This window comes from Sprattus sprattus (genome assembly GCF_963457725.1).
Source record: "Sprattus sprattus genome assembly, chromosome: 17".
Taxonomy (NCBI): domain Eukaryota; kingdom Metazoa; phylum Chordata; class Actinopteri; order Clupeiformes; family Clupeidae; genus Sprattus; species Sprattus sprattus.
In genome coordinates this window covers 25,352,400-25,455,230 of record NC_137915.1, presented here as the reverse complement: position 1 = coordinate 25,455,230, position 102,831 = coordinate 25,352,400, and the positions used below count along the sequence as shown (strand labels likewise).

The window sequence follows — 102,831 nt, the reverse complement described above, 5'->3', positions numbered from 1 at the left end:
ATTATGAAAGAATGAATTACTCATCACACTTCTCTAAAAAAAAAATATTAGAAAAGGGAAGCGCCAGCACAAGACCTGGAAGAATCCCTCAGAGAACACAGAACTTCCAGCCATTCCAACACTGATGGTGCAGAATGTTCTGGTTGCCATGCACCTAACAACTACTTACACAAGCAACTTTGATTATGTGCATGGGCTTGCATACTGAAGTGTCGTATGAGATGGACTGCCTTAGGAGCAATGTGGTACTGCCTCCCACTCGTCTGTGGGGTAGTGTCTCATTTAAGTCAACACAATCAGCCCACAGGAAATCACAGGCAGTCTGCTCATCCTGTGACAATGGCATTAGTTTCTCTCCAGCATATGACGCCTCTCACTCACCTTACAATTTCTCAAAGAGCAAAAACAAAATCAACCAAAAATGCTAAAACACCCACAAGTAAAAGATAGATAACAAGAAACGCCTTAACTGGAGAAGGGGATTTAGACGACTAAATATAAAGCAGCCGTATGCTCATATCAAAATGTAGCATTCCTTTCGAAACAAAGCTTAAACATGGTTGTGTAGTGACACTATGTGAGGCCCGGGGAAGATACCAGACTGGCATGTCCAGTTCTCACATAATTCATTGTGATCTGCTGCATATCCTTAACGGCCAGAGACTGGCTGAGCAGAAACCTGAAAGACCTGGAGCGGGTTGCACCAACTACTCTTTGCTACGACTATCATGAATCCTAAGTCAGTCTTTGTTCAGAGTGGTCTTAGGCCCATATCGAACGCCTGTTGCACCAACACAATTTAAGACCAGTCTTAACTAAGACTGGCCGTAACATGCGCGTTCATGAAAGTGCCTGTGGAATTCTAGAATTGAACATGAGGTGCCATGATACCCATTCATTACCGTTCATTAACTTTTCCGTCTATTCAGCCTTCAGCAAAAACTGGGCTTAGATAAGGTCAGGATAGGGACAAATACCCTCATTCAAATACCCTAATTGGAGAGGGGCATGTACTACCTTTTCCAAACTAAATACTCTACATTGGAGAGGGGCATGTACTCCCTATTCCAAACTAAATACACCTTGCTTGAAGGATAACTACTTTTGACTCCTGCAGTTCCTGACAACGATCTAGAATGAACCAAATCAGCTCAGTATTCCTTGAATGACCCCATGGAGCACTGGCCCATGTCCTTCAGTGTCAATGCAGTGTCCGTTGTGGTGAAAGTGAAACTGGATTCCCCTCTAATGTAGGAGCTAGAGTTAGAGCATATTGGGTTTTGTGGGGTTTGGTGTATACGGTCACATTAAGTCATTAAGATATTGCTTATAGCCTATAAGCTTTTATCCGCAATGAATAAGGAATGAACATGCTTTAAAAGCAGCAAAACAGAGTTTAGTTCTAAAACAAGCTAACTACCTAAAAGGCATGCAAAAACCTTGCAAACACCACCAACAACCCAGCTGATACCGATAGAAGCTTGCCCACACACACTGGTATCTTTTGGCAGTATAGCCGTGTGAAAGCTTTTCTTCCATTTTTGCAGGGTGTTGCATCCCGGTAAACAGAACTACATAGGGCATATCCAGAACGGCTAGTGGGGAAGACACAGGTGTTTATCTGTCCTTCCAATGACCATATGCTATCAAAATGTATTTGAGGATGGTACCAAAACTAGTTGCCTAAAAAAACATACATCAAAAAGTGTCAAATTGTTGCATAGTGTTACTTTAACTTGCTTGAAGCCAAAACCATTGTCATGGAGGTAACAATAACCCACATGTTGCTCATCAGTCTGTCCAGTGTGATTATTATTACTTGGAATCAAATCATGATTGAGCAAGCCACACGATCGGCCTTTGTGCAATCCGATCACTGTCTGGTAGCAGTGACAGCTGACAAGGGAGGATAAAAACGTCTGATAATAAATAGCTCATCTCACTTCTCTAAAAAGAGCCTGAAAATGACAAACCCAGCCAGTGGAAAAAAGAAGCACAAGGCCAACACTAAACACTGAACTCTAGGAAGAGCGCTGACAAAGTGAACAGAGTCTTTTGGGTGAAACCAGCTACAATACATACCAAGATTATGTTGAACGCAAAGATAAGGAACAACATATGCAGGAAAGAGGTTTGTCAAATATTACGATAAGTTTTCCCAGCCATGAGTGTTGAGTGCTGAACTCTTCACAGCAGTGATGTCATCAGCTCATCTGGTCCAGCAACATTGTCAAGAAACTTTTCCTGTCCATCTTCCAATAACTCGTCCAATGAGATGAGTGCCAGCAAAGTTTATCCAACCATTTCATCTTTGATAAACACATAAATGAAAAGGCTGGAAAGACCTGTTGTTTAACCAGATCTTTCAAAAGACTTTCCTCAACATACATATACTTAAACTTAAATATATACAAATACTAAGCCTGCGTTTACTGGGAATTGGATTTTTACCGGAACACCACATGAAAAGATGCTTTGGGTTTCGGGCTGTGGAAATGTGTGTGTGTGTGTGTGTGTTTGTGTGTGTGCATGTGTGAGTGTGTGTGTGTATGTGTGTGTGAGTGAGTGGGTGTTGGCCCAATAAACCACTAGCAGAGCCACTTCAGAGTGAGCGGAGCTGCCCCAAGCCCCAGGGCCTGTATTCAGCCGGGTATGTCTTGCCAGTCCAATAAAGCCATGCCCAATCTCTGATAAAACTTTCCAAATTTCCTTCCTGGGGTTTGGGCCAGACAGAGTTCCTTCTAAAATAATACTTTATCAAAGAGGGAAAATCAGCGCAAATAAATATGGCCTTTCATTTGAGGACCAGTGGCACAGCCTTATGATGTGCCGAAATAGGTTTAGTCATCCCTGACTTGAAACCATCCTCAGCTTAAGGGATCGTTTGCGCTGTCCTGGTGCCTGCCAAGGGTTGGCATGGCATCTTGTTACAAACCTCAGTATCAGGTCAATAATAGGTTACATTTCAGTTGGTTTGTGATCTTGGGGAATGTCAAAGAAAATGTATATTTATTAAATATATTAAACATACTGTTATTGGTTGTATGCCCTTTAGGTCAACTGAATTACAAGCTAATGCTGGTGCACAAGAGTGTGACAGATCAAAGACATGAAAATCACAATCAGGCACTAAAGAGGGGGCTTAAAATAGACACGGCCTGCTAATGTGATGCTCTACTTAGATACAGTCATACCAGAAAAAGAACCCTTCAACATCAGTTTTCTCCTCCCACAATGACGGTGGAGACACTGAACGGTTATTCAGAGCTAGACAAAAAACATGGTTATTCACTCTCTCTCAGTTTAGTGCAGGCCGCTATGTGGTAATTCTTTAGAAGCCCAGCAGTTGCCTGATATGCAATGTTATATTCCCCCCCCCCCCCCCCCCCCCATCTGCTTAGCCCAATAAAAATCGTCTATGTGCTCGCGTACACTAGCGGGGAGATACAGATGGCTACCGTTACAAAGCCTCCCATTGAGCTCATGAAAATTAAAATGACAGCACATGCAAATGGCCTCTGCTGTCAGTCTTATCTGTCCATGTCACAGGGTACACACGGAGCAGGTAGCGGCCGCGTGCTCAGTCCAGTGTCAAGGGCTGGGAACTACCAGCATCGGCAACACATGGTCTAAATCGTTTAAGCAGAAATTACACAACTAGTAACCTCAACGTCTTACACACACACACAACCTCACATATGCATACATGAACACACACACACAGACACTGACACACACACACACACAAACACACATTATCTCTCACACAGCTTCTACATGCCTTACAAAATGTCTAGGAATGATCGGTCTTCTGTAATCACAACCAACAGATATAATCCTGTACTCTCTGTCGACACGGCTTGGGCTTGATAAGACTGGCCACACGCAGGCCTTCCTCAGCTGCAGGGATCCCATGTCTGTTTGGTTTGGGTGCATTGTGACCACCCAGCAATGGCAGCGGACAGGATCAAGAGTGTCCCTCAGCAACACTTTTCAGCCTGTCTACTTGCCACAAAGTAAAAAGCACTTACACCATACATGCACACCCACACACACTTCTCTTTTTCTTCATCTGTCGTTCTCTGGACGAAACATTTATATACATGGACCTTCAGGCTTATTTGTGGGGAGTGTAGTTTGTTTTAGAGCGTGACAGTCTTTCCAACATGCCAAAAACACCTGCATAATCAACAGTGAGGAAGGGGGGGTGGGGGGGGGGGGAGTGTTGAACACCCCAGGGTGAGAAAGCATACCAAGACCGTCTTCAAAGAGAACTGAAATTTTCATAAACCTTTTAAGTTCCCCGTGTCCACATCAGAATGCGGACTACCAAATGTGGGCGCACAGCAAAATACACCAGCTTTTGAAGGAAACAGGCAGGCAGTGAGCCAAGCGTTTCTGTAAGTCCTTTCTATGCGGTGCCAAGTGCCAGCTTAAATCACAAAAGCCTTAAGGCACGAGCACTGCCCGGTTTCTCTTTTTTCAGCTACTTTTTCTCACCAACCAACCAACACCCAGAAACAGTCCTCATGTTGAGACCACACTGAGCCACACAGCCTTCACACACACAGGCACCCGTCAGACCGGTATGAGCGCCCAATCCCCTGCTTGTTTCTGAAGAGGAATGCATCAGGCAGATAAAGGGTGTGTCATGGGCTGGAGAGGGAGATAAAGACATGGCAGCTCAGCTTTGTGGCCAGACAGGTGTGTGTGTGTGTGTGTGTGTGTCATAGAGCATGTGATTGGAACAAAGAGTGTGTATGGAAACATGCAAACACTCAAACTTTAAACAAGTGATGACCCAAAGTAAAAAAAAAAAACAACATGAACTTGCTGTATTCTTGGAAAACAAGCGTTGCCGACTGCTTTTCAAGCTTCACGTGTGAGAACCACACTGAGGGCACCCTGCCATCCCGCTGTAGGAGGCTGCCAGGACAGCTGGGCTACAGAGGCACTCACAGTAATTGGGAACAGAGATGGATAGGTGATGCCCACGTTCAACCCCCTCAATGCCTCACCAGCCAGGTGTCTGTAGTGTTGAGCCTCTCATGGGGAACACACACACACACACACACACACACACACACACACACACACACACACAAGCAGATGCCAAACAGGTGAAGACATACAGAACCGCAGGGGCACTGTGCCAGCTCAAGCAGTTGCCAGGATAACAGCGATATTGCAAGTTTGTACTTCTCAGTGTCTCCTCTCAAAATAACTGGAAATGTGAAATGTGCAATAACTGGACCACACCGGCCACAAATTACCACTGGGCATCACACATACACCCTCTCCCTCAGAAGCTCAGCACATAAGTGTGAACTTAGTGTGGACTCTCACACCCTATAGCATAGCAAGGCACATTTCTCCCCCTTGTGTGACAATACAGCACTAAAAACTGCTTGAGCAAACATTCAAAACGCCGCTTGCAAGAAAGTGTAGTTGAGAGTGTTTTGTACGACTTTGAATGCATTCATGAAAACAGATCATGTGAAAAGGTCAGGGTTAGAACAACTCAGAAAGACACAAAAAGCACGGGGGGGGGGGGGAAATCCCAAAGCACATGGAAGGTATGTGTTCACTGACCTGCACCCTGACTGGGCGGGAGGCCCCCATTGCTGTCTCTTGCTCTTCTCTTCTTTTCACAATTGTCAGGAAGTGCTGCGTACACAGACGCCTCAAAACTGCACCAACACACACGCATACACTCTCTCTCTCTCTCTGTCTGTCTCTCTTTCTCTCTCTCTCTCTCTCTGTCTTTCTCTCCCCTGAAATGCTCCTCTGCCGGACTATCAGGACTGAGTCAGTGAGGTGGGAGAGCAGGGCTGAAGTGAGAGGGAGGAGGGTAGGCGGAACACAGGGTGAACAGAGAGGAGGGGCTATGATTTAAGCACCGCAGAGGCTGGGGCTATAGCGTGTCAATCTCACGGCTAAGCCAATGAGAGATTAAAGGGAGGGCTGAGTGCAGTGAATGCAGCGTGCCGGTGCTTGGTGTTGTGTGTTGTCCTGTTGGGTACACTTCCAATGATCAGAGTATCAGGAAGTTCAAGGGGAGAGTCAAACCAAACATACATACCCTTGCTCTACGTATCCTTCTCAAAGGGAAACACAATGCCAGTCATTGTATCCTTCTCCTCTCTCTGTTAATCACTTGTTGAGATGTTGCAGTTTATGAATTGCACAATCCTACAACCCACACCTACCTCACCCTTCATTCATTATCCCAGAGCAGTCAGTCAAGGAAAATCCCCAAACCCTTGTGGTGTGGTGAGTTTACGAGGTGACACACAGACAGTCTTGTTGAAAGGTCATGTGTGAGACTGAGGACACACTCACTCAAGTTAAAGGAAATGCTTAAAGGCTTGACTTCTGTCCTGTCCTTCCGTCACATCTCCTGTTGAACCTATAAGATTGGCCGTAATAATGTGTGTGTCCTATCATGTGCAAATCAAGGTGATTGTAAGTGATTGGATTAGCAGTTCACGCATCTCAAGAATGTGAATTCTGGGATGAAATAAAGCAAAAGATCAATGAGCCATGGCCAGGCAGCCATGACAAGATGAGAATGAGCAACCAACTTGTCTTTAAAGAGGCAACATCACCGTAATAAAAAACACCGGATTGTGAAACGTGATTGAGAATTTAAGGAATATTTTCTCTCTTCTCTCTCAGGCACAAGGATATGCCCATTATGTCTGCACACTTGAGAAATTCAATTCATCTATATACTTGGTTCAGGATTCTACAAAAGGACATTTTAACACCGCCTTTCCATATTGTCAGTGACAGAAAAGTTTGCGGCATGATAGCTTTGTATGCTCTCACCTACTCTGATTTGCATTATAGTCTCTTACTGAAGCAACCCAAGACGGAGCCATATATCCCATCTCCTATCTCTGTACCCAACCCACACCCTCTCTCTCGACCGCCTCTTTCTCATGCTTCCGAGAATTGATCCAGGCATAGTGTGAGGGACAGAGGCGGCCACCCCACATTTTGGGATGTGGGCTGACTGGAGTCAGTGGTGAAGTCTGGGAGGAAAAAAAACAATGCAGGAGATGGTGGCTTCTTTTTTGTACAGGGGGATTCTCCCAAATGCCCCAAACCTGTGCACAAAATAAACATAAATCCAAAAGACAAACGTACTCAAGGTACTACAAAAACTAGGCAAACTGTATTCACTCAACTAAACACAGTGTTCACTTATCCTCACATAAGGTAAGTGCTCCTTCTCTCACACCTTCTCCTCAAGAAATGTGGCACCCTTTAAATAAGGCTGCTATTTAGGCTTAATTGGTCCGATCAACCTTATTTAACCCAACCATTGATGAGGGGGAGTTCAAGTCTCTCTCCCGCTTTTTCATGGCAACATGGGTCAGACTCATTTCAGTGCAACGTCGAGAAGGGGAGATTTCACCTTCTCACCCACAGCCGACATGCTCAATACAAATGACTAATGGAGATTCAGGCTTCCACTCAAGGTCTCATATATTCATTCCACTTTTCAATAAACATTTTGTCTGAAATGCAACACTGCTGCACCTTTGATCTTGCAGTCGTCCGTATAGCTGAATCTTTCTAAATTAGCTCCTAGTGATATGTACTTCACAGCATAGCATTTATAATCTGTGAGATGCCCAAATTAGAGGGCATGATTTTCACGTAGAAACTATCTACAGTATATACTATCTCTGCCCCCTGGTGTCATCTACAGTTACTGCATAAGCAACCTCAAATTATTAACACAAGGGGTGCCCAATCACTCAGATTTAATATATTTTCTAAAGCAGATAAATAGACATTACAACATTAATAATGGAATTTCTATGCATTAAAATAAGTCATCAAATTCTAATTATGAGACCATTTTCACTTTACAGGAAGCAGCAGGGTAACAACACTAACTACAAATCAAACCATAACACTACTCTCAGCTGTGTTGGACAAACCAATGGACTACATATGAACCTATACGACGGTATTTTGGATGGTGTTGGAACGACATAAACATTTTCATAAAATAATCAAACGGGTCATCACCACCAATGTGCCACCCGCATGCTGTTTCAACTCTTTCTTATTGGAGGAGCTGAGCTAGGGCGACGACACCATCTTCATTAACATTACACGTATCAATCACCCAACTCCACTCTGTCTTCACTCTGACTTCACATTGTCCACTGCCACACACAAACACAAGATGGTGAGTGTGGGATATCACATGGTCCACACAGCTTCCTGCCAGTCACTGTGCTGCATGATACATTAGGACCTCTTACACAACACCGCCAGTTCCCTTATGCACGATTACAGTGATATCTGAGGTAATCACTGTTAGTGAAATAAGCGAAAAGGTTCCTGAACATACAAGCAGTGATAGATCCCCATCCTTCATTTCCACTTATTTTGATATCATATGTTCAATTATCTCTCGCCATGTTAATGGGAGCACAATAACAATCAGTAAACATAAGTGGAATTAATCTGTAAGTGGTGACCACAACAGCAACACACAAATTCAACCTACAATGCACTGTGGGAATAGGGACTCTTCCTGGCACTACCCACAGCGGCTTTAAGACACAATTAGCTCCAGCCTGCATGCCCAGGCTGAAATCCAGGAACACAACAACGCATGGATTTCATCCTTCCTCACCATTTTATTGGACAGCTGAGTTCTTCAATTACGAACTCCCATCTCATGACTTTCACCCATTCTTTATGAGTGAGAACTTAGAATCGCTGTTGGATTTGAACACAATTGAACATCACACTGTTGACCAACAGCTGTATCAAGGGGAAATATGTTGATTTTCACCAGCAGTGCTTACACATATAAATATCACAAATAAGTCTTACAAAGGGGAAGTCTTGAATCAAATGCCTGATGTAGGAGTTGATCAATGTATCACAATATTCACATGGTCTATTGATAGGTGGTACAGTGAGTATGCATATGTCTGTGTGTGTGTGTGTGTGTGTGAGAGAGAGAGTGAGTGAGTTTTCTAGAAGTATATTGGGTATGGTAGTATGTATATTTTCTATGTGTGTGTGTGTGTGTGTGTGTGTGTGTGTGTGTGTGTGTGTGTGTGTGTGTGTGTGTGTGTGTAAATGTTTAAACATGTCTGCAATGATAGGTTTAACATCGACTGCCATGACACACCCTCTGTTCACTGAAAGGCTATCATCATCAGGCACTGCATTGTCTTATCCAGCTGTTATCTCAAAGATGGCTTAACCTAGCTGGGAGTGGAGGGGCGATAGTGAGTTAAAGATAATATGAGGTCTCCCAGCCCAAACTCTAGCCTCATCCCAGGGCAAAGAGCAAGGCCTGCATCGCACCAGCCTGTTAAGTCAACCAAACACACCCATGTAATGTTTACCAAGTAAGAAGGCAGGTACTAAACAAGAAAGGAAAACCAGCTGTAGTGATCTAACTGTTCAATAAAACCTCACAACAAACGCGCATACACTATCAGAGAAACTGTTGTTCAATATCTAGTTCCAGAAGTTAAGTGGTAATTAAAAACATACTCAGGATGTGTCAAGCACTCGCTTACTTCGGACTCTTAATAGAAAATGCCAACAAAACACCGAGCTGCAATCACAATTGTACATACCCGGTAAACACTCCAAGAAAAAAGAAGCCGGCCAAAACATATCATGTTGCAAAAAGAACAAGTGGCAGTTGACAAATGACAAGTGACTGGAGATGGAAGAGTAAGGGCGTGCCTTGATAATCCTCTCCACCTGTCGTTAGCTAGCTGGAGTCGTCCATGCTGTAAGGATAACTCCGCTTGTAAGTGGCCTTACCGGTACATCAAGTTATCTTGCTTATACGTGTCTACATTAAGGAGCTCTTACGTGAAAATTAATGACTGCTGCCAATTCCCCAAATTAGGTTAAGAAAGGATATTTTAGTGAATAAACATGTTGAGATGACTATGGAATTGTTATCAATATGAGACGAGAGAGTAGAAAGATACAGTTCAAAAGAATTAGCTTACATGTACGTTTAACAATCATTCCAGGTAAATAAATTACAATTACAGCAATGGAGGAAGCAAATGGGGAAGTCGTTTCAGTTTCAATGAAAATATCCCTCTATAAGAGAAAGCAGAGGAACTTACCTTTAAACTGAAAAAGTTTTTCTCATCAAGTGTTCAGGAAGCGTGCGGAAGAATGTGTCAAACCACAACCTGTTCAGTGCGTAGTGGCTTCCTCACTGACTTTTGCGCAAGGACCCGCCCACTCATAATCTAGCGCACATATTCCTGCCTGCAGCTCCTGACTGGCTTCCAACACAGCGAAGTCAAGCTCTGAATGACCATTGACATTATAATGACAATTATTTCCACCCATTATAATATGATACCTAAAAGAATAACTGCTTATACTTCCTGGAATCCAATATTGTAAACAGAGGTGGGGTGAGAAGTGCATGTTCCTGTTTGCTCAGCTGCTCGTGATGCGGACTGAGTGTTTGCTGCAGTAGACTCCTGCTCCCCGACTCCTGTCAGTGTATTGACATCGGTAGTTGGGTCACGTTGTCTCTCGCCTCTAGTGCATTGCGACCACCAGAGTAACATCCACAACTGGGAGCACCCATGCTAAGAGACATCTGTCTCCCAGCGGTGAGGACAAATAGCCACCGCAATACTGAAATGTTAAGTAGACGACAGGAGGACCGGCACGGCAAGAAACGTTCCTGACATGAACTCATCGAGTAAATTCCCTTGTTTACCTCACGTGCACAGGAGTTGAATAGGCAATTCCCCAGAGTTCCTTCGGGGATCAACGAAAGGTCATGACGATATGCTTTCCGCTATCGTAAATTGAAGTCATGCATTAACAGGGTAGTGCTTTCGACTGCAGTAGAGTTTAAAGGATGCGCATGTCAGGCTGCCATACCAAGCCATCCAGGTTCCTCGGAAGCCATCCATTCCAGCACAGGTTCTTGACCCGGATCCTCCACGTAGCTAATCAAACACCATTTTAACAACCACGGTATTCTACTCAACAACTACATTTCTACTGATAACACCAGTTTTAGATGGAAGCCTATCACATGCCGGTGTCACCGTCCTGTGTCGCAGGTAGAATTCAAAATTATGCTTTCCTGTCCGGAATTAGCTCACTCCATCTATTGACGAACGTATGTCAGTTAATTTAGTCATTTAGCAGACGTCTTATCCAAAGCCCCGCCAGTTCAACCTCCTGGACTCATTACCAAACTGAGAACGATTTGTGCACACACTGCAAGTCAACTAGTTTCCCACGCATTAAAGTTTGAAACAAACACATTCAAGTTTCGAGCTGCGAGGATCCTGGTTACATTACTAGTATTAGGCCTACTTACTTTTATGAGATATTAGAAAGTCATGCTACTGTATAACAGTTATGATAAAGACAGTTTGTTAACATCTATAGACAATAGGTTGCACGGTACTCAGAAGAGGCCATAGGCTAAAGCAGTAACTCTTACGCCCCCCATTTTAGTAAAATGTGTCATAACCCTGGACAGCATTGAAAATATAGCGATCTAATAACAATGGATAACAGATTAATATAGCCTACAGCACAACAACGTTGGAAAAGCCGACATTTCATGGTTACAATTTACTAATGACCAAAAGAATCCAAAGCTGGTGATAGAAGACTGAGTTGACTTAGGCCCAATCCCATTTCTAATCTCCACCGCTACCCTTACCCCTACCCCTACCCCTTGGCCCTCGCTTTTTCAAACGGAGCCATAACGTAGGGGTAGTCGAAGGGGTTGAAACCATAGACATCATATAGGTAGACGCCGCCTCCAATGCTTCAGCCCGTTGCCTCGGCGAAACGCGTCGCCGCCATATTGTTTCGGGAGCTCTCTGACGCCAGAGGTCTGTCAGACGTTTGTCTGGGAATTCCCTGCCCCTTCACTGCATTCCATTTGTTCAGTTGGTCTGGCCAACTCTCAACGGCGCTCCACTTCAGCCACCTGATTGGACAGTCCTTTAACCAATCAGACCAACGATACTATACAACGATACAACGATCGGTAATAAAGCAAACACATATTTTTTCTGTATGAATTGTTCCAGGGCAAGTTTCTGTTCTGTTTTCAAAGAAAACTTGCCTTATCGAAGTTTTGCGGTGCTTCGGTGGCCACCATGTCCAATGTTTAAAAACTCTCCGTGCAGTAGATTTTGTAACGTAGCCGTGGTAAGTTTAAATCCGCCAATGGCGCGCCAGGTAGCCAAAAGCCAGTTTGTGATTGGCTCCAAGGATTCTGGAAACCTTGAAATGAACGGGTATGCAAACTTGGCCAGACCCAGTTCTGAGGCTAAATCAATTTGGCCGGAAGAAGTGGGGCGGGACTTCCCAGACTAGTCAGACGTGTCAAACAAGCGCAAGTTGCCAAGAGCTGCGGTTTATCTGGATAAAAATCACGATAACCTTTTACATTTTGCAACCAATTTCATGGAGTATTCAAGGGTTTATGCTCTACGTGAAGTGTGTGAAAAAGATTTGCCTCTACATTACTTTGAATCTCGCTAGTTAAATCGCCAGTCATACATGTACATGGGTCTAGGAGAGCTCCCGAAACAATATGGCGGCGACGCGTTTCGCCGAGAAGCAGTGGAGGCGGCGTCTACCTGGTTGAAACTCTAGCCCTACGAATTGGGATAGCCCTTCAACACTTACGTACGTCATCAGTACACTGCGTTAACTGTTACGTTACCGGAGAGCGACAGCTGTCACTCACCAGACATAAACAAACATGGCGCCTGCAGCTGTTATTAAAGGCACCCAGTGCAACTTTCGAGGCTTAAAAATAAACATTCAATTTCTAGTCTTTTTTAAACGTAGTAAGTTTCAATAACTCCATACCATTCCATATCGACATTCAAGGAGCAAAGATGAGACGTCGTTGTGTGGTGAGAACTGATAGAAAATCGATAACAACAACAATCGCCGCCATTTTCTTTATTTTTTGTAACCTACAATAAATACAGCAGGCTTCCAGTCAATGGAAAAATGGCCTCTCCCCCCCGGCGATTGTTGTTGTTTACGATTTTCTATCAGTTCTCACCACACAATGACGTCTCATCTTTGCTCCTTGAATGACGATATGTAATGGTATGGAGTTATTGAAACTTACTACGAGTAAAAAAGGCTAGAAATTGAATGTTTATTTTTCATTGAATGTTTACATAAAGTTGCACTGGGTGCCTTTAACACAATGCAACATTTCATCAAACAAGTTTTAAAACCATGAATTACAAAGAAAATACTTTCATTTGTGTGATGCTTTTCCTGCTGTTTCCGACATTTTTAAAGGGACTCGCGCGATGTTTCTTCTTTAATGATCACGGGTTCGCAATGCATTGGGGGAAATCGGTCTCACCCCTTCCTTTGAAGTGTGCCCTCGGAAAATCTCCGTTTGGAGGGGTGGAAAGCCCTTCCCCGAACCCCTACCTTGCTGTCTTAACGTGAATTGGGATACCCCTACCCCTCCACGTGAACGCGCAGGGGGAAGGGGAAAGACGAAGGGCTAAGGGATGAAATGGGATTCAGCCTTAGGCCACTGCCAGACTAAGCCGATTTTCATACTTTCCGGAACGTAACCTTGACAAACTGGCCTCCCGGCCAGACAAATCTGCCATTTGGAGCGTCACTTACCGTCAAGGTTAGAATCCCCTCTCCAGAGTGGGAAGGTTGTGTGACGAGCTCCTGACTGGCCGACTGGGACCAATGAGGAGAAACAACTTGTATGGAGAGCGTGAGGGGGGCGGGACTTCAGGCAGAGCAACGTTTTTTGAAAAAGAAGATGTCAGCGCAGTGTGAGAGCCTGTGAAACGTGTTTTCAACTGGAAGCTGTCAGTCAACAAGAACCGGGGGACGGCTGGCGCGTCTTAGTGAGAAGACGGCGTCGGAGTCCACGGTTGGCTGATTTGCGGGTTCAGGTGCATTGCCCCTCTATGCTCTCCCTCCACTCGTGTCTCCTGTGAGTATTTCTGCCACTCGACTGTCTCCACGGCAGCACTGAAGTTGGAGTTAGCTATCGCTACTGCTAACGCTACTGTGCTACTCGTCCTTCTCTAAAGTAGCACTGGGCTTTTTGAGTTCGCTAGTGCTACTGCTACTGCTACCGCTATCGCTATCGCTACTGTTTAAGCTGCTGCCACTACGAAACATACGTGAAATGGACACGGTTGACTGACTAACGCGAGTGAAATGGACACTCTTGACTGACTGTTGAATGGAGCAGCACGATCTTTATGTATTTTCTGCCTAAAATGACATGTGTGGAAGTTACCTAATTTTCATATGTTCTATTGTGTTGTTTGCATCAAGTAGTGTTAAAGGAAAGCTTCACTGAGATAATATGTGTTCCAATATATGAAGGGTAAATGTGAAAGGTGATTCTCTGGGTTTAAGAGAAAGACCCACTCCAAATTGAATGTTATTATTTGTTTGATTTGTTTGATAAGTTCTGTGTGCTAGAATTAATAAATGTTTTTATTTTTCCAGTTGAGAAGCCTGGTCTGCGAGATTACGGGAAGGGGTGGGGTTGTTGGGGTGGCTACATAGTTCTTTAGACCACACACCACTGACCTGAACTCATAGCCGCTTTGAGATAACTGACGGGATTCCCACCCGTTACAGTTGCAATCTACCCTGCTATCAGGGCCTGTCTGACCGCAAATCGGGTTTGAATCCGCGAATCTGATGACGTAATTATCCCACGTGAACGCTGGAAGCTGTCAAGTAGTCACGTACATCTTCCCAATCGCAATAAAAACAAAAAAATGTAAGTCTTCTGTTCTGTTTATGGCTGGCAAACAACGATCTAAGAAGGGCACGTTTTATTCACCGAGTTACCAAAGCAGTCTTCTTTATGGGGACTAATTTGCACTGCACTGAATTACACAACTAATATTAATAGATACATATAATAGTGGACATTACACTAGGCAACATGGATCTCATTCATATCTCATCCAGTCGAAATCTTAGCAGGATTGAACACATCTTTATTACAGCGTATCAACATAAGAACAGAACATAGCTAAATCTCCGCTTAGCATGCTAATCACTACTAATAGCACTAGAAGGTAGCCCAAAATGTGGTATTTAATACACACGATCTATCACAGTAGCAACTTCATGAAAACCCTTACTTTCATTAGGTATGCACATAATGCATCACTTACAGGTCGAACAATGATGATTTAAGCATAGGAAATGTATAAGGCACAGTATGGTCAACTACTTGGCGACAAACTGAACTGTCACTAACTTAACTAGTTGTAACCATAGACATGTATAGGGTTGTAACCATAGACATGTCTATGGTTGTAACTTGTCGTCGTCTTCTTCTCCGAGTCTTCTTCTCCATTTCCGGTAGCACCCTTCACAGCGCCACCAACAGGCCTTGCATATGTACTCAGCAGATTCACCAGTTTCAATGGGTGTGTGTGGCCGCAGCACAGCGCAGCACAGCTTTGTCTGGCCGCGATTGACTAACCCCGAATTCGTTCCGGAAAGTATGAAAATCGGCTTAGTCTGGCAGTGGCATTAGTCCACTCTTGAAAACCACGGTTGATTCGGCTTTCCCAAAGCAGACATTGAACATTAGTCAGAATTCTGATTGAATACACAATTTTGTTAGTCTGGGAAGTCCCGCCCCACTTCTTCCGGCCAAATTGATTTTGCCTCAGAACTGGGTCTGGCCAAGTTTGCATACCCGTTCATTTCAAGATTTCCAGAATCCTTGGAGCCAATCACAAACTGGCTTTTGGCTACCTGGCGCGCCATTGGCGGATTTAAACTTACCACGGCTACGTTACAAAATCTACTGCACGGAGAGTTTTTAAACATTGGACACGGTGGCCGCCGAAGCACCGCAAAACTTCGATAAGGCAAGTTTTCTTTGAAAACAGAGCAGAAACTTGCCCTGGAACAATTCATACAGAAAAAATATGTGTTTGCTTTATTACCGATCGTTGTATAGTATCGTTGGTCTGATTGGTTAAAGGACTGTCCAATCAGGTGGCTGAAGTGGAGCGCCGTTGAGAGTTGGCCAGACCAACTGAACAAATGGAATGCAGTGAAGGGGCAGGGAATTCCCAGACAACAATTTTGTATAACTTTGCAGGTTACAGTCGACGGGGTACTAGGATGTTTTGCAACACCAGATGGCAGCAACCTAACGGGTGATGTCCACTACAATATCCTGCTCTTTCAATGTGGAGTACGTTGCCTGTAAGAGAAATCATTGTTTGAATTTATCCATCGTTTGAATGTAATTATATTTCTAAGTCTACAGAAAAATCTAATTTTGACGCGTTAATATCTAGGGTTACGAATCAACAATGGCTGTACATTTAGCCGTGTAAAACTATATCTTTGCCAGTGCCAGCCTTACAAAACATAATTCTAGCAAGGTCCTCATAAACAGTGGTCTATAATACACTGTGATTAAACATATACAATCTGTTGTATGCACTGACACACGGCTTGTTTTATACGCAAAAGGAAATGTATTCAACAGGGGAGGCATTGTGCGCATGTCTATCAAAAGGTGTCCATTCGACTCTGGCCACAGATCTCAGGACGCCTCATTGCAGAGCAAACAGATTCCCTGCAAGGGCGAAAACTTCTTTTCTTATTTACATTTTCTCAGAAAAGTGATAGATTTCTTCAGTCTTTGGTGTTCTTGGAACATTCGTCTTGAGTACTCTTACAAAATGAACTTGAAAACCATATCAATTTTGGGAATATTTGAATGGAACAGCTTTGTGTAAATGGTCTGCCACAATGTAGTTCCGAAAACCTTGATACTGGCGCGCGTGAAAGATGGGAAGATGATGAGTGATTTTTAAAATATACGTTTTTGTCAAAGTCAGTGCGCCAAATGGGTTGAGATAGTTTCTGCCTTACTGAAATCAACCAGTGGTTCATCGTAATGACCAACTGGACAAACATCTCAAGCTGCCAGCTTAGTCTCAGCTTGTGCAATGCAGAGGCAACTGACAATGAGACCATTGGGGGGGACCACCACCTCTTCCCCGAGTCTTTACTCCCTGCGATAACTGTGACCTGTGCGCTGCTATTCCTGGTTGGAGTTACAGGGAACCTAATGACCATTATCGTGGTCACTAAATACAAAGACATGCGAACGACCACAAATATGTACCTGTCAAGCATGGCATTTTCGGACCTGTTGATTTTCATGTGTATGCCTCTGGACCTGTACATAATCTGGCGTTATCGGCCATGGAATTTTGGGGACAAACTTTGCAAACTATATCAGTTCGTCAGCGAGAGCTGTACTTATTCTACCATCCTGCACATCACAGCGCTGAGCGTGGAGAGGTATTTTGCAATATGTTTCCCGCTCAGAGCTAAAGTTGTGGTGACAAGAGGACGCGTGAAGTGTGTCATAGTCGTTCTCTGGCTGGTGGCTTGCTGTAGCGCGGGACCTATATTCGTTATCGTCGGAGTTAGGCACATAAATGGAACAAACCCATTGGAGACAAATGAGTGCACATTTACGGAGTATGCCATCCGCTCCGGACTTCTAACCATGATGGTGTGGGTGTCCGGTGTTTTCTTCTTTTTGCCTGTGTTGTGTTTGACAGTTCTGTACAGCCTTATTGGCAGACGACTTTGGAGGAGAAAGAGAAATCCGTTTGCACACAACATCTCCAACCGGGACAAAACTAATAAGCAAAGTGTGAAGATGTTAGGTAAGGATACCGTTGCCACTGTCAGTATTCACATTCATTCATCAGCAGCTAGTGCATGTGGATGTGTTGGCAACCTCTCAATTATTATTGAGTAACTTGATGCTAATGTTTACGCTAATATAGACTACTATTAACATTCAATGCGAATGTTGTGCGCCAATTGATGTAGGATGTGTTTATTAGTAGGACAGGTTATTAACCTTTAGTGGCATCTCTGATAAAAAAAAACAATACGCTGCAGAGATGTGGAACACCGTAGAGTGGGAAGATGCGCATCATGCCTGGCTCCTAGTGTTCTGAGTTACTGATCATTTCACAAATGATGTTTATTTATGTGTTTCAAATGTTTTTGGATAAATTAAAAAATATATATTTTATGCACGCTTGGTGGTCGAGTGTTCACTGAATGTAACCTGTGTTTTCAATTTCTTTGACAGTGGTGGTAGTAATGGCGTTTGTTCTCTGTTGGCTACCTTTCCACGTGCACCGCTATCTCTCCTCGAAGTCCTCAGAGGCCAACTCACCTCTCATCTCTCAGATCAGCGAGTACTGCAGCCTGATCTCTGTTGTGCTGTTTTACCTCAGCGCAGCTATAAACCCTATTCTATACAATATCATGTCCAACAAATACAGGATAGCAGCATGTAAACTCTTTGGAATGAAGCATTCGTCAGAGAGGTCTTCATCTGCAACCGTCAAAACAGAGAGCGTGCCTGGATTGGGAGAATCCAGTGTCAGTACTTACCTCGGTGTCAACTGAATTTGTGAAGATGTCGGGGAATACGAACTCGAAAGCTTCCCTGTGATGCTGAAAGAGTTCGCCTGGTCTTTATCGTGGAGCTCCAAGGTCCCCAATAAATTAGACAGAAATACTGATGTTGCGTTTTTGTGAGTCAGAACTAGCATGTCATGGACTCATCAACTTGTCCTCACAACTGATTACACTTTTTATAGCCCACCAACTGCATTGTAGAGCTTATGAGTGTGTTATGATTCCATACGAGACATTTTACAATTACGAGTAATTTCAATGTATTTCATTACATTACGAACCCGTTGTCGTTACGCACAACATCACAATTATGTAGCTGTGAATGAACACACCTAACCTGACAAATTGAAATCTGATTTCTGGATCAGCGCTACTCGTACTGCAGCACAACCAAAACACAGCGTTGTCAATTACTATTGTTGCCTGTTGAAGTTGAACAGACTGTCATGGGGTCGTTTATTGCATATTGTGTATTTGTATGGACGTCTCATCAGATGGGCTTGAATGCCGGTGTTGTACCCGATTCAGCACCCCCGTCAGAATATGCACCCCCTTGACGCACCACTCGCAGTTCGCCTAAACAAACGCAGGGAAAAATACTATACTACGATTTCATTATTTGTGAAAGTAGTAGTCTAGTAGTATCTAACAGGAAGTGCAAATAAGCAGAAAGTGCAGAATATGTGCATATGAATGGCAGTGGTACATAATGAGATAGTATAAGATACAGTATGATACAGTACTCAGCTTACTCATACTAGTCCCTTGTCTGTACTCTGAAAAGCATTTGATGTTGGAGTCAACAGAATTCTTTTAAAGGGGGGGGGGGGGGGGGTGCTTATTCTGACCGGTGTGAAAATAGGCCTGTCGTGATATGTACCCCCCCCCCCCCTTTAAAAGAATTATGTTGACTCCAACATCAAATGCTTTTCTGAGTACAGCCAAGGGACTAGTATGAGTAAGCAGAGTGAGTTTCATGCATGTGCCACCTTCCTAGTAGAATTGAACAGGGGGTGCTTATTCTGACTGGTGTGAAAATAGGCCTGTCGTGATATGCACCCCCTCCTTTAAAATTATTCTGTTGATCCGATCATCAAATGCTTTTCAGAGTACAGACATGGGACTAGTATGAGTAAGCACAGTGAGTTTCATGCATGTGACACCTTCCTAGTAGAATTGAACAGGGGGGTGCTTATTCTGACTGGTGTGAAAATAGGCCTGTCGTGATATGCACCCCCCCCTTTAAAAGAATTCTGTTGATCCGATCATCAAATGCTTTTCAGAGTACAGACATGGGACTAGTATGAGTAAGCAGAGTACTGTATCATACTGCATCTTATACTATCTCATTATGTATATACCACTGCCATTCATATGCACATATTCTGCACTTTCTGCTTATTTGCACTTCCTGTTAAATACTAAACTGCATTTCGTTATTTAGTCTTGTGAAACACCGTGTCAAATTCATTCAACTTGCTAATTCAAAATTACATTAATTCATTTTGTAGTCATGGCTGGGGTAGGCTATATATTTCCACAGAACAAAAAGGTGTTCTTTTGCGTTCGCTATTATCCGAGGCTTTTGGAAGAAAAACATCGGTTGTTTACAGTCTTTAGAACTGTTCTAAAGAGTACAATCACTTGTGTTCTTCTCTTCCATCTCTTTCACAAAGAATGAAATCGTAGTATAGTATTTTTCCATGCGTTTATTTAGGCGAACTGCTTTCCTTTCCGATCAAGCGAGTGGTGCGTCAAGGGGGTGCATAGAAAAACATCGGTTGTTTGTACTCTTTAGAACAGTTCTAAAGACTGTAATCACTTGTGTTCTTCTCTTCCATCTCTTTCACAAATAATGAAATCGTAGTATAGTATTTTTCCCTGCGTTTGTTTAGGCGAACTGCGAGTGGTGCGTCAAGGGGGTGCATATTCTGACGGGTGTGCTGAATCGGGTACAACACCTGTTTTGTATTTTTGATGCCACCAACTTAAGTTGTTGAAAATATGCACAGAAATACCGTACACATACTTGAAAATGCCTTAATTTATACCTTACACTGGATGACAATGTGAGCACTGTAGACGTATGTTATGTACATAGTTTCGTCGACGTGACAGGAATCTGCTGAACGTTTGTTTTAAAACTCGTAGCTATGTTGTATTTGTACTTGATGTTGTTTAAAAGTGCACTTAAAATGATGGCACGTTTGGTGAAAACCAGTCATATATTTGGCATCGTCATTTACTGTTTGCTGGTGTCTGGCGTAGCTTAAAATGGATGGTTGGGCTTATGGTTATGAATGTTTAAAGCTGTTCTGTAGTTTCTCTGTTTTCATTTTCTTTACTCAGTACAGGCTTTCATAGCATTTGTTTTAACATGCTATAGCAACAGACTTAGTCAGAAATATTCATATTTGTACAGCATGACGCTGCAGTTGGCTTGCTAAGAGCATTGTATTTCTGCAAAAGCACAGGTCATGTGTACAAATGCAAAATATAAACAATGTTTGAATGTTTCACAGTGATAACAGTGTATATTTAAAAGATGGCACGTGTATTTTATTCATTTAATTAAAATCAGATTTACCTAATAATGTTTGTATTGGAGTATAATGTTGATGCCAGTGGTATTTTGTAGCCATGGTGTTAAAAATTATTTTTATTATTTTAAAAAAGAGAATACTTTGTCAGCATTCACTTGAACAATAATACTTTCAGTACTTTCAGCAATATCTTTTTTTCAATAATGTAAACGTGACTGTTAATCTCGTTTTGGTCAGTGATTAACCTCTTTCTGCCCAGTGCGTAGCTGTCACTGCCAGACTCCTCGGCTATTCCCACAGTGTGAAACTGAACATAAAAAGGCTGACTCACCTCCCCTGTCGGAGGGGTGAATACCTCAGACCCCTCAGTATATGGCCTCTGTGACAGGTTAATGTGCTATATGCAAATTGAGTTAGCCTGGCTAAAAGCACAGTCTTGGGTCTCATCAACACTCTAAATTAAAACCTGGGTAGATTGTAGTGTGGTTGTAAAATGATGATAGAACTGTTGTGTAATCTAAAACAAATCAGTATACTGCATTGAAGAACCCATCAATCCCCTTGTGCACTGGGTCAGAGGAGTCTTTGGGATCCTTTCTAGAGCACTGGTTGAGGACTCTCCGTACTAAATGACTGTGACTACCCAATGAGTCTTGATTCACTGGACTGTGTGAGACGGGGAGGTCAGATATACGAGAAAAAAATGAAACATTTATTGTGCATAAATATATTACATATATGCTACAGATACATAATCATCTTAAATACAAAGGGTAGTATTTTCAAAATCTATACATTACAGTTGATATGGTAGTATTTCATATGTCTATGTCTATGATTACAATGTACAATTATTGATGAATTCTAAAAATCATAGTTGATTATATTTAAAAATAATGGCAATGTGGAATGAATCTTCTTTTAAGCTCAAGTTAACATAAAAAAAAAACATTTCTTTTAGGGGTAACATTTTCAAGATGTCGTCAAAGAAAGATAAAATCTTCAAGTGTCAATATTAAAATCCAAGAGAACTTTCTTATGATACAAAACAGATTGATTCCGGTAAAAAAAGGTCAATGTGCTGGGGTTTAGTCTGTTCTTTCACAGATCATTTGTGAAGACTAAAGACTCTTTGTCAAAACGTGAACAGAGGGAGGTGGAAAAAGAATAAAAACTCCAGGAAAGTGTTTCCCAGTTCAAGCAGAGTGTAGTGCTATGGAGCCCCACACATTAAATGTGATTACGAACATAATGCCATGTGTGTGGGCCTCAGCATTAGCATTGGGTGTGCATCATTTGGAACAGCACCTATTCACTTCATTATCTGGACAGACTTGCATGGTTAAAAAAAAAAGACTTAACATTAAAAGACAGGTCTGAAACATAACAAATGTTAGGAATGCCATTTTCTATTTGAAAAATATAAAATATATGTAAAATGAAATCATAACCAAAAAAGGTAAAATATATGACATGCTACATGAGAAAATATGTATGACGGTTCTTTTGATTTTTTTTTTGTTTAAAGAAATAAATAAATGAAGATTGCACTGTGATTTGCATTATAAAGTACGGTATGCAATATATAGCATAAATAGAACCCTAACAAAAACCGCTCATTAACTTTGGTTAAGGTATGACTGAGCTAGTAAACGTTTCTTTAAGAGTGTGTACTGTAGTCTTGGGCTATACTCATTGTGTAAGGCTAAGAGAAGAGCAGGCTGCAGAGCTGAGCTGTAAGGCTGAAATGACTGACGACAAAAAAAAAAAAAAAAAAAAAAAAAAAACGCCAATTAAATTACTTGAAAAGACAAGGAGGGCACGACGGGGCCGGACACTGCCACCCTGGAACGTGAGGCTGTCACACCCTTTCGAACCCGAGTCCCTGAGGCACATTCCAGGCTTCGTGTCATCACTAAGGGGTTGCTCGGTGAAACTCTTTGGGATTGATAAACGCTGCTGCCGCTGCTACTCTGGGCTCAAATCAAAAACTCAAGGACACTTTCCCTTTTTTGTACATTTGCAAAGCAGCATATCATAACGAGGACGCCAATCCAGACCAAACAAGGTGCTGGCTGGTTGAGGGTGGAGAGTTCTCTTTTACACTTATACTCTCTGGGAGTCGATTCTGTCTGGCCAGTGGTCAGCTGACATTATCTCGACAGTAAGTATTATAATCCCCACCTCAGCAGATTACATAATTAGAGGATATGCGGATGACTGATTTAATTCAAACCAATCACTTCAGCGGCCCCCTTATTCCAACACACCTAAAGCCCCTGGGTCTCATCTCACCCCAAAAGCAGGGGGGTATCCCTTCAGCCATCAAATGTTAAAGCTGTAACATAGACAATATAACAGTACAAATATAAATACACTTAGAGAACAGACTTAGAGAAAAATAGGACCAATCATCAGGTTCCGATGTAGAAAATAGAATATTTTTTTTGTTTCAGTCATGGACCTAAATACCATTTAAAAAAAAGTATAAAAATACTTTTGTAAGACCATTTTTTCAGGATTGTGGTTTCAGAACTGGCGCAACACAGACGCACTGCATCCTATTCCTCAGACATATAAAAACAAGTTACAGACAGATAAAGGGCTAAAACATAGAAAAATGGAATGTGACGTACAGACAATGGAATCGTATAGGAGACTACAACATGTAAAAAAAACAGGATTTTTAAAATGATCCCAAATATGATATATATCTATAGTAGAGGATAGGCGTGTCCTCTCACATATAAAGAAATATCCCTAAAGTTTTGATCCTCTCTTTTCATTCTATTATATCATATATTTGTTTGTTTTTTCCCTTTTCCTCACCCAAAGCTACTCCATGAGGAAAAGCTGCAGGAGGAAGGCCAGGAGGAAGGAGAGCGAGGCCAAGCCCACCACGATGAGGGTGGCAAACTGTCCGTCCGTGGAGGTGACTCCAAAGGCCTTCACGGCGGGCGGGGCCACGGCGATGGCCTCGGTGGCAGGCGTCTGCTCCAGGCGGCGCGGTGTGAAGTGGACAGATGGGCTGAAGGCCCCGCTCAGCTCCTGCGAGGTGTCCGGGCAGTGCCTGCCGGCGCAAACGCGAAAGCGGTAGTCTGTGTTCCACTGCAGGCTGAAGAGCTGGAAGCACGTCTCCTCTCCTTTGAACACCTACAGCAAATTACACAAGAGGGTTAAAAAGGTCAGCCTGCCAACTAGCTGTTGCCAGCATGTCAAGATGTATTTATCTGTCTGTAACCTGGAACCTGGACACAACACTGAGCCCCCGACACAAATCCATCTCATGCATCATGCATTTCTGATGCATCCCACCTGACCCGGATACAGTACAAAGAGGACACTCTTAATAAGAGACTTCTTCAAAGGCCTCCTGCAACATGACCAACCCCTGCCTTTCATAGGAGTGGAAGTGTAAGGCTTTGTGATCTGGCAGATAATGAAGTATCTCCGTCTTTTTGCTCCTCTCTTCCTTTGCTACCTAGCTGCTAAATCTTCCCTGTGGCAATCATGAGCGTAGTCCACCCGAGAACAAACATGGAGAAACTGATCAAAAAGATCTATTCACTCATCCACATATGAATAATGTATGTGTACAACCAGGGCACTATGAGGACACTGCTCACCTCTTCATAAGACCAAAAGTGTCTAAGGAGGTGTGTGTGTGTGTGTGTGTGTGTGTGTTATATTTGTAGATTCTGACTCAGGAGGTTAGAGGAGATGCCAGGAGAGGCAGACATGCTGAGATGTTGATGTTTCCCAGCGTTCTCTTTGCTAATTAAAAGTCACTTTTAAGTGCTCTGCCACTTTGGTTCAATTAATGTCATCGTACAAATGTTCTAAAACAGACTGATGATTTTTGATATAATTAGCACGATTAGGTGTGCAGCGAACTCCATTGCTAAAATGCTTTCATTTAGGGGGGGGGGGGGGGGGGGGGGGGGGGGACTTGGCTTGCGTTGCTTTTAAATTCAATTCAATACACCCACATGCCTATACAAATTATAAAGGTAACTATGAAGTGTGTGCGTGTGTATGTGTGTGTGTGTGTGTGTGTACACATGCAAGACTATGTAGGCACACATGTAACTGTCTAAATGTACTCGTGTACCTGTGTGGCACTGTGGTGTGTGTGTGTGTGTGTGTGTGTGTATGTTTACTTTCAAGGCAGCATTTACTCTAAAGGCCGTTTTATGGTCAGAGGCGCAAGAGGCCCTTGCGCGCCCCTTGCATGTCTTTTCACGTCTTGCGTGCGTCGGCCCCTTTTTCTAGACTTGCGCCATTTTACGCAAGCTTATTGTTCTGGCGGTGAATTGCTTGCGCTTACGCGTTGCGTTTGAAACTGAGCATATATCGGCCTTTAGAGTAACCGGAGCCTAGGGGGACCACCCTTTCCCTCTCTTAGGAGGCCTGTGCTCACAGCCTGGCTCATGCCTCATTCAAAAGGGGGCTGTTTGTCTCTGTAATCTGCTTCACTTCATTTCCCTCACAAACAAGCCCCAACACCAAAGCATACACATCAAAGGAGCCAGAGGGGAATGCAACACAAACAGTACCTCATGTTGTTTGCCATCAGCTTTTTGAATAAATTACCTATTTTTAATGTCTTATTAGTCTATTTATTCTTTGGTGCATGGACACACATAAGGCAATTGGAACATAAAATACTACATATCAGAAATGGAAGGTGGAAGTCTACAGTTATTTTATGTAACAGACCAATATTATTTATGATATTTATTGTAATGTATTTATTATATTACCAAAAAGATGGAACAAACAGGAAGCCTTGAGATCCCCATGTAGGGCTTTTAAAAGGGGTATTTTCAAAGAAGGACACTTCAAATCAGTATTGGATGCCTGCAAAGATTACTGCAGCAAATGCCACCTGCGAAGCTGTGTGCTTAGTACACGTAATAGTGTGGGCAACAAAGGATTGCTTAAGGCACACTGAGAGAGAGAGTGAAAACAGAGAGTGTGTGTGTGTGTGTGTGTGTGTGTGTGTGTGGTGTGCGTGTGCATGTGCGTGTGCGTGAGTGTGAGAGAGTGTGAGAGAGTGTGAGAATGAGTGGGTAAGTGAGTGAGGTGTTTATGTGTCTCTGGTGGACCTATTCCTTTGATTATATTCTCAAATGATCTAAGAAGGGGGACTTCACTTCAGTCTTACTGCAATTCGCAATGAACAGATTACTATAATGATTAGAACAGAACATTGTGGAATTGCATGCCATCATTTTTCAGAGCTTGACAGACCTCTTGAGAGTTTTAGTACTCTGAGGCTCATAAATGATAACCATATCTGGCCGCCATTAGTTTTTGTAATGGATTGCATCTGGGGGGTTTATCATTTTGTGAAGTTGCATTATTATTAAGGTCTCAGGAGATATGAACACATTAAACCCAGGAGAAATCAACCTGCAGTTTATCAGTTTCCACAGCAACAAAGCACGTCATATCAAGCCTCTGAACATGTCTGTCTTCGTCCTAGATGAGGCACAGCACGTCTCTCAAGGTTCTCATCTCCTCATGGAAGACCATGTCTCCCCAGGCTGGGCCAGTGCTTGAGTCTCCTGTTCCTGGTTATGTAGGCAGACCTCCTAGTGTCCTCATAAAGACTCATTATGAGCTGGCATTTAAAGTGGAGAGAGGTCAGGGGCCGCAACATAGAAGTCATACCACTGGAAATTGAATTCATAAAAACATAATAAAATCAATAATTATAAATTCAGAACAGATCCAAGAAGCTCGTGAAACAGTATTTCCAAGGAATGCCTGGTCTGTGACTTGCAGTGAATCTGATGGGCATCCTTGAGCAGGCTGAATTAAAACCAGTGTGTGAGTGATTTACTACAATTATACACCTGCAGAGTTAGGTCTGTTTATGCTTAGAGCAAATGCCCCACTTTTCATTCAGAAAGCACACAGACAGCAATGATGCCCACCTACTCAGAGCCCCTTGAGGGAAGAGTCACGAGCCACCAACACCTGACAAGACCCTGGGTCCTCTATGGCTATAACAAACGGACACATTTGTCTCCTTTTAAACACACTTTAAGCCTGGATAGATTGTATGCAAGACAGACAGCAAACAAACACTAACATCACATGCACTGACATTTACATACAGATGTATTTATTAACTTTCCTTCCATCCTTCCCTTCCTTCTATCCTTCCATCTATCCATCGTTTGCCTTAGACACTTATTTTCTATCCTTACTGGTAGTGAAACATTTATATGCCGGTAGACAAAGAAAACAAAGTAACAGACCACATTGCAGATTGAAAAACGAAAGGCCATCAACTCAGAACTGCTAGAGACCAGTGTAATTTGGGATTACATGAAGGGACATAAAGAATCAAGACTAAATCCACTGAAGTACTGTGGCAAGTTCTCAGAAATGCTCGGAACAAACCTAACTCCCAAGTCTCTTAAAAAAACTGTACCTAAAAATTAAAAATTAAAAGGTAAATTGATGCTGATGAAGACTAAGCTCCGGTAGCACCAAATATGGATTTGATTTGTTTACTGCTCTATATGCATATATGTCACACATTATGACCACATGCTCACAAGTAAACATCACATACTCACATGTATGCAAATACATGCACTAATGCACAAACACAGACGCCGCTCTAAACCTCTACCCTGCAGTATGGTTTTGCTCCATAAATTTGATTACTATGAAATATGATGGGGAGCAATGATGATCGTGTGCAGAACCAAATTGAATTTCTTTGTGCCTCTAGATCATCTTCCATTTTCATTTGGATTTCCTGACAGACCAAGGACAAAGTCAGGAGCACAAAACTCAAACCTCTTAAAAACAACAAGGTTATAACTTAGAAATGAAAGGCAGAAGAGAGACCGACAAGTGATACCAGCAAGCCTGCATACTCTGTAAAAGCTCATCTGTATTAAACCCTGTTTTATGCCATTCCCTAATGTCTTCCAATTTACAAGGGTCTGTATTAACAAGATCTTAATTAATTGTACTCACAAAACCAAAGGATGTAACTGAGAGATCAGCATGCAAGTCCAGTGCCCTTAGCACAAAAGCCTATAATGACTAGAATGACAGCAAAATTGGTGCACTTGGCACATAATTAGGAGACCCTTCAAATTGGCAGTCCCTTTCACATCGCACTGTATTGATCATTGGGTAGCATAGACTGTGGCTGCTGACGGCGTGTACGTCATGTGTGGCGTGTGAGGCTCACCTGCATGTGTCGTGTACGTCATGTGTGGCGTGTGAGGGTGTGTGTGAGAGGTCACGTGTGGCGTGCGAGGGTGTGTGAGAGAGGTCACGTGTGGCGTGTGAGGGTGTGTGAGAGAGGTCACGTGTGGCGTGTGAGGGTGTGTGAGAGAGGTCACGTGTGGCGTGTGAGGGTGTGTGTGAGAAGCTCACCTGCTTGTACTCGGCGTCTCGGCCTCCGCGGACCTGAAGCGTGTAGGTGATGCGGTCCCCTCGCATGGGTGGAACCGCCTCCCATGTTACCTCACAGGCGTTTCCGTCCAGCTGGGACACTCGCGGGGCTGTGGAGGACACGAGGACATGAGGACACACACACACACACACCTTGTAAAGACTAAGTGAAAAATTGGAGATAAGTGGTAAGAGAGAAGACACAGTGTGCCAAGTAACTCATGAAATACTGTAGTAATTGGTACGTTTTTGTGCTTTGTATCAAGTGTTCATACACTTTAAGACGGTGAACGAAAAATACAGTCCTTATAGCTCTTTGTTCAGGTACATTTTCATGTGGATTAATAATACACGTTTAGTGGGTAGAAGCCCGACATGGCTTGGTGTAATGAATGAATGAATGAATGAATGAATGAATTAAGGGGTTTATGTGCGCTGACGCGATCATTAGCTACCTTTGAGCGTGGGAGGCATAGACTTGGTCGTGCACAGACTGAGGGTCTCAGAGAAGGGCCCCTCCCCCGCCTCGCTCACAGCCTGGATCCGGAAGCTGTAGTGGCTCGACTCACTCAGCCGCTGCACCCGGAAGGTGTGGCTCGGCCCACGGTAGATCGCCACGAACCTGAGACAACAAGCAGAAAGACAAAGACATGGGCCGTCGGATGTTAACATGGGTGAAAACCTCAAGACTCGCTGAAATCAATTCATGAGTGACAGAGACACAGGCCTCATAATTGTAGTCACAAGGACCATACGTTCCAACAAGCTATTGACAAAACCTCCAACTGTCATCCGTAGGCTTTACTAAATTGTTCCACTTTCATTTCACATTTTGAAGAAATGTAATTACAGCTGCATTCAGTCATTGTGAATGACCATAATTACACAGAAGCTGTGATTCTGAAGCCTCACATTACTTCTGGATGCGCTGGCAGTGTTTGCTCATGTTCTCAGAGAAAGGAGATTAAGGACCAGAGGAAGGACGGCTTAGCTTCATCCCAGCACCTTCGGAGTCTACCAAGGGAACAGGTTGCCATGGTAACTCATAAAGTGATGCACTGTCACACAGGACTGAGAGCTGAGTGATTGGCCATGACAACCTGCTGTAATTAACTAACACCCACAGATGAACCTGTAAGGAAATGGTGTGTAAAACAATTATTTAATTATGGAATGGATTAAGTATACCAGTACAAATACTGGTATTGTGTGTGTGTTTTATGTGTGTGTGTGTGCGTGTGTGTGTGCGTGTGCGTGTGCGTGTGTCAGTCCTCTATCACACCAGGTACACTCTGGAGAGACTGCTGGTGATTGACCCTGAGGGTTTGCAAGTCCTACTGTTCTTTCACACAGCTAAAAAAAACAGATGACTGGGAGAAACAGAAACAGACAGAGGGATACAAAGAAAGACAGAGAGAAAGAAAGAAAGAAAGAAAGGGAGAGAGAGAGAGAGCGTGTGCGGAGGACGAGGAGTGCTATTGTACAGACAGAGTGGCGGGGGCTAGGCCAGGTCTGAACTGGCATTAGGGCTCTTGGTCGAGACGACCCCTCTTTCCCCCGGCCTCCCACGCTCACCTGGGCTCTGCTAATTGTAGGCAGCGTGGCGGGATCAGGGTTCCTGATTAAGGTGCTCGGAGATAAAGCACACACAGATGTGGATGGTGTATCTCTCAGAGATGCCAAAGGCAGACTGTGCCTCGTTCATCTGTGAAGTTTCCACTTAAAATGTCCACTGCACTCTTCCCTTCCCTTTCATTGAACATTAGTTCTGATCAAATATATTAAATTCAATGCCTGTTGAACATCTATTAATAAGACAGGTCAAAGGCTTGAGAGACGTGGTCCAGAGAACTGTTTCATGCTGCCATATCGCTCTCATATTTAGACAAACGAAAAAAAAAAAAAAACTGAAATGCTCAAGAGCGGTTAGACTAATGAACCCCCACTTGTGTGTCTTGTACCATAGTGGTGACCATCACAACCCAACTGTATGGACGTATAAGTACTGATTGCTAAAAGCTTATAAGATCAAACTACTTTAAGTGTATACGAACAAAAAGTGAAATAACTTCACTATAAGAACTAAGTGCTAAAAGCACATAAGAAATAAGGGCCAAACTGCAATTAAAATAAATGAAACACTAAATTCACAATGTCATTTTCTCATATTTTGGGAGTGAGCTCAGTGAAGTTGAGGGGTTAGGCAGCCGTGGCCTACTGGTTAGGGTTTCGGGCCGGATACCGTAGGATAGCCGGTTCGATCCCCGACCAGTAGGAAAAATGTGGACGGGGGAAGTGGTAGACCACTGCTCTCCCATGCCCACATCCACGGCTGAATTGCCCTTGAGCAAGGCACCTAACCGCAATGGCAGCTCACTGCTCCAGGTTACTGTGTAACCTCACTTCACTGTGTGTGTGTGTGTGTGTGTGTGTGAAAAGCGAGGGTCGCGTTTTCCCTGTAGCTACCGTCTAGCCCTGAGTTTGCACACACATCGTCACACGTAACCTGATGAACACACTACATTTCCCATAATTCAACACCTGGTAGCTGGAGCCGCGGCAGCGTTTCAAAGCGGAGTTATAGTCAGTTACAGCACGTTCCGGTAAGCTAACTTTACAAACAACCACAACACACGTCAGTTCAATAAACTTCATTTATTTACTTAACACCATAGCGAACAGTGAGGTACCCACTGATTCAGTTACAGATTCCATTCCTTTCACAATACTTTTGTTAGTTATTCAAACACACCAGCACAACTCACGAGTCAACTGCAGGTCTCCTAGGTCCGTCCGCAAACTGGTCCGTGTGGAAACGCGAGCCACATTGGAGCTAGGTCCTTATTCTGTCCTGTGACAGGGTAATTGGGATTTGCTAATGGAGAGGGGTGCTGAGTTGCCGTGAATACTTCTGTGTATTATTATTATTGCTGATGTGATGTATTTGAAGACTATTAGTGAATGAGGAAATGTGTATGAATATTTATATTTATTATGAGGTGATATTGTTATGCTATATGTGTTTCTATGGCTTTTGTAATGGTTGTTCTGTGAATATTGTATGTGTTGATTTACCTATCCTGGTGAGTTCTCCCAATTAGTAATGAATTGGTTGGCTTATTTAAAGCTAGTGGGGAGACTGGGTAGGAGAGATTCGGGGTTGCCAGTGTGTAACACATCAGCTTGCTGTGAGGCTGTGTGTAATTATCGGAACAGAAAGTGAGTTTGGTATTGCCTATGAAGGGCCGGTTTGATTTCTGTTTTGCCAAAGTATTTTCTTTATTATTCTTTTGTTATTATTTTTGCACTTCGCACTTGTAAAATAAACCGGCACTATTTTCTCACTTCAACTGCTGAGCTGCGTCTTGCTTTTTACCCTTCGAACCTTGGTTGTGGCGTCCCGTCCCGTGTGTGAATTGGGGGTGCAATACCGCCTTTTCCACAGTTGGTGTCAGAAGTGGGATCGTGGCGCGCTCCGAGAGAAGAAAGAACTCTGGACGACGGGAGCTGATCCGTCAGAGGATGTCTATCCGACATCTAACCAAGGGTAAGCCGCCGCCAGCGCAAAATGAAGAAGAAGATGAGGACGATGAGGGAGCCAGGGGACGTGATCCAGCACTTGCTGATGAGGCAGCAGACGACCTGGGTACCTTGAACCTGGCATCACTCCACAGTCTCCTGCAGAAGACTCTCAAGGGCCAAGAGCGTGAGGCCCACAAGCAGGAGCAAAGATGGCGTAGCGTGCAGGTGCAGCTGAACAATGTCCGCGATGAACTAGAGGAAGAGCGAAGGCGTGGCGGTGAGGGACGTCGACCAGGCGGTGATGGCGATCGACTTCCAGTGGCACCACCACTACCAGCAGCACCTCCAGAACCAGGACCTCGACCAGCAGAACCACCAGGCCGAGCAGCGCCGTCTCCAGCAGCCTGGACCAGAGCAGCCGTGCCAAGGCTGGAGGAGGGAGATGACATCGAGCAGTATCTCACCACCTTCGAGAGGCTGGCAGAGGCCTATCGGTGGCCAAGAGCTGACTGGGCTGTGTACCTGGTACCCTACCTGACCGGACGGGCCCGCTCTGCATACGTGGCAATGGATATCCTGGAGGCCATGGACTATGGCAAGGTGAGGGATGCCATTCTCTCAAAATATGAGATCAGCGAGGAGATCTATAGGCAGCGCTTTCGTGATCCAGACATCCGGCCAGGAGAGACTCCGAAAGAGCTGTACAACCGTCTGAAGGACTTCTATCGAAAGTGGATTAAGCCAGACGGCAAGACTGTTGAAATGGTTGGAGAGCTCCTCATCTTGGAGCAGTATCTGCAAACCCTGTCTCCTGATGTGCGTGTGTGGGTGAAGGAGCATAACCCGACGACTGGCCAGCAGGCTGCTGAGCTGGTGGAGGCGTTCCTTGCTGCACGCCCGGGGGCGAAGACATTCCGATACCAGAGCTTCAACAGACCACCAGCTGGGGGTAAGTCTGGGGGTTTTGGTGGGGGAGTTGGTCCTAGGGGGTCTGGACAGAGTAGGGCACCAAACACACAGACTCGCCCTACCTCTACGTCACAGCCTAGACCACCATGCAATCCACCATATACCTCACAGCCTAGACAGGCCTCAGCACCCACAGCCACACAGAGCAAACTGAATGTTATATGTTACTACTGTAAGCACCCAGGGCACATCAGCAGGGAGTGTCCCATCAAAAAGGCTAAAGAGATGAGTATGTGTAGCATACCTAGACCTGGTAGTACAGCCGAGGAGTGTGTCAGCAAAGTGCAGACTGTCCCAGTGTATGTCAACGGCAAACCTACTTTTGCTCTCCTAGATACCGGCAGCACACAGACCTTAGTTCAGCCCCATCTGATAGACAAGTCAGAGAAGCTGGGGGGTAAGCGTATAAGGGTGTGTTGTGTAAATGGGGACGAGCACGTCTATCCTGTGTCAGTGATATGCCTGGAGGTTAGAGGGCGGACCTTTTGGCTAAATGCAGGTGTGGTTGAAGGGTTGAGCCAGCCAGTAGTGTTGGGACAGGACTTACTTATACTACCTGAGTTAGTGCAAACTACCAAGCCAGTCAGCATGGTAGCAACGCGATCTCAAGCCAAGGCTAAAGCTGAAGTTTACAAGTCACTGCTAGAGATGATGCCTTTCAGTCAGGAGGACATTAGCTTACCTGAGCATTCAAAGGTGCAGAAGAGCCGCAGACAGAGAAGGAGAGAGAAACTGCAAGGCACAGTGAAGAAGCTTGGAGACCAGGTGCCAGTTCCTGATGTTTCACAGGGAGCTTTGTGGGAGATTCCCAGTAATGTTAGTGTACTACAGAGAGAAGATGACTCGTTAAAAGAGGTGTTTAGTAAAGTCACTGAGATAGATGGGGAGAAGACTGGTGTAGCTGCAGCGTTATCAGGGGAGCACTACTTTGTTCGGGAGGGCCTACTGTACCATCAACCTGAAGGGGGCAGCAGTGAGCAGTTGGTTGTCCCAAAGTCTCTGAGAGAGAAGGTGTTGGCATTAGGCCATGATATCCCTTGGGCAGGGCATCTTGGCAATGTGAAGACTCTTGAGAGGATAGCTGCACGTTTTCACTGGCCAGGGTTATACAGTGAGGTTCAGAGGTACTGCAAGTCGTGTTCCACCTGTCAGCTTACCAGTAGCTACAAAGTTAAGCCTTCACCACTACATCCACTTCCCATCATTGGTGTCCCTTTCCATAGGATAGCGATGGACATAGTTGGGCCATTGGAGAGAACACAGGCAGGTCACAGATTCATTCTAGTGATATGCGATTACGCTACCAGATACCCAGAGGCATTCCCCTTGCGCAAGATTACAGCTAGTGCTATTGCACGGGCTTTGTTGCAACTGATATCTAGGGTAGGCATACCACATGAGATCCTCACAGACCAGGGAACTGCTTTCTTGTCCAAAACCATGAAACAAGTTTATAGTTTACTGGGGATAAGAGGGATCAGGACCACCCCCTACCACCCTCAGACGGACGGGCTGGTAGAGAGATATAACAGAACCTTAAAGAGCATGATCAAGAAGTTTGTTGCTGATAATGGCAAGGACTGGGACCAGTGGCTGCCGTATCTGCTTTTTGCCTACAGGGAGGTGCCGCAGGCGTCCACAGGGTTCTCGCCCTTTGAACTGTTGTACGGGCGTCAAGTCAGGGGCCCTCTGGATTTGCTGCGGGAGGCCTGGGGGAATCCTAGACCCACCGAGAATGACGGCATACTCACCTACGTCTTGAAGATGCGGGACAAACTGCAGGAGATGGCTAGCCTGGTGGAAGACAACATGCGGCAGGCCCAGCAGACCCAAGTCCGGTGGTACGACCAGTCAGCGCGGCAGAGGAGCTTCGAGCCAGGACAGCAGGTTCTCTTGCTGTTGCCGACGACAGAGAACAAGCTTCTGGCCCGCTGGCAGGGGCCATATCGGATTATTCGTCAGCTGGGGCCAGTGACCTACGAGCTGGAGATGCCAGGGAGGCGCAAGACCAGGCAGGCCTTCCACATCAATCTCCTCAAGGAGTGGCACGAACGGGAGTTGCCACTCAGCCACCAGCTGATGGTGCGAGCTGTGGGGGAGGATGAGGACGTTCCTGAGCAGTACTTCCCTGCGCAGGTCCCCACCACGGAGCCTGACTTCTCACACCTGACTACTCAACAGGCGCAGGAGCTTCGAGCTATAATCCCAGAGGGGTTGTTTTCGGAGCAGCCAGGGCGGACATCAGTGGTGGAGTATGATTTCCAACTCAAAGACGCCAAGCCGGTGAGACAGCGGATGTACCGTATCCCAGAGCGGTTGTTGCCTGCACTCCAGGAGGAGTTGGAGTCGATGAAGCAGCTGGGGGTCATCGAGCGGTCCAACAGTGGCTGGAGTAGCCCTGTGGTTCTCGTTCCAAAGAAAGATGGAACCCTCCGTTTCTGCGTTGACTTCAGGCAGCTGAACGCTCAGTCCAACTTCGACGCCTATCCAATGCCGAGGTTGGAGGACCTCATAGAACGGCTTGGAAAGGCGCAATTCGTCACCACCCTTGACCTCTGCAAGGGGTATTGGCAGGTTCCCTTGGCTGATGGAGTTAAGCCTTACACTGCCTTTCGTACCCCTCAAGGTCTCTACCAGTTCACGGTCATGCCTTTTGGCCTGCAGGGGGCGCCTGCATGCTTCCAGAGGCTGATGGACCGTGTGCTGGAGGGCACCGACACCTTTGCCGCTGCCTATCTGGACGATGTGGTCGTCTATAGCGCCACCTGGGGGCAGCACATGCAGCATCTGGGAGAGGTGCTGCGTCGCATCCACGAAGCTGGGCTGACAATCCAGCCAAAGAAATGTGCCTTGGCTCAGTCGGAGGTTAGTTACCTCGGGCACATCATCGGTGGTGGGGTGATTAAGCCTCAAAAGGATAAGTTGGTGGCTGTCCGGGACTGTCCGCGACCCCAGACCAAGAAGGACGTCCGGTCTTTTTTGGGGCTCGCTGGATGGTACAGGAGGTTTATCCCAAACTTTGCTACCCGCGCTGCACCTCTCACTGATCTGACCCGGAAGTCGGGGTCCACAAGGGTCAGGTGGGAGGAGGTGCATGAGGGGGCGTTCCAGGACCTGAAAGCAGCATTGCTCTGTGAACCAGTGTTGCAGAGTCCGGACTTTGAGAGCCAGTTCACGGTGCAGACCGATGCATCTGGAGTGGGACTTGGGGCCGTTCTTCTCCAAGGGGAGGCCGAAGAACAGAAGCCCGTGGCTTACATTAGCCGTAAGCTCTTCCCTCGTGAAACCAGATACTCTGTGGTGGAGCTTGAGTGCCTGGCGATGAAATGGGCTCTAGAGACTTTTAAATATTATCTGTTGGGAAGAGACTTTTTACTTGAGACCGATCATAAGGCATTGCAATGGTTGGGTAAAATGAAAGACTCTAATGCACGCATTACGCGATGGTTTTTGTCCCTGCAGCCATACAAGTTTCAGGTCAAGTACAGGGCGGGGAAACTGAACCCAGTAGCAGACTTCCTGTCTCGTCACCCTAGTGACGAGCCTTTAGAGGGGGGAGGAAATGTGAAAAGCGAGGGTCGCGTTTTCCCTGTAGCTACCGTCTAGCCCTGAGTTTGCACACACATCGTCACACGTAACCTGATGAACACACTACATTTCCCATAATTCAACACCTGGTAGCTGGAGCCGCGGCAGCGTTTCAAAGCGGAGTTATAGTCAGTTACAGCACGTTCCGGTAAGCTAACTTTACAAACAACCACAACACACGTCAGTTCAATAAACTTCATTTATTTACTTAACACCATAGCGAACAGTGAGGTACCCACTGATTCAGTTACAGATTCCATTCCTTTCACAATACTTTTGTTAGTTATTCAAACACACCAGCACAACTCACGAGTCAACTGCAGGTCTCCTAGGTCCGTCCGCAAACTGGTCCGTGTGGAAACGCGAGCCACATTGGAGCTAGGTCCTTATTCTGTCCTGTGACAGGGTAATTGGGATTTGCTAATGGAGAGGGGTGCTGAGTTGCCGTGAATACTTCTGTGTATTATTATTATTGCTGATGTGATGTATTTGAAGACTATTAGTGAATGAGGAAATGTGTATGAATATTTATATTTATTATGAGGTGATATTGTTATGCTATATGTGTTTCTATGGCTTTTGTAATGGTTGTTCTGTGAATATTGTATGTGTTGATTTACCTATCCTGGTGAGTTCTCCCAATTAGTAATGAATTGGTTGGCTTATTTAAAGCTAGTGGGGAGACTGGGTAGGAGAGATTCGGGGTTGCCAGTGTGTAACACATCAGCTTGCTGTGAGGCTGTGTGTAATTATCGGAACAGAAAGTGAGTTTGGTATTGCCTATGAAGGGCCGGTTTGATTTCTGTTTTGCCAAAGTATTTTCTTTATTATTCTTTTGTTATTATTTTTGCACTTCGCACTTGTAAAATAAACCGGCACTATTTTCTCACTTCAACTGCTGAGCTGCGTCTTGCTTTTTACCCTTCGAACCTTGGTTGTGGCGTCCCGTCCCGTGTGTGAATTGGGGGTGCAATACCGCCTTTTCCACAGTGTGTGTCACTTCCCTGGATGGGTTAAATGCAGGGGTGAATTTCAGAGTGTGTGTGTCTACACCACCTCTGCCATAGAGAGGACTTTCTTTGAGGGCCTCACCTCTGGTTCCTGTCCTCCATCTGTAGGGTGTATGTGATGTCCTCGCAGCTCTGTCCCCTGCTGCTGCCGCCGTCTCCCCAGCGCAGCTTCAGGCTCTGGGGCCCCACTGCAGCACACTCCAAGCGGGGTGGAGCCGGGGGCAGGGGGCTGGTCTGAGTCAGGAGGGGCTCACAGAAAGGACCGGCACCGATCTCATTCTCAGCCCGGACCTGGATGCTGGAGGGGGGGAAGAGAAACCAAACAAAAGCATGTCAAAAACAACAGTGACATAAACAACAGCTAACATATTGACACAAGAGCAGTGCATTCTCAATGACCGCGGGTGCGAAGCAGAAATCTCCAAAGAGATTTGTTGTTTATGTGAGTTTGACCAGTGGACTTCAGTCAAATCAAGCCTTTGTTTCCTGAACAGCCTAGGGAAAAGCGATAGTGTGACAAACAAGCACTGTTGCTCTTCTGCTGGTTCAAAACAAACTCGTTCTCAAACTAATAAAATGACACAAAAATCAAACGGCTCCATTAGTCCCAATGAGAAGCACTGGAAGAGTGCCTGGAGACGCCTCTGGGGGAAGGCCCTCTCACCTCTCTCTTTTGCTCTCTCTCCCCCCATCTTGCTCCCCCCCCCCCTCTCTCTCTCTCTCTCTCTCTTATCAGGCACTTCCATTAAAAAGCCCCTGGGGGGAATCTCACGAGAGGGCCATGAAACTTGGTCTCTCCAGAGAGGCTCACATGAAGCCTGGGACTGTGGCTGGTGCTCTCCAAGATTTCACTCAGACGGGCTGACAGCCAGAGGCTGATAAAGAAGCAGGCGGCGCACACACATGCCACCAGGAGACGTCAGCCAAGGTGTTTATGAACCACATAGAATGAGGAGAGGAGAGGAGAGGAGAGGAGAGGAGAGGAGAGGAGATCCGTCTCATGAAGACAAACAAGATAAGAGAAGGCACAGAAGCTGTAATGAAGAGGGGTTGAAGGCAACACCTGACAAAACACCTTCAAAGACCTCTTCAATCGAATACCACACTTGAAGATGAATGCACTGGCCCCATAGGGGCATCTGCCATCTCCTTCTCAAGACACAGTGTTCCTTTTCTAAATGGAACAAAATCAAAAAAATCAACCATTGTTATCCATCACGACTAACTGCAGCCTTTTAGCTGGCTAACATAGTCTGGATGGACATGAAGGAGCTGATTGATCTTTTCAGCGTAATTCTGCCCAGTCTCCCTGGCTGCCCTCCTCCAGCACATCCTGTCAGGTCCTGCTGGCTCACGACTGAGTTACCTGGACTCACCCAGTGGCATCCAGCTGGCTACAGTTCCCATTCACCACAACAAAAGCAAAAATGGTCCACATTGTCTGCATCTGTGCCGTTCAGCGTCGAGTTGAACCCTATCATTTTCGAGCAGATTGTAAATACCCTGCATGCTTCAGTCTTTGTGTTTTCCCCTGAGTGAATATGACTGCAAAGTAAAAGGCTGTTCAAAAGCAAGCAAGCCAGCATGTGCACCTCAAAAACAAAAATCCTAATTTTTTTCAAAAACTGTTTTACCATGTTTTTTATGTGCAGCGCTGAAGCCTGCCTTAATGGGAGAAAAAGTGAATCCACAGAACCTTCAGCATTTCGCTCGAGTTCTCCTCACTGGCACTCCAACCGGTTGCCAGGTTCTCTGCTAAGGGTCAATTAGCTGCCGGGAATCAGCATGGCAACCTGCTCCTAACAGATCGGAGTGCCTTTCCTGAATTCAGTTGCTCAGACTCAGTGGTGTGAGAAAACAGTGACGCATGTATAAGGGGCTAGTGGAGGCTGGGAGAATGGAACATACTTCTCATTCTGCTAGGCAGGATATGTGAAGGATATGGGGTTGCAAGGGCTAGATACACCCATATTTCTTCACAGTATTAACAATACAAAGGAATCCCGTTGTTTGCATCATATACAATTGCAAACATCAGTTTTGCATATTTTATGCATTTAGGATGAATAAAATAAATCAATACATATTCACACACTGTCCTCAGTTCTAGTGTAGCCTTTCAAAGTGAGGAGGGGGTGAGGTTCATTGTTTTTTTTTCTTTTCTTTTTTCAAGATTTATTTTGGGCTTTTTAATGCCTTTATTTTGACAGGACAGTGAAGTGTTATGACAGGAAGCGAGGCGGAGAAGAGATGGGGAGAGGACCGAGAAACGACAGCAGGCAAGACTTGAACCTGTGTCCCCGCGGGCAATGAAGCCCGTAAATGGGGGGCTTATTGACTTGCGCCAGAGTGCCTCCCATGAGGTGCAATGTAAACACCATAGGTAAAAACGGAAGGCTTTATTATAGAAAAGATTATAATAATTCCAGTGACTCCAGTGCAGAAGATTCTGAGAAATAGACAAGTCATCTTACCGCAATTACTATGAATGTCCATATAAATTAGCTGCATGGTAATGAAACAGTGGCTTCCCTGAGTCAATGGACTGGATCGCAAAAACATAAGTGCCCAAACACAAAAGAAAACACGCACACGCACACACACACACACACACACACACACACACACACTTTATCCGTCTCCTTTCTCTCTCAGCTCCTACTCCTTCCTCTTCTGCAATAGTGCTTCTATACAGAGAATAATTCCAGGTCTCCCTCTAATGGCTCTCTATACCCATCCAATCTTCCATTAATCACCTAATCAGGTGAAAGCTTCCATCTCCCCTCCTCAGCAGCTGTTGTATCCACCCAGTAGAGCTGGCCTGAGATGGGAGGTCGAAGCACACATTCTGTCTGCATATTTAAGTCATTAGTCCATTGAGCCAGAAAAATGGTAGTGTGTGCTTGTCAAGGGATGTTAACTTTAATAAAAGTAAAACCTACCATCACTGCCAAAAAGCACAAGATGGTGGGTGTCTGATTCAGATTAGTTTTAATCGACATGGTTCCTTTCTGTGGGTTTTTCGAAGATTGGTCATGGCACATGACTGCTATTATTCAGCAGCATTATTAGGTGGGTCTTTAGGTTGCAAATGATTCCACTGACAAAAGTTTGTCTACATCTCCCCTTGGTAAGAAAAGATGGTCATGAGGAAGAATCTCCTGCTGGTCAGACATTCACAAATATAAAAAGTAAATACTTTTATAATAAATAAAAAGCCTCTTGCATTCTACTCTGTCACTGTCAACACAACCTAGAGGTTTGAAGAGGGTTCCACCAAATGCGTAGCTAGATTTTTCCCGGAGAGGGAGAGGGAGAGAGAGAGAGAGAGAGAGAGAGAGAGAGAGAGATGCATCACATTGTATCAAATGGATCCTCAAATGGTGCAGTAATGGTCCAAGTCCTCACTAATGCACAACTAATGACCTTCAAAGCCCTGTCTAAAGCATGGAGCTGGGAAACAACACAGGGAGATGGAGAGAGGGAGAGAGAGGGAGAGTAAGGGAGGGAGGGAGAGAGAGAGAGAGAGAAAGATGAGCCATTAAGAAGCTTCTTGGATGGGACCTGAGAGGTAGGAGAGCATCATCTGCTACACACAGACCAGAACTCTACACACCTGTACTCAGTGTTGGGTTGCAGGTCCGTCACTACGTAGCACGTCACGTTGCCGACGGCAAACGATTGGTCTCCCATGACGACGGAGTAGGAGGTAATCTCGGCACCATTGCAGCAGGGCTCCTCCCAGGCCAGGGGCAGGCAGGTGGAGGGAGGGTAAAGGTCAGCGTCAGTAGGGGGGTACTCCTGGAGGAAGAGGGTCGGGACAGCGCTGGGGGCAGCTGCGGGGGTTCGGCAGGTGACCAGCTCGCTATGGGGGCCTGCCCCATCCTGGTTGGCCGCCTGTTGGGGGAGAGGAGAGGTCTGAGCAAGTGGGTAGACTGGAAGCAAAACGGGCAAAATACTGTGGCGCTGTCATTCTCATAAACTGCAGTTAACTGTGGTTCACATGAGCTAGAATCTTTTTAAGCAGAACAATGACTTACCACACTAAATTTAACAAATCAAAGCACAACAGAAGCATAATATAAATGCAAATCATTGCGTAAACAGGTGACATGTAAGGAAAATGTTGTCTTTAAATGAGCAACAACCATGAAGTCTACTCATTTGTGTTTGCCTTCAGTTCACTGTAAAGCCATGGTTGTTTTCATTCTATTACATACACTTGCCCAACTAAAAGGTTGCATTAGCAGTCCAACACAATGAAACCTGCTATTCGCAGCCAATTAAAGGTTACAGCGAAGCATCCTGAAAGGTCATAGCATTTACAGGGCTAACAAGCCATCAGTCGTGACTCACCACCAAAAGCCTACTTCTAGACCAGCCACATATACTGTGACCCGTCTGAAACTATGGAGTCCCAGATTGGACAGTTTGTTGTGTTTTTGTTTACTTGTTTTCCTAACCTTTCAATTTCACTCTTGTTGATGTACACAGCCTGGTAAAAAAAACATCCCCGGTTTAAAACCATGCATTAGCAAGTATGACAGACATGACAGGCCTGAGAGTTCTCCTTACAGCATTGAGGGGTGGTTGTGATGGGGATGGCATGAACAGGGGGGAAAACACAAAAACAAATCTTGACCCCTTCGGTCCAAAGTTTAAAACAGCCTGTGATGCCCGAGAGGACCCTCCATCCTCTCAGCGGCGACTCTTGCAGGATTTAAGTATTAAAGCCAGATTAAAGCCAGAAATTGCTCAAAGAAAATAGCGGTTGTTCTTTTGCACTTGTATTGGATTGAACAAAAAGGCAGTTAAAAAGAAAACAAAGAAATCAATGCCATTTTGTTTTTCATATCCTGGTCTCATCTGTCCTGAGAAATATATATGACTCATCTGTAAGAGCCCCTTCTCTACAATTGATCAAAGGAGCTGATGGGGGCATTAACCTCCCGTGCATGAACAATTACACGCCCTGATTTGCACAGTAGATAATGATTTGTCGTCCACATGTGTCTTTCTGGCGGACTGTATTGACAGGGTCCGCATTGATTGGAGCGTTCTTCTCACTTAACCTTTAGTGTGGTTACAAGTATACTGTAGGAAAGAAAAACACTTTGACTGGAAGCCATGGCCAGGACTCCTGCTTAGCCATTAGTGAAGTTAGGCTGCAAATCTTAAAATGAATCAGCGACACACTGAATGGCGGATCAAGGTGTGTTTCACACGAGAAAGGGAGTGGACTCCACGTCATTCCCAGCAACGTTCCCAGATGAAGATCCCTGTGTCTTACCTGTAACCTGCAGCAGTACTCCGTGGCCGCCTCCAGGTCAAAGATCTGGCAGGACGTGTCTGCGCCGCTGTACACCACCTCCAGAGAGTCCAGGTCACGACCCCAGGCCAACCGGTATTCGGAGATGTCGGCGCCGGCGCTCGCACAGCTCTAGATAGGTGGAGAGATGTGACCGGTGAAGAAAGGCTCTAAAGCAGAATGGCAAACAACCTTGTGATCACCAGAGTACAAATCAATGATGATGGCCGGCTTGACATTCACCTAGCTTCTGTTAGAGCGAACACATCTAGGCAGGATAGCACACAGCATACTGACATTTTAACTTGTAAGATATACTACCTACTGCTCTATTGAGTCATTTCATGGGCAGGAGGATGAATCTTTGCATAGGCATTTGTATGAAGGTTCTTCTCTTTTCTGTGTAAGTGTATGATGGCATTCAAATTTAAAAGCTGGATTTTACCTTCAAGATTACAAAGCGAAAAGATGTTGAGAGCTCTCGACATCTGCAGGCTACATTGAATGTGTAAATGCCCTAGTTTCCTCAAAGAAATAAGGTCTTACTACTTAACAGGTGCTTTCAATGTTTCCAGTCTTGTACGGAAAGAACAATCCCTGACTTAAAATGCCCTCCTGAAAGCGAGGTTGCATAATAGAATGTGATGAACAACTGATTTCTGACAAGCTATCTGTTTTTCCATTAGTGGCATTATGAGCTGTGTGAATGAATCATGCGGAGAGGCTAAAAGTACAAAATGTAATCAATACCAATCAAAAAGCATTCCATGCATAAAACGTATGAATGGCTGTTTGCGCATAGATGAATTGAGGCCTGGAGTGTCTATTCCCCTCAATGAAGGGAAGAAGGGAAAGGCTGCTGGGTGGCTGGGTTACTGAGGAGCATTACTGTTTCTTTCAGCAGCCTACTGATGGCTTAGGGGGAGACAGAGAGGATGAGTAATGAGACTCAAGTCAGTGATCAGGTCACCTTTACTCTATGCACCACAGACAACCATTCAGCATGAAATGCACATGAAGCTACTGCTCTATTGAGTAGTTTCATAGGCAGGAGAATTCATATGGCCTTTGTATGAAGGTCCTCTTCTTTTCTGTGTAGGCGTATGATCGCTGCATTGAACTTTAAAAGCTGGATTTTACCAACAAAATTTAAAAAGCAAAAACATGTTAAGAGCTCTCGACATCTGCAGGCTACATTGAATGTGTAAGTGCCCTAGTTCCCTCAAAGAAATAAGGTCCATGTGTAGAGTACGTATGATTAAATGGTATCTCGGTTTGTCAACAACAGATGAATTGCGTAAGAAGAGCAACATTAAAATTTTCAATTCCACATTTCACTCAGGAGTTTGGCTTAAGATTCTAGTCAAAACGTCACATCCAACATCTGTGTTTTTAGAGATCTCTGTACCTCCCAGCTCACTGCCGCACTGGAGTGAGAAGTCGTGGTCACGTGGGGTTCGCCACATTGACCTGGGGGTCCGGCTGCCGTGGTCACCGTGAGGGTCTCGGAGTAGGGCCCCGCCTGTGGAGAAGAGAGAGAGATTGGGATGTTTACCCATCACGTTTGCCACTCCACCCCGCCATGCACCCGTCCGCTCTTGCACCCCAGCGGCCGGACATCACAAAGGAACAGTCAATCCCCCTCTCGGCAGGTAAACAATCAGTTTGTGAAGCTGAAAGCACCGCTCCACGCTGACAGGAGCACTGTGTTCCCGATGGCTGTGTAGAGCTTGAGGGGAAGACCTGGTGGCCAGAGGCCCTGATGGTCGGGGGGGAAACGTTTTGTGTGGGAGCGGTGGTACTGACATTAAGGATGCTCTTGAATGAAGGCGGGAGACACATATTCACACACACACACACACACACACACACACACACACACACCCCCTTTTCATCTATCTTCATCTAAAAAGCAATATGTGGGTGGGTGGCAGAGCTCGACACAAGACCTTTAATTTGAAAGTGTGCTAGTCAGCATTTTTTCATGGTTAACACTTTCCAATTTCATGCAGTGACCTTTTCACTGATGGCTTCAGGGGAACAACAAATTGCACAAACAACCACTACAACCACTACACATCCCCTACAAAGCCTTCTCGGTGCATGATGAACTACCATACCTGTGCCTTTAAAAAAACACGACAATGAAATGACCAGAAAAAATATATAATTCAGAAAAATATATATATGGATTTGTGTGTGTGTATAAAAATGACTGGGGTGAATATCATGGTTTATGTTGTGATAAACTATCAAGTTATGATGCAAGTAACGAGGTCTCAAGGTTCTGAGGGTAGTGGCATGGTTGGTTTGATGTGCTAAACATCTGGTAAACATCTGGGTTTTTAGAATTCATTCAGCATCAGTTTGATACAATCACAGGCCCCTCTCCACCAGCCGTCTAGTGAACTATTTTAAAACCTTGGTGCAATACATCCCATATCAATCAAAGTGTAAATGATGTAAATGCATGTGCATCTCCATGTAGCTTAACCCACAGGCCCCAAGGGAGGATTTTATGCTAAACTTGACCCACCCCGCCAACGTTGGCAGCGCGCACGCGGAACGTGTAGGTGGCGCCAGGGAGCAGGCTTCCTATGGTGCACTCGGTGTCCTCTCCGTGGTACACCTCCACTGGTTGGCACTGGATGTCTGGCTGGGGCTGCTGTGGCTGCTGTTGCTGCTGTTGTGGCTCTTGCGGCGGTGACTGTTGCGGCTGCTGCTGGCCCTCTTCCTGTGGTTCTATCTCCTGCTCGGCTTCCACCTCTACAGCACACATCTCCACGGCACACATCTCCACGGTGAACTCCACCGCTTCGCCAGCACCCTCACACACAGGCTGATCTGCAGGGGGAGAGTGGGGCAAGAGGTGAGGGGAGAGGTTATGGATAACGTGGAACATTAAGCTCATTTTAGCATTGTCTGATCCCATTAAACCTGGTCTCTTGTGTCCAGACTTGTAACTGTATGTAACTTCATCACTCTGCAAGCTAACCTCAAACACACAAGCTAAACTCCACTGTGCAAACTAAACACACAAGCTAAACTCCCAGCATCCCGAAACAAAAGGAGCAGTTTCCGCAGCAACGTGGTCTCCAGATGAGCGAAGAAGGAGCAGGTCGATGGAGGTGATTGGGAACAGGCTGTGAAAAACATGCTCATTATCACCTAGGTGAGGCGAGGAGAGGAGAGGAGAGGAGAGGAGAGGAGAGGAAAGCGCCAGTGTGTGCTTTGTCCTGAACGCCTATTTCACTTTCACTCCTCTCAAATAGAGTGCAGATAAAAGGTGCAACAGCAAGTCCAGAAACGGCTGCACACATTCAGAAATGCACAAAGACACTCTCACTGACTACACTGAACACGAAATATCTCTCTCACACACACACACACACACACACACACACACACACAATAAATGTGTGAGTGAATGGATGAGAGATTTAAGTATGGTGTGTGTTTTCACTCACACACACCTTTTTCCCTCACACAATTACTCATATTCTCTCTTTCATCCCAAGCTGCTGGTAAGGGGAGATCATTATAAGGACCTGGTGGGTACAGTGGAAAGGAAAGGCTATGGAGGATTGCAGTAAACCCTGAGATTAACCCATACAGTCAACAACTCTGCCCCTAAACTAGCTCTTTTGATGGTGCATCTTTGCCTCTACTGCACACCAAGATAAAGTCTGGTTTATGCTGGTTCATTGACATCATCCTAGCATTGCCATCATGAGAGCACACCTTTTAAGGGCACAGCAAAGGCATGTTGTGTTTATGTAGTCTGCTTTTAACTGATAATAACCCATTGGCTAACATTTGATAAAAGCTTCAGTGGAATTATAAACAGGTTACCAACCGCCCACAACGCAAATGCTTTCAAGATAATGGCTTAAAATCAACCTCCTAAAATACCTGGACCGTTTTAAATTACATACCTATGTGCAAAATATCTCCACATTTTACAGACCAAAACAAATTGGTGAAGTGATGCTATGAAGAGACACAACTCACCCCATTCTAAGTTCACTTCTTTGTGCTTGACGTGCCCCGCAATTCTGGGGGGTAGGCAGGCGGCTGGGGGGGGACAAAGGCTTCGGACAGACAGACTTAGAGAGTGCTGCAAACACAAACCAAACGGAAAATTAGCATACAGCTAATGGAGCTATGCTTGCATGTACATCTACTCTCATCTGACAGACACAATCCATAATCTTTCTTGATTCTTTAATTCATACTGATAATAACTATTTAGTTTGAACTACAGGAGCGTGGTTTTTGGGGGGGGGGGGACAGTGAAGTGTATGACAGGAAGCGAGGCGGAGAAGAGATGGGGAGAGGACTGGGAAATGACATCAGGCCTGACTTGAACCTGTGTCCCCGGGGGCAACGAAGCCGTAAATGGGGGGACTTGCGCCACCGTGCCCCCTCCAGCGTGGGTTTTGACGGCCATGTTTGCTCAGACTCCTGGTCCTACCTGGCTCTGGCCTCCAGCGCTGATGCAGTGGACCCGCAACGAGTAGCTGGTGGTCGGCCTCAGGCCCTCAAACGCGTGCTCCAGGGCTGGGCCTCTATACACCTCCTCCCACTGAGCCTCTGCTGGTGCACACACACACACACACACACACACACACACACACACACACACACGCACACACATACATACAAGTACACAAACAAGCACACACACACACACAGAGTAACTTAGATTATTTATTATAAAAGGTATTTTTTAAAGATTTAAAAGCATAGATGTAGTGGCATCACAGCACAATGGTTGAAGACCTTTTTTGCTGTTTCATTGGAGGGAGAGGCTCAATTCTGCAATACTGGCCTCATTTTCACCACTCCCAGCATACACTAGAAGCTTTTATCCCATCATACCTTGAGTCTCCTCCTCCAAGAGTTCCAGGATGTACGTCAAACCATCTGAGCCGCCATTGTCCTGTGGAGGTTCTGGGGCGTAAGAGGAGGAGAAGAGGGAAGGTTTATTTCATAAATGATATAGATGTCCTCACACAGGCCCAATGGAGCTGTAGGAGATATCTGAAGTGACTGGACCACGAGGCCTCACTTACGCCATAAGGCACAGAAGCTGTGTGAAGCGATCTCCCTAACGGCGAGGTCCGTTGGTGGTCCCGGCTGCTCGGGGATGGTCTTGCACACCAGCACCGCGCTCGGACCAATCCTCCACTCTACACTACAGGCAGTGAGCTGCAGGGGGCGACAAAGAGAACCAGATGGCAGATTAGTGGAGTGTGTCCACAGTGCATTGGGCCCTGCTGTGGATAGCAAATGAGGGCAGTGTTTGCCAAGAACAACAATGCAACATGAAGACCTATTGGAGAGGGAACTTAAGTAGGCTGTCTTAACAAAGGCTTTCAGAGCAAACATTCTGTGCCTTGTCTCCAGACGCACTAATACTGTTGATATTTAAATATAACACTGTGTGTAACATTAGGCAGGGTGGGATATGGAAGGTCTGTTATTATGAGTCTGTTCCTTTGTTGAAAACATGAAATAGTTGTAATAATTCTTCTCCAATTATCAATTTATTATTTTAAGACCACAGACGCCCTTTTGCATGTGACATTTCCCCACAGGAGATAATACATTTCAAACATTTGATAAAAATACAGCTGTTTTTTTCACTGTTGGTTTTTCAGCTTGGTTGGAATATCCACCTGTTGTGGTTTCACAAGATTTCTCTCCACCCATTCATCAAGCCACTCCTATTTAGTTCTCTCCATCTGATTTTCCTAATGGCTCCATATCTAAAAGCTACAACTCAGGCTGGCCCAAGATGCTTTGGGGTTCTTTACATCATCAACACTTATGCATGCAAGACAATCGAACCACAGTTGCCCCAAAAGTTCATGTTAACCTGACCCGGAGTCAGTCATATAGACACACAGACACCCAGCTTGGACCCAAACAATTTAGCTAAACAGAGGCCTTTCCCCCGGGAGACATCTGACTCAGCCCAGAGCGATTCCAAATTGCCCTCGGCCAATTCCCAGTGACCCTTCGAGGCGAGGGAAAAGTGCTCCCACTGCCAGCTTACTCATGCGGAGAAAATGAGCCCGCAACACCATTATGCATCCACTCAGCCCCCTACACAGAGCCCAGTGGTCCCCCGGGGGCCAAGCCGTCCTCCCTCACAGAGTGGTGAGGGGGGCGGGTGGCGGGTGTGATTGTGCAGGTAAGCTATGTGTTGCTTGTGAAGGTGGGGTTAGCCGCTCAGCTTGGGTCGTGTGGGATGAAAGCCACTGAGGCTTGGGGTGGTTTAGGGGGCGCTTGACTCACCCTGAAGCTGTACTGAGTGCTGCGCTTAAGATTGTCCACTGTGCAGCTGACGTCCGTACCGTTGTACTTTGCATGAAACTCTGGTCCCTAAAGAGAGAGAGAGAGAGAGAGAGAGAGAGAGAGCAGATGCATTTAAAGAATAAGCTTTCAAACAAGTCCTTTGCTCATTAAAAGCACTGTCTCTTTAGTACCTCTAGAATACCTGACATGTGAGGTACATTGAAAATCAAAACAATTTTATAAAGTTTGATTTAAAGATTTTCTTAAAGGTCGTAAGAGAGAGTACTTTGCTATGTATCTGTTTTCTTTCTTTATTCAGTCATTTTTATTGTATTGTTTGTGTGTAGCTGAGCCGATGTTGTTGGTCTTGTTGTTGTATCTTTGTGTTGTGTTTTTGGTGTGTGTTTTTGTCTGAAGTATGGTTGTGTGCTAAAAAATGAAAACCAATAAACATATTTACAAAAAAAAAAGCACTGTCTCTTTCCAGAACCTTCTCCAGCCCCGAAGAGGACCTTGTTTGTGTTCGCAGGACGCAGTTAATAGACTTACAAGGTCAGTCAAACCCTGACAGAAACTGGACAGCTACAGCTATGACGCACCAAACAAGCATCTAGAAATGAGACCAAGCAGCACGGAGGAATATTGAACTTAAGACAAAAATTGAAATCGTGTCTGTTGAATGAAACACTTTAGCCATTAGTTACGGTGGTGGAATGTTCCCTTGACTCTGACAGCTGGGGACTGGGACGGGGCTGATGTGATTTAAGTCAGTGGCATAACTCGTCAGTTTGTCCAAAGTCATCGTCAGTGACTGAGACATCCTGGAGATTTCCCTTGAGGTGGAAAGGGCATTTCATCATTTCCTGGAATGAGCAAATCTGCATTCCATGAAAGCGTCTGGTGTGTAAAACTAAATTTGCCACTGGTTACTCAGGGACACAAACATTATTTAATACTCACAGGCACGTCTACAGCTGCTTAGCAATCTACTGTCGACCAAGATTTTTAGATTGCATTTGTTTCTTGACTTTTATTTGTTCAGAAAGATGCTTTTATCTAAATACCACTCATCTGACATTTAACTATCTCCAGCTCCATACCTTGACAGCTTATCCCAGTAATTACATGCCCAACAGTCTGTTATGAAACATGGGTTTCCAGCAAAATATATGGACACTTTACAACATTAGTTTAACTGTTATGACAACCTTCCCTTTATGAACTTTATCATATGTGTCTTTACTCCACCCTCAGTCACAGATCGAGCCACTGGGTGGAGTAAGTCAGCGGTGATGTGATGCCCACCTGGCTGTCCTCCTGGAGCTCCAGGATGTAGGTGACGGGCTCCTCCGGGCCGCAGCCGCTGGGGCGCGCCCAGTCCAGCGTGAGCCAGCCACTGCCCGCCCTCTGGAGCTGCGGGGCGGGGGGAAGCTGGGGCTGGCTGCCCGTGGTGTGGAAGGCCACCTCTGAGCTGAAGCCACTGGAGAAGAGGATGAGGAGGAGGAGGAGGAAGCAGAGGGAGACGTTTAATACAGCCACCAAGCAGAGAGAGCCTTTATTTTGTCAGTCCAGTTCCATCTGCGCAACTGTCTATGAAAGGCAAGAAAAGCTAGGCCCTAAAAGTGTATAAACATTTATAAAGTCACTATTTGCTTTCACAGTAGAGATACATGTCTCACTGTAGCATCACGTCTGGCTCATAAATAATTGAGGGAAGGTGGAGGGACTCGCGACGATCTTAAAATGAGGCTATTCCTCTGAATGAGCTTCCTCCACCACCTACCAGCAGCTATGGCGTGAGGCAATTTAAAAAGTTATTTACTGAGCTGTTAAACTCTGAGTCACCTCCAGAAGAAGGAAGTACTCCATCATTGGAGGAGAACACAAAAACCTTATTAGAGCTTTAGGTTTGCGGTCTGCACTTTACACACAAGGTCACTCATATAAAGACTATATGTATACACACACATATAAAGAGACACTAAAGCTGTATTTACACACTGCACCCAAATAGGCATATTTATACTAACCTATACATGCATACATACATGGAAAGAAACACAGATACACTTAGGGAAATGGCCACAAACAAATGTTTGTTCACACACACACACACACACACACACACACACACACACACACACACACACACACACACACACACACACACACACACAAACATACGCACACGCACACGCACACGCACACAGATTATATATGAAGGAAAAACAGATGGGGTTTGTACCTGGCCCCTATGTCATTTAGTGTCGCCACTCGAAACGTGTAGCCTGAAGCTGGACAGAGCCGTGTGACTTTAAAGTGCCTCTGGTTGCCGAAGTAGCATCCTCTGAACGCGCCGTTCTTTTTGCCCTGCGCCAACACAAGCACACAGACCCTCGGTCAGGATGAGCACTCACACGGACAAGGAGCATATGCAGCGAGAGATAATGCAGTGCCTGCTCACACAAAAATACAAAATAACTGTATTCGAGAGCTTACTGAACATAAGAGAACTTACTGAACATTCTCCCCCCTCTTTTGGAACACAAAATAAAGGTGGCTGTGTTGGAGAGAACATCTTAAACAAATTTAATTACAAATGTCCCACAGCAACCGCAGTACAGCACTGAGAACATGATAAGGAGCCCTGAAGGAGCCGCCACTCTCCAGGCTTGGGGAGGACAGAGCCCCATGCAGCACGAGAGGTGAGGAGGGCTGAGATGTGAGAATGGGGCTGGAGACAGGTGGTGGTGTTGGTGGAACACGCTTGCTTGTGTGACATTATCTGGAGGAAATAAACTGAGGAAGAGTGAGGCGCCGTTATCAGTTTGGTCTCACGAGAGAGAGATAAAGAGAGAGACAGAGAGAAAGAGAGCAAAGTTGCCTGTGAGACAGGAAGAAAAATGAGGGGAGATATGGTCACTGGCGAGCCTGTCTTATTAGGTTTGCCTCTCCACTTTATTAATTTCAGAATTCTCTTCAGGGAACTCGTGAGGCCGATAAGACTAACAGCCAGCTATTTGGTCTGAGACCCACAACTGAAACCCTTCCAGGCCAAACAGCACAGCCCCGCCGAACCCCACTCAGTTCACATATCATGTTCCCTCAGCTTTCTTTTCTTTAAGAAATCTGCATTAGAAAACACAAACTGCCCTCAATAATACTATTTTGGCCTTTGAAACAGATCTGAATTGGTTATTAAAGCCTGTCTGCTCATGGGCCCGAGTGGGGGGGGGGGAAGAGATTGGCCTCAGAAAGAGCCAGAGTGGGAGCGGTGGACGCTCAGAGATAGGAGGCAGGAATAAGAGGCCTTTCAGTGGCCGTGGAGACGCCGGTGAGCCACGGCGGGGCCGAACACAGACGCCGATGGAGAGGTCCGCCATCAAAGGCGCTCATTCATTCACGGCGGCCTCTCCTGCACAAACAGGGCCTGTCAGCAAGGTGGTGAGTAATGAGGGAGGCAGGCGGAGGAATGCACGTGAGAAACGGAGAGGTGGCGAGAGGAAAGAGTGACCCAGAGGAACGGGGAGAGGGAGAGGAAGAGATGGGCCGCTGCACGTCCTCCTGAAAGCATGGTTTGATGGATTCTGAAAACCTCTTTCATGAATGTGTGTGTGTGTGTGTGTGTGTGTGTGTGTGTGTGTGTGTGTGTGTGTGTGTGTGTGTGTGTGTGTGTGTGTGTGTGTGTGTGCGCGTAGGTGCCTTCGTGTGTGTGCGTGCGTAGGTGCGTGCGTGCGTGTGCATGTGTTTCTGTGTGCGTAAAATGTGAATATAAATATAAAGGCATGATGTGTATTCTAGGAAAGAAAAATTGGAAAATGATGAAACGCAACAGGGAGTTGACTCACCTCATCCCATTCTAATATGTAGCTTGTGATTCTTGATCCATTGTCTACCGGAGGCTGCAAGTCAAGAACACACACGGTCACTCCCACATTCATTAACAGCAGGATAGTTAACCACTTTCTCCTCTTGGGTGGGACAGCTCTTAAGTCAGAGAAAGACATAGAGAGACCGAGAGAGAGAGAGAGTGGAGAGAGAGAGAGAGAGAGAGACACAGAAAGAAAGAAAGAGAGAGAGGAGAGAGAGGCAGACAGACAGAGAGAGAAAGAAAGAGAAAGAGAGAGAGAGAGAGAGAGAGAGACAGAGAGAGAGAGACAGACAGACAGACAGAAAGAGAAAGAAAGAGAGAGAGAAAGAGAGACAGAGACAGAAAGAGAGAGAGAGAGAGCTGTTAAGTCCCAGATGTGTTGAAATGGTGGGTGCTGATACCTTCCACTGGAGGGTGAGTGAGCTCTTGGAGCGATGCGAGAGTCTGGGGGGGAGTGGAGTGTCTGGGGGGCCACAGTGGGTGGTGAAGGCCCCCACCTCGGATCGCGGACCCCTCACAGTATCACCCACGGCGCTGACTCTGAAAAACAAGCACACACACACACACACACACACACACACACACACACACACACACACACACATATAATGTTTTTACAGGGAAGGCTGAAGTCATTGCACTACCAGATTAAATATGCATGAGGAACTGACTAATGTTCTGGCCTTGTGAAACATTTTTCACTTCCCAGCTGTGGGTATCAACTGCGCCTCACCAGCGCAGCACTCAGCAGAAAATATGCTTCTCAAACAAAAGGCTTTAAAACAAATCAAATTCAAACACCACCCAGTCCAACACAATTTTTACATCATCTATAAACTATGCATTGTGCAAAGCGTCAGCTTTTTTGGTAATTGAGATACAAAAAACACCCCTGACACTGAGTGGGGGATGGGGGTGGAGGACTGAGTAACCACCAACTTGTTGGTAGTAGGGGTTGGAGGAAGTTGCCAAAGGCAGTTGTGGAGATGTTCTTACCGGACATGGTAGTCTGTGGCCGGCCGCAGGTCTGTGAGGTTGTACTCCAGTTCCTCCCCACTGAGAGAGAGACAAGAGAAAAGACACATGGTCAGGATTTGATACACTTCCTCTGAGGAAACTATAGGGTCACTGCATGAGCTGCTGATTCACTGACCACCGTTAGTCAGCATCACCCACACCCTCACACACTGAGTACACTGTCAGAGGGGTTACGGAGTGTTTGTGTGTCCTAACCTGTAGACCACGCGGTACTTCCCGTCGATGCCCTTATCAGTCAGCATGAGCTCGTAGGTACAGGAGGAAGGATTAGCGTCACCCTGCCCACTAGCAACTGTTGCCGGGGCCCAGGACACCAGCGCCGAGCGAGACTGCACCTTAGACACCTGATAGAGCACACACACACGCACACACACACACACACACACACATACACAGCATTAGAATCATCGAAATGAAAGAAATTCTCATTTCCAAATACATGAATATTTTCATGCGGGCAACAAAAACACATGGTCAACTCGTGAATGAATCTAATGAATACATGGCATACAAGCAAAAATATCACTATGCAACAGTTGTATGACTTTTTACTATTGATTGATGGGCCTCCTAGGAAGCAGAATTCAATTTGTGGTTAACAAGCCGGACTAGAGAACCTGGAAGAAGAGAGTTATTGGGAGGCAAAGTGAGTCAAGCAAGTATGAAATGAATCCAAAGCCCGCTGGTGATGTACGAGAGGGAGTAAAAAACAGGATTCCACTCAGTGCTATGTTGCAGACAGGTGGCAAGCTGTTTCACGCTTAGTTTCCGCTCATTAGAATGTCGGATTGTACTGAAATTGAAGTGATGTGTTTATTTTTTAATGAATTCATATCCCAAATAAAATCACAGGCTTTCGTCAGTTTCTGAAGTAGGAGCACACAGCACCTAGTGTTGGAGCAGAGGATGAAATCTCGGAGAAAAGAATGAAAAGACTGATTTGATACGAGGGCCTTGCAGTGCGGCCGTGGTGTATATTGATGGCAGCTGTACTGTGAATGGCACCGAGGCTGGGGAACAGCAGCCTTGATTCAGTGCAAAAGGGAAGATATGGGGCAGGTAAATTAAGGTCCCAACAATCCATCACAGGGAAGATGGGGACAATAGAGACCTTGGAGTGGACACACACTCACAAACACACAGACACACACACAGACACACACAGACACACACACACACAGACACGCCTATGTCTGACAAAGATAAGAGTGGTGGTGGTGGTGGCGGTGGCGGTGTCGTGAAGCTGCCGGCTGTGGCTGTTGATGAAGAGATGTTCAGAGGCAGAAGCAACAGCCAGGACGACCCCGGTAACGAATTGTCACTCTGCCAGCGTGCCACAGGGGGGGAGCGGGTGTTCAGAGCTCCTCAGGAACACCAGGCAACATTCTCCACTAACAGTGAGCAGGGATGAGCGCGGAAGATAAAATAGATTTTCCGGAATGAAAGCTGACACACAATCAGCCTTACACTCACGGTTCATCGCACAGGAGCCACAGTAGCACCGCATGTGTTGATCTCTCAGTGGAGAAAAGTACGGTCCAATTTGATAAGGAAGGCAGCCTTGGGACAGTCATGTGTTCTCGGTAGCACCGATATTCTTTTCCTTGGAAGCCTCTGGCTTACCCTGATATTCTTACCCTAACCATACCTCAACTAAACCTAACCTACGCCTAACCAACCCATGGGAGGTTTGCATCTTTGTCACCCTGATGAGTTTGCACCCCTGCAGGCATAAAAACACAAACCACCAGCACATCCTGTTCAGCTCCAGGCAGCAAGTGGCATGCATCAGAACTTGAGCAGGGTAACCGGTGGGATTCTCTAATGAAGCTAATTCAAGCCGTACTAAAGAATTCTGCGAAAATGCCCCGATCTAGGTGAGGGAACAGAACACTGAGGGTGTGTTGACATTTTGATGACACACTTTGAATCTCTGTTCTTGGGTCCCAATGTTCCAACGCAACCTCACCTTCCTAGGACCTAATGGAATTAATTAGGCCCTTAATAAGGTACCGTTGTGATTAAGAAACTGTCCACTCTGTCTTTCTCAAGGGCTTAAGGGGTGAAATTGGTCCAAGTTCACACAGACACACAGCTGGACAATAGATACAGCCTTGCTGCCACCTGCTGTCGGGGAGTGGACTGTTGTAAACAAGCTCTATGCTGGTTGAAAACATGTTATTATCTGCAATTATAGTAGCTATTAATAGTTCGAAAGTGCTTTCAGGATGACACTTCATATCACACAGTGCAGTGAGTCCTACCTTTAATAAGGAAACTAAGGGGAATTATCCTGATGTGCTGATTATATAATATAGTATAGTGTGCACATGATATGCACAGCCTGCCAGATAAATGGGCCTTATTTGCAAATGTGATATTATAATTCTACTGTGATGGCGTAGTTACCTGTGGTTTGTCCATTCCTGAGAGCATATCTTGGACTCTTCGGGCCTCTACATTATGATCTGCAAGAAAAGAAAAAGAGAACACTAAATAATATATGACCATAAAAAGCACAGGTCCTGAGGGCTCATAGTATTTCCCTCATGTGGTACTAGTTTGACGCATACCTAACTCTCCCAAGACGTTCTTGAAACCCAGACATGAGAGATATACACTCAGACATCAAACAGCAACGGTGGGTGAAAAGCAAGAGAAAAAAAAACAAGATCTGAGGAGTCTGACATCTTGATGGACGGTGCAGTCTCTGTGGAGCAGGGTGGCGCTGAGCAGGAGAGGGGCTGGTGGGCTGTGTGTGTGTGTGTGTGTGTGTGTGTGTGTGTGTGTGTGTGTGTGTGTGTGTGTGTGTGTGTGTGTGTGTGTGTGTGTGTGTGTGTGAGTGTGAGTGTGGGTGTGGGTGTGGGTGTCTGTGTGTGGTGGGGGGGGTTAGCAGGTCCCCCTTCCCCACAGCTATGACTCACCACAGGGCATGGCAACGCGACCCACTCTTGACCTGTGGGTGGCTGTCCCCACCCTCCCCCTACACCCCCTCCCCACCCCCACCTAAATGCTGCTGCAGGATTGGTACGAGGGGACTGCAGTGTCAGTGGAGGAAATGAAGTATTTGGGGGTCCTATGAGCTCCAGTCAACGCTGGAACAAGAGAGGTGGGAAAACAAAAGCTTCCATTCACTGTGCAGGTTTAGGTTTTGTTTTCTTTGGACCAACAGTAAAAAAAAAAAATACATAAAAAAGAGGCGTCTTGGCAACACAGAGACTCAGAGGAGCGCACAGTGCTGTACATGAGGGAATCAGGAGAATCTTCACCCCCACTGTGTCTCACAGGATCACCGGATTATCAGCTGACCCTACACAAATACGACTAAAGGGAACAAACTCTGGCACTAAAATAAATAGGGAGGTACACAGAGTTCAACATCATGCATGTTGCCTTTTTGTCCTCCATATTCCACTCTTTTCCTGGCCCCATCCTCCACTGGCTTGGAGTTCTGCTGGGTTGCACTAAAACGTCGCTGTTCTCAGGAGGCCGGCCAAACGGCCAGAGCGATGACCCATCGTGATGGCACGAGACGCCTCTCATGTTTTTAATTGGCTGCGGCCCGCTTGGTGTTCCGGTGCTGTGCTGCCCCGCCGCTCACAGATGGCATGCCTCCAGACAGGAAGAGGTCTGTCTCTCATTATGGTCTGTGGTTGCTAAGCAACCAGGCTACAGGGGACAGAGACAAGGAGTCGGAGAGTCATGAGAGAAAAAAAGGTAGAAGAGAAGAGAGGCGAGGTGAAAAGAGTGATAAGAAAGGGGGACAGAAAGGAAAAAAAGAGGGGAGAGAAAGAAGGAGAGCAAAACGGAGGAGAAACAGAGACAGACTCGTGGAAACCGTATGTTCCCTGCATGAACACATCTACCATTTTGGCTCTGGGCTCTCTGGCTGCCTCGCTACCTGTGGCTTTGTGACTACACTGTTCAACCACAGGGGGTCGCAGCCACTCTTCACCAGACCTCCTCACCAGCGCCCCTCACTCTTGCAACCGACAGCCATCACTCAGGGCGGGTGGTGATGGAGTGTGCCACTTCTGGTTGCCCCTTCTGCCCTCAGAGGGAGAAGAGCAGCCTTTGAGCAGACAGCGGGGCTACAGCCGAACAGCCGCACACATGCCGAGCGAAGGGGAAAAAGACTCTTACTGGAAAAATACTTTTTTACGAGAAGTGCACAAAGTCAAAACTGTGGGGGATTAATTAACCCTTGCATGTGTACCTACATACACACAAACGGAGGATTGCAGGCAGACACATACAAACACAAACACACACACACACACACACACACACACACACACACACACACACACACACACACACACACACACACACACAGTGTGCTGTGACAGGCGTCCAGGAGTGTGGTTGTTTTTCTTTCAGAGCAGCTGACCGACTGTAATGCTGCCGAAAAGGGCTTTTTTATATGGTTCCCAGATGGCCGCTGAAATATGTGTGCAAAAATACAGTCGCAAGTGAAAAGAATAGCAAGTGGGAAAAAATTGGCCAGACCTCCTCCTTTACTCCCACAAACACAGACATGCAAACACACATATGCACACGCGCACACATACACACACACACACACACACACACACACACACACACAAACAGTCACAGACACACACACACACACACACACACACACACAGACACACACACACTCACAGTCACAGTCACAGTCACAGACACACACACACAGTCACAGACACACAGAGACACACAGAGACACACAGAGACACACACACAGTCACAGTCAGTCACAGTCACACACACACACACACACACACACACAGACACACAGTCACAGACACTCACGCACAGAGACATAGACCACACACACAGACACAAAGCCACACACACATACAGTCACAGACACACACAGAGACACACACACACACACTCCTTGGTGAGGACAGATAAGAGCCCCTGCAGAGCTTTCAGGATGCTCAACACCCAAATTAATTAAAGGAAAACACACTCTCCACTGGCAGCCACCCACATGGACAAACATCACCCAGGACATTGAGTGACTGTGTGTGTGTGTGTGTGAGTGAGAGGGAGTGTGTGTGTGTGTGTGTGTGTAAGTGACTGTGTGTGTCACTGTGTTTGTGTGTGAGTGAGAAGGAGTGTGTGTGTGTGTCACTGTGTTTGTGTGTGTGACTGTGTGTGTCACTGTGTTTGTGTGCAAGTCTGAGAGGGAGTGTGTGTGTGTGTCACTGTGTTTGTGTGTGAGTCTGAGAGGGAGTTTGTGTGTGTGTCACTGTGTTGTGTGCAAGTCTGAGAGGGAGTGTGTGTGTGTCACTGTGTTTGTGTGTGAGACTGAGAGGGAGTGTGTGTGTGCGAGTCTGAGAGGGAGTGTGTGTGTGTGTGTCACTGTGTTTGTGTGTGAGTCTGAGAGGGAGTGAGCATAATGTTTATAGCTGTGCGCTATTGTGAGTGGGTCTGCATGCGTCTGTCTGTCATGTCTAATGTGTTTATCCATCTAAAGAGAAGCCTGCGTATATATGTTAGTGTCTATACTCTGTGAGTGTACCTGTAGTCTCCCTATGTGTGAGTGTGAGTGTAAGTGTGAGAATAAGAAGGAGCGAGAGCAAGAGAGTGAAACAGAGAGAGAGAGAAAAAGAGAGAGAGAGAGAGAAAGAGAGAGAGAGAGAGCAGCACAAATCATACAACTCCTGCTTTTCCACATGTACGCAAGCCCCATCACTCTCCATCAGACAGGGGGGATGAATGACAAGATCAGGCCACAGGGTCTAAGAGAGGAGGGAGGGGGGGTTGAGAGGTCATGGTGTGGAGTTTGATTTAATGCGCTCCCCTCTGCCTTTTTCCAGCCAGGGTGACAGACAGCATGCCAGCCAGCACTCGCAGGATGTGACCACGGCTCTGTTTACTCTTCTCATCGGCCCACTGCCTCACAGAGAGGCACCAGACAGGGAGAGAGGGAGAGAGAGAGGGAGAGAGAGAGGGAGAGAGAGAGGGAGAGGGAGACAGAGAGGGAGACAGAGAGGGAGAAGAAGAGGGAGGGAGAGAGGCAGAGGGAGAGGGGGCGGGAGAGGGAGAGAGAGAGAGAGGGAAAGAGGGAGAGAGAGAGGGAGAGATGGAGGGAGAGGGAGAGGGAGACAGAGAGGGAGAGAGAGAGAGAAAGAGAGAGAGAGAGACAGAGAGGGAGAAGAAGACGGAGGGAGAGGGGGCGGGAGAGAGAGAGATGGAGGGAGAGGGAGAGAGGGAGAGAGAGAGATGGAGAACTGGAGTCACTATTCCCAGAGAAAGAAGGAGAAAGAGAAAGAAGGAGCACTGGAGTCAACACACTGAGAGGAGGGTGAGGGAGAGAAAGAGAGGATAGGAGAAGGAAAGCTATTGAGGGGCACTATTGGACTTAACACTCAAAGGAGAAGGAGAGAAAAGGAGTAAGCTTGGTATTTCATACAGAGAGAGTGAGAAAGGGGGAAGGGGGTAGAGAGAGAAGGACGGGTGCTGAGAGAAGGTGGGATGTACACAAACCGAGAGGGATGGATACAAAGAGCAAGAGGGCCTGACACACTAGAGTGAGTGTGTGAGCAAGTGAGGGAGGCTGGATGACTCCTCACTGACTCTCGACCAGTACTAAGGGTGGATGACTCCTCTCCGTCTGTACTAAGGGTGGATGACTACTCTCCGTCTGTACTGAGGGTGGATGCTGTTGTTTAGACAGGCTGCATCTCTGATGCAACATAGGGTGTGAGTCGAGGAAATATTTGCCCTTCACTTGGCACTCGTTTGTGTGGCACATCTGACTGATCTAAAACACTGCAGGGACAGAGGAGGGCTGCTAGAACATTCCACTCGACACAGGGAGACGTTCATGTGGGTACTAAAGAGATATATGAGGCTCATTGGTGTTGGAACTACTCTGTTGTTCTGAAGGCTGAAGAGAGGCACATATGCTTCCACACCACACACACACACACACACACACACACACACACACACACACATAAGCCTCTATAAGCTGTCCTACAGACACACACCCTGTAGCTGCTGCTGCTGCTGCTGCTGCTGCTGCTCCATGTCGGTGCTTTTGGGGCTCCCTCGGGACCTGCGCTCTGGCCGCTTGTTCCCCGGGCTTCCACCTCCTCCACCTCCACCGCTGCCGCCCGTGCTGCTGGCTCCTCCGTGGCTCTTGTTGTAGCCGTTGGCAGTGGCGCCACAGCTGGAGCTGGTCTTGTAGTTGGAGGGGGGGCTGTTGACCCGGTTGAGGCCCGGCCGCTCCAAGGGCCCCTTCAGCTTTTTGGGCTGAGGCTTGCAGTAGGGATCTTCACGGCTGATGTAGGAGGTCATGTTGTAGTGGATGTTGTGGATGATCTCTGAGGAGCGCAAAGAAACGAAAGAGAAAGAGAGAGAGAGAGAAAGAGAGAGAGAGAGAGAGAGAGCGAGAGAGACAGAGGAACCAGGAGAGAGATGGGACCCAAAAGCAAAGTGAGGTCATGTGAGAATGAGAGTGAATACAGAGGATGGATTAGTGCAACACCTTTAGGCAGAGACACACTAGCATTGATTCATTTCTACTTTAACTCAAATCGACAGATGAGGCTAATGGTTCTAATGTTTCGAGGATGTGTGATGCCTGGGAATCGAACTCATGACCTCGGTAGAGTTACAGTTGAGCTAGAGGAGCAACTCGTATGACATAGAGTCAGCATGGTTTGAGATATGTGTGACCGATCATGGGACTGTGTTTGTATGTCCTGCTCCGCTGTGACATAGTGCAGGGAAAACACGAGCTGCGCGCTGGAGGGCGTGGGACCTACCCTCAGCGTAGAGGCGGGGAAGCCGGTGCTGGTAGTACTGGTGGGGGGGCACGTCCCCAGGGCTGGCTGGGGGGTAGTAGGCCGTGTGGGAGGCAGGGATGAAGTGGGGGTGCGCCATGTAGGGAGGGGGCATGTGGTGGGATGGGGAAAGCGCTGGAGAGTAGCTTGGGGGGTAGCACTCAGAGTGGGGGGTCACCACCACACGCCGAACCCCAGTGTTGTCCTCCAGGACCTGGGAAGGGGCAAAAAAAAAAATGGCATGACAAGGAGCTGAAGCAAGATGACAGAGAGATAGGGATGGGAAGAACAGGGATACAAGACACAAAGGGAGTAATAAAGAATAAGTGGGGTAAAGGGGAGAAGAGCAAAGAGACACAGAAAAAAGGTTTCAGAATGAACATAATGAAGTAAAAAGACATTCATAAATGCCACTTCTCCCCTCGGGTTCCATCTCATCTTCTACCACACAGACAGACAGACAGACAGACAGACAGACAGACAGACAGGCAGGCAGATAGACAGACACATAGACAGACAGACAGACACATAGACAGACAGACAGACACATAGACAGACAGACAGACACAGACACAGACACAGACACAGACACACAGACACACAGACAGACACACACACACACACACACACACACACACACACACACACACACACGCTCCAATAACAAAGGGACACGTTAGCAGCTTGGCATGCCAACAATTACTGACAGACCACAGACATCTGTAGCACTTTCTTTTCTCAACAGGCTCGGGAATGCAAACATAACAGACGGCCATCAGACTGGAGCTGGCATGGAGCAGGCATTCCAGCCGCTGGGTGCAGGAGGCCGTGGCAGAGTGGCTTGTGTGTGTGTGTGTGTGTGTGTGTGTGTGTGTGTGTGTGCGCAGGAGGCCGTGGCGGAATGGCTTCACATGGTTGCTGTAACAACACTCAGCCATGTCGTCTGCAGCTGACCAGCAGATCAGTCAAGGGGTTCAGAGGTGAGGGCTGTGATGCCCTGTCTGACTTGGTTAACTCAAAGCCGGGTTCGGACAGGAGCTGGAAGAGCACCCATGGTCAGAAATCGCTTTCACATACAAAACCATTAATGTATTAGGTAAAAACAACACGGGATAAACAACTAATTTTGATTTGCCATTTGTTAATTTTTCCATAACTGTAAGGGCACACGTGTCACACTTGTCCTGTATTCCCACCTATTTAACGTGCACTATGGAGCATGAACCTCTGCAAGATATGTAAAACATGCAAAGTGTTGGCCGTCATACCTAGCTATGAACTATTTTAGCAATCCTTTAGCTTAGCAAACTATCTTAGCAGTTAGCAGTTGCTCAGGTGTGTTAATATGGATTAACTAGTTAAACACATGTAGTTAGGGGCCAAGCAGAGAAATTACACTGGCGCCCTGTCGGTTTCTACCTTTTCTATTACAATTTAACCTAAAACATCAGCTAGACAACTAGCTATCCTTTAATTAAAATGGAACTCTGCCATTTAAACTGTTGAAGGTTATTTAAAAGTTTCCTTAGCTAGCTGGCCAGTTAGCTAGCATAGAAACTAGGCAACCAGGATACACAGTTTGCTACATAATCTGAAGCCAAGTAAACAAAATGTAATTTCTCAAAATCAGCTCATCAATAAAAAAAAAGCAGTCTTGGGTTCAAAATGATCACAACCACTTGCGGATGAATGGCTTCACACAGACATTAAAACAATCCCGACCAAACACTGGGGAAGCGGTATACTGTAATATCAATGTAGTTAATGAAGGGGGAGTCCCCCTTCTCCCTTGCCCGTTAATCCAATGGTTCTGTGTCAAAAGATTACCATTACCAGGACTCCAGGGGATAGATTAACAGTTCAACTTTATGGTTTTGCTCCCATTCCCACACACCACCATAATGGTAAACTAGCAATAAACAAGAAGTGGCTTTCAGTGTGAATGGGAATGAGGGAAGAGATTAACTGGCCTGGACACTTACTCAGTCCAACCACACTTGGCATGCAGTTTAGTGGTTCAGGGGCAAGGACTGTTCTTTTCATCTTTCTCATCTGATTTTTTGTTTGCTTTTTTATTGTGGCCATTCGTGAAAGAAAATCCCCAGTCACCTAAATCCATCCCAAGGGTTTGTAAAGAGATCCTCTGCCTGCACTGTGAAACCATTTGTATGTTCCAACATCTATTGTGTTTTACTGTGGCTCTTATCTGGATGAGATGAGGCACGTTTCTTTAGGAAAGTTTTCCGAGTGTTCTTGTATGTAAGGGGGGGTAGATTTGGTCTGAGCAGGCAGGTTCTCTCGCTGCAGTTACACGTCAAGACACACCAGCTCGAGGCTTAGGTGTCTTTGAGTCTCTGACAATCGGATTACAGTAAGGGCGTGTGGTGAGCCATCTAGACCCCTACCCTTAGAGAGGTGAGGGGGTATCCTTCACAGTTCTCTTGTCTCACTCTGCTCTCTTGTGCACGCACACTCCTGTTTCCTGGTGTTCTTTACGTGTTCTGACCTTCTCACTGAAATGCCAGCGGGCTTGACCTTTCCATGTCACTTCTCAAAAAGGTTCTGTCACAATTACAGAGCAGCACCAGTTGCCTCACAGGCGCAAACTTGTGTGTGCCTGTCTGTGTGTGTGTGTGTGTGTGTGAGTGTGTGTGTGTGTGTGTGTGTGTGTGTGTGAGTGTGAGTGTTCAATGTTCAAGTACCAAAAATGTCAGTGAAAAAGACAGGAATGCAAAATTTCCTTTGAATGCGCTCATAGGCAGTAGTTCAACTAAACCTCCACCTCCCTAGCTCTCCCTCCCCCCGCCGGCCAACACTGGGCCCCCGCCCTCTCATTCCTGGGCCGTTACCTGGGAGATGTAGCCTGGGGGCACGTGGATTGGTGGGATGGAGCCATTGGGTGACATCATGGGAACTTCAGCTGGCCCTGCGGAGGGAAAAAACAGAGGAGAGCAGAAAAGAAGGCTGTCAATCAAGCGCAAAGGAACACCCACAGGCTTACTTCTGGACACAGACCATTATACAGGACTCTCCCCTTCAACTATGTCCCTCACATGAAATGATGGCAGCAAATTCTGGATGGATTCATGATGAAGATTGAAAAACAGATGTGCACCCTCTCCCCCCGAAGCTCCAAGCCATCTCTTTTGCCCTCAGGCCAATCAGGGATGAGTAACCATCTGCTTAAAGGACGGATTAGGAGATCGAAGCAGGCTTAAGTAGCCACAATACCTGCTGTCCAAGTCCACCTCACAGACCTCGAAAATTCATCATTTTTCATCTGTGTAATCCTTCTACCTCTAAAGACAACAGCAGACATATCGTCTGATTTTCCACTCTCATCTCTCCCTCTATCTCTCTTTGTCTGTCTCTCTCTCTCTCTTTCATTCTCTCGCTCTATTCCTCCCTCACTCCTCTGCCACATAGTTTTCATTGCCCTCCAACCACGGAATGAGCCGGACATGGTGACATCAGGTTAAGTAAACCATCTGTCTCTCTCCACAACCTCCCAATTGCCCCCTCACCTCTCATCCTCCAGAAGACAGCGAGAAAGAGAGAAAGACAGCGAGAAATGGAGACAGAGAAAGAGTAAGAGAGAGAGTAAAAGAAAGAAAGAAAAAAAAAAAGAGAGGATGAGACTCCCCTTTAGTCCTTTGCTGGAGACTCTAAGCACCCCACTTTTGCTTCTCTGTGTTTGTGGTCAGAACAATAAAGAACAACACGCCACGGATAACTCAAGACACACTGAGCCCCTCCGGTCATCCCCCCCACGCACCCCATCCCAAACGGCAGGGCTCAAACGGAGGGGCTCCAGTAGCCTGACCTCCAGCTGTTTAAGACATCTCACTCCCTCGGCCCAGACCACCCCACCCCACCCCAGATCCAGCAACTCCCTGTGGGGAAGCGGCACGACGGCCTCCGCCAAACGGCGCTGCCATAAATCAGCCGACGGCTCTGATTACTTTTACAGTTGATCTCAGTCTTCCGCCAGGCCTCAGCTTCCAACAGGCCCCTGGGCTACTGTTGGAGGAGGAGGGGGGGGGGGCTGGGCCCTGTGCTGCCCTGCACCACGCTCACCGCTAACCGCTAACTAGGGGGAGGGGATTATGGGATTGCTGCACGCTTGCCTCAATCCCTGAATGGGACAGTGTTGATGTGCCATGCAAGCAGGGCACCAAGGGGGTCTGAGGTTGAAAAGGGGTAGTGTTTTATGGGATAAAACCATGGCATAGGACATGCACATGAAAGTGTGCATGGACCCTTTGACTGATGCAATAGTAGTCTAGCATATGTCAGCAGACTCGAGACTTAAATAATTCTCCTTTGTTCGCCCAGTGATGTGAAACGCATGAACAACAAAATCCAGTGATCCACTACTGCGTCTGGAAAATAAGACCTTCCCACAGGTATGCCAATATGCACCATTCCCACCTCAAAAGCCCATCACCCACCAGCACCACCACCTCCACCCCCACCCTGTGAGCCTAATCCTGGGAGGGTGGGGGGGTGGGGGGCAGGGGTGTCTGTGCGGGCTGCTGGGCCACACGGCTGAGTCTCTCTCAGCCTTCTCCTTTCCAGCATGAGAGGCCCTATTCAGAGCCCCGCTTGGCCCTGCGGAGGAAGCAGCAGCACAGAGCACTCAACAGTTCTCCACCAAGACGCTGGGCAAACACCAGCATTCCACCAACTCCACAGGAGGGGCAGTGGGCTGAGGGGGGAGGAAATGAGAGAGGGGAGAAAGTGTGAGGAGAAAGGAGACTGAAGAGCAGGGACGGCCCGGAGAAGACGAGAGATTGACAAACACGGAATGACACAAAAAAAGAAAAGAAAAGAAGGAGAATAAAAACACAGACAGGGACAAATAAAAGGATGGAGCCAAACGCACACAGAGCCGAGGGGAAGTTCTGCAAGAAAGCAGACCAGAGTCCTGGAAAGAAGACAGAGCGATAGATACAGACAGACAGAGAGCTCCAGTGAAGGGAGAGGAGAGAGAGAGAGGGAGAGAGAGAGGGAGAGGGAGAGGGAGAGGGAGAGGGAGATGTGTGAGTGAGTGAGGGGGATAGAGAGTGCAAGACAGGGGGTAGTCTGCTCCCTTGCCAGGCTTCCCAGGAGCCTGCTGAGTCGGTGGGGCCTCCTCAGCAGAACAAGCCCCTCTTTGTGCTCCTGACTGAAGGCTTCTCCCCCCTTCTGGGGCCTGCTCTCAGGGCTGGAGGAATCCTCACACAGGCCATTCAGGCCTCCAGGAGGCAACTGCTCACAGCTGACACTGCACTGCCCCTGCACCAGTGAGTGTGTTTGTGTGTGTGTGTGTGGGGGGGGGGGGGGGGGGGTGTGTACGCATAGGCATATGTTTGTCATATGAATGGGGGTGTTTTTGTGAGTGCACATTCAAATGTGTATGTTTGCATGAATAAATGTGTGTATGGCCAGTGTGTGCATACACGTGTGAATGTGTGGCTGGGCCACGTGCACACATATGAGGGTGTGTGTGTTTGTTTTTGTGTGTGTGTATAAATATGAATGCATGTGCGTTATACGTGTGGCACTGATGCCTGATAAACTGAAAATGGCTGCCAACACCTCCTTTTTTGTCAGGTTCTTATTTTTTTCCAGCATAGAAGGACTGAGAAATGGAGAAAGCAGAGAGTGAGTGAGAGCAAGTGTGTGTTTGTGTGTGTGTGTGTGTGTGTGTGTGTGCGTGTGAGAGAGAGAAGGGGTTCCGATGAAGGAAAGGGAGGCTCAGGCTTTGAAGATGGAAGTATATATGTGCGAATATATATATAGATATACAAACATAAAGCGGGCAAAAAGGAAATGCAATTTTCCCAAAACCATGGGTTCTTAAGAAAAAAATCCACTAATTTAGTTTGGAAGATTGGCTTGGCCAGACAGAGAGACGACAGAGGAGAAAGAAAGACAGCGAGAAAGAGAAAGAGAGAGAGAGAAAAAAGTTGACAGAGGGATGTTTTTGGAAGGAATGTTTTGCAAGGAACTGAGGGTCACTGAGGAACACAGGAGGCAGTGAAGGGTAGAGCGTTTGCAAATGTGGATTGTGTGACTTCAAAGGGACAACGTGAAAGGTACATTGGTGCTTATGGGTGACCTGTGTGAGCTGGGCGCAAGCGCATGTGTGCTTTTGTCTACGTGTGAAGGAGTCCCACACAAGGAACACACATGTGCTGTCAGTGTGTATGGATTGCTTCATGTGTGGGCAAGAAAGCCTGTGAGCGATCGTGTACGTGTGTGTGTGTGTGTGTGTGTGTGTGTGTGTGTGTGTGTTCGTGTGAGAGTAAAATTACTGTACATATGGCTTTTGTGTATGTTTTTTTTTCATATGTTAGAAAATAGGCACATGTGTAAGTGTTTGCGTGTGTGTTTCATGAGGGAGCACGTGAGTCTGTGTTGCAGTGGGCCACCCTCCACCCTCCCCCCCCCCCCCCCTCCCCCATGCGAATAAGTCAATGTGAACAACAGGAAACTCCTAGGTCCACTTTCTGCAGTTTCATCTTGTTTTTCCCTTGATGCTTAAAAGGAGAGCCAAACAAGCGACCGTCTGCATAGATAGACAACATGTTTGCCTTGGAAGAGACCCTAGGACGCTCAGACTAGCATAATCTACCCTCATCCCTCTCTCTATCACACACACACCACACACACACACACACACACACACACACACACACACACACACACATCACATCTAAAACACACATCACACACACATCTCACAACACAATTTCATTTGAGAGTGAGTTTGAAGGTGGAACTACACACATAATTACACATCCACGTTTGCTTTCATTGGGGCGTTTAATCTTCCAAGGTGGCTGTGTGTAAGTGCTTAGGAAGGAGAGAGAAGGAAGAAGAGAAGGAAAGGAGGAAGAGAGCTAATTAGAGGAGTGACAGAAAGAACACAGAGAAAAGAACAGTGCAGCGTGAACCTCGGTTATCATCTGTTTGTGATTGCACGGCCCATTGTCCTTGCCGTAAACACAATCTGTCTCTGTCGGGCTGAACCAGAGGAAATCTGAGCCTCCTCAAAGCGCTGGAGACTTGCATGAGTGTTTATTAAACGCCAAAGCTGATCAGAACAGAGTCGCTGCAAACGTTAGTGTGTGTGTGTGTGTGTGTGTGTGTGTGTTCTGTACGTGCGTGCCGTTCAAGCCGTGGCAGACGAGACACAGCCCCTTGCATTTTCAGACATGGGCCTAAGCTGATTCCATCACCATGACATCGGCCTCTGCACACAGCTGGTGTTGCCGCGGTCGCGTCACATCAGCAGCCTTGGAGCGTAACCATAACAATATTTGAGGGGCAAGTGGAGGGGAAAAAAGCTTTTCTGGCCATCCTAGTTCTGCGCGGTGGACTGTTCCTCGTGCTTATGGAACAGACAGGGAGGAGTACTGCCCTGACACAGTTCACTCAGCAGACAAGAGAAAAGAAGCTCACTGCAACCAGCGCTATGAGATTCGCTCACTGCAACAGCTTCACGAAAACAGGGAAACAGCAATTTAGAGACGTTCATTGTCACACAAAAAACACACACAACTGACTTCTTGGGACGTCACCAAAGATTCCAGGGGAACAGAAACCATACCAATCACAAGATTCTAATCATTTGAGTCTGTGGATTCACATGTGAGATTTGGGCTTGTGATTGAAAGTCAGGTCAGGTGCTATACTAACTGTTCAACTGTCTAAATCAAGTGCACACACACACACAAACACACACACACACACACACGGCTACAACATACAATATGGAACTAGAAAAGTTTTAAAATGTACAAATAAATGTCCCGCGATTCAAAAATATTTCCTGATTCACATATAAATATCGCACAATTCACAAATGTAAACGCGGTTACATTTATTTACAGACAAACAAACATGCATTCGTTATAGTCTTGCAATTTGTGAACATCCCTGCATTTATCTGTGGATTTTCTGTGGCTTGATTCACAAATGCATTTCTTTCAAAAGGATATTCTCTGCAGCCCATCAGGTGTCCCTTGCAATTTCAGCCAATCACACGAATGTAAACACAGGGGTGTGACTGAATGTGACCACAAGGCGTTACAGCTGCTCAGTGACTTTGCTTTAAATGAACCTTTTTTGAACTTGTTACAAATAAACAATTGTTGCATCCTGTCCAGCAGTTTTCAACATACACTGGAAAACTGGCCCATTTCAGAGTGAAATGAAAAGCACAGACGTGCCGTGCCCTTTATGAATTGATTTAATGATGATTGATACTACTGCTGATTGCTGGGTAATTTTGTTGATAGCTAATGTGAGCTGCTGTTTGATAACATTAAACACCATATAGGGTTTTCCTGATGCAAAGTCTCTTTTCAAAGCGACATTTGAGTCCAAATCATTCGCTAGATTCTCAAAGATTACATTCTCGCTATAGTACAATAACTTTTCAAGCCATTTCTGGCTACTGTAACGATAAACAGTGATTGATACTGTCTTTTTTGTGATTTCCAGGTGGTCTTGTTACAGCAAAAATGGAAAGAACAGATGAATGGAAAAAGTTGCTTTTTGAAACTAGGCCTGTTATGTTGTAAAATAAAAGTCTATTGTCTGACGTCTGTCTGTCTAACTGGAAAATGTTTAGTTTTTACAGACGAAGTATTGTGTTTTAACATGAACTAGCATATGGTTTGAAATAAACCCATTTGTCTGCATTTAGGGTTTAACAAGCTAAATATGCTATATTTCCACTTGGTTGGCAGTTACCACATGCCATTGAAAACACGGATTCCTCTTTTCGTAATCAGTTGTATGCAGATGTCCGTTATGGTGCAGTAGCTCACATAATTGAACACTGCGCAGATGTGATTGGCTGAAATTGTAAGAGACAATCTGATAGGCTGCAGAGAATGTCCTTTTGAAAAAAATGCATTTGTGAATCAAAATGCATTAGGAAAGTCTCAAAAATTCACAAATAAATGCAAGGATGTTCACAAATGGCTAGCAATTTGTAAATCCATTTTCGTTAGTCTGTAAATAAATATTACAGCCTTTATATTTGTGAATCATGTGACATTAATTTGTTAAATCACAAAATACACTTGAATTGTGTAACATTTATTTGTACATTTTGAAACTATGAAGTCATTACATATAGTCCAGTACTAATTCCCTGGTGAAGACATTCATTGCATATACGGAGCTAGCTCCCACAAAACAACACAATATCTGTGTGCAGCCTGAATCAAGGCGGTTTGGCCTTCAGTATGTGGATGGCTCACTGGAGAACCGTCTACATTTCTACGCTCCCCAGGCCATCTTTCCTGTGATTGATTGCTTTGGCCTGAGCTTGTCTGAAGCACGGTAAATCAGACCGAGCTCTGCATATTTCAGAGCTTCTAAAAATATGATTTTTTTTTTATTATTCTTACTTGGCAATGCCTTGGCAAACTTCTGATTTTGCCCCATAGAGAAGAACAGTGGAGCACAGTGGCCATCTTGAAACAGAAGCACCCCGTCTGGTTTTTACATGGCAGGAAAGAAAAGTAACGTTTGCAACTTTTTCTTCCTTTGTAAAAATCCAACCTGAAGGACACTGACATTTTAACAAGCACGGTGGGGAAAATAAGCCCAAGCATTAAGTGCATGAAGTGAAGGTTCGTAGAAAAAAAAAGTCCCTGGACACAGAGAGTGAACCTCTATTGACAGAACAAAGAGACTATGCACTGCCAAAGCTCGAGTGTGTGTGCAAAGGGTCTTTTGTAACGCAAACCACAAAAAGGGGAGAAACTAGGAGTTGCTCTCTTACGTGTTCAAGCCCTCCAGCACAGCTAGAATTTTATGGTATAGTGCCTGACATTTTTTCCTCACCCGGAAACTGTAAGGGCGTTAGACCTATCAGAGACGCAGACAGAATTCAGGCGGACGATAGAAATGTGTCCAGCATTCAGGTAGTATCTGAAGAGTCAAGAGTCAAGTCTGAGACAGAGAGAGAGAAAATACATGTCCTGTAGTTTCACATATCTGAACTGCACAGAAGATTTCATGCAGGGTTTTAACCTTGGGGAGGCCCAGACATGAATTCCCAGCATGGTTTCAGATGGAGGGTGTTGGCTTTTCTGGATGTGCAGTTGAATACCCACGCCGACTCATCTGTTCCCAGACAGTTGTGCAAACAGCGAGACAGGAAGACGAGAAGCTGTCTGTCTGTCTGTCTGTCTGTCTGTCTGTCTGTCTGTCTGTCTGTCTGTCTGTCTGTCTGTCTGTCTGTCTGTCTGTCTGTCTGTCTGTCTGTCTGTCTGTCTGTCTGTCTGTCTGTCTGTCTGTCTGTCTGTCTGTCTGTCTGTCTGTCTGTCTGTCTGTCTGTCTGTCTGTCTGTCTGTCTGTCTGTCTGTCTGTCTGTCTGTCTGTCTGTCTGTCTGTCTGTCTGTCTGTCTGTCTGTCTGTCTGTACTCACATCAGCTAAAGAGAGGTGCCATGACTGGAACTCACAGGCCATCATGGCATCCCACTGAATGAAACGGAAGCAGACGTGAGTCACTGAGAGCTGCTGCTCCCTCCTACGCCATGTCAGAAAAACACCTGAGAGATGGGCATGTACGCAGACCTGAGAGATGGGCATGTACGCAGACCTGAGAGATGGGCATGTACGCAGACCTGAGAGATGGGCATGTATGCAATAAACCACATCCTCAAAAGGAGCTGGGTCACTGTGGCAAACTGTGGCTAACTGTGGCTTGGTGACTAAGCTGCAGACATCACACTGGCATGCGAATGGGTCACGGCAGGGGAATTCATCTGAGGGTGGCAGCATGTTTTGATGCGTCAATGTGTGTGTGTGTGTGTATTGGGCACTGAACAGGACTATCATTGTATAGGAGAGAACCAGATGCTCCTTTTTCCCCAAGACCCTGAGCAGGGCTCCAAGGGGTGACGTACATCTGAGCCCCCCCCCCCCCCCCCCCCCCCCAGACACACATACACTTACGCGCACGCACACACACACACACACACACACACACACACACACACACACACACACACACACACACACACACACACACACACACACACACACACACACACACACACACACACACACACACACACACACACACACACACACACACACACACACTCTCCACTCCAGCTTCCGGTTTTGCCTGCTTGCGCGGCCTACACTGGCCTGCAGTCTGCCAGCCCGCTGCTGGACACTCATTAGCTGCTCTGACCCTGGTATGGGTGAGGCGGAGAGGAAGTAGAGGAAGGACAGAGGTAAGGAAAGGGGGAGAGGAGACATGCAAGAAGAGAGAAAGAATGAGAAAAAAGTGAGAGAGAGAGAGAGAGGCAGAGAAATACAGAGACAAAGATTGAGTAAAACACAGATAAAGACAAAGAGAAACGAGAGCAAAGGAAAAATGAAGAACTAATGAAAGAGAGAAACAGACAGACCAGGAGAGAGGGAGAGAGGGAGATGAGCCTGTGTTGGAAGATGAGAGGCTGCAGGGCCTGCACTGACATGCTTAATATGAAAGGAGGACTTTCCCTTGCTCCTACAGCACCTGGAGCTCAATGCATCCATCACACACATGCATGCATGCACAGAAAATGAGTGCAGTCAGGACGATGCCTGTCAGGTATGAATACAAACATGAATGGCACCATTGTCTGCAAACTAAACTCCAGAAAGGCCTAATGTGCGATCGAGTTTCAACAAAAGCTGAGACTTGCATTGGTGTGGTTTAATCTGTGATTAAAATACATCTTGGCTCTAGAGCGCACAACCAGAGACCACACTGAACTCACACTTGGAGCTGCTTTGAAGGGGGCCACAAGTTTGCAAATCCACAGCGATTTTCACATCATCTACATTCGGAAACCTTCGGTTCCCTTTTAACTTCAGACTTTTATTCCGGTTCCTGTTCCTGGGAGTTACAAGTTCAGGCAAAACTGGGTCCTTCAATGTGTTCATTTTCCTTGAAAGACAACTTGAGTTCCTCTGAGTGAGGTGGAGTGAGTGAGCAAGCGAGGGCCAGTGGTGGGTGTCAGAGGGCTCAGGGTTGGTTTCTGAGCATGCCCTTTGTTTTTCCCCCCCTCCCCTGGAACCAGAGGCTCCACTTACTGAGCCGCTGCCCCCATAAAGGCACGTTCAGCCCTGGGTGCAGGATACAGTGGTGCCTGAAAATAGTAGGTCAGCAAGAAAGCCGAGGGGGAAGAAAAAAAAAAGAGAAGGAGCGAGAGAGGGAAGGGAAAAAAAGAAGAGCATTTGGTGGAATGTTATCCTGTGTAATGTTCTTGACTGCTTCAGCGCCAGCAGGAAAGAAACATTCGGCAAACGCTTTCCTCTGAAAAAGGAGGGGGGTAAAAAGATAACATTAAAAAAAAAACTAAAAAAAACTGTTACACTCAAAAAGACCTTCGTGGGGGAAACAGTGGTGGCATGCCAACCTTTCCTCCAGCTAGACAGACGAGAAGACAGAGGGAACGACACACAAACAAAAACACACACAGCAATGCGAGGACGTGGGTGAGACAGTGTTGGCCAGTTCCACACCACTTATCTCTCCCTCTTGCGCTTTCTCTCCTTCTCTTTCTTGCTCCCTCAATCTCACATGTTCCCTCTTCCTTCAGCTCTATTGCTGTCTGTTTCTTCTCCTTCCTTCACTCCCTCTTTCTCCGTCTCTTCATGATGCACACAAAAATCCACTGTTCCCCAGTGCGGTGACTCACTGGAATGGAATTAGAGCTCTGTGGAGCAGAGGGGGTTTCCTCCACATCAGGAAAGAGGGCAGACTGCAGCCCAGACCAGAGAGAGAGAGAGAGAGAGAGAGAGGGAGAGAGATAGAGAGAAGGAAAGAAAGAGAGTGAGACAGTAAGGGAGGGAGGGAGAGGAAAGCAATGGCGAACACAGGAAAGTACAGAAGAGGAGAGGAGGGAGAAAAAGGTTACAAAAGCCTTTTCAGCGCCTCAAGGCTGCAACCTTCCCTCATCCTACTGTATCTCCACCACCTATCCCCTAACCTCCAGTTCCATCTGAGCAAGGCCTGCTCACATACGCTGCTCCAGAATGTGTGTGTGTGTGTGTGTGTGTGTGTGTGTGTGTGTGTGTGTGTGTGTGTGTGTTCGTCTGTCTCTCCCTTGCTTTCCCAGCCTGTGTTTGCACAGCCTATGGGTCCTTGACTGCATTCCACCACCTCCTCCTCCTCCTCCTCCTCCTCCTCCTCCTCCACCTCAACTGCTCCTCCTCCACACCATCTTGCACCTGGTTAAAGCCAAACAAACCCGGTTGGGCTGTTGCATCAGCTCGCCGAGAGTGACGACAATACACAACTTGACTAGCTCAACTACTCAGACTCAGTCCGGCAGCGACTGGCAGCCACTTCAGTCCACACCAGTGGAACACGCCTCTGGGTGTCGGGCAAAGGGCTTTAAGCCGCATGACAGAGCCAAGACAGCAGGGTTCCATGTTGATCTTTTTTTGGGGCATTTTTCCCTCCCTTTCTGCCGAGCTTCTACTGTGTGCCATTAAAAATGCAGAGAGCACAAATCCTCGGCTCATACCCGTCGCCTCAGAGCCATCCATCATGGGGCCGTGCCTCCTGCGGTCAGATCAAAGCCAGGCTCATGGCTAATGGCTTGATAAAGATCTAATCGCACTTCCTTGCACAAAAAAATTAAATAAAAAATACTATACATGTTATTTACGATTGAATTTGGTTCCAATTGAATCCATGGTCTTTCATCAGTAAACAACTTTAATGCAACACTCCCAATATAGTGTGATGTCTTCTAGTCAGCAAATCCTAAACAGACGACTTAGCCATGCAGCTGCTCTAGTTCTAGCAGTGGCTGAAAGTTGTCTGAGCACCAGAGAAACTCACGTTTAACAATCATGTTTACATCCACTGATGAAGGATGACATTTTCTTGTGCGTGCCTCTACCTCTTCATCCTCTACCCACCATACATTACTTCCACCACCAACCATACATCACTTTACTTGCACCTAACCCTAACTATAACAACGATATTAAATGGTGAACTGCCCGTCGATGTTTCTACTACAGTGAGTGTTTAGGCAGGCATTGGCTGAATTTTTTTTTTACATTTTCTCTTGTTGGGACAAGTTGTATAAACTCGATAAATCAATGGGCAAATAAGATTGTTTTCTGGAGAACTAGCAAACTGACAAGCACAGAAACAGCTAACATTAATTAGCTAATTGTAAAATTAAGCCTAGAAATAATGGAATCAATTTTAACCAAGCGACCTCTGTTTTCTTAGACTAAAGAAAGAAAATATAGAGTAGAAATGGAGGACATTAAGTGGAGTTTTGCTTCCACTATGTCGGATATTTTTGTATGTTGAGACACCTTGGCAGCCTTTATTCATTAGCCCTTGCTAGACGGAAATGCAAATCCAATGACTGGTTTAGCTGAGAAAAGCCGTGCCGAGCAGCGCCATTTGAATGGGAAACGGCATAGTGTAGTTTTATGCGGATAAAGAAAATCTTTTTCAATAACACTGGCTGAATGAGCTAAAGGTCTGTTTCTGACCACCTCAAAGTGTGATGAGTGATCAGATCACAGAATGCCTTGAATACATTAAGACACCTATTTTTTTATGCAACCATGTGCAACTTGATTGAGATTTCATCACCTAATGAAGGGGGTCGGATATCGGCCTTTGCAGCACAATAAAAAAAAACAACTCTGGAGGTGATCATATTTTTTGTCTATCTCAGGGACAAGAGGAGACAGGAACGAGGAACAGAAAGAGAGAAAAAGAGACGTCTGCTTTCCACTTGCAGTTCAGTCCACCTAGCAAGACGAGACAGTGAACCAGGTGTGATTTGTTAAGGCATTTTTATGCTACTCCGTACGACACGTTTTTGGGCACATAGGAACGCCTTCAGGTAAGTGAAACGCCTTCTCCGGTAGCTGAAACGCCCTCTCCGTGCTCTCCAGAGACGTCGGACAGCTCTCCGTGTCCCCGCAAAAAATTCTGTCGGTCCGCTCATGGCGACGGATACTCCTTGGCCGTGATTGGCACACTACAACCTCATTTCCATACGACATCAACTCCGGAAACTAACATTTCTGGACCTAGCGTTTCCTGTTTCATTACCTTTATATCCATATATGCATAACAGTCAGCCACTGTCAAAGGCGCAGATCCTTTCCTTGAAAACTATTCCCTGTATATCACAATACATGAGCCGGCCCAAGTAGCCTACTGCCAGAGAACCAGCATGAGCGACGGCAATTAAAGATGTGTTTCAACAACGGTAGAAAACTGTGTTTGCTCCGTATTTCACTGAACTCATAATTATATGACAGTGGTATTAGTTACAGTTGAGACACTCGAAATAACGTGCTTGCGCAGAAATCCTGAGACGTGATTTTTAGTCTGCACATGAATACATGAATTTCTTTGATCCCAGGAAATTTGAGCACACAACCCATCTCCCTTAAGGAGATATTGGCGAACGTTGTTTTACCTACTTCATTTCAAACGTTGCAAACGTGTCTAGTTTTTGTGCAGTAGTGAATAGAGTCTCGGTTTACTACACCGCATATCATGTTTGTAGAAAATGATTAAGGTGCAACAAATGGCAATGATTAAGGTGCAACAAATGGCAATGATTCACATTGCAAGTAAAATGGTGCGGCTGGAGCAGATACAGGGAGGGACAACGGTGACGCAGTTTGGATGTAGCGACAAACGTTTATGTGCTGTAACAAACAGTGTTAACCAGTATGTGAGTAACGTGGGTTTTATTAAAACATAGTGTGTAATGTGTAGCTATTTCATTCTGTTTATTAACCTTTCCGGCTGTCTGTAGGCTATGTATTAACTAGCCAGCAGTAGACGAAAGGGAATTAACCCCGAAGTTAAAAACATGTAATCTACTTCGGGAGCATTTTACTCCCCCGCATTCTCCCATGATAAAGATAAGTTTGCCCTATCAGGTGTCTATATAGCATTAGACACAGTCACAATATTGTGTATCTGACACCTGTTGCATTTGAGTAGTGGCAGCTGGTGGGAGAGTAGAAATTGACTGTTGTGGAGGAGAGGTAAAGCCAACTAACGATTTCCATCGCACAAAGACGTCATGGGGTAGCTTGTCTTTCGGGACTTAAACCGTTACTCCCCCTACTGTTGTGGAAGAGAATTGTTTTCAGCACCCACAGCCGTTGGAGTACTATAAAGGGACACAAATGCTAACTAGTACGTACTATCCGGCCGCCCGCCCACTGTCCAACCATCCGACACGACCGTTTTGTGTACTATATAAAGGGCCTTAGGGAGCCTCACGTGCAGACATTCCTTCCTTCCCTCTGCTTCCTGTGGCTCCCCTTTTCTGTTGTCAGGCTGTCGGCTACTTTGGGTCTGGCTGTTAATGTGCAGCCCTTTACCTGAACCGCCATCAATTTCTCCCTTTCAGCATTTCAGTAGCTCATAGTACATCTTAAACACAGGGATTTGGGGAAATGGCCCTTTGTTTTAGACTGGTGTGTGTGTGTGTGTGTGTGTGTGTGTGTGTAGGGTGGGTGGGGCATGGTGAGGTTGAGTTTCATCAACAGAAAACGTCTGGACAGAGAGAAATGACAGGACTACTGTATGTGATGTTTTGATCTCTTCTGAGCTGTGCAGGTTCAAAATAAGTGATCAGATCCTTATTTAGAGTATTTGAAAACAGCTAATTAAATGTACACCGGCTAGTGCCACTGCGGGAGTGTGTGTTTCTGTCGTCCTATGCACTGTGAGTTTTATTTACTTGCAAGTGTATGTTTGCCTGTGTGCACACTGGTTGGTGTACAGATGCATTTTTAAATATTTGTATGATAGGGGAACTGTGCCGTGTAACATGACAGGGGATAAGCACAGTCCGATTCTGGCTCCCAGACCACACAGAGTTGAGTCGGGAGCAATCTGACAGCGCAAATGTTACTCATAAAACCCTGTGAGGGGAGAAAAAAGGGCTGGCGTTACATCATTGCCATTCCACTTGCCGTCTGTCATAGGCTCCAGGACCAGCGGCCAGAGATGAGGTCCAGGGGAGTGTGACAGGCTGGCAGCACAGGAGAGGGGTGGCAGGGAACTGCTTACAATAAACCTGATGACTTAACTGACATAGCACAACTGTAGCGGCGAGACACGGCGAGATTATTACGAGCGAAATGATAATGGAATCCATTTTTACACGAGCAGGGGGCGAGTGGGAATGGGGAACAGACGTATGTTGGTTGGGCACGGGCAAACTCGGAAATTCCTGGCCGCTGAGCGCACCATCCCAGAGCGCCGCACACACACAGCCATGACAGCTCTGAGCAACCACATCCATCTGCTCCCTCCAGCCTCCGCACCATCACACCCAGGCAAATGTTTGAATTAACAGATAAGCCGGTTAAAAATGACACAGTTCACTGTACTCCACCCTGGCCTGGGAAAACAGTTATCAGCAACTTTTTCAGAGAAATGTCAAGTCAACATTAAAGAAATAACACAAAACAAGAGCTCTGGCTTATCAGATACTTCCTGGTCACCTGGAAATGATTCCCCACACGTACATGTTGTTATAACATTAAACAATCCAGGTGGATCTTGGACCGACTTTGGAATAATATGCCTGCACAGTTGTTGATATGTTCGCCTGCGCCATGACAACGTGCCACGCCATGTTCATGAGCTTCCGCTCCACAGTGTGAACTCACTGCCCTTTTTCCTGGCTCGTCCCACTTGACCCTGAGCTAGCCGACCGCAAGCGAATCTGCGACTCTCGTCAGAGAAATCAAATTATCCCAGGAGCGGGAGCTCCCTCTCAGCGGCACACGCTGTTGCGACGGGCAACAAAGCAAGCGACTAGAATGTGGTTGGCTGTTCTGCCCGTCCACATTTTATTTGTTTACATGAGTAGCATAGCACGGTCCTCGTTTAAGGAAGGGTTTGCCAGCCTTTAAAAGCGCTTTATGAAGTTAGTGGTGCATTGTGAAGAGCCAATTTAGCACGATTTAGGGATGTGGTTCTTTGAAAGGCAATTTCTTTTTTCTTTCTTAATGCTTGCCATCAAGTCTCCATTGAGGCCCAGTCCAAACTGGATGATGTCACAGCAAAGTGAGCCTTGATGGCCATGTTGTGGTGCGTGTCTTGGATACAGACCTTGTATGCACTGCAGGCTCCCGTCCTCTGCCCGAATGGTGAACGTCTCGCCTGGGTTCACCTGGACCACAATCACCTGTGGAAAGACAGGGAATCAGATCCAGGGTCATTATAGTAAACAGACTAAAACTAAAAGTATCAGTGACATTTTTTTTTTTTTCGTATTTTGACAGTTTTCAAAAATACAAAAACTAAATAAAAAAAAACACAATTCTTCCCCTCGATTTGCACTGTGGTTGCTATACCACATTTGTCCTGTTCTGTTTGACTTACCAAACTCAAAGACTAAATAAAAATTAACACAAACGGAAATTTCAAACCTATAGTTATACTTATACTCTGATCAGAACACATGCCAATATGCAACCATGACAACAATAAAGGGAAGGGAGGGTGGGTATGGGGAACAATAGGGTCATGTCCTCACCTGCTGCGATGAGTCCCCATTCATCATGGGGTGCATCACGGGAACCTCGCCGTTCAGCAGCGGCGGCGGAAGGTCCAGCATCTGGTCCGTCATCATCATTGTGACGTACATTCATGGAGACCTCTCCAGGACCGCCTTTCTGTGGGGCAGAGGGGGAATAATGTAGCATTAGACTTGGAGAGCGGAACCAGAGCAGATGAGCTATGAGCGCCTTTACAGAAAAGTCTTTTTTTTTAAGTGGAAAAAATGATGACTACCTCTAAGTTAAGTGGAACAGCAACCTCTCCCTCTCACACACACATATATACACAAACGCACACATTTTTTCTTCTCACGGAAGGTTACTAGCGGGTTAAGAGAGAATGAGTGAAGTCATTCTGATGTCACCGTCGTTTATATGATGATGTAATCCGAATGGGCATGATGTCATGTGTGTATAAATGCCGTTATAGAGTTGCCGGTTCCTTCTCCCCACACAGCTGGGAGATTTGGGCCGAGAGGGAGTGGTGGGAGGAGGGGGGGGGGGGGGGGGGAGTAAGACGAGAAGCCTGCATGCCTACACTGCTGGGGGATAACAAGGGGCCTATGGAGCTGCGATTTTCCACAAACGGGAGCTACTCCTCTCAATTGCTCTTCCAGAGAGATGCTTTCTGCCTGCAAAGTCAAAACAGTCTGAGACTCCAGCAGAAGCCGAGTCAGAAGATGACAGCACCTGATGGCTCCATTAAAAGCAACTCAAAGGCGGAAATTAAGAAAAGATTTAATTTAGGGGACCTGGCAGCCCAGCGATGATTAAGCAGTCAGCACTTTGGGCTGAACCTATCCCAACCTCTTGGTGAACTCCTTCCGTGGGAGTAGATGGCCACTGTTGGGGAAAGTAAGAAGCACTCCTGACAGCTCTTGCACTTTCAGGGAGTGAGGACAGCTTTGCAGTTCTCTTGCAGTCAATCACCTTCTGGCCCAGTACCATGGGATTTGGGCTAAGTATCTGAGGCCATTGGCCCACTTAAACCAAAGAGGTTGCCAGCCACCTTCACAGTCTGCACAATCTCTACCCCTCCGTCTCCTCATCTCTTCCACTGAGACAGCCGTCTGGAGCCGGCACAGCTTCAGATCAGTCAAAGGGATGGAAGGAAATGTCCCCAGCTGGGGATTCAGAGGTCATAAACCCTTCAGATGACTCAGTTGTCTTGTGAGACAACTCTCTCATGCAAAGTCTCCAATAGTTGCTGATCAATGACCTTTTCTCAACCAATCCAAATGTGCTAGATAAGTTTGTTCATTTCTGCTTATCTCATTGGCCTATGTAGTAAACTACATCATGTCTATAATTCTCTCTTAGGAGCAATCACCCACCTCACTATCAGTGAGACAAATCAGGCTAACCCTGCCAAAACAAATGCTGTCTATGTTTCCAATTAAATGTTCAAATTTTGGGGATTAGCTTCCTACCTTTTTTCCACTCCTTTGCCAAATTCTTGTGAGCAGTGCAGCAATGCCTGTAAGCTGAAAGCAAGCGGATATGTCTGGGTGGGGAGATGTCTGACCCTGCAAGGAAAGGCTGCAGATGTAACTGACGAGGCTTCAACCTTTAGGCTTCCAATGTTATTGGAAGACTAAGCTCAAACCGAAAAATCCCAAACCAAAAGCACAGCGCAAGCTGAAAAGCCAAAAAGACTATTTCCTCCCACAGCACCTGTGGCAAGCTGAATGTCAGCTCTACAGAAGAGGGCAGTGAAGACTATGGCAAATTCAAAGGAGAGGAGAGGGAGGACTTGTGAGGACCATGGGTTTAGTGGGCAGTAAACACCTTCCTTCCCACTCACCAGCTCCCAAATACACCAAATGTTATTTTGAAGCATTTAGAGTTTAGGGTGAAAAAGGTTAACTTGAGCTCTTTGTTTCTGCAACCATCAGTAAGGAACACAGGGGACATTCATATGGCCTTCCACATGTTCAGATGCTAGCCCTGTAATTTACCAGCAGGGCTAAGATCATTAACACTGTGACTTAACACGTCAGGTCCCTGGGGGCACACACATCCCACCGCTCCCTCCTGTCTTTCCCGGAGACTGTTCCAGTGCGCTCCCCGCCCGCCCCATCATTCTCTTCATTCCTCAGGAGCTCTTGAGCCTCTCCTCTTTGGGGTGGGGTAGGAGCAGGAGGCATTTGGGTAATTTTGAGTTTTTTTAGGGCCAAATCTTCCCAAGAGAAATGTTCTGAGAGACTTGAGCAATCTCAAGAAGATGACAGTGAGAAGGATGAGGGGAGAAAAGAAAGGCCATACCCCCTACCATCCAGGGTCACCCTGTTATAACTATGTCACAGTGTGTGTCGCCTGCCACTGAGACAGAGGGGCCTTTCATGCCCTGGACACAGAGCTCCTATGAGGGTATTCCCCAGATTATTCCCATACTGACCCCAAGATCCAATGCTCTCTCTCGAAGTCTGTCTGTGTCTCTCCCTCCAACTTTCCTACTGACCCCCCCTCTCTCTGCCTATTCCCGCCCTCTCTCTTCCAAGCCAACACTCCCACCCACAGCACCATCCGCATGCCTTCCACACAACCAAAACAACACTATGGAAACGACTGTTACCCTGGAAACAGCATCTCCTTGGTAGCTTTAGAGATGACAGGGAGCAATTTTGAAAGGCAACACAAATGAAATAGGTCCGTTTGAGACTACTGCATTTTCCACCTTTGAGGCTGCCATAGAAGAGTCTCCTACTACTAATCCCCTTTCCTGAGGTATGTGCAGTGTCAACCGAACATAAAAAGCTCAACTTCATGAACACCTCCTGTGTGTCTTTCATTCCATTTGACCAAAGGCTGTTTTTCAGTGCATGCACACACACATTCACATAATACAATCAAGCCCACTATTTGTTTCAGTTGATCAAATAATACCCCCAGCAGGATTTAAATGGTGATACAGTAAGTCATCACGACCCTCGTGGCTGACTGCAGTCAGTGTATCCTGGGGATACTCCCTGCCACCCAACCACCAGAACCATCTGGGACTCATCAGAAATCAGCTGTGAGACTACAGGATGCCTCACAACTGCAACCAAACCTCACCTCTCCCGTCATTCCAATCTCTCTTTACACTCCTCAAACGCAGATTTTTCCTGAGAGAAACCACACAAAAAAAAGCAGAGAGAGAAGACTTGTTTTCACGTCTGGCAGTTTTATAGGCCAGGATGGGGAGCCGGTCTGGCACAGGCCCTATAATCCACCTAATGATATGTAATAACACAAGAGGAAACTGGGGAAAACCAAGGAAACCATCGCTCTTCACACCCCCCACCCCATCCATCTCTCTCTCTCTCTCTCTCTCTCTCTCTCTCTCTATCTCTCTCTCTCTCTCTCTCTCTCTCTCGCTCTCTCTCTCGCTCTCACCCCCCCCACCCCATCTCTCTCTCTCTCTCTCTCTCTCTCTCTCTCTCTCTCTGAGACCCTTTCTTACTCTGTAAAAATGTCTCTCTTTGAAACCTCTCCCTCTGTGCTTTCCTCCACTTCACCCTCATTGCCTTTGCACCCTCTAGAGCCCTGTATTCAGCTGAATGGCAGCAAACGTACAGCTGGGTCCTCTCACACACCTCTCTACACACTCTCAACCAACTGTCGTCTGCACAGCCCAAACTCTCACCCCTCCGAGTGTTCACCGTTTCCATTCGTCTCTCTCTCTCCCTCCCTCCCTCTCTCTCTCACTCTCTTTCTCTCTCTCTCTCTCTCTCTTTCATGACTCACGTCTGCCTCTCGGATCAACATCAGCCGGAGAGATGAAATCACGTCTTTAAAAATATCCCTTCCTCTATCCTTTCCTCCCCTCTTTTTTTTCAACTCGTCACCTCTACCCCAGAGGCAGACAGATTAAAAAACCTTTTTTTATATCCTGCAGACAGAGCTAAGCCTAAACTGACAGGCAGGAAACTGAAAGCACGCGACAGGTATGCAGCCGGGCTGACGTTGTGGCTAAATGTTCAGCCGACTTTACCTGCCACCACACGAACCAGACAGCCGATAAGACCTCACCCATGTGGCAAACTGTGTGGAGTAGTCTGGGTAAATAACTGTGACCAGTTTTCTTCCCTAGTAGGGGGGGGTGTGGCGTGGACAGCAATGTGCTGTAGGCAGAAAACCCCGCAGTCAATGTGGATGTGGAGCTATAGGTGACAGATGCATGGGGAGGCATAGTAGAAGAGGGGCGTTAGGGAGGTTTGAAGTCGAGTCTGTGGCTAGACCAAATCATCCTGCAGGGCCTGTGCAGCACATGTTCACCCATACACCCTGGCCTGAGCCATAACACCTAAACCCATCCCAAAAGAAGAGCGGGGACTGTCTCTTTGGTGATGGGAGCGTTACCTAATGAAGATGTACCAGGGCGCGACCCAGATCCACCCCAACACACAATGCAGGCCAGCACAGGCGAGCCCAGTGCTCCAGCCCTTTCCTGCAGGGCACTGAAACCTCATCCGCGGTTAACTCCAGCTCTCATCGCACCAAACAATGCCGAGGGGACGTTGTGAGGAAGAGCAGGGAACAAAGCATGGCACCACAGGAAAAAGAAAGGAAGAAAGAAAACGAGAACGGAGACAAGAGGATTCCCAGGAACAGGCTTTGGTATTGCGTAACCCCCCCACCCCTCCACAGCCTCTGCAGCTGAAACCTGATCCAGCCTCGGAGCATTCAGTATCACCAGACGAGGAGGCCGAGTGCATCTAAACCAGGTCAAGCTGTTCCCTCCACATGAATCATACTCCCTTCAAAACAAGACAGGAAAATGTATCAGGGTCGTACAGCACAAATAATAGCAAAAAAAAGGAAACGATTCAACGTCCAAACGACCACACAAGCGGCCTTCTAGTGATGGGAGGACGAAGAAATGACAGGGTAGAGTGTATCCGAGAGGGGGGCGGGGAGGGAGTAAACAGGCTGAGAAAGACATGTATGACGAGGCAGCTGCTGGCCAATGTTGACTAATGCAAAACGCAAAGCAAATGCTGATCGCATCATGCCACGTCACTGGCGGGGACTTGTGACTCTGTAAGGGACCTCCCGGCCTTCAATGAACAATCAGGCTGAATAATCTCATGTGGTCAACATCATGTAATTATAAATAATTCAAAATAGAAAATGCGACCACAATCTACGAGAGAGTGCTCGCCCTGTGTTGTGGTGCTTTCGCAAGGCTCCGTTTTCCTGCGCAAGTGACGACCCTCTCTCCAGGAGCTGTGTCAACACGTCAGTCAGCGCCCAGAGAGATCCCGGCCACGACAGGCAGTGACTGCCATGGGGCAGTATCTGTCATCCTAAAGAAATAACACAACCCTGCTCCCCTAAAATACCCCACCATCTGATGTGTTTATGTGTTGAAATCACAGACTAGCTCCTCCTACTTTACCTCCTCCTAGCTCCCTCCCCTTTAACGCTCTCCCTCTCCCGCTCCCCTACTCTCTTTTCTGCTTTAGAGGGTCAGCAGGTCACATTCCTGATCCTCATTCGGGCCTCAAACTACATTTTACAAAAAAAAATTGGCCCAGTATGTCTTTGTGTGCACACGGCTGCCACACACACACAAACACACACACACACACACACACACACACACACACACACATGTATGTATGTGTGTGTGTGTATGTGTATGTGTGCACGTGTCTTCCTAACTGAAATCTTAGGGGAAAGGGGTTGGAATGGTTAGGTGGAGGGCGGTGTTATTGGGGGGCCCAAACACTGCTGACTTGCTCCATGTTTTTCCTGGGTCGTCAGAGTGAATAAGGGCAGAAAACACTTCCCCTCCAAGGGGCAAAATCAAGAGTAGGGGCAGCACCCTCTAACCTGCCACGTTAACAGTTCAATGAGCCCAACCTCCCTGGGCTTTAACTCCTTAAGGACTGAGGACTGTTAGACTTTTTTAGGTACTCTGACATGCCTTGATGTTTTTGTACATTTCCTCTAACTAAAAACATTCATGCACAAGTGCCCTATATGTAGACGATTAAAGGTTTCTGTGGGTGTTCTTTTTATGACTCTAGGACAAATACCGACAGAGCTTTAAAGGCATATTTACAACATGAAGAAACATTAACATATCCCTCCACAGACATCACATCCATGCACATGCTTCATGCCCTCACTAGCCAACTCTGCCTGGTTGCAAAACACCTTGGGAGCCAATACACATTGCAAGGCCCACATTGCAAGGCCCATCTCCAACTCACTTCAAGATGTTAGTAAAAGATTAGGCTACCCTCTGGGTAGCCTGGGAACACATCTGAGCACAACAAAGCAAAACAGATAAACAAACACACAAAAGAAAAAAGGGGGTCGTTCACTTTGAGGGCCCAGTGCATTGCAATGGGGTATTTTTTTTACGAGAGAGGGGGAGGTGAGCGGTGAGCCAGAGGAGATCCTATCAAGGAGTCTCCTTCAGCACAAGCAGACTTGTCCAGACAAGATATCACCCTAGCCCAATCCGGCCTCTTTTTGTTGCAACAGGAGGTCGCAATGCATTTACTGTGTGCTTTGGATGGAGCCGCCCCGCAGGGACAGCTCAGCGCATGGTTGAGATTCTTGTCCCCAAGACGATGGTTTAGTTGGCATAGTGCCACCTCATGAATATACATATACTTGTGCATGAAGCCATCAAGATTCCCAAATCCGGTCCACTATTAATATAGATCCAACAATAGGACTAACAGGTTAGATATTTAAAAATGACAAATGTGTCCAGAAGCATGTATATTAAATATTACCATTCTACCTCTGAAAGCCAAAGTCTTCCACAGTCATGATTGACTTAGTGTGTTGATAGTAATGCACCTAAAAAGCTTACATCAGCACTTGATAAACACAATAATGAACACCCTACTCTGTACTAATCAGGAAAAGATTTCTTATTCCTTTGAACGTGATACCATCAAAACTCTTTATATACGAGACTGCAGAGCTCTTTAATCTCCTCCAAATGTGCAAAGAGTTTTAAAGCAGAGAGGGAAAACAACCTCAAAAAACCACAAAGTGAGCCCTGGGGTAGCTGTATTTAATGATATCTGTAAAAACAGATATTATAACAACAAGGGCTCAATGATGACAGCCAAACAAACCCCCTTAAAATCCCTGGCAGGAATCAATGAAGACAGCTGGGGTACGATGCCTGACTTCTTCCCAATTAATGACATGGCAGAGGATTTCTGCCAGTTGTGGAAGTGGACAACATCAGCACACTTCAAAGTGTCTGCACAGCAGGGAATCAGCGGCCTCAGAGGAATGGGTGGGGGCATGAATGACTGGGGGTGGAGGTGGGGGGGCACTGTTGGATGACAATAACCCAGGTGCGAAACATACGACATTTGTAGAGAGGTGAATGCTACCCTTCCCTCTTGATCACGGTACAAGTTGCTGTGAAAGATTTCCTTTAAAAAGTTTAATTTTATGTCAAATGAGCTTATCAGTAATCAGGTGAATTGATCAATGATATTCATATCCTTAGCAGTTAAAAAATAGGAGGTGGGGGTAAGGTATGAGGAATTTCTGGTGCTTTAGTCATGTTAAGGGCAGTTGAGCCCAAGAATAGAGCTATTTGATAACACCAGAGGCTTAACATTCTTGTAATTTCTAGGGTTGGGAGGAAGGTCCTGGGGGGAGAGGGAAATGTTTGCTGGGAGGAGGGGGTGGATACCAGACAACTGAGCAAGCATTAAAGTAACACTGAACTACGTGAATGCAAGGCATTCTTTACAGCTATGACAAAAAGACAACAAAAGAGAACTGTCTGTCACCAACCTGAAAAGTACCTGACAACAGCGCAGGACCCTGGTCCCTCATCTATAAACGGTTGTATGTTTTACTTGCACCAATAGGCCTACAAAATACCCATTGTGTTATTCGCCTCATTGAGACTCCCGCAGACGCACCTTTAATCTAATTTCTTAGGCTTTCTTCGTGCCCATACGGAGACCAAACATTTATGAGTCCTTATCATAAAACAACTAAAATAGCAGTCCAGTTAATCGTAACACCAAAGGAATCGGTCCGCTTCACCTCTGCCTCGCTTTGGAATTTCATCTGACGTCATATATTTGGGATCAGATTTCTCCTGCCTATGCTAACATTTCGCGCTCTCAAAACTGCCCCCGGGATCGAGTTTAGATTTTTCTGCAGTGCCCGGGAGTTGTAAAAAGCGCTAAAAACATCCCAACAGATGTTACCCAACAGATGTTACTGCTCCGACTTCATCACCTGAATGTAATTAGCCAATCTATAAAACTTGATGCAATAGGTTATTGCCCCTGTCTATGACGTCAGACATTTGATAAAGTTAATCGATTAAATCGATAATAGTAGCCAAGACATCTGCAAACTAGTTCGAATTCAAACCTTACGACTAAACAACTTTAGACGTCTGTCTGGTGGCGCGTTCAGTGCTTCGCCAATACTGCCCTTTAATCATTGGCATGACGCCATCCTTATAGGCAAACCTGTAAGGGGGATTTGACGTGTCAACTCTGACTCCTGTATCCCATGAAAACTTTTTGTGCAATAAGTCTAAGAACTTCCATTGATCACATAAATATGCAAATACCAGCACTGGTTTTGGAAATAAGTATGGAGACGTTAAGTTTCGTAACATGGATCAGGTTCCAATTCCAGACATTTCGACAAGTGAAGCATTGTTATCATGTCCAAAACGCTACTGTCTAAATATAGCTCACATCGAAATTTAAAGAAAATACGACTTAGCCTGTTAGTATGTTAACCTACTTTGTTGCAGCGCGAAGTCATACTAAGTTCCAAAACTCTGACGCACAACTGGCAACACAAAGCGTTTAAGGAAATAAATGAACAACGACAACATAAAGTTAAAGATATAGTCTATAGGGAACGAAAGTAGCCTTTAAAGTCTGAATTTAATAGTCAAAACAAAACATTAAACTCAAAAACAAAACGAATGCGCTGCGAGTAAACTGTGAAACTTTCGTTTTCCACTAAAAGCCAAGACTTCCTATTTCCATCCAAGCAGACAACCGGCGTCTTCTCGCCCCAGCAATTTTCTGCAACTTTGTAACTTTTAAGTAATATAGGTCACATGAAATGTCCGAACATTGACCACGACGAAAAAGCAACATATCGCATGTGTCTTACCTTGGAATTGCGAAATCTTTGACGATCGAGGCGTGTATCCACTTTTTTTTCCAATCTTGAATCAAAATGTAGCCATTCCCAGACTGCAGCGTCTACCACGGTCCAAGCTAGTATAGGATTCCGCCATGTCAATTATGTGTCAACGCACATGGGGGAGTAGTCATGCCCATTTCTACCGTATAATACTAAGTAGCCTACCTCATCTCTGAGTATGTGGTTCCCATTCTTGGAGATCCTCAGAAAATCAATTCAGTAATTGCGCATCATGCAACGACAATTATGACAGTTAATAGAACTTATTTGAGAAATTTCCAGTTAAACTTAAGCCTCTTAGCCTGGATACCAGCCTGAACTCCGCCCACAAAATGTTTGGTCTGGGAGATTCAGTCTGGAATTGAGCTAGTTGGGAGAGATTAAACGTCTCAGAAAAGTGATCTGAACAATCAAATTGTAAGGGCGGGCTTTATACATTGATGGACAGATGACCAACCAACGCTTGAGTTGATTAGATAGATAGAATATACATCAACAAAGATGGCGCCGTCTCGGGAGCTTAGTGGGACATATTTTATATGATTTAAAGGCACCCAGTGCAACTTTCGAGGCTTAAAAATAAACATTCAATTTCTAGTCTTTTTTGCACGTAGTAAGTTTCAATAACTCCACACCATTACATACCGACATTCAAGCAGCAAAGATGAGACGTCGTTGTGTGGTGAGAACTGATAGAAAATCGATAACAACAACAATCGCCGCCATTTTCTTTATTTTTCCAGTCAATGGAAAAATGTCTTCTCCCCACCGGCGATTGTTTTAGTTTACGATTTTCTATCAGTTCTCACCACACAACGACATCTCATCTTTGCTCCTTGAATGTCGATATGTAATGGTATGGAGTTATTGAAACTTACTACGTGTAAAACAGACTAGAAATTGAATGTTTATTTTTCATTGAATGTTTACATTAAGTTGCACTGGGTGCCTTTAAGCTATCTACACAACTTTTTTTATGTCTACATTGACTTGGTTAGTTGTGTATGTGCAACACGATGTTGCCGAGGATTGTAGGTCTTAACTGAAGCACTCTAGACCATTATTGATAGGTTATGCTAACGCGTAGACAAAAAAAACATTGAAACAAATGGTAGCTTCTAGCCTTGAGTGCTAATTAAGTAACGTGAGCAGGCATATCTCAACAGATATTGACAGCGCACTCATTTTGAAAGAGGAACAGAGAAACGCGATCAAGGCATTTGTCGATTGAAAAGATGTTTTTGCCGTCCTTCCTACGGGATCAGGTAAAAGTTTAATCTATCAGATGGTAATAATACTACGTTGCTCTGATTGGTTCTAGGTATCCAATTCAGCGAAGAGGAATTTTCTTTCCTGGTTCGTTGAGACACGCCCCATAATCACAGCCCAATGGTTCAGTTTCAGACTCATATTCTGACTAGAATTATGAGTATGACATCGTCAGGCTATAAGCCTCTAGGATCATAAAGGAAATATCAGAGACCTTGAAATAACCGTATTTGCTCGTTATCACAGAAAAAACCCTGAAGGTAGCCTAGAGCCCGTTGGGGGAAAGTTTTTTTTATATATAACATTTTAATAACTGGTACCATTTGAGTAAAAGCTTTATAAGTAAAAAAACAAACAAAAAAAAAACAAAAAAAATGCCCTATTTCGCGAGAAGGGGTAGGCCTATCGGAAATTCTAGCCTAGGCCTATATGAAACGGGGGGATGGTTTTACATTGAGTTTTTTTTTTACATGCAACTGATTGCTCGATTGCCAGATGTCAGTGAAGGAGATCGAGACATTTTAAGAATATCAAATATATCCTAAATGTGATCTACGGGAACGGACTAAAACAACTTTTTGTAAACCGTGTTTATTTAGGTAGCGTAGCTTATGCTATCTATTGCATTAAGCGTTCAAATTTAGCTCGTTTCCTTGTGGGTTTCAAATGGGTAAACTGTAGGCCTATGTCTCTAATATGCTCAGAAGCACTGCAATCATATTCTGATTTCACCATAACAAAATATATTACAGCATATTTTAATTAAAACCCAAACACTACATTTGATTTGTTGTATAAATTGTGAGGCGATTGACACTGCACCCAGACTGCGCATGCAAGACGACTCACGCCCGCGCTCCAGGATCCTAACCACACACAGGCGCACATTCGTGTTGTTTGCCCTACTTTCCGCACAGCTGCATTTAGGCGTGACGTCTGCACAGATGTGAGCCTACACACTTCAAGGAGGAAAGGCAGCCTCTGATCAGATTCAGGAGCAATAACACAGTTGCGGGCTGAGATTTTTTTATGTTCTTTATTTTTCTCTCCATTTTTTCTTTTGCTATTCCTCCCTTTTCCCTCTATGTTAAATACGGGTACATTACATTGTGATTTATGTGAAGACCATTCTTCATATTCTACAATGTTGTTGTCTCTCACGTTCTCTTTTTCTTGGCAACATTCAGATGTTAGCCTATCTGTTGGAGGGAAACGTGAAGTTGGCCCCTAGATTAGACTCTGTCAGGTGAGTGAGTCGCTTCCATATCCATGCCCGATGGGGTGTCAACCCTTTTTCACACGTTTTTCAATGATGCAGAATGCAGAAGGCTCATGCTCCATCACTCTAGCTTTGCAAAGGGAGACTTTAATGATAGGCGGTATTTACCATGGAAGCAATTACGTTCAGAACGTAAGGTCCAGCTAATTATCGTCGTGTCTTCTATCTTCAACATCTTAGTAAAAAGTCGTCTCGATGATGAAACAGCTTCGGAAGTGTGAGGGCCCACAACATAGATCAGCAGTGACACCTTGTGGCGATGTAAAGTATTCAAGCGTGGACCTCTCCACCATTATGTCAGCTTGAACCCAAATACGCAACGACTGAGCCTTCTGTAGAACTACCTTATAATTTCTGGTTTACACAGTTTTAATCTAACCAGTAGGCTATCTGCAGGTTATTAAGTCAAGCTCTCCCAGTCATGATGACTCAAACTTGTACTTGTACTTGTTGTTGTTGTTGTGTTTTTTTTTTGTATTCAACACAGCCAACACAGGTAGACTAATGCCATCGAATTTGTATTTTGATTCCGTTGGTTGGTAGTCCAGAACACTGTATTGATACCATTACGTATCTTATCAATACAAAAACAGTAAAGTCACACACGTATTCAGCTCTTTGTGGCGGAGGCAGTGGCCGAACACCAAAACACCAAAACACCAAACCAAAGCGATTTACTGTCAGATGTCATAGTATAAAAACAAATGCTCTCAGTGGTCAGAAAAGGCCCAGCCTACTTGGTGGGTGGGCATTCCTCGTAGGCTTCCGTACACAATAGATTTCAAAATAAAAGGATTATTTCACAAGGACTGAAATAAAGCAAGTTAAATATAGCCTGTTTGTCAACATTTAATATATGCCCTGTATTTCTACTTGCATAGAAAGGGCATTTTAGGTGAGGCGGTAGGTGTAGCCTAACTATTGAAATTAAAAGTTTAAACGTCCCCAGTAGCCTAATTGTTTACAGACACATGTACAAATCTATAAAACTCCTTGCACGTTGTCAATGTAATACGAGGTTACGCATACAATGTTAAGCTTAATAATCATTAAGCTATTTTGAATTGTATTCTATAAATCCACCGTCCCGCAAAAGAAACGTTCGGTCTGCCTACGTCCATCATATTTTTTTTTATAATCTAAGGACTCTTATTCTGAATATACTGTCAGATTTCATAACCTCAGAGTCTAGGCTTTAGATGGCTTCACACGCAGCCCGCAATTAATTCTCTTACCTAGACGCCTTGTTCCACCAAGGCTGGTTTTGCGCAAGGATACTGAAAATGAAGCCGTTTGTCACTGCTACATTGTTATTGTCAGTGGCAGCTGCGTACTATATTTACCTTCCACTACCTAATACTGTATGCGAGCCATGGAAATTAATGATTCTGGATGCCGTTTTCCGTAGTTTCATGCATATGGTAAGCCACTGCTTCATTGACATCAGAAGCTCAGTCAATTTCTCTCTGCCACTCTTTACTATCTGTGTGATTGTACAGCGGGGATTTTCAAAAAAACAGCCATCAAGAGCTTTGTGCTAGATTGATGAGTAGTTATGTCTGTGTTTACCATTATCACACTTTTGATGTAGTGGCACATGGAACCTTGTTACTCATTTCCTTGCCTGTTGCAGGCCTAGTGCCCTTTTTTGTATGCTACTTCAAGAAAAGTAGTCTGTAACAATTGTGTCAAGTCTTGTCCTTGCACTACGATCGTTTTGTGACACAGCCCTTACGTTTTCTTTAATGAGCAATGTTGTTCCATACACCGGTCACTTAACTCCAAGTATTCAATGATTGCTGTCCTAGTTAATACATGTTGCCAAATCACTTCAGCGCTTCTACCAAAACCGTCAGTTACAGTCGGCCTACCCCGGCAGGTGGTTGTGTATAATCTTTTCGTTGTCAGGTGTTGTGTGTTATTCCCCAAAGTAAGAATATGTTATTTCGGCTTACTCGATTGCAACTTGTGTGTATAAAGTGCTTAATACAATGTAGTCAGACATTTCCTGAAAAGTATCCAATAACGCCATTGGTTTGGATTATGGTATGATTACAGTATCTTTGGTCTTCTTGTTACACAGGGGGACTTGGCTCACGATCTCGGCCTCAGCCACCCCATCCATGTAATTAATTACATTGTGTCAAAAGTGGAGGTGACGGGTCCACAGTCCAGTAAGACGGTGCAGGTGACTGACACCTCCTTTGCTGGTGTGCAAGCTCGTGTGTTTGAACCGACCACACAAGAGAAGGAGCACCATCTCAAGAGGGGTGTTGTTTACTTTCACGGAGGTGGATGGGCCATGGGCAGTGGACGTGAGTAGAGTGTATGAATGCGCGTGTGTACGTGTGTGTGTTCTTGTTCTGAATTAAAACGACTGGATAATAATAATAACACCAAAAACCATGGGTGTCACAATGGCAGTCCTGCTAACAAAACGTTACACCCATTCTTCTCAAAGCTCAACCATTTTAACTACTCAGCAAGCTGTCACGACTTTTTGTTATAAGTAGACTTACTCACAAGACCTGTTGACTGGTTGTTACCCATTTCTAATACCTGACTCCTATTTTGAAAGGGATGCGCTCATATGACTTGCTGTGCCGGAACATGGCAGAGGAACTGGATGCAGTCATTGTGTCTGTTGAGTAAGTATTAAGAAAGCTATCATGATATGAGTGACACTACATTTTAAACCATAGTGTGCAGATTGTGGAAGTTTTCATACATAATCACCTCAACAAAAAAATGTGTGTTATCTGTGTACCTTTGTTCTGAACAATTCTTCTGTATATGTTTGTCCTATGAGGATGTGGGGCACCGTGGGTACTCATTGTTCTTGCTGCTTCTGGGAATGTCTGGATGCGATGTACAGTGTGCTAATTCTGTTGCCGCATTGAATATACTTTGTGTTTTCTTCCTCGTCATTGTTAGCTACAGCCTGGCCCCAGAAGCACATTTCCCTCAGCCGTATTATGATGCTCTAAAGGCGGCTACGTTCTTCCTGAGACCCGAGGTTCTGGTGCAGTACTCTGTGGACCCGAAGAGGGTTGCTATTTCAGGTGACAGTTCCGGGGGGAACCTGGCGGCTGCTGTGGTCCAACAGGTTGGTAAAATAAGGGAGTTGGTGCATTTGGCAGTGATAGTTGATACTGTCATTATACAAATGTTTACCTTGTGTGTATGCTGTAGGCTCAGTAATGGATCTCTCAGTCCTCTTCTCTCCTTCTGAAACAGATGGCAGCTGAAAACAAAACCTCCACCAAATTCAAGGTCCAGGCCCTGATTTACCCTGTGCTCCAAGCTCTGGACTTCAACACGCCATCCTATCAGCAGAATGGAAACACCCCCATCCTGTATCGCTCCGTCATGGCCCGCTACTGGCTTGAGTATCTGAACGGCAACACCAGCCTGGTTCCTCTCCTGCTGGCCAACAACCACACAGCCCTGGACCAGACTGGGGTACCGGAGGCAGCCAGGGCTAAGGTGGACTGGACCCGTCTGCTCCCTCAGGCCTTCCAGAAGGACTTCCAGCGGGTGTCTCCAGCCCAGGGCAGTGCACAGGTAGTGGAGGAGCTGCCGGCACTCCTGGATGTCAGGGCTGCACCACTGCTGGCGGACGAGGAGGTGCTGAGGGCAGTGCCGCCTGCTTACATCATGACGTGCGAGCACGACGTGCTAAGAGACGACGGCCTGATGTACGCACAGCGATTGGAGGAGGCAGGTGTCGCTGTCACAAGGGACCACTACGAGGATGGTTTCCATGGATGCATGGTGTTCTCCTTCTGGCCAGCCAAGTTCACTGTGGGAACGCGCAGCATGTGGAACTACATCCGCTGGCTGGAGGAGCATCTTTAAGAGGCCAGAGAAAGCTGGTTCAATAGAGAAAGATGTGTCATTCCATGCCATATTAACTGGACTTGAAATTGACCATTTGTGACACAGCTTGTATTATAGGACAACCACTACTTGTAACCTTTCAAATAAGGTTTAAGGCACTGGATTTAAATCATAGTGTTACATTTTAATGAAATGTATTTATTTGTCAGTGCAATATTTCTATGCAAGCCATTATTTTAGTCACTGGGTGCCTTGTTTTGTGATTTGGATCAGTGAACTGTTGGAGCAAGCCAGACCAATTATTTGGCAATGTGTGCTCTCCACTTTTCTTTAATACTCCCAAATGCACAAAGCACAAAGCCAAAGCCAAATATGATACATCACAAAGCTTTTATTAGAATGTATGTCTGTGAGACCACTGTATTAACAGTATATCATCACCAAATAACTACTGTCATTGTAGAATAATGTGAAAAATTGGACAGGACAATACACCATGTACAAGAAACACAGGGATTTTAAATGAATGTTGCTGTATCTGTGTTGGGTACCTTAGAAATCCTACATTACTTGAAAGATGTATTTGGGATAACCACTATGAAAGAAACAATCACTTCTCACTTCAGTTTAAGAGTCAACAAGCTGCCATATTATTAGATTGTAATATGTTTGATACTGGGTAATGCCAAAACTGGCACCTGCGCCAATAACAAAGCTATTTGTCAGCAACATTTGTATATTTTTCTATTGACAAACTGAGAACGTGAGTTATATCTTTATATTATATTTTCAACAAAGACTTTTAACAAAGGCAATGGGGGAAAAAAACAGTAAGTATATGGGACCTATTTAAAATCTATTTTAAAAGATTATATATTACTGTTCTAATATATGGTGTATGTTTTTGTTTACCCGTTTCATCTTGATCTTTAAATCCAGTTATAATCTTAATCTGACCTAACCCTTCCCAAGCTCCACAGTGATCTACTGATATAACTACAACACAAAGTCCAGTTCATTAAGAGATCAGTATGATCTGTTCACAGCAACATGCTTCATTCAGCTACCTAGCCGCATAGGCTGGAGCTGTGCCTGGGAGGTTTGCTTCCGCAGTATTAAACAGGAGGTTTCGGAGAGGCCCACGGGTGGAGATAAGCACTAAGGAATGCACTCAGTGCAGCAGCAGTACTGGCCCGCACGAGAGAGACCTCTGGCGCGAGCATGTGATTCACTCCACAGCACTGTGTATTTATGTATAATGGTAGAGAGCCACAATGCAGTGTGGGCCTTTATCTTAGTTCTTCGTCAAACACTATGTCTGGGAATGTTCTTTTAATAGAACGGAGGGGAAGATGGATCAGCAACTTCAGGGCTTTGATGTGTTGAGCTGTTTTTTCTATTTTGCTTATTCCTGTTTTTCCAGCAAGAGTTTGTAGTTTTTTTTTCTCCATCTCCCTGGTTTTGAAGCTTTCCACTGATATGACAAAGATGTACATTTCCCAAATTTTCAAACCAAAATCTTCTTCACCAAAATCACATATGTTATGTTATGAGCCATGTGTTTTGTTTGCTGTTGTTACACTGAATGTAACTTGTTGTGATTTAAGTTGATAATACATTTTGAGTTGTTATTTGTTTGTCATTAAAAGTGTTCACTGTGTGCTACGCTTCAATCAGTAAATTTGAATTAGTAAAATTGTTGCATTGTTGCATTTCAACAGGAGATGTCACTCTTGTTCTCTACCTCCCTGCTTCTTTCAGTTGTTCCTTTTCTCTACCTCCCTGCTTCTTACAGTTGTTCCTTCTACCCTTAAAACATGCTGGAAAGACAAATCCAGCATGCGGGGGATAGAAGTTCTTACCTCAGCTTTTTGGTTGTTGTGCTCATGAACTTTTCAGTAAAATCATTCCAAATTCTCCCTGAAGCAGTTTTCACAGTTCTGGCCTGAAACCAGATCAAACTTTCGAGTTTAGAGAGTGCCTGACTACAATAGAACAATACAAATAATACACCATCTTGAGAATAGAGTGAGAAATTAAACAGCTCTTCAGAATGGACAGACATTTGGCTCTCAGCATGTGTTGCTGCATGTTGGCCCCCAAAGGCTGACATTTCTGTGCAGAAGTTTCTGGAAGAACCTGTTGATTTTCAAGCCCTGACAGGGAAGCTCCGCTGAGAAATAAGATAGATGTTTTCAAGGCAAACAACTCTGAAATTGAACGTGGCAGGGTCAAGTCACATGACCAAACCTGATCTCCAAACCCTCGCACAGATGAGGATAAGTTTGTCAGCGTGCCCAAAACATCCACGGAACATAATACTCATAAACTTTATGTAATTCACCCAGAGGAAGGTATTTGCTTGCCAAACCTGGTGTGTAGCTCAAAATATGCCAGCCAGAGTTATCACAGTCCATCTCGTTAGATCAAACAGTTAATCATTAATCACCCAGGCTCAGTAGTTATGGCAAAAGAAAACAAAACCCTCCTAGTTGTGCGCGAATGTGAAAGTTCACATACCACTCGTGCAAGAGAATGTTATCATTTGACTCGAGTTCACATTGTATTGCGCTTCCTGACTTTAAGGCCACACAGTCAAAATCTAGCTTGTTTCACAGGCACATGAGGGGTTTTCAGTCTATAAGTCCTTGAGGCGGGCTTTCTTCCCTAATGACACAAGAGCCATGTAGACACTGACTCACACGCCAGTCTATCTGAAGCTACCTTTGTTTGCTGTTGGACAGATGCCTGAAAACAGATGGTACTAATAGTCTGCCCTAAACAAGCATAACTCACATCTTATGGCATTAACTATGATGTTAGCTCAGTGTAGTGCCTGATTGGAGAAGCCTCCCCTACAAATATAAAAGCACAGTACCTTCTCACTTTCACTGTTTCAGACACAATGGACAAGCTTTCATGGCTGTTCAATCATTTTATTTTTGTTAACGGATCCCTTTGTTTTATACTGCTTGCATCCATGAATGTGATGATCTTCAGATGTTTAGACGAGTGCAGGAAGATGAGTTTGAGCTCAGTGTTTGGCCATCTCTCTGATGACAGAATGATCTGTGTGTTTATGTTGTTAACTCAGAGTTCTGGACATCCATCATGACCCCACCCATGGATGACCACTGGTCTTTCGATGCCTTTCCTCCCAAAAACCAGAAGCCTGCCAAATACTAATACAAAAAACGTCCTTCTTGCACAGATTTGTATCCGCAAAGATCACTTAGGCGACATCTTACTTGCCTCCCTCTCTTGGAATGAGAAGATCATTCTTCTGAAAACTCATAAGCACTGAACTAACTGTAAAAAAAAAACCCCACATTATTATTATACCTTATTAAATTATGAACTCTGTTAATAAAATACAGACAATTCAAATCTAAGTATCAGATTTTTGAAATCTCAGCAGTATCTTGTAATACTTCAGCTGCATGTAAGCACCATTTGCAGTCTGTGATTGATTTCATCAGAGACGATGAACTGCCCTCGCAATTCGTGCACCACTAGAGAAAGAGTCATTCAGTCATAAGCCACCGGAGTCTGGGAATCTCCCTTTCTCTCCAGTGCCTCTTACTCATATGTGACTTCATGCAATCTAAACGCTTTTTTTCTCCTTGTTTTGACCTGTAAGTTGCCCCGTCTGTTAACATGGTCTGGCTGTCAGGGTTTCAGTCATCCCCCTCACTCCCTCCCTTCCTCCCCCATTGACACTTTATGCCAGAGGACCACTTTTCTCCCAATAAAAAAAAGCTGGGCCTCCTCAAGCGTGGGCCTCTTTTCCAGCCGAATTCTTGATTCCCCAAGTGAAATGAGGCATTAAAACAAGAATACAACAAACCTCACCATGTCCTCATACACTGTGAGGGGGGTATACCCCCCAGAGCCCAAGACAACCTGTAAACCCACCTATAATGTACGTCAGCTACCACTGCTGCGTTTATTTTGAAAAGCAACAGTTGCAAGCTATTAGCTAATATGAAAAATAAACTCACTAACTGAATTGCTTTTGTGCTCCTGTGTGTTACAGTTCCCAGTGGAATAGACGCTCCAAAATAGCCTGCTCCAAAAAGCCTTTCTTCCCACTTCTTTTCTGACTGCATAACGTATGATTTAGATCCGAATGGGGGCGCACAGATTTAATTCATGCAGCCTGGATTCCATTCAAACTGAGAGAAAGGATGCAATTCCCAGGACGTGACTTGCAAATCACTTCGTGTGTCGCAGAGAAATATGTTTGAGCTCACAAAACACTCTAAGGAGGAGAAAAACGTATCTCACCCAGTGCTCCTCCACAAAAAGCGAGCCCGGGAGAGGGAGCATAATTTGCGTGTGGAGACCCTTTAAAGCTCAGCAGGCTGACAGCCTGCATAGAAGAGCCACCTTAAGAGATGAGTTTGAGTCTCTGCTGGAGCTTTTCCTGGCGTCAGCTAAAACAAACCAAGCCAAGCTTGAACTCTTGGGCTGCCGCTGGAAAATCCCGAGTTTTCGGCATGCCCATTGGTTCCTGCAACTCTTTTTTTCACCAGAGTTTTCTCCTCCTCCACCCCTGCATACGTGTGCCAGATATGAACAGATCGGCCGTGCTATTTGTTGCATTGTTTAGGTTGCCTGCCATTCAGAGGGGGGGTCATGTCAACACGAAAGCCTGTGGAGACCACAGTCGAGCACAGCTGGCTGATTGAGATAGAGAGAGTGAGCAGGAGAGAGATAGAGAGGGAGGGAGAGAGGGAGGGAGACAAAAAGGAGCACTGGGAGTGAGAGAGAAAAGTCAAGATCAGACTTGAGCTGCAGCACAAACTTTGTTCTCCATTGTGTTCTCCCTCTCCCCCCGCCTTCCCTCCCTCTTCTCTCTCTCAAACAGAGATTGCAATGAATTTCATTAGGGATTCATTCTTTTTTAAAGAAATCACTAGCTTTGTTTTTCCATGTCATGGTGCAGGCCATATTTGATATAAGTCCAATACTCAGTAGTATATCAATGTGTATTTACAGTACGTGTCATAGACTCACCAAAACCTCCCACTCGTGCTATTAACATCGTTCATTTGGCCAAAGTTAATCTTATCACAGCTTGTTCTTGTAAGAGGGTTCAAGCTGTGTTTTACTGTCAGCCCATGTTTTGATAACACATTTACTCAAAGAGGTTGGTGGTTGTAATCTACTATTTATGTGCCTTTCTTCCATTTTGGAATCCATTAGAAAATTGCACAACACTTTCCTTGTGATAACAAAGTCCTTTAACAAGTCAGTGCAGAACCTAAAGAACCCTATCCAAGTGTCTGTAGTTTCATGTTCATATGTCCCACGCCCTGTTATCTTAGTGACCTTGGATTCTACGGGCTGAGATGTAGTTTCATTTTCAAGTTCATCTTCACGTAAAAAAGGCAGATAGGCACAATCCACTGCTAAAATTAGAGTTGATCTGAATCTTTGGTTAACACTAAGTACCTGATTTGGACTCAACCGTGTGTCTGGGCCATGGTCTCGTGCATGTGTGTCGGGGTTTATGTGCGTGGCTTTGTGGGTTGTGGCCGCTTCATCTGAACCTCATTATAGCCACTGATCAAATCGCAGCGTGACATGTTTGGCCCAAACAAGGCTGGGCCGAGCACTTATTTGGCAAATTGTTCGCAACTGTCCACAGCTCCACCTCTGTTGCACCACAGGCCTGCGTGTCAGAAACCACAAATAAGGGCTCCATACAAAGACGTCTGCAGACCCTTAGATGACAAACGGCACGCTGTGCTCTACAAAACTCGCCTCCATTGCAAAAGCCAGATATTGAAATGAGTGGGGGGAAGACATCTGCTTAGTATAAGGATGCTGGATCTAGAACATCTTGCAGTGATAACAGTGTAATAACAGTGGACTCTGAATTCCAAGTGTCCAATGCCGCAGTAGTAACTATGCCATGAGAGTGGCGGAGCGCGGCTACATGCCTTCTGTCATGGGCCCTAAGATCGGCCCCTGGGTAGAGTGAACACATCATCTATCACATTACACCCCCCAAAAAAGCTGTATGAAACGGCTCAGTAATACCTGTCGCACTTAATCATGTTCTTCCCCTGTCCGTGAACAGGCAATCATGACTCAAATTGCAGCTCTGGTTCCGTGGAGACTGAGACTGCATATTCAAGAAACTCAACTTGTAGTGGATGACCTGAATAGGGAAACTCTCGAGAGTTGTAGCGTACAGTATGGGGGGTGGGGTGTCCTCTGTTCTGTATGTAGATTGTTTTTCTTCCCTTTATAGGATGGATTTTCCCTTTTTTGGCTGATAGGGAGGGGAAATGCCAGCTTTCGCTCTGTCCTGTTTGATTGATTCAAAAGAGGCCCCTCTGGAGCTGTGGGCAGAGGTCGAGCAGAAACTGAACACTTCAGCACAATAAATCAGATGACGAAAATACCCCCACCTCTTAAAAATACAACATCGAAAAACAATAGGGCCAAAATTCCCCCCTGTGGACATTCATGTGGGGGATCAGATTTAGCCCATGTGTTAAATATTAAAACACCAGAACCAGACTTGTGGACTCTGTAGTAATTTTCAATGGGATAAAAAAAAGAAAAACATTTTGGCCAAAATGATGGTATTTATCTAAACACAGAAAAAAAATTGTTAAGGCAGGATAATTGAATCCAAATTTTTAACAGATGAGACAGATGAGACGTGTAGATACTTCCTGCTGAAGTGTCAGTTGCTGAAATATTGGTTTACTGAGAAAGGAAACAGTTTTTTTTACTAACGGCAGCAGGAACGGTCTTGCAAGGTTTAGGAG

At 45.6% G+C, this 102,831-nt stretch overlaps 3 protein-coding genes across 3 annotated transcripts; 2 read left to right on the top strand and 1 right to left on the bottom strand.

Moving 5' to 3' along the window:
- Window positions 1–16,963: 16,963 nt before the first annotated feature.
- Window positions 16,964–18,507, top strand: ghsrb (growth hormone secretagogue receptor b; the record flags this gene model as incomplete). Its single annotated transcript, XM_080855511.1, has 2 exons — window positions 16,964–17,747; window positions 18,185–18,507. The coding sequence occupies 2 exons, from the start codon at window positions 16,964–16,966 to the stop codon at window positions 18,505–18,507; spliced, it is 1,107 nt and encodes a 368-aa protein (XP_080711637.1).
- Window positions 18,508–21,850: 3,343 nt separating this feature from the next.
- On the bottom strand, window positions 21,851–89,639 carry fndc3bb (fibronectin type III domain containing 3Bb). Its single transcript, XM_080854767.1, has 26 exons — window positions 89,623–89,639; window positions 80,475–80,613; window positions 80,048–80,123; window positions 64,754–64,830; window positions 61,887–62,118; window positions 61,107–61,442; window positions 56,509–56,567; window positions 54,295–54,443; window positions 54,058–54,117; window positions 53,463–53,601; window positions 53,039–53,092; window positions 51,436–51,560; window positions 50,496–50,670; window positions 49,191–49,277; window positions 47,963–48,098; window positions 47,769–47,840; window positions 47,362–47,480; window positions 46,899–47,004; window positions 45,424–45,731; window positions 44,296–44,409; window positions 42,870–43,019; window positions 41,196–41,476; window positions 37,662–37,877; window positions 28,946–29,112; window positions 28,473–28,600; window positions 21,851–24,215 (listed from the first exon to the last, which is right to left on the bottom strand). The coding sequence occupies exons 2-26, from the start codon at window positions 80,583–80,585 to the stop codon at window positions 23,898–23,900; spliced, it is 3,795 nt and encodes a 1,264-aa protein (XP_080710893.1). The 5' UTR covers window positions 80,586–80,613; window positions 89,623–89,639; the 3' UTR covers window positions 21,851–23,897.
- A 3,847-nt stretch (window positions 89,640–93,486) lies between these two features.
- Window positions 93,487–96,684, top strand: LOC308378422 (neutral cholesterol ester hydrolase 1-like; the record flags this gene model as incomplete). The annotated part of the gene is made up of 5 exons (XM_080855329.1): window positions 93,487–93,624; window positions 94,287–94,518; window positions 94,782–94,851; window positions 95,138–95,309; window positions 95,441–96,684. 5 exons carry the CDS (start codon window positions 93,487–93,489, stop codon window positions 96,059–96,061), a joined length of 1,233 nt encoding a protein of 410 aa, XP_080711455.1. The 3' UTR covers window positions 96,062–96,684.
- Between the last annotated feature and the right edge of the window lie 6,147 nt (window positions 96,685–102,831).

What these genes read in the sequence shown, in the direction of transcription:
- fndc3bb (XM_080854767.1), bottom strand. Translation starts at nt 80,585, where the DNA reads ATGTACGTCACAATGATGATGACGGACCAGATGCTGGACCTTCCGCCG. An exon ending in ATGGGGACTCATCGCAGCAG is followed by an intron (nt 80,124 to 80,474) that starts GTGAGGACATGA and finishes GTCTTTCCACAG; the next exon opens with GTGATTGTGGTCCAGGTGAA. An exon ending in GCGCTGGAGGCCAGAGCCAG is followed by an intron (nt 47,005 to 47,361) that starts GTAGGACCAGGA and finishes TTGTGTTTGCAG; the next exon opens with CACTCTCTAAGTCTGTCTGT.